This window comes from Mustela lutreola, chromosome 16, assembly GCF_030435805.1.
Source record: "Mustela lutreola isolate mMusLut2 chromosome 16, mMusLut2.pri, whole genome shotgun sequence".
Lineage (NCBI taxonomy): Eukaryota > Metazoa > Chordata > Mammalia > Carnivora > Mustelidae > Mustela > Mustela lutreola.
Window position 1 is genome coordinate 3,855,226 of NC_081305.1, and position 102,980 is coordinate 3,958,205.

The 102,980-nt window shown below is 49.5% G+C and overlaps 1 protein-coding gene and 1 non-coding gene across 2 annotated transcripts; one reads left to right on the top strand and one right to left on the bottom strand.

Annotated features, from left to right (window-relative positions):
- The first annotated feature begins 3,739 nt into the window (after positions 1 to 3,739).
- LOC131819036 (U2 spliceosomal RNA) lies at positions 3,740 to 3,930 on the top strand. The gene has a single exon (XR_009349038.1). It is a non-coding gene; the product is annotated as a U2 spliceosomal RNA (small nuclear RNA).
- A 20,368-nt stretch (positions 3,931 to 24,298) lies between these two features.
- USP10 (ubiquitin specific peptidase 10) lies at positions 24,299 to 95,659 on the bottom strand. The gene is made up of 14 exons (XM_059153347.1): positions 95,468 to 95,659; positions 64,082 to 64,150; positions 56,913 to 56,973; positions 51,311 to 52,354; positions 40,929 to 41,020; positions 40,296 to 40,405; positions 39,823 to 39,878; positions 39,484 to 39,587; positions 37,157 to 37,256; positions 36,236 to 36,413; positions 33,340 to 33,505; positions 30,349 to 30,493; positions 28,536 to 28,601; positions 24,299 to 25,318 (listed from the first exon to the last, which is right to left on the bottom strand). Exons 1-14 carry the CDS (start codon positions 95,657 to 95,659, stop codon positions 25,131 to 25,133), a joined length of 2,571 nt encoding a protein of 856 aa, XP_059009330.1. The 3' UTR covers positions 24,299 to 25,130.
- Between the last annotated feature and the right edge of the window lie 7,321 nt (positions 95,660 to 102,980).

Consider the following 102,980-nt stretch of genomic DNA (forward strand, 5'->3'; position numbering starts at 1 on the left):
GCATGACCACCATCTCTACATGTCCGCGGAGGAGTTCCGACCCCGACGCCACCATGCACCAGCTGTGTGTGTCTGTGCTCAAGTCACCTGACCTCTCTGAGTGATAACTGCCTCCCAGGCTCTGAAGGGGCAGGCTGAGTCTGTAACTTGCTGGCTGATGCCCGGGACCTATGCCAGCTCCTCCATTTCCAAGCGGCTGGCCTGTGCTCTGCTCCCCATGTGTAAAATGAGGGAAGGGCAGCGGCTCCGTTCTCCCCACGGGCTGCCTGTAAGACATTAGAAGGTTTAAAGGCATACATTAATTAGTGGAAATTTGGAACAGGGTCTGGCACTTAGTAAGAATTAGTTAATATAATTGTCAGTAGAGCCAACAAACTGAAACAAGAGACAGAGAATTTCGATCTTGATCAAACCATTTTCCATCAGTGTGCAATTTTAGAATCCAATTTCCAGAAAGTGATATCTGGATTCAAGTACGTTGATGTGTCATGGGGAATGTGGGTTCCTGAGAAGCTCTGAACATGGGAAAGGGCCAAGATGCACCCAGGAGCCCTCCCCAGAAGGGAACGGCTGCTTAGATCCTTGCAAAGCCTAGTAAAGGATCCTGTTTGCTGGTCTCGCAGGATCAATTCACAGAGCGTTGGAGACCAAGGAAAAGGTCTTTCTGGTTCGAAGGTGGCCCAGCCTGGAAATGGGAGCACACAGGCCTGGTCTCCAGCAAGAGCTTCCAGCACTCTGCCGACCCGCGGTCTCAGCACCGGGAGGGCGTGGGTCACACCAGACGGTCCCAAAGGGTTTCACAACTCAGAGCACAGACCACAGACCGGGTCTTCCTTTCCTATCTCAGTGCGGCTGCCCCAGGGCTGGTGGGTCTTGGAATCACACCAACATCTTCACCAGCTGACCAGCTGTTTTCCTCAGAAGCTCTTGGGCTGGACATCAAGTTCCAGCTTCCCTGTTCCCGCCGCACCCACTCGGCAGCTAGAGAGTGTCACTGAGCCCTCATTTGCATGGAAGACCGCTAACAGTTCAAGACAAGGAGATGTGGGGGTGTACCATTTTGCGATGGGCGTGGCTTAGAAAAAGGAACCAAAAGGTCAGGAAAGACGATGACACTCCTGGGTAACAGGTGCCAGTCATGGCATCCTCTGGGGTTCCGAATGCGATGGCTCTGCTTGACTTGCGGCCAAGGAAGGGCATGGGGTGAGCTCCACGTCTTCTGCTGATGGGCAACCCTCTGGGGGCAGTGTGGGCCCCGCCGGTGGGGAGATCTGCGGCAAGAGATCTTGACCGACTGAAGTTGTAGAAGAAATACACTCATGTTATTGTATGCAGTGGAGGAAGCTTCTGGAAGGACGGTAGCCTGCTGTGGAAGCCAAGGACAGTCAGGACCCTCAGAGAACTCGAATTAGCGCTGGAGGAAGTCAGGCATCCTAGTAGTCCTTTGTGAGCATCTCACTGCACAATTTGGGGTCCCTTCCTCTTCCCTCTGTGGCCAGGTCTCGTCCACTCCCTGTGGACATGACCATCTCCCTAGCATGACTTCACATCCCCCGTAGAACCATGGACCAGTTCAGGCTGTGTCCAGGCACCTCCCAGTTCCGATTCCTGGACAGAGAATCTAATTGGCCCTGTCGGGAGCTGATGTCCCCCTGGTCCATTACGTGCAGCCCAGGGGACAGTACCAGGCACCATGAGGTGGGAGGGGGACCAGGAATGCACCGGAAGGCCAGGCTGATGGAGATGGCCCCCTGCTGAGTCTCCACATCCTCATGAAGAGGGAGACCCCACTGCACAGTTTCATGGAACTCCTTGCTCACGCTGCTTTGAAACCGTGAGCGTGGGTCAGCCCAGATGGATGTCCAAACCACGCCCGCGCTCCCGCCCTCCCTGGGGTTTCTACGCCCTCTGGTCTCCCTGATCTCCAAGCACAGGAGCCAGAGACCACCGGGGACCATGACTGGAAATTCCTCAGGAAATTCAGCTCTTTGGGCAAACGCTGCCACGGTGATGGCTTTCTCCCTGGGTGACCAACAGGCTTTTCCAGAGGAGGCTTGGCCCTGAGTTGCATGCCCAGGGTGTGGTATTTCTGGAAGATTCTAGACCTTTCTGTCAGCCTGGGAGGAAGCCAAGTCCTGGAAGCTGCTCACTCTCCCGTGGCCCCCAGGGTGTGTGCTGGGTCCTTCTGGGAGCTGGAGCCCTCCTCACTGGGGCCAGGAATGGAAACACAGCACGACTCCCCTCCTGCTGGGGAGGGGCCCTCATACCCCTCCTCCCGGCACCGAGCTTCCAGATCTCCTGTGGGGCCTCGAAGCCAAGCTCTGTCCTACCTGCCTTGACTTCTCTGTCCCCCAGTGTCCTCCCCTATAAAAGACAATAGTAACGGGCCACGTTACAGAGGCGTAGCCAGAAACAAGCTAACTGCCGAGAATCTTACTATCATCCCCTCAACTTCGTCCACACGCCTGTTCCCATGAACACTGTCCCCGCCAAGCATGACCTCCTCCAGGGCGCCCTCCCTAGTCACCTCCCCACCCCAGGAAGCAAGCAAATGAGGAGTCTGTGGTCCAAGATTGAAAAGCCGGGTCCATGAACGCACTGGTTTCCTGGGGTTGGTAAAAAATGACCACCAAGAGGGGACCGAAAGCAACGGGAATGTGTCGTCTCCCAGAGCCCAGAGTCGGAAACCACAGTGTCGGCGGGGCCGTGCCCTGTCTGGAGCGGGAAGGAGAGGACTCCTGCCTCTCCCGGCGTCGGATCTGTCCGTGTTTCCTCTTCCCAGAAGGAGCCACATGGTCATGAGTGCTCCTGTTAAACAGACTACACCGGCCCCTGTTGGAGGACAGACCTGCCACGGCCAGCAGCCGGCCTTGACTGGGGAACTTAATTCATGAGGCCTGCAGACGTGCAAGCCCTCGCAGGGTGTTCGACCTGGGGACACGTGGAAGGAAGACCCCTGTCCCGTGTGTGGGCCCGCAGGTCCCTGCTATCCGCTCAGTGACCGGGGAACGCTGGAGTCGATTTCGCTCGTACGTGGGCTGGCCGTGTGACTGCGACTGTGACTGACTTTGGGGCCTGCGGCCTCTACTCTCCCACTCTCAGACCTGGGAACGGCAGTGCCCTAGAGAAGCTCTAACCTCCTGGAGGACGAGGGACCACACGGAGACAAAACCTGGCACCTGAGTGGACGGCCAGCACCAACCGCCTGGCGTTCAAATGAGTGACCTTGGACCCTCACCTATCTCAAGCTGTCAGCCACCTGTCGCTGCAGGAGTGAGCCCAGCGAGACCACACAGAAGGACCCTCAACCAGACTGTCCCCCACGGAGCACGAGACTAACACAGCGTCCCCGTTGGAACCCCCTGCAGTTTGGGAACCCTGGTTAGGCAGCGGACACTAACAGATCACGTCCTGGGAAGACAAACGTGGTCAAGGAGAGATGATTCTGAGGCCAAACATTTCCCTCCAAACAGCCACCCATACAGTAAAAATTCCCTGGGGGATATTCTGCACTTCTGGTATAGCCTGAGTTGTGCCCCTGGTGGCCCCCAAATTCACATGTGGAAGTCCCAGCCCCCGGTGCCTGAGAGAGGCACTGTATTTGGACACAGGTCTTTAAAAAGGTAATTAAGGAAAGCGCCTGGCTGGGTCAGTTGGTGGCGTGTGGGACTGAATCTCAGGGCTGTAAGTTCAAGCCCCACATGGGGTATAGAAATTACTTAAAAATAATAAAATAATAATCGCTTCTCGGCCTTTTGGCTAAGATCAAGTGTAGTATCTGTTCTTATCAGTTTAATATCTGATACGTCCTCTATCCGAGGACAATATATTAAATGGATTTTTGGAGCAGGGAGTTGGAATAGGAGCTTGCTCCGTCCACTCCACGCATCGACCTGGTATTGCAGTACTTCCAGGACCGGTACACCAGAAAAAAAATAAATAAATAAATAAATAATAATAAAATAATTAAAATAACAAAATAATAAAATCTTTTTTTTAAGAGGGTAATTAAAGTTAAATGAGGTCATTCTCATGGATGGTGTCCAACTTCTGCTGTTTAAGTCCCAGTCTGCGCTACTCTGTTATGGCTGAGTAAGCCAACACAAGTCGCCCCACAGCTCAGGCCAAGGTCCACCGTCTCTGCTCCTCCACACCTTTGAGCTGGAATTTTGCACGGACCTTGGCTCAACTCCTGCTTTGTCATCACAGGACAGAGAGCCGTTCCCTTCTCCGAGGCCCCAGATGGCCTCCAGCTCTGAAACCCCACCACCACCTGATGCTCGTGTGCCCACTCAGTACTCGTGGAGTAAGAACTTCTAATATGATCTGTGTACCCTGTTGTGCAGTCCTCACACCTACTGCAGGGCATGTGCTGTTTTTTCCCCTCTCCCTTGAAGGAACCAAGGTCCAGAGGGGCTGCCCACCCTGCCTGTGTGCACACAACTGAGGCTCTGAAGGGTGAAACCTCCAGGCCACTGTCTCCAGCACAGTGATGGCCCCCCAGAGATGTCCCCTTCTCTTCCCGGGCCCCTGTGAATGTTTTATGTCACATGATGCATCTGTTTCCTGGGGCTTCTATGACCAAGAGCCACAAAGGTGGGGTGCACAAAGGCGGTAAAGCACCAGAAATGTGTGCTACCCGGTTCCAGAGGCCGAAAATCCAAAATCAAGGTGTCACCAAGCTCCAGGTGGTCGCGGGCGATCGCTGGCATTCCGTGTCTCCTCTGCCCCCCAGCTTCTGCCTCTGTCTTCACATGACCATGTTCCCTGTGCGTCCTGATCCTGATGTCCCTTCCTTTACAGAAAGATGCCGGTGCCTGGATCAGAGCACATCCTAATGCAGCATGACCGCACAGGTGTGCAGACCCTACTTTCCAAGAGGGTCACATTCTGAGGGTCCGAGTGAACAGGAATTCTACTACACTGTTGTAGTACTACTATGCTATCTGTTCCACTGCACATTGCAAAAGGGACATTGCTGATGGGATTAAGGATCTTGAAGTGAGGAGATTCGCCTGAATTACCCCATGGGTCCCGTGTGATCCCGGGGGTCCTTGTGAGAGGGCAGCAGAGAGAAGGTGAAGCGGTGACAGAGGCAGAGGTGGGAGTGACATGCACTGAAGGCGGGCGTGGGGGGGGGGCACCATGAGCCAAGGGACGCCTGGGCCTTTGGAAGCTGGCGGCGGCCAGGAAGCAGATTCTCCCCTGGAGGTCCCAGCGGGAATACAGCCTTACAGAAACCTTAACTTGAGCTCCGTGAGACCCACTCTGGATTTCTGACCTGCAGAACTTGAGATAGTAAATCTGTGTTGTTTGGAGACCTTAAGGTGGTGGTCACTTGTCACAGCAGCTGTAGGACACAAACACAGACCCAGGATCAGAGGCGTCTGCGAAAGGGCTTTGGGTGGCTGCGGCGCCGGGCTGGGGGCCTGGCGCCGCCCCTCAAGGGGGAAACCACCATGAATCAGCAGAACGCTGCGGAAGGCCAGGGCAGCAGGCCGGCTCGCAGACCACACAGCGCTTTGCACAGCCCTGAGTCATTCGGCTCCGAGAGGCACCTCCGAACAGCCCCTTTACCAGAAATGCCCTGGATTTGCCCTGATTATTTTGCTAGTGATCGAGTAACACTTTCCAGATGCAAAGCAGACAGTGGCCAGTCTCAGATTTTGCGTGATCTGGGAGTTCTCTTCGAGTCCTCATGGCTGTCATGGCACCCCCCAGTGCCCCTGAGCGCCTGCCTGCAGCGTCCTGGTGGGCAGCAGCCGGCCTGCCCCGACCCGGGAGCCCGGGCACGGCCGCAGCAGCCCTCAGCAGGCTGGACCGGCGAGGGGCCGAGGCCATGGGCAGGGAGCCCCGTGCGTCCTCCGTGTCTCCCTGAGCTGCCGTCCTCCAGGCGCTTCTCACCTCCGTGGGACAGGGCAACTATTCAAAGAGGAGTGTTTATTTTCTGGAAAGGGCGACTGGCTTGGTGCGGGGATCGGTACTGAACCTGGACAATGAGCAGTACCCGGGCTTCTCGTCCGACCTCAGCTCCGTGCACGTGGAAGTCTCTGGTCCCAGGTCCACAGATGTGCCACCCAGAGCCTCTCACCACACCCCTGTGTCTCCCTCGGCCCTCCCCTTCCCAAGATGCCAGTGGGGGTGGGGGGTGGGGTCCTTGTGGGTTTGACGACAGACAGCACACCCCCAGCCCTCCAGGTCCGTCTACAAGAGACAGGAGGCAAGATCAGTGTCCTGGGGACCCCGGAACAAACGACCACAAACTGGGGGTGCTTGAGACAACAGGGGGTTTACTCTCTCCCACTTCTGGAGGTTTGAAGTCCAAAATCAGTGTCGGCAGGGCCATGCACCCCCCAAAGGATCTAGGGGGAAATCCTTCCTGCCTTTTCCAACTTCTGCTGGCTCCGGGTATCCCCTGTGGCCACATCTCCCAGCCTCTGGCCCCCATCCGCATGTGGCCTCCTCTTCCTACAATGACTCTCGTCCTCACACTCAGGGCCCAGCCAGGTGGTCCCGGACGATCTCAGCTTGGAAGCTGCTGCTTGCCCGCATCTGCAGACTCCTCCCAAACATGGTCACATTCACAGATGCTGGGAACTAGCCCTCGCACAGATCTTTTTAGTGGCGCCACTCAACCCACGATAGCAAGCGTGGGCTCGCCTCTGGCTGGTCTTGACCCTAACCCAGCCACACCAGCAGCTGGGGCTTGGGACCCGGGGCCCCACCCCCCCCCCCCACTGGAGCTGGAGCCCAGTGCAGGGAGCTCTCCCCTCCACGTCACATCGTGGGGGGCTCTCACCAGCCCCCTCTCTCGTCATCTCCCTGGTGGGAACTGGGAGGGAAGAATTTCCCACCTCCTTGTGCTGCAAGGATGCCTCTTCCATGGAGCGCTGGATTTCTTCTCCTCTCCGGCTGGTGATCAGCCTGACGGGCGAGTCCAAGGGGCCTGAGTCCTGATGCGCAAGTGGAGGGAGCTAAAGGGACTTAGGAATCTCTTCTTTTACCCACTTCAGCGTTCAGGACTTGAGAAGGACGGAAAAGCGAAACCCACACTCATCTCTTGCTGAACTCCTGCTAAGCAAGGCCAGCCCACCTGCTCCGGGGCAGAAGGAGCCTCGGCTGAGAGCAGAAAGGGTCATGTGCCCCACAGCACAGAAGACAAGGGCACATCACAGGTTCTGAAAGCCTGATCCCCTTCCGCTGACCCCCTTTCTGCCCGACAGGAGGCCTCAGAGGCGGTTTTAAGTCAACCCTACTAGAGGTCCCTCCATATACAACACACGGCCCGCCCCGCGGAGTCCTGACACACGTCTCCACCCGCGTAACAGCAACCAGCACTGGGTTGCTGTCACACCATGTGGCCCTCCCCAGTCGGCCCCCGCCCCACCTTCCCCCCACCCCCCAGCTCTGCCGGGTCTCAAATGTCAGATAAACGGAATCACACAGCGAGTTCAGAGCCACTCTCGACCTTTCCCTTCCGCTACAAGAGACCATATTCAAGCCTCCAGCTCATTAAGCTCCGCCCATGAGGTAAGACTTTAAAATAAATAAAAATTCATTGACTTGTATTTTTTTTCAAAGATTTTATTTATTTATTTGACAGAGGGTGAGAACACAAGCAAGGGGACGGGGGAGAGGGAGACTCAGACTCCCCACTGAGCAGAGAGCCTGATGCCCAGCTCCATCCCAGGATCCTGGAATTAAGACCTGAGCCAAAGGCAGAGGCTTCACCATCTGAGCCCCCAGGCGCCTCTACTGACTTGTATGGTAAAGAAAAAAAAAAAAAAACCCAAAACCTGTTTCACGAAGTTGTTGAGAGCTTCGAATGCAACAGTCACCCGACACTTACTGAAAACGACAGGCATTACTGTTGGGCGGCTCTTTGCTCACTTTGCAGCCAGAAGTATCATCGGAAGACCCAAGACCCTGAGCCCCTCCACGCTTACAGACCTCAGTTAGCTTCATTGCTGGCAGCTTTCTGGGGTCACGTCCCTCTCCCGCACCCAACCCTTCGCCCAGCCTGCAGACGCTTACACCCAACTTCCTTCTACCCTCTGAACACATAGGGGGCTCCTACCCCTGGGCCTTTGCACATGCTCTACCTCCTCCCTCACCTGGGGAACACCACCCCACCTCCTAAGACCCAGCACAAGCACGACCTGCTGTGTGAAGATATGCGGCTGGTGGGCTGCACTGTCTGACACCCCTGTCTTCTTCACTGCCCAGCACTTCCTCTCTTTGTGCATTCATCATGCAGATTACTTTACTTGGCTGTGTAAGGTAAACTGAGTCATCCGTCCCTTTCTTCACCCTCTAGACCACTGCTCCACAGTCCTATCGCCTTGGGGCTTGCCATGGCCTTGTGGTGGGCAGAGAGTACTCCTCACCTCTTGACATTGAATTTGGCTGTGTGACTTGCTTTGACCAATGGGCCTCTGCCACTGGGAAGGCAGAAGGAGACCACGCCACCCCTTCCCCAGATGACCCTTGGAGAACTGGGCAGAGAACCAAGATGTGTGGAGGAGAACTGGATCCAACCTGCAGCTCGGAGGCAAGCCCAGCTGAACCCGGCCTAGACCGGGTGACCCGTTGCCCTCACTCAGCGGACACGCACACCCGGGAACAAGGCAGAGGCACAGAGTTACAGGTGCCTCATGACTACTCCACATCCCTACACGACAGCTGCCTGTCCCCTCACCTCTTCTTATGACAAGCACGTGTAAGACAGAGACCGTGTCTCACTGTCTTGGCCCCCCCAGCACCAGCACGGGGATCACAGTTGAAGGGGAAGATGTTTTAGAAGGCCTTGTGAAGTTAGCCAACGCTCATTTCAGCCACTGGGAAGGAAACACAGAATGAGGAGATCTAAGCAAGATGGGCCATCCCTGGGATAGCCGAGGGGTTAAGGCCATTTAAGGCCACAGGTTCTGATCAGTGGACACCCCAAGCCTAAATCCCAGCAGCTTCCTTAAGAACTTGGGCCTCATAAAGTGGGGCTAATAACAGCATGGACCCCAGAGTGCTGTTGGGAGAAGTAGATGAATTAGTGGGGGTAAAGCTCTGGGTAGGGCACCTGGCACAAAACTGATATGACAGAGAGACACGGAAGCTCACCCAAGAACTGCACCTGACAATGGTACGAGCTAGAAAATTCTAGTTGAGCGTAATGTCCTTTGGCCAGGACAGGTTTGGAGCATGGAATCTGCCGTTCCCTGCCTTAGTGTGAGGGAAGGAAGGAGAACCACAGGGAAGGGAGCAGAGGTGAGAACGTTATTCCCAACGGCTGGGCTTCTGCATGTTCTAGTCACCCCCAAATTTCCAGAACTCTCCACCTTGCTCCTGTGATGATTCCAACCACAGATACCACAACTATGCGCATAAGGAATAAAATGCTTCTGGTGTTAAGTGTATTCTGTTTCCTCGCAGTAACCAGAGGCAAATTTAAATATGCATCGTTGCTGTTGACCTTTTCCTTAACCAATCGTCTTGTAATTGGTCCCATTATTTTAGGGGAAACCTCTACTATCTATACGTCCCTGATGAACTTGCAACTTTTTAAATATCTGCGAGCAAATAATAGAGATGAATTGGAATCAGAGAAGCCAGGCAATTAATTTAAAAGAAGACAGAAAAAATGAGACCAAAGTAGCAAAGGAGAGATGAGACAAATTGAAAACAAGGCATAAGACGGCAGGTTTCACCTCAACTATGCTAAAGTTTATATTAAATGTAAATGGTCTAAACAATGCAACTGAAATGCAGAGGTTACCATATTGTATAAAAAAGGCAGGGTGCAGGGACGCCTGGGTGGCTCAGTTGGTTGGGCAGCTGCCTTCGGCTCAGGTCATGATCCCAGCGTCCTGGGATCGAGTCCCACATTGGGCTCCTTGCTCCGCGGGGAGCCTGCTTCTCCCTCTGACTCTGCCTTCCACTCTGTCTGCCTGTGCTCGCTCTCACTCGCTCTCTCTCTGACAAATAAATAAATAAAATCTTAAAAAAAAAAAAAAAAAAAGGCAGGGTGCAAAACATGTGGCCTATAAGAAGCCAACTTTAGATATCAAGCTACAGACTTAAGGCAAAGGGATGGAAAAAATGTAAGCCCGCAGACATAGATTCACTGAAAGACAGTGGGGAGGTGGTATTAGCATCAAAGATGACCTTGGAACAAGGAATATTTCCAGGGATGAAGAGGAACTTATTATCATAATAGTAAGACCAACTCATTAAGAATATATCAAATCCCTATTTTATAATAAAGCTCTAAAATATATAAAGGAAAAACTTACAGAACTGAAAGAACTAAAATCCAAATCACAGTTAGAAACTGAAATTTCCAAATTACCAATGATTGCTATCCGTGAAATATGAAATACTTAGGGTCTAGAGCTCACAAAAGATGACCAAGACTTACCCACCAAAAACCAAGCTGCTGAGAGAAATTAGTGACCTAAATATGTGGAGACATACACTGTGTTCACAGACCAGAATTTGAGGAACTCAAATTGATCTACATGTTAAATGCAATTCCAACCAAAATCCCGGGAAGTTTTTATGGTTTTTTTGGTAGAAATTAATGAGCACATCCTAAAACATGTATGGAAGTACAATGAACATAAAGTAGTCAAAACCACTTTGAGAAAAGCCCAAAGTTAGAACATTTACACTGCTGCTCAAGACTGATGACAGGACAGAAAGCAAGGCTGTGTGCGACTGGTGTCAAAACAGACAAACAGGCCAGCAGACCAGAACAGCGAGTCTAGAAACAGACCCACATGTAAATGGGCAGGTTTTTTGCAAAGGTGAAAGACATATTTGATGGGGGAGAGGAGAGTCTTTTTGACAAAAGGTGCTGGGAGAACTGCTGTATGCAGAAAATTAACCTTGATCTACACCTTGCACCACACACAGACGTTAACTCCACCCAGTCTTAGACCTACAGGTCAAACCTGAAACAATAAAACCCCCAGAAGAAGAAAACACAGCAGAAAGTCTTTGTGACCCTGTGGTTAGGCCAAGATTTCTTAGATACAGTATCAAAAGCACAATCAGTAAAAGAACCAACTGATAAACTAGATTGTTGAAAGCAAATACTGCAACACTGCCTTGTGGGGCTTATGATGTGTGGACTATAAGAGCACAAAGTCAGAGGGGGGGACAAACGGAACATACTGCTGCAAGGGTCCTGCGTTTTTCTGGAGTAATTCAGCAGTAACCCTAACTAGGTTGCAGTGAGTTCCAGACGCACAGTGAGATCCCTAGACCGCCACAAAAAAGGATGGTTCTTTCCATGGCCCCAGGAGAAACCTACTGAAATATACTAGGCAAAAATACAGGATAGCAGCATCATATCAAGGTACAATCCTAAACATATAAAGAAATCCTAGGGGTGCCTGAGTGCCTCAGTTGGTTGGGTGGCTGCCTTCGGCTTGGGTCATGATCCTGGAGTCCCAGGATCGAGTCCCGCATCGGGCTCCCGGCTCTGTGGGGAATCTGCTTCTCCCTCTGACCTTCTCCTCACTCATGCTCGCTCTCACTCTCTCTCTCTCTGTCTCTCAAATAAATACAACTTAAAAAAAAAAAAATCCTAAATATAGGGGCACCTGGGTGGCGTCAGTTAGGCAGCGGACTCTTGATTTCGGTTCGGGTCATGATCTTGGGCTCCGCGCTCAGCAGGGAGTCTGCCTGAGGCTTCGCTCCCCCCCCTGCCCCTCCCTCCCACTCATTCGCTCTCTCTCTCTCTCTAAAAAATAAATCTTAAAAAAAAAGAAAAGAAAGAAAGAAGTGTGCACTCATGTGGATGATGAGATTAGGGGGGCAGTTCCTGTCTTCTGTTCCTGCCTGACAACAATGTTTACAGTGAGCGTGTGTGACTTCAGAGGCAACTGTGCAAAAAAGGAAAATGAAAAAAAAATGAGTGGGAGGGCTGAGGAGGAAAAAAACATGAAGGAAGACAGGAAGGGACAGTGGGAGTGACGGAAAACACGCGGAGGGAACCGTGCAGACCAGAGACAGGAGGAGAGGCCGGAGGGGCACATGCACGCAAGCCAGAAGCTTCCCCCCAACCCTCCGCCAAGGCCCAGTTAAATGTAGGACGATGGCCGCCAGCTGACTAGCCAGAACAGGGCATCCGGGAACTTGGAGCAGAAGGAAACCCACCTGCTCAACAGCCCACACGGACAGCGGCACAGTCCGGCGCACCGTGAACCGAGGGCAGACAGACGTCTGCTAACTGGTTGCCAACAGCAACCAAACCGGCTTCTTGCAGCCGGGCAAGTGTGTGAGCAGCGGACGAAGTGCACGCCTGCGGCCTCGGTAAGGGCTTGGGGCGCCCCCCCAACCCCCGCCATGACCTGTTCCCGAGGCTCATCAAAATGACGGCATCGGGGAAATTTCGGGTTCCAACTCTTTCGAATCCGACCTCTCTGAGTCAGCGCCGCTGACCGAGACCGGGACGGGTCAGCGGAAGGGAAGGTTAGAAAGTCCGCGTGAGTGATGCAAACTTGCTCCACCTGGAGAAAGAGCCAACTCTGGTGGGGGAACGGCAGCCCGCTACACGGACACGTCTCCGGCTTCCCAGAGTTCATCATCAAAACGGAATGCCGTACCTGTCTGACCTTTCCAAGGTTACCTGTTCTTTACTAACATTTCCCACCTATAAATTAAAGTCATCTGAGAGAGAAGATCCTGGAAGTACCTCAGCAGAGGGGAGGTAACTGCTGCGTTTACCTGGAAGAATTCGGAATTTTCTTTTTTTTTTTTTAAATTTATCCTGACTAAGAGGCACCATAGAAAAGGGACTGTGTTTGAGTCTCTGCCATAGCATTTCCTCGCTGTGTGCCCCGGGGAACGTCACTGCCCCTCTCTGGGCCTCTCTCCTCTTGCCTGCAGGAGAGGACAGGAAGCCTGACCCACCAGTTGTGTAACTGGGGAGTGCACAAGGGTCGGGGTGCAAATACGTGTTTAAGGAGTGACGGCGTTTACTATTCATATTAGAACCAGAGATTCCCGGCTGTGCGTGCTTGACCCAAGTGCATTCGCTCCCTGGGTGAGTCACACTCTGTTAGCAAGCCGAAGGAAGGAAATAATAAAGATGAAAGGCAAGAATCGATGACATGGAAAACAAAAAAAGGGAGGAAAGCAATGAAACCAGAAACTGCTACGTCAGAAAGACCAATAAAATTTGACAGACCTCTAGCATGACTGACCCAAAGAGAGAGAGAGAAGAGAGAGGGGAAGACACACAAAATCAACATCCAGAATAAAAAGAAGCTATCACCAGACCCACAGACACTAAAAGGCCAATGAGATAATAGTTTTAAGCACCCTTACATGTATAAACTCAACAACACAGACAAATGAGAAAGTTTCCTGAAAAACCACAGATGACCAGAATGACAGACCATCCAAGAGTCCTCTATGTATGGAAGAAATTTAACTTGTCATGAAAAACCTTCCAGGGGCACTGGGGTGGTTCAGTCGGTCAGGCTTGCCGACCCTTGATCTCAGCTCCCGTCTGGATCTCGGGGTCATGAGCTCACGTCCCATGTTGAAAAATAAAAAATAAAAATTTAAAAAACCACCTTCCAGACAAGAAGTCTTCAGGCCCAGATGGTTTTACTGGTGAACTCTACCAAATGTTCCAAGAAGAAACAACGGCGACCCTACAGAGAATCTTGCAGAAAATAACAGAGGAAGGGTCCTTGTTGATACATCTTAGGAGACTGGCATTATCCTGATACCCAAACCATATGAAGACAGTACAAGAACTGTGCACAGACCAGGAACGTAGACACAAAAATCGCCAACAGATATTAGTAAATTGAATCCAGCAACATATAAAAAATATGACCATGACCAAATGGTGTTTATCCCAGGAATGCATGGCTGGTGAAGAATTTAAATTTCATTTTTTAAAAAGCATTTAATCAATCAGCATACTCCATCATATGAACAGACTAAGGAAAAAAAAAACACATGATCATATCAACATTGGTGCAAAAAAACAAAATGACAAAATTAATAACCATTCATGATAAAAACACTCAGAATACTGCGAGAGAAAGGAACTTCCTTAATCTGACAATGGGCATCTACAAAAACTCTTCAGCTAGCGTTAGAACTGATGGAGAAAGGCCAAATGACCTCCCTTAAGATTGGAAACAAACCAAGTATATATATTCTTACCATATTCCTTTGACATTTAACTGGAACGAGTGACATATTGCAAGAAATCACTAGGGTACAGACTAGAAAAGAGGAAACAGAACTACCCCCTTTTGCATACATCATTGTCTATGTAGGTAACTTTAACCTATGAAAAAAATGATAGAAATAATGAGCTTATTAGCAAGGTCACAAGATACAAGGTCAACATACAAAATTCTACCATATTTCTATACACTAGCAATAGACCATTAATAGCAGAAATCCTAAAAATAATACCCTTTACAATTGCTCCCCCAAAATACTTAGGTAGTATAAATCTTAGGTAGCATAAATCTTAGGTAGTATAAATCTTAGGTAGCATAAATCTAACTAAACTTGTCCATGACTTGTAGTTTTCATCAAAGCACCAACGAAAGAAATCAGAAGACCCAAATAAATGAGAGCTACTGTGTGTACAGACTACGGCAGGAAGACTCAATGTAATTAAGTTGCAAATTCTCCCCAAATTGATCTCCAGGTCTTGACACATTTCCCAACAGAATTCCAGCACACCTTTTCCAGACAGAGGCAAGCTCAAACAGGCGGAAAGCAGAGGACTCGGATGACAGAAAATAATCTGGAGAAAGAGTAAGACTGAGCTCACCCTGCCCAGTCCGCCTTCCCCTGGGTTCTCCCACCCCCAGCTCTTGTCCTGTGACCTGAGCACTCACGCCGCGCCCCTCCCACTCCCCCTGGGGCCCAGCGTCCTGCCGCCTACTGTGAACTCATCAAAATGATCAAAACTCAAAGTTGCCTCCAGTTCTCTCCTCCTTTCTCATCTGACCTCCCCGCAACTACAGACCAAACTGGGCGTGGAGTTGGTGCTCAATAATGGTTTGAAGAATGAATAAATACACATGAAACTGACCCGAGATCTGATTCTGGTTAATAGTGGACTCGGGGCAAGTATCTGGCAGGGGATGAACACAGGTTCGTGAAGGTGGAGAGACTGGCCAGGGCAGCGTGACCCCCAGACCTCACCTGCACCAGAGCAAATCCGTGGCACAGATGCCTCCTACGGTACTAAGAACAGACTGGCAAAGTCTCCACGGGCATAGTTACTAAGTATCAGTTGGGATTCAGGCTGGAACCATCCAGGGTTTGGAAAATTTTTCAGATTATTTTCCAAGAGTTTGATGAAACCCCAAAGATATGTTTCCCAGGCACACTCCCCCCAGAGGCTAGAAACGAGTAAGGAATTGAAGGAGGATTTAATCCCAAACTTTGGCCTTTGCTTGTGCTGAGCTCGTCCCCATGGAAGGGCACACGATGCCCGGGAGGCTCACACCGCCTGTGTTCGGAACGTGCAATTAGATACTTGCAATTCGGACACACACAGTGAATCCCACGGTCCTTCTCAAACCAGGGCTTGAATTCCAAGACGGTGGAGACTTGGCAGATGTGCTCCCCAATTACTGGAATCAAAATAAGCCGCTTGGGTTGCAACGAAACCAAACTGTAGGTCTTGGGGAACCAGGACCCTTGGTCTTCAGGCAGAGGAGGACAGGAGTGGCTCCAGCCGTTCTGGGCTGGAAACTCAACCAAGAATTTTAAACTTAGAAAGAAGGAGCGCCTGGGTGGCTCAGTGGGTTAAGCCTCTGCCTTCAGCTCAGGTCATGGTCTCAGGGTCCTGGGATGGAGCCGCGCATCGGGCTCTCTGCTCAGCGGGGAGCCTGCTTCCCCCAGCCCCCGCTCTCTCTGCCTGTTTCTCTGCTTACTTGTGATCTCTCTGTTAAATAAATAAACAAAATCTTAAAAAAAAAAAAAAAAAAAACTTAGTAAGAAGGAGCACCTGGGTGGCTCAGTCGGTTAAGCATCAGACTTCCGCTCAGGTCATGATCCCAGGGTTCTGGGATCGAGTCCCATGTCAGGCTCCTTGCTCAGCGGGAAGCCAGCTTCTTCCTCTCCCTCTACCTTCCCCTGCTCATGTCCATGCTCTCTCTCTCTCTCTCAAATAAATAAATAAAATCTTAAAAAATAAATAAATAAACTTAGAAAGTGAAAAAATATCCATTGTAGAAAACTGAGGATACACATACAGGTAGATTTTTCAAAGCAACCTACAAAGACAACGGCTGGCGATCCTTTCAGATGAGCGGATCTGCTTCCAGGGTTTAGCCCTGGGCTCTGGGGACTGGCCTTGAGGGTGCGAGCGTGGCTCGGAAAAGCAGGGTGCAGCTGAGCACCTGCGTGGGCCCCTCCGGGAAAGCTGCAGGCACAGGAGACAGGTGGGGCTGCTCCCCCGGTGGGCAGCGGGACGGCGAGGCAGGCGGCCTCGTCACTCTTGCGAGCTTCATGCACAGCAAGTGCCCACCTCTCAGCCCACCCCACAGAGGCTGGGACAGCGGGGCGGGAGCAAAGCCGAGGAGAGACAAGCTACGCCACGCCACGAGGGACCCAACGGGGGGCCCCGCAGAGTACCGCCAGCTAAGCTCCGCTTTCCAGGTTTTCAGACAGAATGAGCCCTGCCCCCCGCCTCCCAAGAGTCAGAAAGATGTGTATGAAGACTCAGCGTCCCCCGGTTACCTGGCACCGGACTACTCAGCGCGCCTTCAGTTAACGGTCAACAGGAAGAAAAGGGGTTTCTGCTGCTCTGAACTCTGAGACTTGACCCCTTCCAGAATAACTCGGGAGTGGATACGGTGTGATTAAACCGGTCCCCTCCGGATACATTCCGGGGAGCGTCAATCCTCCTACTGTGAATTTCAACACATGGTGTCTTTTTCTTGAGCCCATCCAAAGGGTGGCGTGGAGCCCGTGGTGCATTTACAATTGTGACCAGAGTCACAATTGCCAGTCATGACTGGCATCCTCTCCCATGGCCGGGAGGAGCAGAAACTGGCGCAACTATTTCGGAAAACAAACAGCGCGGCGGTGTGCACGAGGGCTCAGCCTGGGCCTACCGCAGGGGCCCGCGCTCCCCTCCTGAGTGTGCACCCCGGAGACACAAGCACACACGCATGCCAAAGACAAGCAGCAGCCTCCGCAGAGTCTTGGGCAGCAACACGCGCACCGATGCACGCGGTCCATCCACCGGGGGATGCTCCTTGGCCGTGAAGAGGGGGGAGCGACCAGAGCCCACCACCTCGGGGCTCATTTCAGAGAAGTCACACCCTGTGAAAGGCGGGGCGGGGGGAAGCGTGCGCTCTCTGGGACGGCACTCACAGGGAGTCCCAAACGGTCAGAACGGTCTCCAGCAGCCGTCCTCGACCGGGGGTCACTGGGGCCGTGTAGGGAGATGTGTGGGGTGTCACAGAGGGAGGGGGTGGAGGCCAGATGCCGCCTACGATACACAGGACGGCCCGGCCCCAGAGAAGGAGTGGCCCACGGGCCCGTAGTGCAGAGCATGAGAGACCCAGGGCCCGGGGGGAGCGGGGGGTGGGGGCACGAGCAGCTCCAGAGGCTCCCATCGATGTGTGACCAGGCAAGAGGCCACGGAGCGGCACGTCTGCAGGCAGTGTGCTCTGCTGCATGGGAGCCCCCCCCAGCCCCAGCACAGCCTGGCAGTCGCCCCCACTTAAGTAGGACAAGACATTTCAGTCAATGTATCACTTTGACTCAAGTGAAATTGAAGGGCTGGGTTTTCGGGTATTCCAAGGCAAACACGAACCATATGAACACGCAGACTCACGGCAGCCGCTTGGTTCTGCTTCTCGGTATTTTCCAAACCACCGCCGTCGCAACAAAGCACAGAGGCGTCTGGGGTTGACGCTCCCCCCCCCCCCGACCCCACGATTTTATTGCTCTCTGGCACCATCACTTAGAAGAGCTCATCATTTCCGTGAAAGGGGGGCCTGGCCCCCCCAATTCCTGCTCCACCAGCCACAAACCTGCTCGGGGGTGTCTGCACCGGGCAGCGGGGTGTTGAAAGACCCAGTGTGGGTCATCTGCTCCGTGGGCTGGGAGGTCCCCTCAGAGAGAGCCGGCCTGCAGCTCCAGCTCTGAGCCGGGCCTTAATCCCATCCAGTCCAGGCAAGAGTGGGCCGGCGACGGGCCTGCCAGACCCCACAGGCAGGTCCTGCTGGGGTCACCGCTCCAGGGAGAGAGCACTGAGGCTCTGACTGGAGGCGCCGTCCACCCCGTGGATCTAATTTTTTTTTTTTTTCAGTGAATTTTATTTTCCCTTTGATTCCTGTTATATGCAGTCACCGTGAGGACGGACACCAACACACTGAGAAAGGTTTCGTTGTGGGCGGAGAACACTCAGGAGTCAGAGGAAACGTGGTTCTTTCGGGCACTGGGAACAGAGACGAATCCACGCTCCACGAGAAATCAGGCAACCACTTGCTTGTGAACAAGGAGCATGCCTGCGGGCCAAGGAGGACACCTCCAGATTTTTAAAATCAACTTCTAAAACGCAAGCCGTTCTTCAGACACTGAGACTTTGAGAATTCGAGTGAGGTCTGTTTCCAGGAGAAATCACGATGAGGCTCGTCCGTGCAGAGATTAGGGGCTGAGGGTTAAGGAAGCCGCTGGAGCGGCGGACGGCGAGCACCACAGCCCGGCACTGCGGCCTGCAGCCACGGTCCACGCCGTCCCTCGGTCCCTTCCCACAGCCTGACCACCCCTTCTGTGCCCTTAATTGGTCCCAAAACAGAAATAAAAGCACGTTGTAAAGTGCTGTGTTTCTAGAAAGAAATGCGTGCTTTCTTCTTGTTGTAAGCCCCGAGTTGAAGATCTTTATTTATTTGAAAACAAATCTTCAGTCGCTTTAAGTCTTCAGTTGGACTAGTCTTTGGTTTATTTTTCCGGTGCTCTAGTGACTTTGAGTTGTTGCCTTTTTAAGTCCCATTAAAGCTATAAAGAAGAGTAGGCATTTAAAGAAAATACACACACAAAAACACAAACACAAGGCATGTGTAGAGCCGGCCCTTGACTCGGACTCGGACCCGAAGACAGGCAGTGGGAATGGTACCGCCCCTGCAGAGCCGCTGAGGGTGACCTCCCCGAGGCCGGCCGTGATGGGGAGCGCCCACCACCCACCCACACTGGCGTTCTTCTACTGGAAATGTGGCCAGCCACAAACCTCTCTCCACCCTGGTGGGCCGTGACTGGGCAGGAGACTCCGCCCAGCTGTCCAGGTTGAACAGAAGCACCCAGAACGGACGAGATGGCAGAATTCAAATGAAGGGACCGAGGAAGCAGAGTCAAAGCCGGACACAGGTTCAGACATGAGCTGTGAGCAGCGAGGCCCCAGCCGCAAGCCCTGCGGTGACAGGAGGAGGGCCGCCAGTGTCTGTGGCCTTGCTGGGAGAGCACGTCTATTAACCTGATGCAACAGTGCTACCCGTGGCCGTTTCAGACCAGATCCTGGGCCAGCTCCCCAAAGTCACACTACGGGTTAGTGCCGGGGGAGGAGTGTGGAAAGCAGGCTGTGCGGCCTCAGCAACGGTCTCTATCATCGTTACTCTGCGGCTTTTGTTTTAATGCCACAAGCACGGGGAGCTCGTGCACGTGTTCCCTTCCATTCCGCGGCCACATCCATAGGCCTCTGCCGCTCCAGTCCGCTCCGGAGGGCTGAGCTCAGGAAAGCAGTACAGGCCGCAGGGCCGTCCCCGGGAGCCGCTGGGCCCAGGGCAAGGTTCGAAGCCAGCCCCGCTGGGGCCAACTCCCCAGGAGGAGATACGGCCTCAAGAGGGCACCAGAGGGCCAAACGCCTGCAAAGAGCTCAGGAGCAGGCCTGGTCCCCAGCAAGCCTAAACTGCCACATCTTAAAAACAGAGAATCCAAGCCCTAAGCGTGTGCCTGAGACGGGAGGGCAGGCGGGGAAGCCGGAGAGAGGTGCTGAGGGCGCAGCCAGCAGGAGCACCCAAGGGCGACCCCAGAGGACACTGTGGCAGCCCTCTAGTCCGGGCACCCAGGGGTCCCCGTCCGCAGCCCAGGTCGTGGTTCCATCTGAGCCTGTACTTCTCGTAATGGGAGGGGTGACCCGGTTGGCAGGGTGCATCTGAAGCCACCGGGAAGGGGACAGCGTCCTAGAAAGCACATGTCGCTCACTGCCAAGTGACAACGTGACACTGACTCCTTCCCAAAAGTGGAACACATTTCCTGTCGCCTCATCACCTGCTCCGAGGCCTCACATGCGGGCCTCAGGTGTGAGGGTGGGATCTGCTGGGAAGCGGGGGCTCCCGCTTATCTCCGGGGCGCACGGGACGGGGAGGTGCTGCTGGAAGGAAGCCCGTCCAGTCGGGCAGGGTCAGGGCTACCTAGACAGTCATCAACAGAGGGCTCCCTGCGCAGACAGACACGCAGATCAGATCGACGCTGCGGAGGCCCAGCGACTGAGTGAGGACAGAGTAAGTGAACCCACATCTCGCACAAGAGGCTTTCAATCGTTTTTTTTTTTTTTCTTAAACCACATAAAGTCGCCAAATTCTCAGAAAATACGGGAAGAGCTTTGCTTTCTTTGAAGGACAGTCAGAAACCCAAGGTCAGTCCACCAGACCCAATCCCAGAATCCCTGGGCGATCCCCCACACTGGAAAAACCATGCAGATGGTGGGACAGCAGGACACCTTCGGGGGGCGTGAACACCCTAAAGAACGACAAACAAAAACCCTTGTATTTAAAAAAAAAAAAAAAAAAAAAGGCCAAGACTAAAACACCACAGTGTTGAGGTTTCTCTGGTTCCCGAATGTGCCGGGAGCAACATGGGGCGTTCCTAAGCCCGTCCGGGAACTCTTCAAACGCACACTTTCATATCGTTGGTTTCATAAAGAAACAAAGCTACCCTAATATTTCACTTGTTAGAAAACAAACAGGAAACCTTTCCAGCAAGTGATAAACTAGACAACGGGCAGGCCCTTACCCAGGAATCTCAGAGAAAGTAGAGTTTATAAACAAAGGAGAACACCTTCGGCACTATCCCTCGGCACTAGTCCTGCAGACCAAAGAGAGCACCACACAAACGCCAGCAGGACAGAGCATACTCCTTTGATGCACACACAGGGGCTGTGAATAGTGCTTGACATTTATTTCCAAGGCAAGATCACTTGACAAAATGCTCTCGTGTGCGGCAAATCGGGGCTTAGCAAATGACCTCAATCACGGTCGGTGAATGGCAAGAGACACGACCAAGTGTGAGAGACAGAATGCGTGTGCAACTCGGGGAGAACCGTGCGGAACAAGTCCTCTGGAGGAAGGTCCCCCCAAGCTCCGGCTCAACAGTGACCCCAGGGCGTGTCCCTCCCGTGGGGGCAGGGCACAAACAAGAGGGAGAAGGACCGCACCAGGGTGCGGAGCCCTGGCGCGCTGGTTCATCGTTTATCCCTCAAAATGCAGAACAAACATGCCCACAGAGTGAAGCCAGGCTCTGCGGTCAGTGTCATTTTTCAAGCAAATACATTTTTCTCCAAAAGATATTTAAAGATGGGACAGGTTAGTCCAGAAGATGAATACCAACCTTTAAAAAACAAAATACGCTAGGAAGCGAGAGAAAAGGCTTGCTGAAGGAAAGCCATGCCCGCCTAGCAAGGTACTCGACCGGGCTTAAATGGAAAACATGACGTCTGGGGCCGAGTGTCTGTGAACGGGTGGTCTTGCCGGTCACTAGCTTCTTTTAAAAGCCACATCGTTAAATGACCTTCAGGGAACTGGTGAAATGGGCACGATCTTCACTGGGGACAGTCAACGAGCCAGAGGAGTAACAGGAAAGCCTGGGCCCTCCCGTCCGTCCTGAGGGACTAAACACACCGTACGATCGATGCGTCCGACAATGCACATTTGTTTGCTGTGCTTACTAAAGCCACAGGGTTATCTGCTGAATCCAAAGCACCCCACTCTGACTGCAAGCTTAGCTTCCTAACCAGTTGGCCTGGTCAAGGGCAAGCCGTCTCTGAGAGGAATAAACCAAGGGAAAGACAGAAGATGGTGAAAGACAGACGCTGATCATGGAGTTCCGGCTCACGGCGCCCACGAATCAGCCCACGAGGATGGGACTGACGGCTGACGGCGTGGAGAAATGAAGGCAGAGCGCTTCCATGAGCCACTCGGCCAAGTGCACTGTTACCAACGGGGCAACGAGATGACCGCCGTTCTTCGTTCTGAATGGGGCCCACGGGACTGTGGGTACTGTCTCGGCTACTGGGCAAACATACCAGCCAGATAAATTTCGTTATGTTCCTCCCTGTGAGACAACGTCCAAGTCCTGTTAGTAATCATTCACACATCAAAGAAAAGCCTCCCCATAACACACTTCCAGCAGTCCCCCGGCATTCACACGGGTTTAAGAAATGCCGATGAAGACAAATCCTATGCCAATGAGAGGAAATCCCTAAACCTGTATCCCCAACACCAAGGTTAATGGTCCCAGTTCTAAGTGTAAATGACCTAACACCAGAGGGAAAGAGTCTATGAAACTCACAAGAACGGTAAATACAGCATAAAATGCTGAACCCCAAGTTCAAAACCTCAAGAGCAGGTTAACACGTGGGCAGCAATTCACTCGGGACCCTAGAAAATGTCACTTTTGCTAGAATGATCTTGTTCCCTATCCAGGGGCCAATTATTCACTCCAGGGGCAAAATGAGAACTCTTGCTTCTGGGCTGACGTCCCCTCTCCTGTCTGCAGCTCGGTGTGCCGATCCGAGGGGAGAGAACAGGGAAGCACCACCTCGGTCTCAAACCCATCCGATCGGAGAAGGTAGGTGGAGCGGGGTTACACTCGCCACCTCTTCCAAAGCCAGCCAGAGCTTCTCTTCCGAACAAAGTGACAGGCGCACACGGAGGGGAACAGAGGAGCCCTTTGCTGGCTACCAGACGGCTGCGCCAAGAAGTCCGGATTCCCACCCAGCGCAGCAGCCCTGAGCGAAGGGAGAGCTGCCGGACACTGCACACGGACCGAGATGCCCAGGGCCCCGCTGGACGGACGCATCTCTACCACTCTTGAGAGACACTTGGGATCGCTCCACGTTTTCAATACCTCAGTCATTTCCCATAGATTTTGGCCTCCGCGACTATTTCCAATACTCATTTCCAACAGCAACCTCAGGATTCCGGAGAAACCCATCCATGATACCTAAGGGAGTGTCTTCCCCCCTGAACACACGGGCTGTGCTCAGGGACATGGAAGCGAGCACCAAGGATGCTCTTCTGCCTGCTGTTCTGTTCCGGATTCCCGGGAAGAGGCATTCTCAGATCAGAGGGCCTTATTCTCGAGAAGGCACTCAGTCTGACTTTCAGAGCCGCTGACCCCGCCAGGGGTGAAGGACCAGCACGAGTTACAGAGGCCAGGGGTCTACCGGACAGGTCGGCCTTGACCTGGATCACAGTATCACAACCCAGAGCTCAACAAATTGTTCCACGATAGGGCCTTATTCTGTCTTTGGCTAGGCTCTTGCTTGTGGGGCGCTGCTGCCCCCAAAGTGAATTTGGACTCCACACACCATGTGGTCCTAAGGGCTGTACGTCACTTTAATGAGAATCTAACTGTAACTTGTAAGTCAGCCAAGCAAATCAGCTTGGAGCGACAATAGCTAAGCGGGCTAAGTGGACAGTGCTAGGACTGGGATTTGAGGAGGAGGCTCTGAACGCGGGCGGCACAAGTCTAGGATTAAGAACACCAGCTGCTGGAGGAGGAGCCTGGGGAAAAGGCTCCAACCACGTCAACTTGCTTCTTGGGGATCCCAGGACGTTACCATGAACTGTGCGCCTGGCCTGGAAGTGGGGGCACGACAGGCACGAGAGCCACCAGGGGTGGCCTGACAAGACGTGGCCTCTCGCCTCCCCATCTCTTCTACCTGGGAAGGCCTCCTTTCCACAACCCAAGACGGGCGCCTGAGCTGCTGCTGGGACACCCCAGCAGCACGATGTCCGGCCACAATCTGAGGCCGCCACTCTGGTGACGCTGACCACGCCGGGGCCAGGAACAGCACAGGGCCGCTTCCCCTCCCTCCCCTCTTCTGCTACCGGAAGATCCAAAACTCCATTTCCCCAGATCACTAGTCACTAACACTGGAGATACTCAACGAGCACAACCCGAGTCTTGGTTCACCTGGTCGTAGGGCTCACTGCAATTCTGGGGGTGTCTTCGCACCCCCTCCCCCGAACTCCAGAAACGAAGAGGCAACTGCAGTCAAAGAAACACCATGCACAGCTTCAAACCAACTTGGTAATTTTTATTGATGGGCGACAACTTCTGTACTCCTGGAGATCACTAAACTGTGTACAATTAGAGACGCAGCAATAAGAGGAGCAGACAGCAGAATTAAACTGAGCGACTTAGGGAAATATCAATCTTCATTATTTTACCCATTGTTCATTACGTGTAACAGAAGCATGAATGCAATTTGAAATCTTTAATGGCAATAGAGTTTACAATCACCCATCTACGCGGACTAACATCTGAACTCCAGACATCTGCTCTGCGATGTGCTCGGAACAGCCTCTCACCGCACGATTATTACAACGTGTTTGTCCTATTAGGAACCAGCAACTTATTTTTTGTATTTACGTTTCTTTTGAAGTAAGAACTATTTCTTCTCTGATAACTGGCTCATTTTTATCGTTTATCAAAAACTAAAGGGTGGGAAGGAAAGTGTGATGAATTAAAAAATTTATTTTTTTAAGGAAAGATAAAATTCATTTTCACAAATTTACAAGTGTTGCTGGTGCAGGATTTATTCTACTAAGCAATTAGACTGGGAATCAATGCAAGTCCCCCTTCTTACTCAGGAATCGGCATTATTTCAGAAACATGGGTTGTGTGTATTTTCTTAAATCAAGCGACTGTCTGTCTGAACGAAATGATTTGGATCCGGAAGGTGGACGCCAACGTGAACTGTTGCGCACAAGCCCCACGGTGTCTGCTTTCCATTCCAGCCCATTTCTGCGAAGGAGAAGAGTCTCTCTAGAGAGCCGCTGAAGAGAGGGAGGGCGTCAGAGGGAGTCGGCGTCTGCAAGCGGGCAGCGGGCACACGGCGCGGGCGGCTACAGCAGGTCCACGCGGCGGTAATACAGGAGGTAGGCTGTGCGCTCCGCAGTGGGCTTCACCACCTGGTACTGGCTGATCACCTTGACCGCCTGGTCGTCGATGCGCAGCCAGCCGTTGAGGCCGATCTGGAAGACGTCCGTGGTGTAGTGGCCGCCCGTCGCGCTGCTGCCGTGGTGGTAGACCACTGCAAGAGAGGCCCGCGGGCGACCCGGTGAGACAGCTGCACCCCTGCAGCCAAGGGCACCCACCAGCCCCCCCACAGAGCCACTGCATGCGATGCCCCTCTCCGAGGCAGGCAGGACACAGAGATGTCACTACACAAAGCTAGGTCACATCATCAAAACTCTGAAAAATTCTCAGAAAAAGTCACACGTGTGTATCTTAATGACATTTTAAGGATGTTTAATGCCTCACAAACAGGAGACGCCAGCTCTGTGGGGCCATCCCGCACGCCAGCTCCTCGGGTGAAGACTGCCCATCACTCCATGTCTATTGCTGAGGAGAGCACACGGGGACAGAGCGCGAAAGACCCCCCAGCCCCACCACCCACCCACCTCCAGAAACGCCACCCAGAGACCCACAACGCTCATGCCCTTCACCCAGCCACCCCACTTCCGGATGCTCTACGGAGAGCGTCCAACCTCGGACCCACGGCAACACCCACGCTAGAAGGAATGGTTAGCGGACTGCATCACGGCAGATGGATAGACGGGGCACTGGACACATAGGAACATGCTTGTGAAAAAACAGGAAACGCTGAGAACCCGGGCTTTCTGGGGCTGTCATCACGGTGAGTGACCGCACGTCTTAGGAGGGACAGCAGGGCTGTGACACGGGCTGAGCGCAGCAGCCCCACCAACATGGCACTAGTCCATGACCCTGTTCCCTTTTAAAAAAATGTTCTCATTTTTTAACAAATAATGCCAAAATAACTATAATAAATACCACTTGTTATTTACTTTAAAAAAAATATATCTGTCGGGGCGCCTGGGTGGCTCAGTGGGTTAAGCCGCTGCCTTCGGCTCAGGTCATGATCTCAGGGTCCTGGGATCGAGTCCCACATCGGGCTCTCTGCTCAGCAGGGAGCCTGCTTCCCTCTCTCTCTCTCTGCCTGCCTCTCCATCTACTTGTGATTTCTCTCTATCAAATAAATAAATAAAATCTTTAAAAAAAAAAAAAATATATATCTGTCATCTAAAGACACCAAAGGCTGCACCTTCCCTCCATGAGGAGGAGGGCGGAGGGGCCCAGGCAGCTGACAGGAGGCTAGGGGAAGGAAACCCCCAGCGCGGCCTGCAACGTAGCCAGGCAGGCTGTGTGCCACCACCGGGGCAAAAAGGACAGTCACTTGGAGAGGCACCCTACTTAGCTGGTGGGCGTGTCGCTGGGCTCTGGCGGCAGCGGCCACACCTCGGGAGGACCCAGCCCGCTCCGGGCCCATGGCTACTGCTGGCGGGAGGACAGTCCCTCTGGCAAAGCAGTCTCTGGGGCTCCGAGGACTCCCCGGCTCTGGCCCCAGCCATCCCTGTGACGAACATGGCTGGACACCCGAGGGCGGAAGACTGCAGGGCGACCAGGCAGGAAGCCGGCGGTGGTGCCGGTCACCGTGATCACACGGGCTTCAAGGGCGTAGAACAGGCTCAACACAGCTGGTCCCTTGGACCCCAAATCTGCTTTCGGGCTTTTGTCCTGGATTTTCACCTCCAAGACCTATGACTCGGACAAGACTTTATAGGAAGTGACCCTTCAGCGGGATGTAAAGGACCTGTGGTTCGGCGGATCCGCAGCTCCTTCTGGACACCTGCAGCCGCAATCCTCCAGAGCAGGCACTGCACGCGGCCGGGGTTGGGCGGTGCTGCACTCACGTGCTCTCCCAGGCCCACAGTCAGAACCGTCTTCACCAAGGGCTTCCTTCCTCACATTTTACAGAAAATGCCACCCATCGAGTCCAGTGCCCTCATGTGGGATTAGAAGCCGTGAGAGGAGGAATCAGCAACGCAAGTGACAGCCCAGCTCAGATGCTGGACCACGGCTGGCAGGCAGAGGAGGACCCAGGGCTCCTTGAGCTTGATCGCAGCCTGGCCCGGCGATGGCCTTGAGGGGAGGAGCGGCAAAGCAGCACTTCACTCCCACTGGGACCTTAGGGCCAAGCGCCCTGAGCGGGCCGGATCCCTGAGGCAGATCCCTCTCCGAGGCAGGCGGCAGGCCTCCATGACAAGGCGGAGCAAGGAGAGGGCTGGGGACACCACAGGAGCGTGTGGCCACCCTGTCAGCGGAGAAGCCATATCACGGCTTTGGGAGGGCAGACAAAGGGCAGAGCCACAAGCAGGAAGACCGGACTGGGCCAAACCCCACCCGTGTGCGACAGGGACCTGACCCGCTGATCAGGGCCCGACCCACCCTCCTAAATGCGCACGAGGGACTGGCAGCGACGGTGTGAAGCCCAGCCCGGCCACCGCCGGTCAGAGTGGAGAGTCTCTCTCAGAACTCGGGTTGCTTGTTTTATAAGACAGGGGGGCCCCCCCCACCCGTACCTCAGGACAGCTGCGAGAACAAAAGAGATACTACAAAAGGTCCCTAGGAGAAAGGTCCCATGAACGTGTGACGGTCAAGAAACGCTCCTGTCATTTTAAATTACAAACATGCTCACCAAAGCCAACACAAAAGGAGGTGTACAGAACAAAGCAGGTAGGAAATTCCAATAAAAAAGGCCAGAGAGCACCCGCGGTTGTTGCAAACGGTGACTACCAAGAGAGACATAAAGCCTCAAAGGCCCAGGAGACTCAGGCTATAAAAGAGGAAGGAAGGCAGACAAAGGACGCCAGGTGCCTCAGGAAGCAGAGGGCCCGGAGATAAGAAGGGTCAGGGCCCCCAGTTCTGGGGTTGAGTATGCCATTGCCCTCCAAGAGGGCTCTGAGCTGGAGTGTGGCAGCCCAGGCGCCCGGCTGAGCCAGTGCAATGAAGACCATGCAGCAGACCGTCCGTGTGGGCCCCTCTCTCCTAACCTGACCAGGCCACTCCGAGGTGCTGACCCACGCAGAGGTAGCGCCTCCACGGGTAGCACCCCGCCACACAGGTACCGCGACCACAGCAGCCAAGGTTGCAGCCTTAAACTGCCAGGCCAGCGGCCTCACGCCTGCCCCTCTGACTCAAAGACAGAAAAGATGCTAAATAAGGACCGGATTCAGCTTAGAGCCAAAAGGATATTCGGTCAAATTTCAAGCACCGGATGTCAGGACAAACACACAATTTCATCAAAAGACGTCCTGACTTAGCAAGTCTACGGGGAAACCAGCGGAGGAGTTTAGTGTCTGCGTGAGGCTGTCTTGGAGCAAACTGTGCCTGGGCACAGACCCTTCTATCACTGCTTCAGTAAGGAAATAATAGACAAATTTACTTACCTGCAAATAGCCTATAGGTTCTGTGGCATTTAAAATTCTTATTTTTAACCCCTGGAGAAAGCAGTTCTGAAAAACAAAATATCAACAGCTCCAGTCTATAAAAGCACTTCAGGAAAGGCTCGGAGTAATGGAAGCCAAGAGGTGACAATGGTCCCCACTCGCATGCACCCACCCCACACAGCAGGGAAACAAAACCCACAGCCTCCCTCGGCGCGCAGGCCCTGCCCGCAGGGGGCTGCCAGGCGGCACAGCAACGCCCCCCGCCAGCAAGCAGCTGAGCGGCACGAGAATATCCTGAGCCCACCGAGCTCATGCCAGAAGCCCGACAAGCAGATACCCTGAACACTGGAAAAGAAGCCAGCTGCCCGCTCAGAAACAAAACAAAACAGCTCCAGGAAACCTAAGAACTGGGATGTTTCACACATGAGACCACAGAACTTCCACTGTGTGAGTCAGACGGTCTCTCCAAAGAGGCACTGGTCCCCAGCTGGGCAGGCGTCACAGCCCTGCGTCCGGGCCCCAGGGCCCCCTACTGGGGCAGCACGCCTGCAGATGGGCCCCGCACGGTCCTTACCAGCCGGCCCCTCCCATCCCCCACCCACGACCCACACCAGAGCCTCTGGGTCCTGCCTTAGCTGACTCCTTTCTAGAAGGCATTTAAGGTGGCAGCTGCAGTAAGAGCACAGGCAGCCAGCAAAGGTCTGTAAACAAAGCCTGTGGCAGTGCAGGCGGTTTATCTGGGCAGGAGGGAAGAGGCAAGAGTATGGGGCACAGGATACCCGGCAGGGCTCAGTGTGTGCGCCTCACGCGACAGCACCGGCGACCTGGTATGTGACCCGGTATGTGATTCTCGGCTGGTATTTCTTCCCCTTTCTGGTTCTCAAACGGAATCAGGAAAACGTGCCGCCTTTGAACAAAGCAGTTCCGAGGTGAAGGTGGGAGGGGGGACCCCGAGCCGGCTCAGGAGTCAGCCCGTCAGCTGCAGACCGGCTGCAGAAACGCAGCGTCCCTGCCTGGGGCTCTAGGCTAGGCCAGCTACCCCCAGTCTGGGAGGCCCCAGGCCCAGGAAGGAGTGGAGTGTGGCCATGCTACGTGGTGGGGAAGGCGACAGTTGCATTCCTCTGCAGAACCCAGCGATGACATCCCACGACCGCTTTTCTGTCTTGCACACTCCCTGATGATCTGACACTGCCTCCAGCTTGTTCTCAGTCAAGGCAGGACGGCACAGTACCTTCTTCACAAACCCCGAAGCTCAAGGACAGCTCCCCTTCAAGCTGCGCTTTCACCAGAACACCCTGAACTTGGTGCTTTGGTCAAAATGCATCAAGGCTGCTGAGCCCCGGTTACCTGACAGAGACTCGTGGCCAAAAGAAGCCACAAACCTGACCCAGTGTCATTGCAACCAGAGGTCGGAGGAATCCCCAGGGGCCTATGGACAACCCTGTCTCACTTCACTGAAAAAGCCCCTTTCACCAGGCTGGGCTGGGCAGTTGTTAACACTTAGTGTAAAGAAAACGATTTTGTACCACTAACCCATAAAACTTTCTAGAAAAACAATGCTCATTTTGACGGACAGAATCTCTATTCTTCTGATCTAGTAAGAGTATATGGTTTCTTCATCTTTGCCTTTATTTTTCAAGAGCTTCTTTGGTGCCAGTTATAAGACAAAAATCTGTGGTAAGCCGAGAAACTGAAAACCAGAAAGTCACGAGAACTTCCTTGTTCTCAGAAGTAGACCGAAATGCCAAGCATCGAGCTCACGGACTCCCCGACAGGTGTCACCACGAACCCTCCTGCCTTCCGTGTTTGTTACCTTTACTGATCTCCAAGTCCACAGGGTAGTCAATGTTCTTGACGAGCTTCTGGCATCCCCCCGTCTTCTCGTAAACAAACCGCTTGAGATGCAGCACCAGAACAGGAGGGAGCTTCTCCAGAGTCACTCTCCGACTTATCTCCACCTGAGGCACAAAGCAGAGCAGGACCCCGCGCCTTACTTCATGCAGCAGCAGACGCACGTCCATCACACAAGGATCCCCCCCCCCACCAAGAGCCCGTGGCCTGGGGGTCCAGGACAGCACCGCTCGGCCGTTGCTGGGTGGAGGGAGCTTCTCAACATCTAACACTCGGCTAAGAGGCCTTCTGAGAGCTGATATTCCTCGTACAGAAAGGCCACCATCCTGTGAACACAACCGCAGAAGACCCCATGGCTTCGAGAGTCCACGTGTGAACTCCCCCCTCAGAAGCCCTGCTCTGTGACGGTCACGACGCACAGGCACAGAAACTGAAAAGCAAACGTTGCAGCAGAACTCTGCATTATGTATGCACTAACACGCTTTCTAGCAAGTCCCACACCAGTCATCAAAGTGAGGCCAGGGTGTTTCCCAATACCCCAAAAGCCATCTATTCTAACCATTAATTTTACAAGTGCCAGTTTTATCAATTTATATGCTCCTTACATGCTTTTGCAGGTCTAGCAAATGCTGCTTTTCATTAAAATGCGTCCTCACGAGCCATTCTTATTCCTCTTATTTATTGTTTTTTGTACCTATAAACCCTTTGATGCTTCCTGTGTTTACATGAAGAACACTTCTGGCAGAAATTTGTTTGCATCACGATCCAAAAGATAAAAACATAGATGAGAAACCAAGGAAGTGCTCAGAAAACCACATTCGTATCCGGGTGGCCGTGTCTGAATGGGCACCTGGCTTCCCACCCAGACTCCGATCCCTGCTGTGGGACCACCCAATGTGCCTCCAGAGTGCCAACGTGTGTCTGCATCCTGGTGTCTCCACACCCAACAAAACATGTGAATGATGGACAAGTGTGGCTACAGCTCAACAGTCAGAAACCGGGGTTCTGCCGAGTGGACTCCAGCTTCCTTATCTGTGAACCGAAGAGTTGGGACAAAAGTGTCTCCGGGATGCTTGTAAGTGCTGGTGACCCAGGATTAGAACCTCTAGCTTTCAGGCAATTCATTAAGTAACTAATCTGAAATTTTTGCCTATGTTTTGGGTTTTCAGACAAACTGAGACAAACTTTTCTTCACCCAAGAAAACCAGATATTTTCTATACAGCAAGTAGTTTATATAACCATAGTTTCCCATCGACCTTCATCATGTGCTCCCACAGCAAAAAACCTTGTGACCTTAAAATATAAAATACTAAAGTTTAAAGAAATCACATTCCAGAACATGTGATACTTGCTCTCTCCAAATATCCCCACCCCATAGGAACTGTCTGAAATCTTCCTTTCTCAACCATTTGCTGTCTGGGTGTTCTTGCTCTGGTCTGGTAACACACCACCACCGAAGAGCTGCGACTGAGCGGTTCCATTTCCTTCCTCACGGCTCTCCGGAATGCCTCTTCTGCCTGCATCTGCCATCTAGAACAAGCCCCGTTCCCTCCCGCCCCCCCCCCCCCATCTCGTCTGCACCCTCCGCAAGCCCACAGCTAACTGGAGCAGGAGCAAGAGAGGAAAAGCACCGGCGAGGGGGCTTTCCTGGCAGCCCGGGGAAAGGCAGGAAACCGCCAGCGGGATGAGCGCCCACCAACCTCCACGGGTAGCCAGAGGACAGCCAGCAAGAAGAGAGCCACGGGGACAGTGACGCCACCTCCGCAGCCGCAGCTGCCACAGAATGAGCCAAGCGCGCAACTCAGCCACACCAACCAACCTCCCCGAAAACAAATACCCACTTTCTCATTAAGTTCCACCGCCAGACTCCGCTTATTCACTTAAGACAAGTGCCAAGATTCTGTCTCTCGCTCCTACCACTTGTATTTTTTAAATAAAATCACCCGTGGGAAGAAGCAAGTCAGAAAACGTGGTGGAGGGTTAGGCCTAACTCTGTGTGGATCCCCAAGAGCATGGGTTCGTCAGTCTAAGCAGGAGGCCCCAGATGACCGCAGGTCTCCAGCCCGCCTCCGCTCGGCTCCCCAGCGCGGGCTGCCCGGCCCGGGAGGCCCAGCAAGCTCGGCGAGGTGCTGGCAGCGTCTACTCTTCCTGCCCCTTCGGCCGCCAGAGTCTGCTCACAGCAGGCTCCCCAGGGACGCGAGGGACTGTGCAGGTGAGCGCTGCCCCCAGCTAGCCTGTGGTCCCCTCCCCCGTATGTTTTTCCACATTCACAGGCATCGCCTCAGCAAAGGAGAAGACCCCCTCGACCGCCACGTGGACAACAGGCGGCAGCTGTACATTTGGACCCCAGGAACCAGTAAGCTCTCTGAGACCAGAATATTCTCGCCCTCTCCTGCCTTGGCCAACAAGTACACCCCACGAAGCTATCTGCTTCCCTTGACGCCTGAAAACTAAAGGACTCGGGCTTCTGTCCTTTTCAGATCAAATGAAAGACTAACAGACAAGAAAAGAGCTACTTTCTATTTGTCGATGTCCCTGAAGACCTACAAGCAAATGAAAAATAGACAGGTTTGGAGTCTCCTTCCTCCCCTAACTGATCTTGTGGACTGCTCTCCGGCGTCAGGGATGTAAAGAAGCTGTGCGGCCTCTGTGAGAGGTGGTACTGATTTTTACCCCATCGTAATTCGACGATCAGAAAATTAAAAGTAGCTCAAGACAAACAATCCAAGCGGCCACTACCTTGGGATACATGGTTTCGAGGTAAAGGAGGCTGCCGGGAGCATCTGCCTTGACCATTTCATTCCAAAAATGTGGAAACTTCCAATCCAAACCAGTTAAGCACCAGGGTTAAGAGGCGGAATGCAAAGGCACTTCTCTGCCCTCCCACTTCTGGACTCTTTCCACCGCACCAGGGAGCCTCAGCACAACATTCGAGATCAACTAGGAGTATACCTCTTGTTTGGTTTTTGTGGTATAACCCTGGACAGACTCTCTTGCCACCAAGCTCTCCAACGCATCCTGGACCGTCCGGATCCTGTCAGACTGGATGTCCAGCTGCAGGGTGAAGAAAGGCTGCAAAGTGGCCGACTCCTTTGAGCTCTGCTGGTAAACCACAGACCTGAGAGGCAGAGACAGAAACAGAAGACTGTAAGTGTCACCGCTCTGCCCTGCTCTCCGGTAAGGCAAGCCAGCAGGAGAAGACACGTTAACTGAAAACGAAATCGCTCAGTGTCATCTTTAGAAGACCAGAGAGAACAGAAAAGCCAAAAATTTACTGAATTTGGAAATAATCCTGCTGAACACCACCTCCTGATTGTTTCCAGCTGCCACCCGCAGGGTGACCATTGTCCCCGCACAAGCAGGCGGGAAGAAAACACGCTCATCTTCCGAATTCCTGCCCGTCCACTCCACACTTTACTGAACGCACCAGCCAGAAAATGCGCCTCTCCTGCCGGGGCCTCAAAATGCTCACACTCTCTGTTTTCTCATCGTATCATCGCCCGTTCCAATAAAATAGAGGAAACCCCAATGCAAACAGAATATTTTTAATGGCGTTTCCCCCCTACAAGGAGAGGAGTGAACACTCCAGGAAACAAGGCTACCCCCCAACCTCAAGAAGAAGGCTGCCAATTCAACTTTGTTTTCTTAGCTGGTTTTTTTCATTTTTCTTTTTCTAAGTTTTCTGAGTACAACTTATGCTCGGCCCATCTCTCAGCCCTGGCAAGTTACATTCCAGGAGCGCAACAAGGAATTCCATTTCTGCAGTCTGAGTGACCTAGTTCACGGACGGGATCAAACGGGCGTGTGTGGGTACTGAGGCTTTAGGGGGCAGATTCCGTGAAGAGCCGGCTAAAGGGCCCCCGTGCCCGTGCCACACTGCTGAAGAGCGGCGCAAGAGCGGCGCTGGGACACACCTCAACGCCCCCTCCCTTCCAGGGTGCCACTGGGGAGCAGCGGCCCCCTCCCGGCTCCGAGAGTGGCGGGAGGTAAAAACTGGTGGAGGGGGGGGCGCCTGGGTGGCTCAGTCGTTAAGCGTCTGCCTTCGGCTCGGGTCATGATCCCAGGGTCCTGGAACTGAGCCCTGTACTGGGCTCTCTGCTCTGCGGGGGGCCTGCTTCTCCCTCTCCCACTCCCCCTGCTTGTGTTCCCTCTCTCACTGTCGCTGTCAAATAAATAAATAAAATTTTTTTTAAAAACCCAAACTGGTGGAGTAATCAAGAGGCGGCCCTCCTAACTCCAATGGCTTAGACTTTTACTGATGTGGCCTGAGGGGAAAGGTGAGGAAAGGAGCTGGTTTTTCAGAGGGCCGTGAACACACACCCAAAGACGGTGAAATTAAAACAAAACAAAACAAAACAGACCTCCACCGTCCAGCTGTCTGAACAAGGAAGCACACTTCATGGGACTAACTACTACTTCACACAGGAAAGAAGTATCCTAACTTATAAAAAATAATTCCTATCTTCATTGTTTCTCAAAAATGTCAACAACCAATTTCAACATAAAAAGACCACCCCGAGGCCAGAGGCCTGGCAGAGCCATGCAGGCCAAGCTAGAAATTTCTACAAAGTGGACTCTGGTTTTTCCCACCAGTTATTCTCAAACAAGTGTGGGCTCTTTGGGAATGCTGGCCTCAGTGGCCTCAGAGTTTTGATGCTCTCCCTCTGCGCAGACCTGGTGCCGCCGTCCTCCCCACCGGGCTGTTCCCTCACCCTCTCTCCCATCCCTAAGGGACCGGCCCAAGAACGCCAGCGTGAGAGAGCTCCCCGCGAGCTAAGGACACAGCCAGCCTGCCCTCACTGCTGTCGCCTGACTTGTATCCCTGCTTCCCCTCCCCAAATGGTCCAGGCCAAGGAATCACATCCTGCAAAAACAAGTTACAGCGGCAGCAGTGAGAGGCTGGGCGTTTCCCCAGAGCACCCCTGACCGCAAGAGGCTCATGTGGGGAGACTCCAGAACACAAAGGGGTCGGCAGGCAGTAGCCACAGAGAAGCGCTCAGAAATGACTCGTTCGGGGGGACCGGCTTCGGAATCCCGCCCGACACTGCAGCGCTGACAGGCTTGAGAAGAAGCTCACGGACATGCTGAGGTTTTACCAGCCTGCTGGAAGTTTCCATGCCTTGGGAAGGGCGTTACTTCTTTTGGATACAGAGCATTTGGGATAAGCCAAGGCTGAGTCTCACTAAAAAACCGCCCTTGTGGGATATAACATGAGGCCTTTCGAGAGGAAATCCCACTCTGACGAGGCCCTTTGGGACTCTGGATGACTAACCTCCTTGGAGACGGCCCCCATGCTCGTGAGTCCCACATCACAGTGGTCCTGAACGGCTCTAACGCGATCAAATGGAAGCCGTCTAGAAGGACGTCATGAAAGAGCAGCGAGCGGCTGGCTGACGGGAACTGGGGCAGGAGGGGGGCCCAGGCACTTCCAGGAGGCCCCAGGTGCCCAGAGTGTCTCCTTCACCTTTCTAGCTCACTTGGTTCAGGCGCCTGATACTCTCCAGCAGACACAAGAATGTCTTCTCTTAACGAAACATGTGTTTCCATTAGCAAGTCCTGCTCGTTCTACCTAGCGGAGTGCAGCTCGCTCAGGGCGAGCGGTGCTCGGGGAGCGGGGGGGGGTTGTCAGGAGTCAGGGCGGCCGCCGGGCCCAGGGACCGGCGCCCTGTGCCGAACCGCCGTGTGGGACGAGAGCAGGGAAGCACAGGGAAGTCTGGGAACAGAGCGGGCACAGGGGCATAAAGGCAAGCCATCGAGTCCAGACTTTCTTGGACACGTCTTATCGCAGCAAAACCCTGGAAAAGGCAAGCAGGCAAGCACTAAAGTATTCCATAAAAGCATAATAAACCTGATGTGTCCCCCAAAAATGCCAGTGATTGGGGTCTGCACAAACTCCGCCTGGCGAGTGACTGAAGTCTTATTTCTGGGGCCCACTTGCTCCCACTCGTCCTCACTCCCTTCGCCGGGCTCTTCCTGCTCGTCTTCATTCACTGAGTGGCTTTTGGGTCCGTTGGAAACAGGGAGTTCTGAAAAGGAGACAGTCTGCTTAAGCTACCACTAGCAACAGTAACAGCAAAAACGTTTTTAAAGAAAGGTCCTACAGAAGCTGCCCGCACAGAGTTAGCTTTAAAAGTGAAGTCAGGGTGTGTTCGACATTAAGAATAAATACAACGTGTCCGCCCGCCGGACCCCTGTGTGCAGGAACCGCCAAGGACAGCGCACCTGAGAAATCCGAGGGCGGACTGGAAAGTGGGCATTCCTGGGTCACTGCGGCCAGTCCTCCTAGCTCGGGAAGGGGCTCTGGTCACACGGAGAGCACCCTCCTCCCGCAAGAACCGTGCTCTGGCATTTAGGGGCGAACTACGCTGGTATCCGCAACCCAATGTGTGTCACTCAGGGCGCCACGTGCAGTGCGTGGGGCAGACAGGAAGGACGCATGACAGCACGTCAGCAGGGCCAGGGCCAGCGCCTCGACAGTGTTCACCAACTCCTCTCCCAGCTCTTCTGAAGGTGTCATAACTTTCCTCAGTAAAGAGTTGAAGGGAAAAAAGCAGAGCTTCTGGATATATTTTAATTTATCCAAATAGAACAATCTCAATGGTCTTATAAGCAACGTAAAGACCATCAGACTCGCCCTAGTGATAAAGGGACACCCAAGGGTCACAGACATGGGGAGGAACAAAGTACCACTTGGGCAGGTGACAAGCGTTCAAGGGGAATTCTTAAGGAAAGGTCCTCACAGGTTTGTGGCAAACAGACCATGACCTACTTTCGTTATTTGGTGACAGGAGTTTCTTGAGGTTCAGCATTTCCTCATGAAGTCCATTTAGAATGAAGCCTAAGTACTCCTCAGCATCTTCTTGTCGACCCTGAAAAGGCCAGATGTGAGCACATTAATTTTAACCGGTCCCCACACAAGGACTGCAGGGATCGTTATACATGCACAGGTCTCCTCGGAACTTTCCAACAAGACTGAATGCGAAGCGGAGCTCCGCTTCGGACCACTGAACAGGCAGGCGGAGACGAACGGGGGGTGGGGGTGGGGGATCAAACCCATCCTTCTGAGTACAGAATGAGCAGGAATTTTATCTTTTCGTATTTCTGAAATTTTCTACAATAAATATGTGCTGCCTTTATGACAAAAAACAGTCACTTAACAGTTGCTCTTTTGCTGACATGAAACAGAAGACCAGGAACAGAGGTCCAGGGCCTAACAGTCACACCGGGGGTTGTGGAGAACAGCCCTGTGTGTCTCCTTCTATTTTTGATGATGGGCAACTATAGGGGAAAGGACCCAAATTATAGGTGAAAAGCGCTACTGAGACAAAGATTTAGCTAACGGCTGTACACACACACCCCAGCAGAATCTTTCAGAGATGAGTCACACAGCAGTCACGGACTCGTCTTACGATCTCAGGATTAGTTCCCATTTCACTCTTTGGAGAATAACCACATGTTCCAAGATTTTCAAAGTCCTCCTGCCGCCTCCAGGCGCATCTGTCTGCTCCACACAGAGCTGTAGCTCTCGACGAGAGCAGCTCTTAGGAGTGGAGGGCGCTCTGCGTGTGGGAAAGGGCAGACACTGGCTCGCTCAAGATGCAGAAAGAGCAGACACAGCAGGCTCGAGGCAGCTGTTCGTGGAGAGGTCCGCTTGCTAGGATGGTCTTTGGTTGGCATCTGGGTACCTGGATCTGGGGGGGGAGGGGTCCCCCCTCATTTCAAGAAATGAAAAAGAGACTGTGCCGAAATCGCACAGTGTGGTTTAGGGGCGCACACCTGCTTCCCCTCTGCGAATCTGGAATTCCAGACCAGTCCTTGGTAAAGCCTCGGAGCACTGAGTCTCCGATGCGCTTCCATAGCAGACATTTTCTACGTGCTGTCACACGCTGATGCTGAGAAATTAAGTGCGTTCTCCTGACACACCACGAGAGGAGTCTCAAGGTCTCTCGCGGACGTCTGATGTCACTTTTGTGTCCCTGCACTGGACTAAACCCTGTGAGTTACAGCTTCTGAGTCCTATGAGTGCTTCCATCCCATCACCGACCTGGGGGTGGTGTGGCGGAGCCGACAGAACAGAGCCAGTATTCATGTAACACTGAAAGACACCTCTGTCCGCCAGCAGAACTTCCGAGCAGGGTGCCCCCTGAGATGCGCTGCTTCCCCTCTACCTCCGCCCGAGTGGACGGCCGCCCTCTGGCTTCCAGAGCACCGGTGTGCACATTCATCTTAGTACTTCTCTTGCTAGCTTATTTTCTTGGATCTAATTCCCCTATTGGACGGTCAGCTGTTTGAAGGGCACAGTCTAATCCATTTCTGCATTCCCACCATTCTGTACATTTCTACCTGAAAGTGTAAATTCCGAGCTGACAGCTACGAGAGGAGCAGTAAAGTGTCCCCGGTGGGATCCAGCTACCCTGTCCTGGCCAGTCACCCTTCTCCAGAATAAGAAGCTTCATATTGCTTTACTCAGCTTTAGTGGAATTATTCAGATGATTTTTCTTTCTAAATAATTTCCCTAAGCATCACTTCAAATGCTTATAATGACCCACATCAAACTCTACTCAAGACCTCCTCGGCCCCTGGTCCCATTGCTTCAGGAGCAAAGCGCATGATTAAACATCTCGACAGGAGACAAGGAACTGCTAAAAACACGTGAGGATGTTTTCAGCTCTGCTGAAGGCCGCCGTCATTCCAGGCCCCATCACCAAGCTCCGTGTAAGAGGCAGAGCAGCGTTCAAGGAGCGGACTGTGATACCAGGCCCTGCACGCAGGAGCTGTGTGACCTCGGACAAGGATCTCCCTTTTCTCCACTGCAACAAGGAGGCAAGCGCCACTCACCGGCCTGAGTAAGCTCACGTGCAGAAGGAACGTACAGGAGTACTTGGTGCACCGAAAACGATGCATGAGCCGGCTCTGATCATGGTGATCGTATTTTTTAATATTCAATCAAGCAAGCAACTCCCTAACAATCTGAGATCTATGGAAGCCCCCGACCCCCAGCACTGACAATGTGCCAAGGGCACTGAACAGCAGCAGTGCAGCCGCGACCAGAGCACGGGGCGAACTTTCTACTGGCTACGAGAGAGCAGTGCCAACCTTTTCAGACAGGCTCGACTTGATGACCGTCAGAAGTCTGTAAATATACGTAGGTTCAAAAGCAGCTCCCGGGCGGATATCTCTCACGATTTTATCCCCAAGAGCTGCAATGGAAACAGGACACAGATTTTCGTAACGAAAATGGAGTCTTCAAATGCTCAAAAGCAGCAGCGTCAGAACTCCCCCTCCGCCCTCACACAGCACCAAGAAGAGCACAGGTGTAGCATCTGCATTTTAAATATATTTTCTTTCCAACAAGACTGAATTTATGACATTCAGTCATCAGACCTCCTAACTGTCCGTATGTAATGGGCATCAGAAGACCTCATTTTTACTCACCTTGTCTGGGTTTTGGAGGTACTGGCATATTAGTAAACTCATTCATTAGCCGAACACTATAAACACGGGGGAAACAAAAGTTTAGTACATTTAAAAAAAAAAAAAACATACTTTTACTAAAGAGCCTCAATGGCTAAGCAGAACATTTTAGTATGAAGATGGCAAATACTAAGTAACCAATGCTATAATCGCTGGTGAGTTCTTCAGTCTTTTCTCTGTAAGGTCTTGATCTAGTTCACGTTACACTGGTAAACACTACACTTGGGTAACATCTGAGGAACGCAGGAAAACAAGGCTCCAGTTCCCCTGATGGTTAACTTCCACATAAAAACATGAACAGTACATTTAAAAATAATAATAATAAAATCATAGGACTCGTTTGCAAAAAATTAAGAACCTGCTAAACTATTTGAATTCGAATTACCAGAGGCAAAAACCCCAGCCCTTGACACACTTGTCAGCACCTTACTTACAAGCTATCTATCATGGGTGTCGACGTACAAGGCCTTTGCACTTTTGAATAGAGAGGAATGAACTTCATCAGGTGATACATCGGAGGGCAAGCAACCAGCGCCTGCAGTGTCTGGTACCGGCAGTAAGGAAGTGTAAAGGAAATGCAACAGACACTCCACATTGCTAAAAAGTGCATCTCACCCAAAGCAGGTAGCACTGAGTCAGCCAAGGGCGCTGCAAACTTACACACGTGAACATAAAAAGGGACACGCCAAATGGCCATGAGGATGACCGTCTTGGGATTTCCACGGAAGGGATTACTCTGCAATCAGCATTTACATACAAAAACTGGATTCGACCAAGATAAATCAATTAAAACAACATTTCTGATTTTAAGTGGACACGCTGACCCATCAGTCAGGGCCATGCTAGTGAAAATCAGAGTCGCCTGATTCTGTCACTCACCAGTCAACAAATCATCTTTCGGGGGGTCAGGAATAACTTTATAAGCAAGGTAGGTGGACTGAGCAAGGAACGAAGTCTTTGGACTCAAACTTTCAGGGAGAGGCCCCGAGGCAGCCGCACGGAGCAAAGGCGCAGGGGAGAGCCGGGCGCGGCCGGCCGGCCCCAGGGACGGCACTTGAGAAGGATACAGCATTAATGTAGCACCAGTTTCCTTTATTGATCAGCCCACGGGGTTGCAATGACACTGGCTTATGTATCAGGGTTACATTCTCCAGTAACTCTGAAAGATGAAGAAGCACATTGAAGAGGTTAGTGGCGTCGAGTGGACACATGGAATAAACGCTCGATGGCTGGCGAGTGTTAGAGCCGCGTGGGAGCTGCGTGCTGTCCCACACCACGTACGCCAGGTAAGGGTCAAACAGTTCTTTGAGTATCTCCCCCCAGGGAACACCAACACTCGTTCGTCTTTCTGTGGGAACGGAACCGGGGAACACAACTCATTTAACAAATAGCAGAAGAGGCTGAGATACACGGTGACAGAGGTGACAGAGACCCGAGAGACCGGCTTCTCCCCCGCACCCCGGGCTGAGGCAGGCCTTGCTAACACCGCTAGACCGAACCCGAGCCTCAGCCGGCAGGGGGGCCCCCAACACACCACAGTGGGTGATCCACCACTCAGTGATGGACAATACTCCTTTCCAGGATGACTGTCTCATAATAACTAAACTGTATTTTTCATTAGAATTCCAATTTCTGGAATGTTTGGGGTGCCGGAACGCCCTTACTCCACTCAGAAACACATTATGCTCAGTTTCCTCCTCTCACATACCTCTTTTCCACCTTCGGACAGATGTGAATACCACCTTCATATAACGCTTTAACACTTCATTAAATGCTTTCAATTTTCTTCCCCAGAAATGCTTTAAAACAAGACAAAGTCTCCCTATGTCCCATTAAGAATCTTGTACCAGGAGCGCCTAGGTGGCTCAGTGGGTTAAGCCTCTGCCTTCGGCTCAGGTCATGATCTCAGGGTCCTGGGATCGAGTCCCACATCGGGCTCTCTGCTCAGCGGGGAGCCTGCTTCCCGCCCCCCTCTCTCTCTGCCTGCCTCTCCGTCTACTTTGATCTCTCTCTCTCTTTCTCTGTGTCAAATAAATAAATAAATAAATAAAATCTTTAAAAAAAAGAAAAGAATCTTGTACCTGTGACAGCTGTAAGTTATGGAAACCTTCTACACTCAGTGCTTTACAACTTAAACTTGTTAACAGCGCACTTGAACCTCAGCCATCCAGAACACCCCGACCCCCTCTCGCCAGCAAGAAAGCATCACCCAGCTGGCCTGTGGGCACTCAGGAGCTAGGCAGTGCAGCCGGGGCCTGAAGTCCGTGATCTGTGGCCACCGCACGCTGCCTCCCTTCACTTTTAAATTGTGTACCAGAAAAGAAAGAAATAAGTACGTGTACATCTGCTGCCGACATCCATCCAAGGCATCACTCAAACAAAAGCAGCTTTTCAATTCTAAAATGCAGTTGGACCAGGAGGTCTGACTTAAGCATTAACTGAAGAATTTAATTTGCAAAATTCTAATGTCCACACCAGCACAGACACACACACACACACACACACACACTCTCTCCCTCTCTCCATTGAGAGTAAGTGCCAGCCTTCCTCTGAGGAAGCACACAGAGTAACTTTCCCCTTTATAAAAAGTAAAGCATTACAGGCTCAAGAAACCCGGTGGGATCTATTCAATTAGTCTGGGCTTACAAAGCTCTTGTCTCCCTCCTACTACAGGCACAGCACCGGGCTTCAGTGTGGACCACGTCAGTTAGACCTGAACTACGAGCACCACAGGAGGGCCCCCAGCAAAGGCAGTGCCGGGCGCAATGGACACTGTGCTGGGGGCCTCAGCTGCACTGTTCATAACCGTCCCACAACCCTTACAAAGAAACATGGTTATCCTCCTACCCACTCTACACGTGAGAACAGAGGTCCAGAGGGTTAGGGACGTGGTACAGGCTGTGTCCCTGAGCAGACATGACCCAGGGGCTCCGCTCTACAAACCTTTCATTAAAAGGTTCCCGTGCTAACTTACCCCACGGGCTTGAGACCGCCCATGGACAATGGAGCTGTCCATTTGTCTTTGATGCATGTTTTCACAACAGTCCATACTCTCTAGCGTGTGCCACAGACTGGCAATTATTTTGATATAATTACTCCACAAAAATAAAATCTGTGCATTTTCAAATAAGCATCAATCCCAAATGGATACTCTGGCGCGGCCCTGCGGCTCTCTGCCATAGCACGTTCTACCCACCAACAGTCACACTATGTCTTTACGGAACCGTAAGATTCCAAATCAACTGCTCTCCTGCCACAAGGGCCTCTGTTCAATGACCTGCTGTGGTTCGAAGAACCCTGCCTGGGCGCCGGGTACAGGAAGCCCAGGGGTGACTAGGAGGCAGCCCTGTGGCAGGAAAGCTTGTGGACACTGAACAAGGGAAAAGCCAGTGCAGGCTAAGCTGAAGGGGGCCAGTGGAGGGGATGGTCAGCCCAACCCCCAGACTGGAGAAACCATGAGACACCGTGAGGGGGCCAGGGGCCAATGACAGCAAACAGCAGCTGACACAAGGGCCCTGGCTGGGGGATGGCGCCTTCCACCCGGAGGGGTAGGTTTCTTTTTGCTTCGTACAGTGATGTGATCACAAGTTTAGTTCAGAGGTGCTGGTAAGAGGTACCCAGACTACACCAGTCAACAGTGTACTTACATCCACAGAGCAGCAAGCAACAGATCTACGTGCGCACACACATGCCCACGCGCACAGACACACACACACGGGCCCGAAGCTCGGGGCTGGCGCTGTGCCCTCAAGAGGAGTGATGTGTCGGGAGCGGCGTCCTAAGCACCAGGCACGTGGCAGCAGCAGCCAGGAAGAGCACGCAGCGCCCTCCACAAGGCAGGGCAGTTTGAGTTCGCTGTGGAGGTGAAAGCAGGTTCCAGGGCTCCAAAGAGGGAGTGCACAATGGAGCTGCTGCCTGAAGCCTGTGAGACCCAATGGGGTCCCTGAGAGGCTCCCAGGGCTGTTGGGGGAAAGCAGCTAGAAAGGGCAGACTCGCCAGTTTATGGTGGGGAAAGACAAGGTACAGGAACCTCAGTTTCCTCTGATAATAAGGACACAGGCAACATCATCTAGGGTGAGGGCAGGGGCAGAGACCAGGGGGAGAGGACAGCAGGGAGTAGCTTAGTGACAGTAATCCCTGTTAGTACAGACACTGAAGGAGAATGGAAAGAAAATGACCAGGGACTGAAATAGAAGACCTGAAACTGCCCTCCCATGTTAACTCTCTCAACAGATTCAAAAGCATGTTTATAGCTGGTCAAATTGCTTTTAATTCATATCTTACGAAATTTTTAAAAAAGGAACTTATGACAAGGCCGCCACTCTCGAGAGGGAAACAGGTGCAAAACATCAAGAACTAAGTAGTCGACGCCCCTCAGAAGGCGCCTCTCTTCCCCTGGCTGCCGAGCCACGTGCCCAGAGCAAGCGCCCGCTGCAGGGTGAAGCGCTCAAGGCTAGGGACACGGAGAGCGAGTCCGACTGCAAACTGGCCGGCAGTGGACTTCCGCCCACCACTCATCTGGAAAGCAGGTATACCGGTTGGACAGAAACCTTCAGTTTCTGCATCAACCCTTCCCTTGAAGCAATGCCAGCTTCTGGCCATCGCTTCTGGTTCACTTATTTTAGGGGACAGACAGGAAAACGCCAGTTTTGCCGTTCGGCTTCTACAATGTTCAACTCATGGCTCTCAGCATCACCTAGCGGTGTGCTCCGTAACTGCACGTAACAATTGCAAGTTCCGAACAGCCATCCGTGCACAGAAGGAACACGGCAAACCTCAGACACACTATGTGCAACAAAATGACACCAGGATGTTTATCAGAGAATTACTGAACCAGCCTCAAGCTTTTAACACTCTTCGGAAGAGCCTCCAGTCAGGGGGCACCCGGGGCTCCACCGGAGCAGAGGCCAAGCCTTGACTTCACCTCTGCTCGCCATCTCGGGGTCCCGGGGACCAAGCCCCACTTCCGGCTCCTTGCTCGGTGGGGAGTCTGCTTGAGATTTTCTCTTCCCCTCTGCTCCTCCCTCTGTCCACTCTTTCCCTCTCTGAAATACCTAAATCTATGGGGGGGGAAAAAAAGTCTCTGGTATAAATTTGAAAGTTAGTATCTTTATAGACTCCTCTATACTGAGAAAAAAGAGTGAACAATCTAGATTTTCCTTAATAGTTATGCTGCTGTTCTAGAAAACCTTTCTCTCCACTGGCAAGTCTTACGTAAGCTAAAATAGAGTATCACTCTGTCACTCGTGCCTTCCATGAGCCCAACACCACTCTCAAAGACAGCCAGCCTGGAATGGAAGCAGCCTTCCCTGAAGGCACCCAGAGCAAGCCCCAGCCCTTCTCTGTGGCAGCAGGCACCGCGGACGCCACCTTGTATCAGAGGTGTGCAGCTCCTTCCAGATGACTCCCTCACAATGCTCACTACTCTGCTGAGTCCTCCCTCGCCAGGTAACATAACTTCCAGGCCTTCGCTGCCCCAACCTCATCCTGCCGTCCCCAGGTTCCAGCACATCTCCTACTGGCCCCCAACCCCCTCTGCAAATGATGACTGCTCTTTCTGCTACTAGGAGTAGACATCTGTAACTGCCCTATCTTATTCTTTAGACAACACTTATGACAAAGCTGATCACAACTCACTGACCGAGATAGTGGGTGGCCCACACAAAGTACTTACTAAGAGTACAGGGGGTGCCTTAAACATCTGGAGACTAAAGGTCTTGGTTATGGTAAATGACTCCATTCGTGCTTATCAGAAATGGCCCAGCAGACTCTGAAGGTCATGCTATCACCTGTTCACAAAGCCTGCAGGTGTCCCTGTGAAGGAGACAGGAGCCCAGAAGACAAACCAGACAACCAGGTGTAAAAGCCTGGCTCTGCCACTTCATTTTGCAACTGAAACAGAAGACCTCACCCCTCCCCGTAACAGAGCCGACGAGCCGCACCAGGCCCGGCTGCAGTGAAGACACCAAATCCTGTAACAGGAGTGTAGAGAACACCCAGCAGGACAGCCAGCTCATCACAGGCTCCGATTATCCTTACCAGAAAATAAAAAACTGGGGTGCTTGGGTGGCTCAGTAGGTTAAGCATCGTGCTCTTGATTTCAGCTCAGGTCGTGATCACAAGGTCCTGGGATCGAGCGCCACATGAAATCCCACCTTGGGCTCCACGCTCAGGGTGGAGTCTGCTTGAGGACATCCCCCTCCCCAGCCCGCTCCCTCTACACCCACTCCCTCCCTCTAAAATAAATAAATCAAGGGGGAAAAAACTGATGTAGATGGGAAAAGGAAGAGAAAGGAAATTTATGGAAAACTTTAAGTGAACCAACAATTTTCAGTACTCTAAGAAGTTAAATTACTTAAAATTAAGTACTGAACATTTTGTGAATATACAGAATATACTTCAAAAGATATGAAAGCATGTAAAAAGTTAAATTTATCTATGATGTTCTCTTAAGAAACAAATATCCAGGGGTGCCTGCGTGGCTCATCGGTTAAAGCCTCTGCCTTCGGCTCAGGTCGCTGATCTCAGGATCCTGGGATCAAGCCCCGCATCACATCACATCGGGCTCTCTGCTCAGCAGGGAGCCTGCTTCCCTTCCTCTCTCTGCCTGCTTCTCTGCTTACTTGGGATCTCTGTCAAATAAATAAATAAAATCTTTAAAAAAAAAAAAAAAAAGGCAAAAAGAAAAGAAACAAATATCCAAACAATGTCAAGTTTTGGTTTTGTAACATAGTATATATTGGGCCTTTCCCCCCCTCAAGAATTTCAGTAACCATAAACTGAGCCAGACACCAACATGGACAGAGCTCAGCTGCCGCCCAGTGAAACACACACACACACACAACACAATCCTAATTCTTGTCCACTGTCACCTGTCACTATTACTGAATCCTGCTGCTACAACTCAGTTATTCTGGACTTGCGACAAGCCAGTGTGATAAACTGCTTTCAGTGTTTTGGTACCACTCCTGGCTCTAGTTCCATATACTACCGTATTCCTACCTTAAAGTCTAACAAGCATTGTACTTACCGAGGTCAAAAGAATTAAGGCCAGGCAGAGTGGTGCCAAAGGACAGAAGGCACAGTACTTCTGAGCTTGAAGCTCAAAGACTGACCGGTGCTGCAAAGACATCACTGCTGGTTCTCTAGCTCACCTTCTTTTAGAGCAAATGATCAGAAGCTGACAGTAGTAACAAACTTCTCGTCCAAACGCCTTCCTTCCAATTCATTATCATCATGTAATTCACTATTCAGATTCACTGACACAGCAGCCTTGCAGAGGACAGCCTCCTCAACCCACCCTTCTCACAGGGCTGGTGTGGCTGCCCAGAACAATGTAACTAGAACAGCCCAGAAGGCCAGAATGACTCCATTTCACATAAACAGCGTAAAACTGAAGCTGGTGTCTTCACTTTTTTACAGTTTAAACATTAGGTGGCTAAACTAAAATTCAACTTTCTCATGAAATCTGCTGATGTACAGAAAAACTGAGTGGTTAACAGCCTTTCTCGTATTTCAAGACATACACAGTAGCTCACATATGTTGCCACAAATCATTCCAAAGAAACGATTTACAAACTCAGTGGCGACACTTGCATTGTAAACTTTTAAGTCAATATAAGATAGGATTATTTTTACATGTACTTTGTGCATCAAATTTTGTTTAGCTAAAACTAGGATGTAGAGGTCATGTCACCACTTAAGTTCTATGAAAATACAAAGTAGGAACTCTCCTCGATTCTTAAGGCCCAGTAAGTGACCTGTAATCAACATTCTGATGCCACTGACCGAGTATCTGGTCCTCTTCCTCAACTACCCAGCATGTCCTGCAAGTGTTTTCGTTTTCTTTGTTACATCACTTTGGAAGAACACATCCTAGCTAGCTTGGTTACTTAATCAGCTGGAGGACAGCAAAGTGACCAAAATGTACCGCTGTCCATTGGCTGCAGATAAACATAAGCTTTACAGGTAGAGGGCTCTCGATTCAGTTCTAGAAGAAAGACACATCATAAATACCAGCAAGAACATATGCACACGTATACGGAAACTCTCCATCCACAGGCAGGGAGGGATTCTACAAACAGGTGCCACACCTCTCCAGCGGAAGGCATGCTACATCATCACAACCTTTGCTATTTTGGACAATTTGAAAAGGAAATGCAAAATATTTAAGAAATCATTTCCCAAGGAAGAGGTAAGTATAAATATAATTTATAAGCCACCAAAAAATGATCAATTACAAGGTATGTATTTGTTTATAAATACGGACACAGGAACTCATTTTTCTGAGCAGACCTGACTTGTCATGATTCTGCTGCTCTCCTGGAACAAATCTTAGGTATATAACTACTGTGCAGAATCACATATTCAGTAGGTTTTGACTAAAACTCGTAATAAATGGTATGACTAGGTGGTTCGATCTCCTCACGAAGATTTTTTAGAGCCGTCGAAGACCTCAGTCTACTTCCTCCTCTTTGCACTGGAATTCTGATTCGTTTCATGTAGGTCTTCAGCCCGTGCCCACCATGACTTCCACTCTTTTAAAACAAAAGACACTGATATAAGATTTTAAAACCAAAAGGTAAGATACAAAATAGCTCTATTTGTGATCTGAAAGCATTTGACACATTCAGGTTTGGGATATGACAAATGTTTCTTAGTGAAAACCCAAGAAAAAGTAAAGGTTCATCACAAGGATCTATGCGTCACCACAAAAGACCACAGGCGCTCCCCCAGCTGCGGGCGTCGCCAATCCCTGCGCTACTCGTGTTTGTCAAACTTACTCCCGAACATGGACAAATCTGGTATTTTGCAACCACTTTCAAATACAAGCTACTGAGATTTCAAGTTTCTTGTTCACGCCTCCTAGTTCAGCTGTTCCTACTGAAAAGTGCCAAATATTCCCTCTCAGACTGACAATAACCACGCGCTGAAAGCCAGACCCCTCTGCGAGCCCACGTGGGTTTCTGTGTTGGTGCCCACCGTCCTGTGGGGCTGGGCAAGGCACTGAGCATGCCCAGACAAGTGCTCTTCCCTTCCAACTCCTCAGATCAAACTTACACTTCTGAAGAACAGCTAATGGAACAAAACGCTGACGTCTACACCAAGAAGGTGAAAGCAGAACCCACTCAACGGACAGTTACAACTCCTCACGAGCTGCTGTATTTCCATTCAAAATGCCTTATACGGGGTTCTTACTCTCTGTTTACAGTAGGTGTTTCCTCGTTTGTATTTCACTGGTAGTTGTATAAAAATCAGGTGGCATTTATGAAGCACAGACTTAATGACAGGGCAGAGAATCCAGAAATGTGGGCATCCAAAATAAATGAGCCTGGGCTTTTTAAAAAAAAAAAAAATCGATTGTGGCTATTGGTATTACTCGAAGGACTCAGAACGGAAGAAGCTGATGTCTAAACTGCTCCCTTCTCCCTCTTTCTCTCAAGCTAATAAATATCATAATAAACGCAAAAAGTACTCTCTTGTTAGAACCAGTTAGATGCTTATGCTAATTTGAGGATAACCAACCTCAATCAAGAGCTCTTTTATTGGAAGGAGAATGTCACACCGTTCAACATGGCTTACAACAAGTGAGCCTACGCTGAAAAGCATGCCCATTCAAGGGAAGTCTGCGGTAGTAGGTCTTACAACAAACGGAATACAGCTCATCATTTTTATACAGTAAACCTCTACAGAGCAGTGTGACCAAGAGGACACTTCCAAGCAGCACCACTTGACCCAAGTGTGTGTGATCCCAAGAGGCATTTCGTGCCGGTGCCGCTGCGCGTGGTTTCACAGGAAGCACCGCTCACAAGTGTCGGCAGCTGCGTTCCAGATGTCTAAGGCCCCATAAAAAGGCTCAAAGAATCAAGTGTTTTACAAAGAGCTACACTTTCCCTCAGAATATGAAAAAATCTTCTCAACCGGACTAATCTAATCAAACTACGATTAAGGAAGTAACCCTGCTGGGGCGGCCCTGCCTCAACTCCAACAGACTTGACCGCGCCCGGCATGGCGCTCCCTGCTAATACAAGGGGCCCAGAGCCGTGTTCGGGTTAACAGCAGACTTGAGCAGGTGAGATTTTAACAAATGTACAACACAGCAAACACATTTCAAGTCACAGGATCAAAATGTTCCAAAACCTTTAAAATGAAGTTTTTCTTATTTTAAATAAAGATTGGGAAAATTTCCTAGAAATGGGAGGTTTTTAGGAACAAAAGTATTATTATAACGCCATCATTACTTTGAACTTAGAATGCACATTTTTAAAAGCATCCCACTGATGCATTTCTCATGTAGAGTTTTAAAAATAAAACTTTTAACATACTGATCTATACAAAGGTTTCTATCGTCTTATCATGTGACAGCTTTCTCTTACAATGAATACATTCCAGAAGTTGTAATAAAGAAATCATCTAACTTGAAAACGTATGTACATATGAAGCCCAGAATCCACGGCCTGCCAATTATCTTCTCATCTTGAGAGAACTCGAGACACCACGACTGTTCAGAAGAATGTGCAGATGGAACCGCGACCATCCGTAGAGGGCCGCGCATTCGGCAGCTCGCTCCTGCAACTGATCCTTGTCCCGGGGACAGACACTGCCCCGACGTTCCAAATGTTACACCCATAGGCTTCACAAAAAGCCTAACTGGGACAGCTGGTTCTACTTCCGCCAGGGGAGGCAAGACACTGCAGAGCTGTCTGCTGATCTCCCGGCAGCGTGAAACCGGATAGACCCCAGCTCCAGAGACACGAACACACGCACGCAGTCCCTGCGCGTCGGACTTCCTAGTTTAACTTAAAAACATCATGCAGCTGTTTTTACTGAAATCCGTCCTACTTCTGAGCCTGAGCACTCAGAACAAAGCATCAACTCTGACCTAAATTGTTGCAGTTTTTCTTTTTCTGTCAAGAACTGACCTTGGTGTACTACAGCTGAGTAAAATCCATTGACTCAATCCAAAACAGGCAGTAATAAGGGAAAAAACCCAAATGCTTTCTTACACCCTAAGAAATACAGAAAAGAAACAGCGCCAAGGGAGTCCAAGTCACGGATTACGTAGCAAAGGTGCAGGGCAGCTGTTGGCGCGCGTGGGACGGGTGCGCTCCGCCCCCGGCTGCAGCAGATTACTGGATCAAAAGGCAAGGACGCGGAAACGCACTCTGTCAACAGAGAAGGACTGGGGACAGACACGGAGCACTCATTTCACGTGAAGGTAGGACCCCCAACCTGCCCGCACTGTGCTTAAGCACCATTTCCTTCCAGACAGAGAGCATTTAAGGCACAGACATTCCCGAGAAATTCCCCTTAACACACTGGTCACCGACTACTGCTCTGAGGAACAATCTAGCACACAGTTTCTCAGCCCAGACAGCCTCAAGCTTATTCAACAGGGGCAGAGCTCTGCTCCCACCTTCACTTCCAACCTCAATCTTTTGAACTATACCTGCGATCTTTATGGCTACGGGATCCTCTGAAACTGGAACGAGCCCTTCTTTGACTTCAATCTGTTTTTCAGAGACCAGGGGAGATGTGGCAGGAGGGGAATACTTAGTTTCCACAGAAGCCACGGGTGAGGAGGAAGAGGGCTTAGAATCATGAAAAAGACTGGCCCATGACTTAGGCTGGCTCGCGGGAGCGGTGCCCGCCGCAGAGGCCAGGGCGTCGGCAGCAGGGGAAGCGCTCTCGGCTTTAGTGGGGTCCGAGTCCGTGCTTTCCACAGTGTGCAACTCAACTCCATTGGCAGCTGAGGCCTCACCGGAGGATTCAAGTATTTGTCCATTAGCAACTCCAAGGTTTTCAGTAGTATGAGTTCCCATGTAAGGCTGAGCCACCGCTGTCCTCAACAGGCTGTCCCTGCCAGCCTCCACGGAGAGGCAGGACTGTTCCAAGTCAGCCCCATGGCAGCCCTCGGGCTGCTGCCCTGCAGTCCTGGCATCGCCATCGAGGGCTCCGGGGAAAGGCCCACCAGGCACAGCGTCGCTGACGAAGTCCGTGGAATCCTGAAGGCTGTCACAAGTCCTGGGTGTCCCTGATAGGGGCACATCGCCCACGAACTCCGCATCCTCTGAGCCTACGCTGTGCGGGACCGCCGGATTGGTGTGGCCATTGACAAGGGCTTCCGTGGGAAGACCACCCTCACCACCATCTTTCAAGTAACTGTAATATCCTGGGGGACGTTTTTTCTTCTTTTTACGCTCCCTTTGTCCAAGACCACCCGCAACACCATCGCTTTCTAAAGCCTCCACCTCCGCGCCCGAACTGCCATCCAGGGCAAGAGCAGAGCCTGGGTACTGGCAGTCCACGGCACCATAGGTCGCTTCTTTATCGAGGTCATCAGGGGTCTTTTTGGAAGTTGTGCAGCTGAGAATAAACTCAGGGGCCTGAGGATTCAGTGTGCTGGAAATACTGTAGCTGGGGGCTCTCGGCAAAGCGCCACTGGGCTCAATCACTTCATTAACACCAAACTCAATTCTCTGATATTCTTGTCCTGTTTAGAAAGAAAACGATCAGTAAATACAGCATCAGTTAAGAGCACAGTTACGCAAACTATAAAAGTCTCTATAATTAATCATTTCCTTTTTGAAACTAAACCCTTAAAGCTGTCTTCTAATTAACACAGCTATGACATTTCATTTCTGTGACAAATAATTAGCCAAAAATAAGTAGTGACTATAAAACCTTATTTAATTTTAGAGCTACAAAAACCAGAAGCCCATATTCATTTTCCACTCTCAGGGTAGCTAAGGGAGTAAAAGAAAAAAAAGAAAGTGGAAAGTAGAAAGTAGAAAGTGGAAATTCAAATGAAATTATAATAAAAAGCAAATCATATTCTGCCTGTTTACAAACACCCGTCAATGAAATCTAACTTTATTGGCTTACTTTCTGAGACTAGGTAGGGTACAGGTATTTTGGACAACTTAAAAAGAAAACCATGACAACTAACTCAGGGATTTAAAGTCATTACTATATTTATGGCTTCCCTAATTAGTGTAATTTAGTGATTCAGAAAGTCTGCACCACACCAGGACCCACGCTCTCTGCAGAGGTGCTCCTCGGAGGCAGCACTCTCGAATCCGCCATCCCATGACCTCTACCTGCAACCTTTGCTGCAGCGTGCAGATGGCCTCCCGTGAACACACAAACTGTGCCCAAAATCAGCTCCTAGTAGACCAACTCCAAGGATGGTGGCCACACTTCCAGAAACACCAAAGGACAATTAGGACTGCAAACTTTTTAAAAAATTTCTTTGGAACCCTTTGATACTTCCCGCCAACTGGCTAGCAAGAATACAGACCATCTATACAGTCCATCCACTCCAAAATGTACATTTTTTCATAGTTCACATCTCTGAATTAGGTTAAGCTGTAGAATCAGCTGCATCTTTCAAGAGACGTCAAGCACCAGTGTCATCGTGTATCTGATGAAACAGTTATAAATCCCGACATTAAGGGAAGGACACGTGCCTTCTCATTTATCCGGAATGCATAACTGCACATGTCTCCGAGTCTAGCACAAGAGGCCAACTTCTCAAGGCAAGTATTCCAAAATAAACAAATAAACCAATCAATAAAATCATACTACCGGGGCGCCTGGGTGGCTCAGTGGGTTAAGCCGCTGCCTTCGGCTCAGGTCATGATCTCGGGGTGCTGGGATCGAGTCCCGCATCGGGCTCTCTGCTCAGCAGGGAGCCTGCTTCCCTTCCTCTCTCTCTGCCTGCCTCTCTGCCTACTTGTGATCTCTCTCTGTCAAATAAATAAATAAAATCTTTAAAAAAAAAAAAAAAATCATACTACCAAGAGAACTGTGCTCTACTACAAATAACTGAATACTTTTGATCTTGGCAGTCTTTCAACAAACAGCCCGAGGGGCCCGTCGTGTGCAAGACAGCTGGGGACAGGGATGCCACCGGTCCCCTAATTCTTCCTCGGCTTTTTGACCACACCTCAGGGGGTGGGGCTGCACCTTCCAGACAACAAGAAGTTCCTGGAAAAGGGGGACTAATGACCCCCGCACCTGACAGTACACTGTCACACAGACACCAATATGAACATCTGAATCCATTCGCCTCTGAGCACTGCTTTTTTTCCCTTGTTTTGAGAAGAATCACTAAGGAGAAATGATGTTCTCTTTTATGACACCTAAAAGTAAAGTGTTCGTTTGATTTCAGGCACCACCTCTCCCACGATGCTTCGAGGGTGCAATGCCACTCCACGGACGGACGTGGATGCAAGGAAGAACACTCCCTGTGGGGAGGCACCCTTTGCAGACAGTGGTGCACGCTGTGAAATCAGAACAGACATTAGTATGCTTTGTGGCATGCAGCTTGTGCAAGATCTTGATTATTTCCAACAGACACAGTGCCTTTCACATTTCAATCCTTTATCTTATCATATCACAGAATATTCTAGAACAGGAAAGGACATTAATGGAAACATTATGCTATGGTTATTTCCAAAACATCTACCCCGTAGAGGGTCTGACTGTACCACCGAAAGGCGGAGAGTCCTGCCCAGAACAGTCCCTCTTCTCATCCACAGCACGTTTCATGGACATATGTGCACCGCACAGCAGAGGAGTCAGCACGAAGCCCAATCTGTGGGCTGAAGGCGTGGTGAAAGCCTGCAAACCCAGGCTTGAAACACACAGTCGACGCATCAGGTGAATGGGGCCTCAGTGCTCAGGCCACGCAGACAGTGGGGTTGCTGGAGGAAGGAAAACCAGGTCAAATAAAACAAAGCCGTCCTAATATAGCATTCTGATAGGCGTGCTCCCTGCGGCGCCCAGGGTGCTGGATGGGCCACATGGCCTGCAATGCTTGGGGGCCCCCAGAGACTATGTGCCCATCGCTGTCTGGGAAGTGCTGCTTAAGTGGCTTCCTTGGCTGATTTCTCCAGTTAACAGAGCACCTAGCTATGTGCCGAGTGCTTATTATCACAGAGGGTACGAGATTAGTCCGGTGAAGTCCCTGCCTCCGGGAGTGACAGCGAGGAGCAGAAACACACCTCGGACCAAAGCTGACAGTGCAGAGGCAGGGCAAGAGAAGGCCTCAACAGCTTCCCAGAAAGGATGCTTCCAGATATAGGAAAGAGCAACAATTTCAGTCAGAAGCCACAGGGAAGTCCGTGGAACTGGCAGGAGACCTGGCTAGAGAGGTGGGGGGAGTCCATTCCAGCTCTAGGATCGGACTAAAAAAAGCAGAGCTATAAAAGGCACGCCGTGATGAGGAGCCCCTGAAAGGGCTCTCGCTGTAGCTCCCCCCGGTGGGTGGGAGAACAAATCATCCTAATCATTCACCCAAAAACACACTGACGGTTTACAACATTCCAGAAGTACAGCGTGTAGCTGCTGAGCACAGAGAAATGGGTAATCCTGATCCCCGCCACCCAGAGCCCAACTGTCTGAAGAGGGAGGCAGACTCATTACCGGCCAGCGGGACAGGCACTGTGAAAGGAATAAACGTCACAGAAACACGAGAGAACAGGAAAGGCCCCAGAGAAATGAGCCTTTAAGCTGCCCTGCCGCTGGCAGCGTGAGCCGGTGGCCGGATCCCAGCTGTGGTTTCGGCAGATGAAAAGACGGACTTGGGAGAAGAGACCAGGGAGAAGAGGAGCCGTGAGGCAGGAGCTAAGCCGAGAAGACAGCCTAAAAGGAGGGGTGTGGCGTAAGGAAGGGAGGGAGAAGCCACGGAGAGGAGCTGATGGAGCCTCCAACCTGCAGCCTGGGCCCTGGGAAGTCGGTGAGACCGTGACCCGAACGAGAGAGAAAGGAGCCACACAAACGGGAAAGTGCCGAGTGAGCCACCGCAGCGCGCTTCCTACGCGCCAAGCACTCGGGGACCGACGGCAGCAGACGCGGCGAGCACGGGCTCCCAAGCTGGCCGGCCAGGCGGCACGTCCGCACCCCTCCAGCTCACTCCCTTGCACTCTTATCCTCAGCCACCACTAGAACTGCTCCTTCTTTTTCTTCTTTTTTTAAACATTATTTATTTATCTATTTGACAGAGAGAAAGGGCGAGAGCACACAAGCAGGGGGAGCAGCAGAGAGAGGGAGAAGCAGGCCCCCACTGAGCAGGCAGCCCAAAGTGGGGCTCGATCCCAGGACCCCGGGATCATGATCCGAGCTGCACGCAGACACGGAACTGACTGAACCACCCAGTCGCCCCCAGCACTGCTCTCTTCTTCAGCCTCCCAGATCACGGTTTCCTCCAAACCGCTAAGGACATTAGATGCTGTCGAGTCTCCGGCTGTACTGTGCATAAAAAGTCTGGACAGGTTCTTCAGGTTTATGTTTAAACTATAATGAAAACCCCGTTCACAGGTCTGACCATGCTAATGAAACCAGGCCCCTGGCTCTCAAAGCAAAGGGTCCCCAGCTGCTTCTCCAAGCCCAGCAAGGGCCTTTAATGATCCACACAGAGCACGAGGCCCCACAGCTCTGACGGACCCACGCCCCGGCCTTCTGCAGCACGAAAGCAAGCCGCCAGTCCTCAACCGCACAAAATCACTGCATCTCAGTGAGCACTGTCCCCAGTAATGAGCTCTGTATCTGGGACAGACACCAGAAAAGTAACAGACCAGGAAGTAAAAAGGTCCTCTGACTTCCCGAGAACATTAAGGAACATACTGGGACAGAAATGAAAACTGCAGAGCAGATCGGAGCTGTTGGCTGAGCCCTGCGAAGAGCACGCTCTCAGACGATCACCAGCTCTGCCCGCGGCAGCCTCCACAACCAGAAGAAAGGCCACTGGCACTGGCTATAAAGGACACACATGTGCCACTGACAATGGTCAAGAAAAAACAGTATCAAACAACTATGTCCATACTTAAACCTGGAACATCTAACAGTCTGAAGCACAGAATATACTTCCTTAATCAAAATGATTCAGAGATCAAACATGCTAGTTTACAGCGAAAACCTCAAGCAGTCAGGGAACGTTTACTGGGAAAGTATGAAGCAGGAGGAAGCCGTGACTTCCGAAGAGCCGGCCCACGCAGCACACGGGGCCAGAAAGCACATCGGGGAGACAAAGGAGAGAACCAGCTTACCGTCGGGGAGCTCGTCGGGATCTTGGGGGCCACACAGAACTGTTCCACTGTATGGAGGAAGCTGCGCAGGGAAGTGGAAAACAAATTTTAACTCAACAAAATGTTCAAACCCAACACATTCTTTTTCATTAAACTCTTTATCCATTCAACTATTCTCAAGACATTTTTTTTTAAACCAAAATAACATAGGCAGTAAAATTAAATCACCTTCATTTAAGATAAAAAGTAACACAGGAATGATTTTTAAAATTGTCCTTAAGATCCAAAAATGAGGCAAAAAATGAAAATAAAGATTCCAATGGACATGTAAGTCAACTACAATAAAATGTCACAGTAAGCCTTTCCTTTCATAGGATGTTAGAAAATGCCCACAGATACCACAGCCACTTGCCCTGGGCCACTAAGAGAGGTGAGTCCTAGTGACCGCATGTCTGTCACCCCTGCGGCACTGCACGTCCGCCCGGAAGGACAGGCCAGACTTCTCGTGCCCACCTGAGAACTGTGCACGGGTGTCCTCAGCTGATTTCCCCAATAAACTCTTAGCAGGTCGATTCAATGGTCACAGTAAAGAAGTTCTGTACCCCAGGGAATGAATGACAAGAACCTGAGGAAACACAGGGCAGTTCAAAACCAAAGGCTTGCAGGGATGGGAGCTGCACGTTGTCCACTGGGGGGCGCTGGGGATCTCCCTGCAGGCACCAAAGCCTAGGGCTACACAGGGGCCTTGCACCCGCAGCACAAAAGCCACTCCAACACTCACACAGTGCTCCAGCATTCACTGCGGGCACAGACACTTGGAGCAAAAAAGGTGCGTCTGACACCAGTCAGGTTCCTCTCCCCCTGCAGTCACTCAGGAAGTTTAGCAAACTCCCGGATGCAGAATGCCTTCTCTCCTGCTCTCAGTGACACTACGCTGCCCCTGGTGATGGAAATCTATGCAACTGTGAGGCAGTAAAAGTACTTGGGTTTTTTTTGTTTGTTTTTTGTTTTTTGTTTTAAATCAAGCTGCATTTACACAAATTGTCTTAAGTGGCAGAGGCAGGACCTGAAAACAGACTCTGGACCCCAGGAGACCCCAGGCAACACTGCCATTTTCTTTCTGTGTTTACAAAACTTACTCAGAGTTACTAAGCTAGTAGGCAACTGTAGGAATTAGTGTGGGAGGGAGTTCAGGTACAAAAGAGGGGAGTGCATGTGTCTTCCTTACTCTGCAGGCACTTGGCACCTTTAATTCAACAAACCTCCACCATTTAGAAGATGCCCCCCAGACTGTGGTAAATGTGTATTTATGACAGAAAATTGCTCAAAGTTCCCTCTTTAACTATATAGCTGCTTCTAAGAATAAAAAATTATAAAATCAAACTCACACAATGAACTCAAGGTGAGCAATGTAAAAAACTGAAATCCAGTTATATTAGATGCACAGTAAAATCAACTTAATCTGAAAACAGCGCTACCGTCTTGTGAAGTCAGTACTCGGGCCCTTTGTTTCGGAAGGTAATATTTTAAACAAATATGTATGATAGCCCTTATTTTTGCAATCTAACAAAAAAACAAAACACAGAAACTCAAATTTAAAAAAAAAAAAAAAAATGGCAACTGGCCTGACACCCACAAAGGCTGAGGCAGGGGAGCGGGGAGCCACGGGGTCAGGACTTCCACCACTCACCACCAGCAGATACGCACGTCCTGGATGTCTAACACACAGTATGCAGATTACAGACAGCAAACCTTATTAAAAACTTTAAGCCTGCAAAGAAGCCAGGTTTTAACGGTTCCCACTATAAGAAAGAGTAATTATGTGAGACTATAGCTAACGTCACAGCAGTAAACCTGCAACCAAAATGTGTTCGAATGATCAAACCAGTACACTGGAAACGTAAACACAATCTTATATGCTAATAATATTTCATAAACTAAACGGTGTGTTTTAAAGTCTTTTTGGCACTGCCACTATTTGTTCTTACCCTCATGAACCTTAAATCTCTCCTATGAAATCCCATGAAGACACAAACCGCCGAGAACAGCAGTGCACCCACAGCAGAACCACACGATCCTGGGCTTGCGTGTTCAGTGACACGTTAAAGGATGTGTTGCCTCAAATGTTGCATTCTGGAAGGCTCAAGAACAATGAGCTTTCTCTCCTTATTTCTGAACACTAATGACATGATTATGACTAGGGTTCAAAATATGCTTGTCCAATAAATTAAAACAGCTTTTTTTCCAGTTGGAAGAATTCACCTTTAAATCGCAATGGCTTATAAACTAGAATACAGCTTTAGAAAACGTATGTCACCTTTAAATTTTTATTAGGATCACATAAAGAAATCAGCTGATGGGGCGCCTGGGTGGCTCAGTGGGTTAAAGCCTCTGCCTTCGGCTCAGGTCATAATCCCAGGGTCCTGGGATCAAGCCCCGCATCCGGCTCTCTGCTCCGTAGGGAGCCTGCTTCCTCCCTTCTCTCTCTCTCTGCCTGCCTCTCTGCCTACTTGTGATTTCTCTCTCTCTGTCAAATAAATAAAATCTTAAAAAATAATAATAATAATAATCAGCTGAGGTTATTTCTTCGATTCTTTTTTTTTTAAGATTTTTTTATGTATTTATTTGACAGAGAGAGAAATCACAAGTAGGCAGAGAGGCAGGCAGAGTGAGAAAGGGAAGCAGGCTCCCCATTGGGCCTGATCCCAGGACCCTGAGATCATGACCTGAGTAGAAGGCAGAGGCCCAACGCACTGAGCCACCCAGGCGCCCCTCTTCTAATTCTGTTAAACTTCTGACCACCCTATCTGGCCAGAGGCAAGCTTTCAAACAAGCAAACTAAAGAGTTCAAAACTCAACTGAGAGGACCAGGACTTCAGCTAAAAGGTAGAATGTTCCTACATTTTAACACCTGCTGATTCTCAAATTTTGTTTTATCAGTTCTTGACCCCAAGTAGAGACAAAATGTTTTCTCAAGTCCCTCAAAGCCAAAGAAATATATGAAGTCCAGGGAGGGGTTCTCGTTTGTGCCAGAAGCACAGGGCGGGAGCAGTGCCGGTCAGGGCTGAAGTCATGTTCAGTGCAAGATAAAAGGCCCAGCCAGTGACATCACAGTGTGGGGAAGAGAACATCACTCCCACACCCACCGATGCAGCCACACGTTACCCTGTGAAACAGTCTGTGTCCCCTGTGATTATATTATTAGCACACTCCAGACTCCTGAACTATAATAATTACAATACTGAGAAAGATAGCTTGGCCCAGTCACTTAGTTAGCCTGAGTTTCCTTTTTCCGGGTTATAGGACCGACCATATGTGATTTTGATAGAAACATCTGTCAATGCATACTCAAAAGCAAAAACACAGAATACCCCAAAATGAGCAAGACTTAGATTTCTGGCTATAATTAATTCTGATAAGACAGAGTCACTGTTTCTGCAATAAAAAGTTCGATGTAACTTTACCACCAACAGCTTTATCCTCTTGGTTTGCTATCCACTATATACTCCTCCATACACTAGTGATTCCCAACATTTCTGTGAGATGACTAGACAACCTCCATTTTCTCATTTAAGAAAGCACAATGCGGGGTACCTGGGTGGTTCAGTGGGTTAAGCCTCTGCCTTCGGCTCAGGTCATGATCCCAGGGTCCTAGAATCGAGCCCCACATCGGGCTCTCTGCTCAGCAGAGAGCCTGCTTCCCCCCTTTTCTCTCTGCCTGCCTCTCTGCCTGCTTGTGATCTGTCTGTCAAATACATAAATAAAATCTTAAAAAAAGCAAGCAAGCAAGCAAGCAAGCACACACTACGCAATGGAGGAAACTGCCCAAAATTGCCTGGCCTGCTTACGAAGCAGTGATGAAGGAGCCCAGCTTGTTCAGACTTCAATATGGTACCTTTTCCACTTTCACATCACAGGAAAACCCAAGGTTTTATTCTGACACTTACTTGCAAACAGGCACTCACAAACCCACACACTTGAAATGCAAATGCACACACTTGAAAAAAGCTTTTGTAAAACATAAGTTGGGCTTTATAATTTTTTAAAACCGTAACTATAAAAAGCACAAACTGTCCTATTCCTGGCAGGTGCCCCTGTATATTACCACAATTAGGCAACAGAAATGATTTAAAATTCAAACCATTAGAAGAGTATATAAGAGTAGAATCTCAGGTAACACTAATGGTTGGGAAATATGGGATCTGGTTATATTTTGCCTAATTAACTTTTGTGTTTTTTTCTGTTTTTTGTTTTTGGTCAGGAAACACTAAACTTCAAGCCTTATTCTACAGAATCTAAAATGTGCAGATACATTTTATTGCCTTAGGAAATACAATGTATAATTTAGCTTCCCGGTTCCCTGGCTCATATCCTTATATTCCTTAAAATCTTAACTGTTACCATCAATGAACACAAAACAGACGGAGATCGCAAGGAACTGGATTTACTCTTTACTCGTTTTCTAAAATAAAATCTGATATAAGCTTTGTCTTTTTTGATTTCTTCCCTTTTCCTAAAATGAAACAGGAGAAACGAATAAATCCTTCACTCATCTGTGCAGCTGAACTAACACTTTCAACACGCTGTCATCTAATCCTTCCTCCACAGCTCCAGAAAGAGCTTAAGAGTTCCAGAAGCCGAGGTAAAGCAGAAGGACTGGCCAAGGCCACACGCAGTGCTGGCCTTGTGGCTCCTAATCTAAGGAGTCAGCCTCTCCTGCTCCAGTTTCGAAAAATAAAAGAACTCCGTGCAAAAGCACTTCACACACGTGCAAACCTACCATGGACATTTATTAGGGGATCTAAGTGGCCAGTTAAGGCCTCATTAAAGTCAAGTACAGTTGTACTTGATTCGCTCGCACCTACTCCTCGTCATCCCCCAACCCCCGGCCCCCTTCTCTTCGATGCAATCTGAACAGTTTTCACATTTACAACGCGAATGTGAACACACGGTCCAGGTAAGCTGTTATTAATTTAAGATGGATACCATTACTCACGTAAAGAGTGGACATAAAAGGAGACTAGTATTTAGTATGTATTTAGTATTTAGTATGGTATTTTGAATGCCAAAATACACCAAAATCATGCTTAGGAAAACTATCATAAAGATTTTAATTCTCCTATCAATTAACCCATAATTTTAACATAATTCCCACTGAAATTTCAATAGGATTGTTCATGAAACCTGACCTGCTGTTCATAAATTCTCAAGGAAGAGTTAAGGATGAGGGAGGATGGGGCGCCTGGGGGGGCTCAGTCGTCAGGTGTCTGCATTCAGCTCAGGTCATGATCCTGGGGTCCTGGGATCGAGCCCCATCTCCCTCTCCCACTCCCCCTCCTTCTGTGTGTCTTTCTCTGTCAAATAAATAAATAAAATCTTTAAAAAAAAAAAAAAAAAGGAGAATCAAAACACTTCTGAATAAGTATAAGAGGGTATGTGCTCTCCCAGAAGATGGATTATAGAGCTGCAACCATTAAAACGAGTGGTAAGGACACAGAGACAAAGCAGGAGGGCCACGGGCACTGCAACTAATGGCCCAGCGCTCAGCAAGTGACGCTGGGACCACTCACGGCCGCCGCGGGAGAAGCCGTATCAGGGCCGCACCTCACAGACATAGCAAAATCCACCCCAACTGCACCATACACTACAGTGGAAACAAAACCTTAAAACTTTTGGAAGAAAACCAGTGTCTTTATTACCTCAGACAAAGAAAGTATTTCTTAAAGACATTTACAAACCATGAGGAAAAAAAGCCAATGCATTTGACATTTAAGTTAAAAACGTACTTCCCTTATGCAGCAAAAGAGATAAAAGTACATCATATGTGAAGTTCAAAAGCCCTCATGCTAGAACGAGATGCCTGTAACATGCAAAACCAAAGACCACTAATCATATAAGTAACAAGAAAAAGACAAGCCACTTAATAAAAAATGTGGACAGGGGAGACAAGCTTAATTCAAGAAGTGGAAATCTGTATCGTCAATGGGCACAGGCAAGTAATGAACTAGTTCTCAACTATGTCACCTGAGAACTGTTCACAATGAGAATCCATTCATATCCATCAGACTAACAACATTTTTAAATATGCCTATACTAAGCAGCAAGAATGTTTTCTTCAAATGAGACAGTGAGAACGCTTGTGCACTGCTGATGGGGATGCAGCCTGCTACGCGCTTTGACAGCAGAGCAGCGGTCTCCAGCAGAACTACAGATGCTTACTCCTTCCCCGCTGACCAGTTCCATTCCTAGGGCCAAAGCCTGGAGAAATCCCCAGAGGCACGTAAAATATGTTTACTGCAACATTTCTGTAACTGTGTACCAACTAAAGACCGCAATGGTCCTTGTGAGGAGACAAGGCAAATGAGCTGTGGCAGCTCTTGAGAGCGGTTCTACCAGCGGTACTTAGCAATTAAAATCAAAGAACAAAAAACAAAACGTATCAGCACAGATAGAGCAAACAATACGTTAGTATGAAATAAACCTCAAAACAATGAACGCACACTTGACCCTGGACACCATGGGTTTCAAATGTGCAATCCACTTCACAGGCAGATTTTTTTCTATAAATACAGTATAACACTATAAACGTATTTCCTCTTATTATTTTCCTAACATTTTCTTTTCTCCAGCTTATATTCTAAGAATAACCACATAACATTTGTAACACATAAAATGTGCTAATCAACTGTTCTTATGATCAGTAAGGCTTCTGATCACCAATAGGCTATTAGTAGTTAAGCTCTGGGGGCATCAAAAGTTACACACAGATTTTCAAATGAAGCGGGTTTGGCACTCCTAACCCCTGCATATGAAACCATTTATCCTTTAAACCACATAAAAAATTACGATGTTACTATCTGCTGACATCCCTATGTGCAGTAGAAGGTGAAAACCATAGTCAGTAAACAATACCAACTCAGCAGAGCTGTTCCTTCTGCGGAGGGAGCGGAACGAGAGGGGAGAGGGACACAAAGGCTTCAACTGTGTCTGTGACGTCTCTGCTGTACAAACACAGCAAAAGTTCACTATCAGTCAAATCTGGTGGTGGGTTTGGGCATTTCTATTAGTTTCTTTTCTATACATTTCTGTACAGTGGGTTTATCACAAAAGCATAAATTTTTAAAAAAATCAAAACTAAAACATAACCAGTAATTTTATCTACACACATACTCAATAAAACGTTGTCTTACCTCAACCGAAGAGCGAGGAGTCACGAAGAACTGATTGAATTCATCAGGGCTGAAATCTCCGAAGATATACTGGAAAAGGAAAAAAAAAGTCACTGATCACATAAAATATCCAATTTATATACTTTCAGGGAAAATGCTACATATTATACCAATCCTATGAAATGTGTAGGCCAGAAGCCCAATACCCTTTTTTAAGTAAATAAATCAAAGGTCTGCATAATGGAGATTTACAATTACATAAAAGAAAATACTACTGAACCTTTTCATAAATTGTCAGAGAACCCTGTGAAATCGATAAGCTGACTTTGAAACACTGTACACCACACCTGTCAGCAGAGTCCTGCCTGAAGGACAACTTTCTGGCTCACAGACACCTCCAGGTGCCCCGTTCGCCTTTCTGCTGACTCATTCACTACCCCCACGCCAGCGTTCTCTGCCACACGCACCACCGGAAAGCAGAAAACGTGGTTCACAGTGTTCACATGGGAAGACAGAGTTATCCAAAAAAAAAAAAGAAAGAAAGAAAGAAAAATGCTGATGATCCTGATGAACGAGCTATACATGTACATATACATGTACATATACATGTACTTTTATCCTGAAAGTTCATTTAAACCTGATATATAAGCACATTATTGAACAGACACAGGTCTAGTTGTAAACCCTTCACAGAACTCTGAACGCTGACTTCGTGGGAAAACAACCAGTTCAATGGCAGAAGCAAGTGTGGCAGGTGCCCAGTGGCTCATTTTCTCCCGGAGCTTTAAAAACTAAGTCACTGACAAGAATCAGGATGACTAGATTTCTACAACAGAGAACCGCTCACTGAATTATTCATTCATCTAACCAATAATTATTTAGAGCCTACTAACACCATGCACAAAGATCAGTACTGGGGATAAAAATGGTTAAGCAGGGGCACCTGGGAGGCTCAGTGGATTAAGCCTCTGCCTTCGGCTCAGGTCATGATCCCAGGGTCCTGCGATTGAGTACTGCATTGGGCTCTCTGCTCAGCGGGGAGCCTGCTCCCCCCCCCCCTCTGCCTATTTGTGATCTCTGTCAAATAAATAAATTTAAAAAAAAAAAATGCTAAGCAGATAGGGTGCCTGGGTGGCTCAGTTGTTTAAAGTGAGTAACCCTTGATTTCAGCTCAGGTCCTGATGGCAGGGTCCTGGGATGGAGCCTGACCTCCCTCTCCCACTGCCCCTCACCTGCTCACTCACTCTCTCTCAAATAAATAAACCTTTAAAAAAAAGGAAAAATGGTAAGCAGAGTTGTGGTTCCTTGGCTCTAATGGAGCTGAGTGACTTGCTGCGAAATGTACAAGCATGCGATTCAAAAATAACCAGTAACCACATATTATATAAATGGAAATGCCTATTATTATCATAAATGTGAATAAATAACAACAAACTCTCACAGCATATTAGCAAGATTGTACCGAGGGCTGCCTGGTTAGTCGTACAGTCAGTTAAGTGGCTGACTCCTGATTTCAGCTCAGGTCATGATCTCAGGGTCCTAGGATCAAGCCCCATGTTGGGCTCCGAGCTCAGTGGGAGGAATCTCCTTGGGAGTCTCCCTCTCCCCTTCCTGTGTGCATGTGCTCTCTAATAAATACATCTTAAAAAAAAAGAATGCACTGATCCTTCTTTTAAGTTTTTTTTTTATTTACTTACTTATTTTAGAGTATGCAAGTATGCAGAGGGAGGAGCAGAGGGGGAGGGTAGGGGAAGGGAGAGGATCTCGAGCAGGCTCCCCGAGGAGGGCAGAGCCCTATGGGGGCTCAATCTCATGACCCTGAGATCGTGACCTGAGCCTAACCAAGAGTCAGACACTCAATGACTCAGACACCCACGTGCCCCAATGCACCAATATTTCATGGGAAAATACTGCCGGAGGGCTCTTTGGTAATAGCTAGCCAGACCACAAATATATATTAAAAATAAGAACATCGTCACATAATATTCACATATACTTGCAAAAATCCACAAAGTAACTGTGCATTGACAGTAATGGTAAAAATAAGCAGAGTCCCAAAACAATTTAGAAATCATCGCCTGCAAAAGGAACTCAGACCCTCTCATCATTTCCAACACCAGGGGAAAGCCTGTATTAACCGCTGTCAGGTGTAACTGCGAGCTCTGGAAGGGAAAGGTTTATTCCAGTGCAAAGGAAGCGGAAGAAGGTGGGGGTGAAGAAACGACACTGCTGACTGACATTCCTTTACAGCCCCACTACAGAGAGACATCTTAAGTCTAGATATAAAACCTCAAAATTCACTCAGCAGGAAATGAAAACACAAGTCATAAATTAGGAGAAAATATTCCCGACGATACCAAATGCTGAGGATTAGGGAATGACTGCAGCTTTCCACATGGCTCACACAGATGCAGAACGGTACAGCCGCTTTGGGGGAGAGTCTGGCAGTTTCCTACCAAGTTACCCCACACCCGCTCACCCAGGAGAAATAAAGACCTATGTCCCGGAAAACACCTGCATGCTGAGGTTTACAGCAGCTCTACTCATAACACTACAACAACCCAAATGTCCATCCAGAGGTCAATGTGGTACGTCTGTAAATGAAATGCTGCTCAGTGGCTCTCACTCTCAAAAGCATCATGCTAAGGGAAAGAAGTCTGACTTCAAAAGCTACATGTGGCATGATTACATTTATGTAACATTCTATGACGAAACGGTAAGGACAGAAAACAGATCAGCCTGACCTGCCCAGTGCAGGCTCCTTGCTCAGAGGGGAAGCTGCTTCTCCCTCTGCCTGCTGCTCCCGTGCTTGTGAGCGCTCTCGCTCTGACAAATGGAGAAATGAAATCTTTTTTTAAAAAAGGAAAACTTTCCTATAGATTGTAAATGCTTTTTTTAAAAAAAAAGATGTGCTTATTTTAGATAGAGTGCAGGAGCAGAGGAAGAGAGAATCTTAAGCAGACTCCCCACTGAGGGAGTCTGGGACCCTGAGATCATGACCTGGGCCTACACCAAGAGTCAGACGCTCAACCGACGGGAGTCACCCGGGCGCCCCTAAGTGTGTTTCTGTTACAACTTCATGCCACCCATTTCTCTACCAGATACGTATCTTCCATCTGTTCACAAATCTAACTGGCGAAAACCACGGAAGAGCTTGCAGTACAGGAGGGGAGAAAATCACCAGGAAACTGTTAAACAAAGAGCACACTCTGGGTACAAAAGGGAAGAAAAGCCAGAGCCAAGGGAAAGCAAAGTGGAGGCAGGGCAGTCACACCAGATTCCTAGTGTGTCTCTGGTCAGAATTCTTAGTTCCAGACCATGTAAATACCTTATGCAGTCAAAAAATTACTCATAAAAAGTCTCTGCAAACAAACCTGAAATGACTGTACAACTTTTCAAAGATGCCCACTTTGCAGAGACATTACAAGTGTGCTCCCTGCATTTGTGCCCGTGTTCATTTCAAGATCTCCCTGACAACAGATTAGGACTTGATGAAAACATTTAATCCCAAAGAGCCGTCATAAGCAACTGCAAACTATCAACTGTGTGACGCTAAACTATCACCTGGCACTCAACAAATGGCAGCGGAAGCGACTGTCACTGCAACGGGAGCTGCCGGATGGCGGCTCAATGCGTCAGTGAGCTGGGCCGCCAAGGTACCCGTGAATCACATCCTCTGGCCACAGTCAGACGAATTTCCAACCCCTCAAATGCATGAGTCTTTGAAAGTGAGCGGCTACACCTCCACTGTATAAACAACAGTCACTTCAGTTGTGTGACCGAGAGGATGGAGGGGACCGCTAGGAAGCTGGTACCAAGGACAGCAGCATTTGTGCAAGGTGCTTGCCTCCCTGAGGAGCTAGGCTAGGATCTGTTTCCTACAGAATGGCTATTCTCCTTATGGTCATGGCAGAGAAACGACCCAGACCTTCTTCCTCTGAATCTGTACACACATACTGCTGCTCAGCCAGAAACACCAATGTCATAAGGAACCGTAAGGAGGGAGTGGAGTCTCACAATCGGCAGAGCGCAAGGCACCGGGGACTCGGGCAAGGGAAAGCTTCCCGAAAGCGGATCTCCACCCTCCGCAGTGCATGCGACAAAACAATTATTTCTTTCTAGGCACAGTAACGAATGCCTCTTTGGTAACCATTCAAATGTTCACTTGGAACAATTCAACAGAATATCCCACAAAAATTCTGAGGCTATGACATCATTTCAGTGTTTAACAAAATCATCTACATCATTCAAAACTGACTACAGGAAGCATTACCACAAATAACCATTTATTACCCACACTGTTCCAGAAAGGCAATTAGGAGAGTTAGTTTACATGAATTCAATGGGAGGGGAAAAAAGGTAACTTTTTAACATTCTGATAAAAACTACAAAGATAAAGGCCAAATATTTATGCAAGAGCAAATCCCAGTGCTGGGACACAGAGCAGGCTGGCCCGCATTTTACAGGAAAGTACACAACTGAACACGCCTGACAGAGGGCTGGAGCCGCACTGCACTGGGACACCACAGTGCCTGCCGCAGAGCTTCAGGACCACCGCCTGCCGCCGCTACGTGCTCAGGTTCTACCACCTCCTGCTCCAAAAGCCGTCCTAATTTTCAATCGCAGATTTTTCTAGGTGTTTGGCAAAATGAAGAGCATGACCAAAGAGAGAGGGGCAGGACCATGTTCTTCAAAAACATTAGTGTCGTGAAAGACTGTGGAAATATCCCAGATGGCAAAAGGTAAAGAGACACAACAAGTAAACACAGTGCGACCCCAGAATGGACCCCGTCCTGGAGGGAAACGCTATGAAAGAGATTATGAGCTCAACTGACAAGATCAGAATACGGACAGCAGACTGTAAAAAGTACTGCGCCAGTGCACACTTATGAAAGCAGTAACTGTCCTCCTGCGGTCATGTAAGAAGACATCTGTCATCTTGGGAAACGTGTCAAAGCATAAAGGGGTAAAAGATCATGGTACGCAATCTCTCCAGTGTCACAGGGTGGAGGAAGGAGTGTGTGTCCGTGTGTGTGTTCAAGTTTGGGAATACGCGTGCACGCGACAAGAAAAGTCAAGCCACGGCAATGGCTAAGCCAAGGGGGTTCGTCTGAACTGGTCAACCCGGGGGAAGGAGGAAAAGGGAGCTCTTCGTGCTGCTTTTATTTCTGCAACTTCTGTAAATTTGAAATTATTTCCAAATGAAGAGATTTTTTTACAGCCAAAACAGAAAACACTCAATTGTGAGAAAAATCCTTACCCTCTCTTTCTGTGGGTGTGAAACATTCTCCTTCCTCTAGAGGATTATTAATAAGTGTACTTTAATGTCTTTCTAAGGAAAAAAATATTATAGGAGTCTTGGTTTTAAAAAGATAAAAATGATTCTGCTCATTTCACAGGATTTATAATTTAGTGGAGAAGAAAACTCCACTGACCGCATGAATTTGTTTTGTCTTTTAACAGCACAGAAAGATAAAACAGGACAATTGATTCTGCGTGGCAGGAGCATCAGTAGCGTCTTCTTTCTTGCATTTCCAAAGCCGGGTGCAGGGCCCAGCCCAGACCCACACTCAGTCCACAGGTTCCGAGCGGATGAAACAAAAGGTGCCTGGAGGCCCTCTGTCCGCCCAACTGCATTACAAAATGTTTATGTTGTCGTTTACAATGTTACTCTTCTAACAGCCGTAGCAGATACCGCCTAAGGCAAAGCCCAAAACACCCTCTAGGTTTTCCGCAACCCCCACCAGAGCCAGAGTGGGCTGAATGGTGGAGTCACAAGGAGAAAAAAGAAAGCAAAATGGCTTGCTCCCTTCCCAGCCGTGATGCCCACGCGGAAGGCCCGAGGTCAGTGCTCCAAGGGCTTTCGGCCTCTGCATTTCTCTCTTCAGGAGGCAGGCGAGCCAGCGAGGTGCAGACGCTCTTGCCCACTACCAGGGATACATTTCCAACTAACTCAGCTCAGGCTTTAGAACTCCCACTGTCTGCACGTTTGATTATTTCCCGATCCTTTCTAGAGAGGGTATGTTGAAAAGATACAAAAAGCGCTGCAGGAAAAGGCGGCAAGGCCACAACACAGGATGGAGACAAGACACTCCTGACACGCAGCCCACAGTCGCGGCTGCGCTGGGTGTCGCCTTCCGGAGACCCGAGGCCTCAGCCCTTAGGGGGGTCCGGCTCTGTAAGCCCCAGGAAGGGGCTGGGCAAACGTGGACACACCGTGCTCACGCTACAGGAAAAGCGAAGGGGCCACTCGTCCAAGGCAGGTTCCCGCGGCAGGCGGGGGCTCGGCACAGATCCACGGCCGGCCGCCGGGAGGAACGGCACCGGCGCGCCCGCGGCGCTAGAGGGCGCACGAGCACAGCGCACCTCCGCGACCGCCAAAGCGCCCGCTCGGAGGACAGAGCGCATCCGCGAGGCGCCACCAAGGCCGGCCGTCTGCTTCCAACTGGGCTCCCGGAGAGCGACCGGCCGTGGACGGCAAGAAGAGACACAAGGCAGTGATGCGTGAACGCGGGGCTGCGCGCGTCCTGTCCCTCCGCCTCCGAGGCGGGCAGGCGTCCGAGCGAGCCCAGCTTCCAGAGCCACTGCGGGAGTCCAGGCCCAAGTCCGGCCTCGGGACAGAAGCAAGGACAGAAGCCGGATTCACCAGCGAGAGCCCGAGAGGCACAGTTTCCGCCTCCTCCATTCCCCAACCCAAAAAGGGGGAGTTTGGGAGAGACGGGGAAACACGCAGGACCAACACTGCTCCGAGGGCAAGTCTCACTTTCGCCTCTGACCCGAGGGTGCTGGCCTCGGCCACCTCCAGCCCCCCGGCTCCACAAGTGTCTCTTGGATCTAACCGGAACAAAGAAACAGGGTCTGGAAATGTCCCCAGGTGAGTCCCTTCTACCACATGGATAAAGCCGGAAAACATCACACTAAGTAAAGAAGTCAGACGTGACAGGGACCCAAGTTGTCGCATTCCATTCATGCGGAATGTCTAGAGGAAGCCAGTCTCTAGAGACAGAAGGTAAACTGTGGTCGTCACAGGTTCCGGGACGGGGAAATGGGGAGTCACTGCTAACGGACAGGAGGTTTCTTTCTGAAGTGATGAAATGCTCTACAACTGTGATGGTTGCACAACTCTGTGAACGCACTAAAAACCACTAAAATGTACTCTTATTAAAAATGGGTGAATTCAGGACGCCTGGGTGGCTCAGTTGGTTGAGCAGCTGCCTTCGGCTCAGGTCATGATCCCAGCATCCTGGGATCAAATCCCATATCGGGCTCCTTGCTGGGCAGGGAGCCTGCTTCTCCCTCTGCCTCTGCCTGCCATTCTGTCTGCCTGTGCTTGCTCTCTCCCCCTCTCTCTCTGATAAATAAAGTCTTTAAAAAACAAACAAAAAAAAGAATGCATCTCTGTATTTTAAAAAAAAAAGGGTGAATTCTATGGTATGTGAGTTATATCTCAATAAAGTAAAAAAAAAAGTGCTTGCAAAAAAAAACTCATTTCTTTACTAAACTTTTAAAAAACAATTATTTGAGACAGAGAGCGCGCGCACGTGCACACACACAAATACACACACACAAAGTGGGGAGAGAGGGAGAGGGAGAAGCAGGTACCCCGCTGAGCAGGGAGCCTGGCAGGGGCCTGGATCGCAGGACCCCAGGACCACAACCTGAAATGAAGGCAGACGCTTAACCAGCTGAGCCCTCCAGGGGCCCCTTTACTCAACCTGACTGATCACGCGTCCTTGATGCGCGCTGACATCTACTGAACCATCGGTGGGTCACGGCACACTTTCACCTCTGCAAAGTGGGGTGGGTGGTGTGGGGACACGTGGACGTGACACTGTTCGGACAGTCGATGCACAACAGGAATTTCACTGATTTAACCATTTGTACTGGGTGGGCACCAACTAGCCACACTGAGTCAGGCTAGATTATAAGAAACTGAATAAAACAGACACAGCATTCAGGACACTACAACATTTACAGTTTTGTCGCAGAATGAGTGGAATGTGAGTTGCAGTGAGCATTACAAGCAGCAAAAGCCAACAAAGAGGGAGGTAGAGGAAGGCCTGATCCTTAATGGACTAAGCTGGAGTAGAGGGGTCCCGAGAAGGGGACAGAATGGACAAACAGTGTGACAAAGCCACGCCCACAGGCAGTACACTCTCCTCACAATTCAAGTGAAAGCACAATGTAGTGTCTAGTTTCATGTAGTCTATTTTATGTGACTACTGAAGTCCTATCAGAAGATCGCCTCTCCAGGGGCCCGGGTGACTCAGTGGGTTAAGGCCTCTGCCTTCGGCTCAGGTCAAGGTCGCAGGGTCCTGGGATCCAGCCCCTCATAGGGCCCTCGCTCAGAGAAGCCTGCTTCCTCCTCTCTCTCTGCCTGCCTCTCTGCCTACTTGTGATCTCCATCTGTCAAATAAATAAATAAAATCTTAAAAAAAAAAAAAAAAAAGATCGCCTCTCACCTTCTGAAGCAGGATCTAATGCGTTGGCTGTATACTCTGAGCTAAAACTTGTTCCCACAAATGCATCTCCAACTAGAAAACATGATTCTTCTAAAAGAAATCCATTTTTTGCCAACTTTCCAGCCCTATGTCTACATTAGTTACTTTGCACAAAAGCAGTTAGATTTTAACTTGTTCTGCTCTGAACTAACACTAAACAGCAAGACAAAAGAATCCCCATTTTATGATAACTTGCTCTCTAGAATTTTTATCACATGAAAAGGACCTGATAAATTATTAGGGAGTGAACTGAGTGCCTGTTGTCTAGGATCGCTGGGTAGAAGTTCCAGAGTCCGCGTACTTCAGTTTTCATTACAATCACCTCGGTGCTGATCTGGGAAATAAAGGGGGTGGGGGAAGAAGAGAAGAAAAAGGAGAACAAGCAGAACACCAATAAAGAAACTTTAGCAGTGGTTCCACCTTTGCTGGGGCCCAGGGTGAATAAGAAGACAGGCTGCAGGGGGCACACCAGGAAGTTGGGAGCCAAAGAAGGGCTGAAAGATACCCGACCGTGGAGGGATTAAACAAGTATGCGCATCTGTTAAAGATTCTCATATATACTTTAAAAGGGTGAAATTCACTGCAGATACATTATGTCCCCATAAAGGTTTTTGTTTGTTTTAAAAAGAACGGGAACCAAGTTAAATTCATCTTTGTACTGCCAGCAGTTAATGGACTTGACACAGGGTAGGTGCTGAAATAAAAGCCTTGCTGAACAAGTGAACTGAGGAAGAGGAAGATGAAGAGAAAACCCCACGGAAAATAAAAGTTCTAGGGATAAGAAATGATAGCCTCTCCATCCTCCACATGAAGAAACTTCCCATGGGGCGCCGGGGTGGCTCAGGTGGTTAAGCAGCTGCCTTTGGCTCAGGTCATGATCCCAGCGTCCTGGGATGGAGTCCCACATCAGGCTCCTGGCTCCAAGGAGCCTGCTTCTCCCTCTGTCTCTGCCTGCCTCTCTGTCTGCCTGTGCTCGCTCGCTCTCTCTCCATCTGTCTCTGACAAATAAAAAAATAAAATCTTAAAAAAATAATAATAAAATAAAGTAAGAAACTTCCCATATGTCCTATTTTTAATATCAGAGATGTTCCAGCAAGAAGCACAATTTTTATTTATTTATTTATTTGACAGAAAGAGAGAGATATCACAAGTAGGCAGAGAGGCAGGAGTCGGGGAGAGGCTCCCCACTGAGCAGAAAGCCCGATGTGGGGCTTGATCCCAGGACCCGGAGATCATGACCTAGGCCAAAGGCAGAGGCTTGTTAACCCACTGAGCCACCCAGTCACCCCATCACTTTTAAATACAATCTTTAAATATAACCAAGATATAACCCTTAATTTTTAAATATAACAATTAAACAGAATCAAGACAATTTGAATTAAGCCTTACAGAAAACTTACTAAGAGCATGTATTTTGACCCAGAGGAAAATCATTCACAAATACCATGTGGTCTCCCAAACTAAAGAAAAATCCACTTTCATGTTTTAAATGCAGAAGGGAAAAAAAGGATAAAACGAACTACAGATGTAATCAAAAAGTTGGAGGGCAGGTCAACCTTTGACAAACTCGGTTTCAATCCCTGCTCCAACTATCCCTGTTACCAAACGAATCAGCTGTGTCCAGTGCAAAGCCAGCGCTCTCCCAGTCTCTACCGTCCCCCTCTCTTTTGGGCTCCAACTTTCTTTAAAAAACAAATTTCACTGAGAACCACCTATCTGTGCTCCGATTCACTCTTCTGTCATCAACGCGGACTCCTGCTCTTGCAGACATATAAATTCTTCCCTTTTCAATTGGTGCACCATAAAATCAACAGGACTGACAACAGCCAGCGCCGGCGTGGACACAGCAGAAGGGGAATGCCAGGACTGCTGGTGCAGGTGTCAACACAGACACTTGGGAGAAACTTGGCAGCTTCCTCTAAAAGAAAACACACATCATGTGACCCAACAGTTTCACTTCCAGGTAGTTTACCCACAGGAAGTGAACGCCTCTACCCACCCATGACTCGCACATGAACCTAGAGCACAGCTTCCATCCTAACTAACGCCAGGACAACCAGTGCTCATGACGAGGTGCAGAAAGCATCTGTGGTACAGCCATATGATGAAATTCTAATCCTCCCCGAAGGGAGAGAACTCCTACAGGATGGAGGAACCTTAGAATATTACGCAGAGTAAGAGAAGCCAGAGAGAAGAGCACATGCCGTGTAATTCCGCCTCAACAGAATTCTAGGAAATGAGAAAGCCTCGAGTGACAGCAAATCAGAAACCACCGTGGTACGGGGTAGAGATTCACGGCAAAGGGGCATGAGGGAACTTCCAGGGCAACAGACTGATTGTGGAAGTAGCTAGCCTGGCATGTCCTTATCAAACCCCAGATGAAGACTTAAAATCTAGGGTACACTTACTGTATTAAATTAAGCCTCATAATGCGTTTTTAAAATTGATGCACAATCAGTCAATGCACGCCCACAAATAAGGTGGACGAGGCAGCTGTATTACGAAAGCAGCTCTTGATGGCAAGGACTGCAGCGTTAACCTTCCATTTACATCAGGAGTATTCTCAAACACTGTCTGAAAACACCCACACACTGGGAATTTTTTTTTTTTTAAGGTTCCGCATCTCCTCGGCCCAAAGACTCTTGCTGGTAGCACTGAACAGCACCCACAACACTGGGCGTGACACCTGTGTTCTGTGGCCTGTGTCACTGTGAGGGTGCCCAATCTGGTAGTTCCCCATCACTACGCCACAGACTGCTCTGGCCCAGCTCAACCTCCGTAAGCTGCCTAGACCCCCTGACCACCTACTCAGACCCCACGCCACGCACGGTTACTGCCAGTAACACTGAGTCAAACCACAAGTGTTTCATTAAACAGAGTGCTACATGGGCACAAACCTGTAAGTGCATCCGCCCTATAAGATTTTTCACTTAATGAAATACACTGGAACCAAACCAACAGAAGCTGGGCTACCAAAGGCCACCTGCCAGAAAGGACAGTGCATCACTAAACCAGAGCTTCAAGTTTAAACATGTCTGAAAACAAGCAGGGTAACTACATAAATGACCTTCTTCAATTTGCTGGCCATCGCCAGTGGTTTCTTAAATACCCTGCAAGATCTAGAGCTGCCTAACTTACGCCATACATCCAGAGGAAGATACCCTCAACCCTTCTATGGCTCCCCAATGTCCCCAGATTCCCCTGAATGAGTCACCTTGGTTGTTAATGAAAACCAAAGTTACTCAGAAGAGTTGCTCCGAGCAGAAAAAGCTGCTAAATGACGATCTGCTGAAAATGAAAGAACACAAATGCAGTGCTGACACCACAGGCCGGCCCGGCCCACTGAGGAAGCGCTCTGCCGCTTGCTTTTCCAGCTTGACTTCCACCTAATGACCTGCTGCAAACGAAGACTGCAACTGCGCAGAACGAGTCTACGTTACCAGCCGAAACAACTGCATTCCTGAACTGTGCGTTTAAGTTCACTGTTAGGATTAAAAATCTTTTCAGATTTGTTTTAGAGAGAGAACAAGCAGGCAAGTGCACGTAAGTGGGAGAGGGAGAGGGTAGAGAACCCCAAGCGGACTCTGCACTAAGCACGGAGCCCAACATGGGGGGGATCAAAACCAAGAGTCCGACGCTTGACCAACTGTGCCACCCAGGAGCCCCTAAAAATCTTTCATTAAAGAAAAACAAGACCTGATACTTCAGAAAGTCCCACTTATGATAACTTGAGCATCCTGGAAAAGAGGTATTTCTCCCAATTAGCTGGTGGGGCTCACCTAGCAGCGAAGCAGGGTCAGCTATGCAGGTCAAAGGACTACGGCAGTGAGTCTCAGCCCAGGCCACCCCTTAGAATCACCTGACGATCCTCAGGTCATAGCTGCGAAAATTCGGGGTTCGGGGCGCCTGAATGGCTCAGTGGGTTAAAGCCTCTGCCTTCAGCTCAGGTCATGATCCCAGGGTCCTGGGATCAAGCCCCGCATCAGGCTTTCTGCTCGGCAAGGAGCCTGCTTCCCCCCGCCCACCCCGCCCCACCTGCCTCTCTGCCTACTTGCGATTGTGTGTGCGCTCTCTCTCTCTCTCTTTCTCTGTCAATAAATAAATAAATCTTTTTTTAAAAAATTCAGGGTTCACTGGAGTAAGGGGGCACCCAGGCTTCACTCAACATTTTAAACACTTTCTATGTAGATCTGATGTGCAGTTAGGGTTCAGAATCATTGTGTAGGGGTATTTCTGAAACCTAGAAAAAAGCTCTAGCACTACAGGCAGTTGAAGGGTGGGAGAAACTACGTAGACAACAGGAAGGAAGGTGCCCAGAACTACTCTGCCACTCAGTTATGCCCCCAAACCAGACAGACGCAACTACGAAACAATGTGAAATGATTATTCACTTTATAAGAGGACCTACTGCTTGATGAACAACATCCAGGGCAGATGTTTTTAAAATGGGAACTCTTGGGGCACCTGGGCGGCTCAGTGGGTTAGGCCTCTGCATTCGGCTCAGGTCATGATCTCAGAATCCTGGGACTGAGTCCCGTATCAGGCTCTCTGCTTGGCCCGGAGCCTGCTTCCCACCCCACCCCTGCCTGCCTCTCTGCCTACTTGTGATTTCTGTCAAATAAATAAATAAAATCTTTAAAAAATAAAAATGGGAACTCTTGGGGCACCTGGGTGGCTCCGCTGATGAAGCGTCCACCTTTGGCTCGGGTTGTAGTCCCAAGGTCCTGGGGTGGAACCCTGTGTCAGTCTTCCTGCCCGGCAGAGTCTGTTTCTCCCTCTCTCTGCCCCTCTTCTCGAGCTCACACCCACACGCATGCCCTCTCATAAATAAATAAACAAAATCTTAAAATAATAACAAAATAAAATGGGAACGCTTTTAGTGCTTTTAAGGTTTTACTGATCACTAACAACTTAAAGGCAACAAAGCTAAATGTCTATCAGAAGAAAAATTACCATGCAACTGGAAATAATTCAGTAAAAAAAATTCCACTCCATGCAACTTTTTAAAATTTCTATTTACTTGAGAGAGAGAGATAGCATGAGCAAAGGGAAAGCAAGAAAGGGGGAGGAATCCCAAGCAAACACCTCACCGACTACAGAGACCTACGTGGGGGCTCCACTCATGAACCCCAGATCAAGACCTGGGCTGAAACCAAGAATCAGAAGCTCAATCAACTGAGCCAGCCAGGTGTCTCCCCCGCCCCCCTCTGCCAAAAAAACGTTTTAGACACGTCTTTCCCACAAAGATAATTCTTTGACAGCTGAGCTCATTTTCTCATTTGCTCTTAACTGAAACCTAACACTCAGCTCCAACACCCGGCCTGTATAGAAATAACCTCCCATCCAAGCCAGCGAGCGTCCTTCTACAGCCTTCAGCTCACTGCCAAGCATTCATCTGCCAGCATGCAGAGCTCTCTCACACACATCCTCCATCTGCCAGCACCCTGCAAGACCGGACTCTGCTCCCAGCCCTTCCTCCTCTCCCTTCAGCTCGTCCCTCGGCAGCCCCCACAAGGACCCCTCCTTCTTTCCCACTCCAACCGTGCTGGTGAAGTCCAAACTGGCGTCCGCCGCGCGGACTGCTCGATCACATCGCCGTTCCACTCTCCAGGCTGCCAGCCTCACAGCACTCCCACTGTCATGTTCTTGTCTAACCTTAAATTCAAAAGACCCATTATCTTCTCAAAACCGGCTTCTACCCTTACACCAATGGCATCCTTCATTGTTCTGCCAACCTACTGGATGAGAAATTTTGAAGATTGTCTTAAATTAGGTACCCTTTCCATCCCAAATTTCTGGGACAATCAACAAAGTGTCAAAATGTTCAGGAAGCTCTACTTGGCAAGCGCAAGGCAACGATACGAAGTGAGAGCAGGCATCCAGACTGGCGCTACGACACCCACGGGATGGAGACCCAGAGAACGGTATCTCCGCGCACTGAAGGCAGGAGTAGCACCTTTCTGAACATACATCACACTCAGCAGTACGACTCTGCAAACATGATTCGCCTCCTCCTCAACCCTGCTCTTTCTGTTACCGTCCAGCCCAAGCCCTGATGGCTGTCCCTCTGCGCCTGGCTACCTGCAGGACGCGGCCACAGACCCTCAGCACCTGGTGCGACACCGGACACACAAGGGACCTCAGACGCAGTCAAGGCGCCCGGCAGCCCTAAAAGAGTTTGTCACCAAACTAAACAGATTTCTGTTGAGCACTCACAGTACAAAAGGTATTAAAAAGTTATTTTAAATGTTTAAGCAACGTTTCCCGCCTCAAAGAACCTGGCCAGCGGAGGAGGAGTGGGAAGGAGGGAAGACAGACACTACCACATTCTGGATTGCTCTCAGGAGGTAGACATGCCTCAAAGGCATGGAGTGTACAGATGTCACTGCATCCTGACGTGATTTCGAACGGCTCTGGGGTGGCAGCAGAGCCCCTGAGAATCTGACGTAAGCAAGTGAGGCCCACTCCCCGAAGAACGCGCCCACCCCCACTTCCGCGTGTGATTCCAGGGACTTCAGGGACCCCCTGACATTCATGTCCTGTCCTACACTGCTACTCAAAGGGTGGCCCCAGGCCAGCAACAAGGGCATCGCTCAAGAGCTCATGCAGCTCTCAAGGCCCCCCGCACACCTAGTGCGGCCAGATGTGTCACCCAAAAGACCCCCGGCTGACTGCTTCTGCAGCTTGGGTTTGCGCAGCGCTGCTGCACCTCATGCCATCCCAGGGTCCTGCTCCCAGGTACGCACTGCACACCGCCAGCGCTCGGCTCTGAACTCCGACTCTAAGTCAGGTGACCCTTTACCATCCAAACTGAAGGCACAGCTCAGCACGAAAGAACCACATGAACTGCCCCGGAACAACATAAGCCAGCACAGACACTCGATGCTACCCATCCAGTGTACAGAGATGGGACCGAAACCCTTGAGCTTGGGATAAGGGCGTCCCTGCCACAACAATCCAGCCTCACCTCACTGTGCAGCCAAGACCCCGTTATTCTCCTGCCCTGAAGGGCCCTCCTCCCTCCCTGCTGTGAGCACTGCTGGCCTGTCAAGGGTCAAACACAGGCATCATCCCCTCAGCGAAGTCTTCCTGCCCCCTTACTTCTGTCAAAGCAACGTCACATTTCTCACTGACCGTACGTCTCTCAGATGAATCGTGATCGCCTTCTGTCTTATGGGTCTGGACCCCAACCACTGAAGTCTTAAGTATAATATTCAGAATCTAGTATCAGCTGACTGTGTGTTAAGATGAAAAAACTTGGGCGCCTGGGTGGCTCAGTGGGTTAAGCCGCTGCCTTCGGCTCAGGTCATGATCTCAGAGTCCTGGGATCGAGTCCCGCATCGGGCTCTCTGCTCAGCAGGGAGCCTGCTTCCCTCTCTCTCTCTGCCTGCCTCTCCATCTACTTGTGATTTCTGTCAAATAAATAAATAAAATCTTTAAAAAAAAAAAGATGAAAAAACTTCAAGTTCAGAGAACTAACTGCCCAAGATCCCATGAACAGAAGATAAAGCCAGGATTAGAACCTGCGGCTTGAGGCTACCCCAAAAATAACACATGAAGAGTTAAGGTACAATAAAATTTAAGGAAAAATGGGGCGTGTCGGGCGCCCTGCTCAGCAGGAAGCCTGCTTCTCCGCCTCCTACTCCCCATGTTTGTGCTCCCTCTCTCATTTGTCTCTCTTTCACTCTCTCTGTGTCAAATAAATAAAATCTTAAAAAAAAAAACTAAAGGCAGACAAATACAATGGGACGCAGGGTAACTTGCCAGAAGAAAGGACACAGTCTTCAAAGGAGTCCAGGAGGAGGAGGAAGTGACAAACCTGGAAAAAGAGAGTGGGAACGAATGGTCCTCCCAGATGGGATGGTAATGAACTCTGGACCATCCTCTGAAAGTTCATTTTCCTCCTTCCCTTCACCAGCTCAGAAGGCGGACACACACCCACACCCAGCTCTAGCGGGGAGCCTGACCTGGCACGCCACCCTCCTGCCCACAGTGCTTGGTTCAAGGGAGACCCAGAGGACACAAACCGCAGGATACAGTCAGGAACTCTGGAACACACAAGCACTCTCTCGTTCTGGCTGGTGTGGTGTCGGCTGGACACGACGCTGAAGTCTGCATCTGCTGTGACCATGGTGTCATTTGGAGGAGAACTAGCTTTAGGAAAATGCTGCCACAACAGAAGTGAGAAGAAACCAGGTTCTCAAAGACACCCCTGGACTGACTCAGCAGACCAGCCCTGAAGCCCAGCCTCCCTCTGGGATTTCGAGCTCCATGAGCCCCGATATCTCCAGTATACAGCGCAAGCCAGTTCGAGCCGGCCTTTCTTTTACTCGTTATCAAAAACACCCGAAGCCAAGAAGGAATGAAGTGGGTAAAGCAGGAGATAAAAGGCTTCGTTCAGGAGCAGCACCCGGGGTTCCACAGCAAGTGGGAGCAGTCCAAAAGCCAAAACAAGGTTAATATGAAACTAAGCCCTAGTCATTGCTTCCCTACACAGAATGGCCTCCACCTTCCTCTCCATTTGCCAAAATCCTCTTACACCGTCAAGGCTACTCATCACTCATCTCCTTCACTCTCTGAATTACTGGTGCAGAACTTAACACGCGCGCTGCACAACTGCTCAGCACTTAGCTGCACATCTCAGGACGTGCCCTGGCTGTTCCCTAGGCCTCAAGCACGTGCTTAGTCACCCGCTGCCCACACAGGTTAAGAGCACTTCGGTTACCTTCCCGGATAGCTCGAGCAGCAACTAAAACAGGTGGCCTTCACCAAACATTAACCAGCTTACTGACAAGTATTTTATGAAAGAGCTTTCTCAATCTTTCTCAAGTATTTCATGTGTATAACTTGCCTCTGAACAAATCGGTATGCAGTTTTAAAATCCAAACACTCAGGGGCACCGGGGTAACCCAGCCTGTTAAATGTCTGCTCAGGTGATGATCCCCGGTGATTCCGGAGTCCTGGGATCGAGCCCTGCCTCAGGCTCTCTCTGCTCAGCGGCAAGCCGGCTTCTCCCTCTCCCTCTGTCTCTCCCCCTTGCTCATGCTATCTCTACTCCTTCTCTCTCTCAAATAAATAAAATCTTTTTTTTTAATTAAAAAACAAATCCAAAAAGTAAAAAAACTTCATGTTTCCAGGGCGCCTGACTGGATCCGCCGGTAGAGCACGAGACTCTTGATCTTGGAGCTGTGCATTTGAGCCCCGCACTGGGTGTAGAGACTACTTAAAAATAAAATCGGGGGGGGAGGGGGAACCTTCATTTTAAATTACCACTAATTACTTAGTATTAATTATTAGCAAAATATATCTCCCCCCACCCCCAAAATAATGATTTAAATTCACCTTTCAGTTTACTTCAATGCTTTAAGTAGTCACGGGAAATAAGATAATTCCCAATCAGAAACAACTAAAAAATGTATCCAAAAACTGCCCATCGCTGCTTTTGTTGTTGTTGTTTAAAAATTTTATTTATTTGTCAGAGAGAGAAAGCACAAGCAGGGGGAGCAGGAGGCAGACGGAGAAGCAGGTTCCCTGCTGAGCAATGATCCTGATGTGGGACTTGATCCCAGGACCCTGAGATCATGACCAGATCAGAAGGCCGACGCCTAACCCACCAAACGGCCCAGGCGCCGCCCAGGACTGTTGTTAGTATGTATAAAACAACTTGTGAATCCATGCAGTATTTAAATACTGAAGAAAAGTTTAATAATGGAGAACAGTCACAACATAAGTTGGAAAAAACACTTAACTGAAACACAGAGCGTTCCATGACAGAATAAAATACATTATTAAAATAAATTACAATGAAGCTGCCTGGCTCCCTCCACATCCCGTTTGGTCACCCAAAGCCTCGTCTCCCCTCAGTGCCTCTCTGCGTCTCAGCCTCCGCACTCTGAACCGCAGGCGGCCACCACAGCACTCTCTCTGAAATGGGAATGTCAGTTTGGTCCTGGGCACAGCCTGACATGACTCCTCAAGAGAAAGGGTCTCCTCAGAGCATACGAGAGCTCCGGCTCTGGCACTCACCTGCACCCAGCCTCCTCAGCAAGTCCTCCCAGGGCCTGGCGCCGCAGCTCTCTCAGCACCTCCACGCGGCTGTGCTCACTGGGGGGGTCCCGCACCCCAGTGCACCCGGGGCTTCTCTCCGGCCTGGAGGACTTCTCAGGACCTCCAGAGTCTCGGCTTTACCAACTGTCTCCCCAACAAACTGCAGTTACTCACTCTGGATGGGAACAGCTCACTAGTCTCTCCCACACTCAGCCGTGAACTCCCTCAGTGCGCGGTCGGTGCGGCACCCTTCACCTGTGTGTTCCTTAATACACGCTTACCGAGCGCTGGTCTGTTCTAGGCCCTGGAGATGATCACTGAACAAAACAAAGAAATCCCCACTCTCAACAAACTTCTGCTCGTCTCTGACATACAGTCAGGCGCTCTGCCTGGGAAGGCTGACAGCTCTGTGGCTCCTGAACCGGGGGAATGCACAGCATCTGCTCTGACCAGGTCAACAAAGGACGGCTGCCAGGGCCCACTAACTGGGCACAGCAGAGGGGCGCTGAAAGCACTGCACTGGCATCAGTAACTGTCCTCTGATCGCAGGATTCCATTCACTGAGAAACCACCCAGAAAATGAAACAAAATACCTTATCATCTGATAGAGAGGTCAGTCACCTGGGCTCAAGAAACTACACAACAGAGATAAAGAGAATAATGAAAAGCCTTGAAAGAAGCTTAGAAGGCACTCATGCTTTTTTTTTTTTTTTTTTTTTTTTTTAAGTAACCTCTACACCCAATATGGGGCTTGAACTCACAGCCCTAAAATCAAGAAGTACTGCTCCACGAACTGAGCCAAGTGACCTACCCATTCGTTCTTCTTTTTACAAGATTTTATTTATTTATTTGACAGAGAGAGAGCAAGCGTGCACACCACACACACAAGCAGGGGGATCAACAGAGGGAGAAGGAGATGTACCTCAGTCCCAGGACCCCGAGATCACGACCTGAGGCAAAAAGGCGGACACTCAACTGACTAAGCCTCCCAGGCACTGCCACCCCCCCCCTTTTTTTAAGATTTTATTTATTTATTTGACAGAGAGAGATCACAAGTAGGCAGAGACGCAGGCAGAGAGAGAAAGGGGAAGCAGGCTCCCCGCCGAGCAGAGAGCCCAATGCGGGGGGACTCAATCCCAGGACCCTGGGACCCTGGGAGCCCAAGGCAGAGGCTTTAACCCACTGAGCCACCCAGGTGTCCCCGCCCACTCATCCTTAATGCAGAAATTATAATCAATCTGAATACTTCAGCAGCAGCCTACCCTTCTTATTCAGGTCCCATTACTAGAACGTATTTCTATGGAGAACCAATCTGTCCCTCATGGTTCTGCACGCCGTGGTCCTGAACTTCATTTCCAGAATGAGAAACACCAAAACAACCCCATATGCAATCCTGAACAAAGTGAATGACAACCAGGTGTTCTGTTTATTTCCTCCAACTGGCCCCTCCAATAAGTCACTTATCCACTGCACACACAGCAGAGGCAAGACGCTGTGCTGACAGCAGAGGTGCTGGAAGAGAACCAGACCTCAAGAAAGCCTTCCTGGGCCACTGGGTCACTCCCAGGGTCCTTATTTTACTTCAGAGCACCTGCCAAGGCTCTAGTTAGACAATCACAAGTGTGGTGTTCCGTCCACCAGGCAGGGCCCTCTCTGGGCACATTGCCCATACAGGGCCTGGAAGCCTGCAGGCCTCCATGGACGGCTGACTGACTGGCAGAGGAAACACAGGGCATCTCCAAAATCAAAGTCCACCGCGGCCCTGTCGCTCACTGCGCACATCACAAACATGGCATTCCTCTCCTCTCACAGGACAGTGAAGGACTCACAAAGCTAATTCAAATCTATGTTTTCACCCAAAAAGAAATCAATGTCAAAGAAGGAAAATGACAACATACTTAGAAAAAAAAGCCTATTTGTTCAATGTGTGCCTTGGGATAAAGGTAAACTCTCTGCAAACTTAGCTGTGGTAATTCTGTGTCCAAGACTAGTCACTGCTAGGATACTGCTACAGTGTCATCGTGTGTGAAGTTCAAGTTATAGTCAGCTAAGCTTCCAGCCAAAACATAGAAAATACTTTTCCGATTAAAAAACAAAAACAAAAACCAAACCTCTCTCTTCCCCCTTTCTCACTGAACACTACTCAAGTTAAAATTTAAATTTGTGTTCCTGGCACTTAACTCATAATACAGTTGTGGCATGGAAAAGCCAAGAGTTCAGTAAGAAGATAGAACCAAGAGAAGAGAACCAAATTATTTATTTTTTAAGATTGTATTTATTTGTGTGTGTGACAGAGAAAGAGACAGCACACGCGCACAAGCAGTGTGGGCAGCAGGCAGAGGGAGAAGCAGGCTCCCCACCAAGCAAGGAGCCCAACTCAGGACTCGATCCCAGGACCCCAGGATCATGATCCAAGCCAAAGGCAGACACTTAACAGACTGAGCCACCCAAGTATCCCAGGAGTGATTATTTTAGGGACACCTGGGTGGCTCGGTCCGCTGAACACGACTCCTCCTTTCAGCTCAGGTCATGATCTTCGGGTCGCGGGACAGAGCCCTGAGTTGGGCTCCACGCTCCGCATGTAGCCTGCCTGAGACTGTCTCCCTCGCCCTCTGTCCTTCTCCCCACTCTCTCTTGATCTCTCTCCCTCTCTCAGCCTCTAAGTTAATAAATAAAATCTTAAAAAAAAAAAAAAAAGGTAATTATTTTAGCACGTTTGTGGAGAACTGGAGAAAAGAATTTCCTAAACTGACAAATCCATGACCAGCAACAAAAGAAGGTACCAAGAATTTCTGAAAACAGACTGGCTTAATACTGTACATACAACCTCAGAGAAATTTTGATGACGACCGGACTTCAGGATGAATTAGAAAGTTCAGCCCAGCTCTCTGGGACATCAGATGGACCCAGCTCCAATGAGCCGCACCATCCACACTGGGTTCTACCCACAGCAGGGCTACAGCTCTAGGGAATGTATCTGTACTTAGATACTTTGTAACATACAAACCTTACCAACCTCCCTAGCACAGGGCAAGAGCTGGATAACCATTGCTGGAAAGGACTTAATCAGAAATCTCCATCTGAAGACCCGATGTGACAGATCTTCAAAGGGGCAAAGTTTTCAGAGTTTTCATGCTGGTTCCATTCCCACAGTTCATTCCACTCAGTGCTAAAATCAGACAATGCGGCCCTCACGGCAGTACATGCACATATTCTTGCTGCTGTTCACACCTAACCTACACAAGATAAGTTTAAAAATTTTATCCAAAGTATGACTTAGTGAATCCTCTCCGTGGTAAAGTGCTCAACAGGTTAAGTGCAACACGCTGGCAACAAAGCCACATAGAGGCTTTGAACCCTGAGCGCGGTATCTGCGATATCCGCGCGGGAACTGCCTAAAAGCCACATGCGGGGGCCTGCCCAGAGGTCTGGCTGGCCCTCGGGGTGCCAGAGGATTTCCAAAGGAGAAGACAATGACCAAGAGTCACAACATAAGAAATACCACCACACAAAATGACTCTAAATTTCGAACATCTACTACGAAAGGACGGAAGGGAACCATTTCAACCTATTAACCGCACTAAGTCACCTCACAGTTGTGGGATACTACCAGTGACATGTGTTTCTTATATTTTCTTTATTTCCTAGGATTGAAAGGAAAGAACAAATGCTTGTTTTTAAAGGTGACCCCCCCCCAAAATAAAATGAAGAATGTCCCCAAATGGCCTTCCTTAACACAGCTATCCAATTATCACTGAGGACAGTCAAGAGCTATTTGCCTTGGATTAATCCGCCTCAGATGTCCCGAAAAGAATGCCCTACTTTTTCCCCCCTCAAAGGTTTGGGGTTTAACATGTTTGGGGTGAAGTTAGTGAAGAGAACATTCCCAGGTCTGGAGGACAGCCAAGAGGGAAACCTCTGACAGCCCATGAAGGACCTCAACGAGCCCCTGGAAACCATCTCCACCAGCAATGCCACACAAAGTGGTACCACCGCTTTTTTAAAACCTGTGGTTTTTGTTACAAAAAACTGTGGGTTCCCACAGACGCCCATCTGCTTACAAGATGAAAGGCAGTCTTTGGCTTGGACTCTCTCAAGGTCCTTCAGCTCTGCTCGGACCCCTGCCCCACCACTTCACCCTAAACATCATTTCAGCCACAACCCTCTCCCAGGTTCCTAAACATGCCTCGGTTTCGGCACTGTGTTCCTCTGCATGCTCTTTCCCATATGCCCTTTGTCCTCATGCTTCTCTGCCCAAATGTCACCTTTTTAGAAGAGACCTTTTCCCAGCTTCCCAACACTCACTCTTCCTGCTCAATCCATCTTACACCCAAGTATCTCTTGACCATGCCACCCCTCTCCGCTGCACGATCCCTCTTTTTTTAAAAAGATTTTATTTATTTCCAGAGAAAGCCCCAGCACACACACGCGCACAAGCAGGGGGAGCAGCAGGCAGAGGGAGAAGCGGGCTCCCAGCTGGGTAAGGAGCCCGAAACAGGACTCCATCTGGGCACACCGGGATCATGACCTGAGCTGAAAGCAGACACTTGACTGACCGAGCCACCCAGGCAGCCCCACATCACTCTCCCTAAACAGAATTCCAGAAACCCTCTTACCTGATCTTCCCATGGCCACTGTGACCCCATGATACCAAGTCTATTCTGCACGGGGCTCTCAGAGTGAGCCTGCTCTGCAACGTGCCCATGTGGTTCCATGCTGTATGAGCCCCTCCCTCCATGTTTTTCTCAGGATAAACACATTAACACCTAAGAAACCCTACAAGGTCGGATAGACACTGGTCTGCCTCTCCTCTCCGGCACTGAGCTCTGCGTACACAGGCTTTCTCCGAGTTCTCTTAGGCGCTCTGAACACCCTCCAGCCACAGGGTCAGTGCGCAGGCAGTCCGCAGTGTCTCACACTGTGCATCTCCCCTAAGGCGCCACTGCCAAGGAAACACATCCTTGACTTCCCCAAGCCAACAGACTGTGTCCCCTTCCTTTGGGACACGCTTCTCAGCTTGGAACTACACGTGCATTACTGTGATTATCTGATCAGCAACTGTGTCCCTCGCCAGACAGTAAGCTCCCTGGTAGGAGGCACAACGCTTGTTTTTACGTGTCGCCCCATCCTCAGTGCCTGATGCACAGCGCCTTTCAATAACTATTCGCTGAATGAACGAACGAATGAATGAATGAATGAATGAAAGAAAATTCGCGGCCATGTTCTTCACATTTCCATTAGAGGAGTTACCACCAGAAACCAGGATTCACTGATTAGCCCGTTTCGCTCCCCTCTGCTACTCTGTGAACTTTTTCTAAAGCACCGGAACTCTCTTCAGCTCTATATTCCTAATGCCCAGGCGCCACAGATTTTTGTTTGAACAATCACAAAAGATACAAAGTCCTTTACATGTGGTTCTGAATAAAAGTGTCTGATAGCCTGCAAAATAATCAAACAGAATGCTACCCCAGGAAGGCCTGATTTTGCATTTTATTAGAGTCAGAGGTGGTTTAATGCTGTTGTCTCTGGGGAGAGGGATCTGAGGTGGGCAATGGAAGAGTGTTTTATTTTTTGCCATTGTAGCGCTTGGATTAAAACAAAGGGGGAGGAGAAGAAAACCTGATTTTAACAGAAGACAGGAGAAAACCCAGGCTAATAACCAATGCCCCCACTATTCACTCAAGCTGGTGACCTACCCATCTCTCCAACTAAGAAATGGTTCATCCTCTCTATAATCTTCTCTAGTGAAGAGGGGGGCCAAGAAACAAGAATCTGAGTGTGATTAACATCTTTTCACTATAGAAACTAGATGGCACGGCTGCTTTAACTGAGGAGTTGAATTCTTCAAAAAACCATTTCTTTAAAAAAAAAAGGGGGGGGGGACATTTTATTACTCAGAAATTTCTAGAGTACCTCCACAATTCTCAGTATACTTTAACCTCCAGAACATCTGCTCCATTCCCTGGAAAAATCAGATAAAAAGAAAACTTACTGTGCTTGAAGAGATGCCTTCAAAATTTTTTGAAACAAGATTTGCCCCCAAACAGTTCAGTTCAGTGACCGTCTGTTTAGACACACCATACAATGGAACAACAATAAAAACGCCCAGCAAAAAAAAGCACAAAAACCCCTGGAGTTTGTCTTTAAAAAAATCAATAAGGACACACCCCCCACAAAATTTAGTAATGAGTAACATATTAGCAACTCTCAGTAAGATTCCCGTCTTTAACCTTTACAGCTGAGGTGCGGGCACCTGGGTGGCTCAGCCGGCGGAGCACCCAACTCTTGATTTTGGCTCAGGTCATGATCTCGGGGTCCTGGGATGGAGCCCCAAGTCAGACTCCACGCTCAGCAGAGTCTGTTTCTCTCCTCCCCCTGCTCATGCACGTACATGTGCACACACGCTCTCTCAAATTAGTAAAAACTTTAAACATTTCTATTTTTATTTCATGCATTCACTCATTCCGTAAACTTTCACTGAGGAAGTGCTATGGCAAAGTCACCATGTGAAGCACTATGTCTTTGCCAGTCTCTTTTAGAAAAGCAATTTGACAAAGCAGAAAAAACAAAGAATTTGGAAGTCCAAAGACCTGCTTGTGAGGCCCTCATCACACACTTAACAGCCATGGGACTTCAAGTCACAAGGTGCCAGAGTCTCACTTCATTCATCTGTAAAATGGTGGTGACACCACACTGCAGAGTGGCCCAAAGGATCAAACAAACTACGGCACTTTATGAACTATGAAGTTTACACACAGCACAACATTCCTCAAATGCTGATTACTGCAACAGTTAGTGTTTTATTATTAATATGTTCTTCTTCGTCCAATGACGGAATCCACTCAGAAGACCCACTTCAGGTCTCAAATAAATATACGCATCTTGGCAGCCATCGAACTGGGATTACTACTTAAAGTATCAAGAGACATACTTTACAACCCCGGGCGAGACTCTCAAAAACCTCAGAAGAGGGGTGCCTGGGTGGCTCAGCCAGTTAAGCTTCTGCCTTCAGCCCAGGTCATGATCCCACCATTCTGAATTTTCTTGGGATCAAACCCTCCATGGGCTTCCTGCTCAGAAGGGAGTGTGCTTCTCCCTCCCACCACTCTTGTGCTCTTCCTCTGGCACACTCTCTTTCTCAAATAAATAAAATCTTTAAAAAAAAAAAAAAATACCTCCAGAATTCAATTTTACCATTAAATTATCTTCTATTCCCCCTAAAGCTTCAATGCGTCCTATCAAAAGGAAAGAAAAATTAAGACTTTAAGAATGGGTAGAGTATTTTAATGCCATAAGATGAAAGTCTCAAGAGAGACACTGCTTCTCTAGAATTATGTCTAAAATAGAGGAAACCCAAAAAACACTAGAAATCCTCTTAACAGTTATTAAAATACCAAATAAATTCACAAGTTAATTAGTTCTAACTAAATTTAAATGACTATAATAAAATTTAAAGTGCACTCCTTATATCCAAGGCAAAGGATGTCATCCTGTTTCTGTGACGAGTGCAGTGAACGATGCGGACAGTAACTCGTTACACAAAAGGCAAATCAAAATTTTCTACACAGAATCATCTTACATGTTCTTGACCAACTCCATTTAACAAGGCCTGTGGCTGGCAAATGTAACTTATACAGACACAGAGCTTTATTCGATACATTTACAACAGGAGTATTTTTTGACATGTACTCATATCCCAAAACCACCCCTTTCTGTGGAGAGTGGGAGACCTAAGGGGAGAAAACAGTCTGGATTGACGTGTGATGTGTCCCCAACTCCAGCACAACCAGCAGGTCTCATCTCAGAACAACAGCTGGGGGGGGGGGGGGGGCAACACATCCACCACTCACGGCACCCCACCCTTCCCACCCCAGCCAGCAAGCGGTCTGCATACAGCACAGGGAGTCGAAAACATTTTCTTTTTTAAAGATTTATTTATTTGAGAACAAGAGAGAGAGAGCGCGCGAACAAGCAGGAGGGGGAGAGAGGGAATCTCAAGCAGGTTCCATGCTGAGCACAGAATCCCACACAGGGCTTGATCTCACGACCCTGAGACTGTGACCTAAGCTGAAACCAAGAGTTGGATGTGTAACCAACTGCACCACTCAGGAGCCCCAAAAGAATTTTCCTCATAAAACAAGAACAAACGGCGAAACAAAATGAGGGAAGAAGGGAAAAAGACAACTAGATGTAAAAATCAAGCACTGAAAGTACAAGAGTGGGGATTCCAGCCTTCCTACTGGGGGCTCCTTTCACTTGTAGTGCGCCAGCTGTGAGACTCTTGAATCAGACAGTGCAGGCTGAGGAGATGTCCCTCCAGCCAATACCAAAAACATAAATTAAGAATGAAGCTGAAAAGGCGCCTGTGTGGCTAGTGGGTTAAAGCCTCTGCTAGTGGGTTAAAGCCTCTGCTCAGGTCATGATCCCAGCGTACTATGATCGAGCCCCGCGTCGGGCTCTCTGCTCAGCGGAGAGCCTGCTTCCCTTCTGCTCTCTCTGCCTGCCTGTGATCTGTCAAATAAATAGATAAAATCTTTTAAAAAAAAGAAGAAGAACGAAACTGAAGAAGGATAACCCATAAAGCTGCAGCCAGAGCCCAGAAGGGAGAAGTCCGAGAACCCCCGAGTAGCCAGCAGGAGCATGGCAGGCACTCGGCGGCAGGCACTAGGGCAACACTCCCTGCACACACCATCTACCAGTTCTCCAGTAAGCCAGAAAAGGAAACACTGGGAGAATATGCTCTAACCCTCTCTGCACCACCTTATTCTCCCAGTCCTAAACCACACCTCTAGGGTCTCTACACCTTACCTACTCTATTGCCAGAAGAGGACAAATGGAGGAACATGTGTGTCAAGACAGGGCAGAATGGAGCTATTAGCCAACAGCTTCTGGTTTCTCAGGTCTTCTGCTGAAATGGGGTCATGCCTGAGGGGCTTTCAGAGAGTCAGAAAAGAACCAGCTCATGAACAGTCTACACTTTGAAGATCCACATCCAGGTTTATGACAGATTCTACAATGTCTAATCCTTAAAACAACGACCATAGGGGCACCTGGGTGGCTCAGTGGGTTAAGCCACTGCCTTCGGCTCAGGTCATGATCTTAGGGTCCTGGGATCGAGTTCCGCATTGGGCTCTCTGCTCGGTGGGGAGCCTGCTTCCCTCTCTCTCTCTGCCTGCCTCTCAGTGTACTTGTGATTTCTCTCTGTCAAATAAATAAATAAAATCTTTAAAAAAAAAAAACCGACCATGAAATACCCCACCAGCTACCTTTTATGTCGCCTACACTAGTTCTTAATTCGGTCTGTAATGACAAAAATGGTCACGAACAGACCTCTGGGGGGGATCACTTCAATAAATGGGCAAACTGCAATCCAAGCACATGTGAGTCTTTGGGAGTGAACATCTACACTGCTGAAGTAGCGCTGAAGAGACAAAGGACAGTGATTCAGTGGCCCAAGGCCAGTAAAGCCCACTGCCGACAGATCTATCTGTTTGTACCGCTGTGATTCTTGCATGGGAGGCGATCAACGGAAATGTGACTGCCTGATCACGAATCTGAAAGCGAGTTCTTCCTACAATTGCAGACTTAGTACACTATCCCTAAGAAATGTCCTCAGCAACCACCTTTAATGATCCGCCTGAAAAACCAGATCCATTAACAGCGAATACTCACACATCTGAAATCAGTAAAAACACAAACAAAAAAGAACTGTGATATAACAAATAATTCAAGTAGAGATGATACTTTTCTCAACTACGTTAATATTATTCTCTGAACGTGGCACAAAGTAAACGTGCCACTAGATTTGTCATTGAATAATCATTAACCCTTATGACCCTTTCCTCCTGTCCGTCTTCCTATGTGAACCACTACAGAAATCACGCGGACTGCCCATAAAAGTGCACTGGAATGTATGTCCTAACTTTTGCTCTAGAAACGAATTTCGAACAAGGCAGGTCCGCTTAGCATTCACTGTAATTTCAGTGAATAGTGGTCCCAAGGAGACAGCTCGAGAGCCAGAGGGCTCAGCCCTGGCTCCGCCTCATCTGAGGCTCCGTAAACCACAGCGGCAACTGTCAACTCACAAACTTTAAATGGCATGTCTAGTCTTAGGACACGTTTCAGTATTTTGCTGTCACTGTGAAAGGAAAATCAGGATCTCCAAACATCCTGCATTTCAGATCATTTTATTTAATTCAGCTGCTCACTATGTGAGACTCCAATAAAAATGTATCTTTTGAGAATTACTAATAGAGCTGTCAGTTATAAACAGATACTCAACGACAGAGTAACACTCTGCCATATGCTGTAAATTGGATCCAAGAAATTCCATAGTATAAAAAGTGGGGGCCCCACTACTGTTCAGAAATGAAAAGACTGGAGAGAGCCCGCTTCAGAGGACCAGGACAGAAGCCGGTGTGATATTCAAACACCGGGTAGGAGGCGCTGTTGAGGGAATTTCACTACAAGTTCAATGACCACAAAAATCTCTTCTGGTTTAAGGAAGAACTGCTCATTTCAAACTAATTATCCCAAATCATTTCATCAGACAACAAATATTCATAAATGAGAGATGTACTCACACTTCAACGGAAAAGTTCATCCTTTGTGTTTGTTAAAATGTTGAAAGCTACTGGCATTAGAAATGTTTCCAAGTTCTGCACTGGTTCACTTCAATCCAGGGAACAAGGTTCAATCAGTAATATGGAAACAGGATATGATCTATATAAATTTTCAAAACTGTACCTGTAACAATTCAATTTTAATATAAAACCCTTACTATTAACCTGTGATTGTCATTCCCAATCGTAAACAAGTACTACCCCAACACCGTGCTTATTAGCACATGGTTAAGTTATCACCGCTGAATGAATGACCACCACTGACTCTGCAGGATCCCCAGGACGGAAGGAAACTGAATGAAAACAAATTTCTTAAAATACTCAGCCTGACTCACGCAGGATACAATCATGAAAACCTGCCACGTGATTTCATTACTTGTTTTTATTACTATTCTTTTAAAAAGAAAATTAAGAGAAATCAAACAAAGGATTACTTTGCCGCCTTCTCTATGCTACAGCTTTAAATCGCTCTTAAAAATACACCCAACAAAAGAATAAACTCAGAAAGTTGCTAACATTTATGTTGAGCTAACTTCGTCCACTGCCATTTTCTAAAGATGTGTATAGGCAATAGTGTAGTATAAAACGTAAATACTAGGACAATGAATGCAAATGAAATTACAATTAAGTCTACATATTGTTGCTGCTAATTACCATTTCAACCAATCTGCATTGTAATGGACTGAACTAGGGGCACCTGGCTGGCTCAGTCGGTGGAGGGTGCAACTCTTGATCCTCAGGGTTGTGAGTTCAAGCCCCACAGTGGCTGTAGAGGCTACTTACAAAAATAAAACCTTGAAAAAAATAAATAATGGACTGAATTATCCCTAATCATGCTTTCTTCGTTTCCGAAAATCACTGTGTGTATTACATTACACATCAGTCCAAATCAATCTTGTACTGTGTTTTTACTAATTTTAATGAGCTATTCACATTAATATTTAAGTCCTGAATGCGGCAAATACCAAACCTCTTAAGAAAACATTTCAATTATACCTGTGTAAAAATTATTCAAATATTAAACCTCTTTTTTGTGTTCAAAGAACTATCCTAAACATTCACAAAAGCAGATGTACAAGTGAACAGAAAGTTAAAGGAGGAAACTTCTACCGCAAACTACAGTACCAAAAATATGACGGAATTCCAGATTCCTGTAAGATCTCATTTAAAAAAAAAAAAAAAAAAAGGCTTTAAATTTCTCGCGTTTTAAATTTCACGACACGCACTAATTACAATAGCTATGAAAATCGACTTCACTTCCCAGAGAGCGAGAAAAACCAACAGCCTAGAGAGGGTTCGTATTTACCGGCCACCAGTTTTCCCAGCAGCTACTTTGTTTCACCTTCCAGTATTTCACTCGAAAGCACCCTGCGATGGTATAAAGTGCCGTAATTTCTAGAAATTAGACGTCAAAAAGCAGAGGTCTAAAACAAACTTGAAAGGTACTAATACCCCCTGAGTGACTATAATGGGGGGGGGGGGCCCGACTCTACACGTACATCTCCCCGGAAGAGAAGGGTGCGTGCTCCCCTTCCTCGCGCAACGGCGTTATTGTGCGCGGCCCTAAACTTTAGAGACAGCTGAGCCCCGGCGCGCTGGCGTTAGCCCGGCGGAGACGATTCGTGCAGACGATGTCACTCTGATGCAAGTCCAAGTACGGTCCTGGCGACTCAATTTCCAGTTCTCTCTGCAACAGTAACCCAAGGCTGCTCCTCGGGGACTCGAGCCCACGAACCAGAAGAGCAGCAAGCCCCCCGCGGTCCATCACGCTGAGGAAGCGACCTGTGGGGGCATGGGGGCAGCGGGGCACCCCCACACCTTGGGGTCCCACTCCGCGCGGAGGGGCGAGCCAAGGGCCTGGAGGGGCCCTGACGCTGCGGGGCCTCCCGAAGCCCCCCGGCTGCCTCTCTGGGGCGCCCAGGGCCCCCTCCGCACCCCCGGCTCCCCCGCGGTCCACTCGGGGGTTAACCCCTTCGCGCCCCCCGCGCCCTCCGCAGGCGGCCCGGCGCCCCTCCAAGCTGCTCCCCCGCGGCAGGACCCTGAGGGCTCCGCGCGGGGCGGCGGCGGGCGGCCGGGGCGCGGCGGCGGCGGGAGGCCGGGGCCTAGTCCGGGGCAGCGTGTCCCGGCGCCCTCCCCCACTCCCACACGCTCGCTCCGGGCGGGGTGCGCCCGCCCGCCCCGGCGCCGCCCGCCGCGGCTCGGGGCGGCTCCCGCCCAGGACGCGGGCCGCCGGCTACCTGCGGGCTGCGGAGGGCCATGGCGACCCGTTTCAATGAGCCTCGGCGCTCGTCCGACTCCTCACGCTGCTTCCCCCGCCGCCGCCATCTTCTCGCCCGCACATACACACTCGCATCGGCCGCCGCGCCTGCGCACTGGCCGCGCGCCGCGGGGCGCGGGGAGGCCGGGCGCGCCGGGAGCGTGCTGCGCATGCGCGGCCGACAGGTGGGCGTGCGCGGCGGGAGCCGGCCCGGTGGCGTCTGGGTCCGCGCCCCTCGGCGCTGCGGGCGGCTGGGCCGCGCACTGGGGGGCCGCGGGGTGCGGGTGCGGCTGCAGTGCGGCCGGGGGAAAGCACAGGGTACGCAGGTGATGACGCCAAAGCGCCCAGCCGGCCCGGGCTCCTCACCTAGTGGGAAGCCGCCTGGGACCTGCGTGAGACTCGGGACCGTCCGGAGCCTGAGGCCGGCCCGGGCCCGGGAGCCGCAGGGTCTCCCTAGGCCGGGGTCTCGCGAGGGAGCGCCGGAGGTCCCGGAGCAGTTCCCCTGCCGACGGCGATGACACTGCCGCCCGTTCATTCATTTGTGCAGGCTCATTCCCTGCGCGTCGCGCGCCCACCCCGAGCCACGCCTATCGCCGGGCGGTGGAGGAGATCCCAACCGAACTCGGCTCTGGGGCCTGGCCGACCGGGAGCACCCGGGAAGCGCTGCCTGGCACACGCGCGCGTGCACGGTCGCAGTCGGATCGACCTCGGGGTCACCGACCCCAGAAGCAGGGGGCCCCCTGCGCGACCGCGCAGTTTCCCGTCGGGTGTGGCCCCTCTCTGAGCCTGGGACTGCAGGCAGGCCCCCTCCCTCCCTCAGCTTTGTCTCCCTCGCCTGCGAATGAGACGAATGCAGTTTCTTAAAGGGTTTCGGGGAGGATCATATTAGATGAGTGTGAACAAAGTGGCCAAAAGAGCCAGCTCCCCCTCCCCCCAAAAAAGTAGCTTCTGAGATTATGACTCACACCCCTTATCCTGGGTCTCACTTGCTCCACGCGTCCACGGCCAGCTAGGGCCAGACCCCGTGCTGAGCTGCAGAGATGAACAGTAAGAGCCATTGCTACCTTCTGTTAGGACAGAGGGCCCGGTGTTTTCAAAAATGGGACACCGTGAAAAATATCGGGGGGGGGGGGGGGCTGCTCTAAAGTATAACCAAAAATATAACCAAATACAATCTTGACGGGATCCTCGTGTGTTTTTTAAGCGAGGAGATACCTTTTGACAATCAGGAATTCGAGTATGGCTTGCTCTTGGTAATTGTAATGGTATACTAATCGTTGCGCACGTGTGAAAGAATGTTCTTATTGTTCAAATATGCCTCGGAAGAATTTAGGGATGAATGTCATAATGCCTGTGAGTTCTTTTTTAATGGTTCAACAAAAAACAGTGTATAAAGACAGACAACTCCACATAGAGAAAAAGCAAATGAGGTAGATGTGAACAATTGGGTCAAAGGGGTACTCTCGACTTTTCCTTTTCTGTAGGTTTGAGAAAGTATATAACGAAAAGCTGGGGGAGCCATATACTATTGTATCCATGCTATGGTTACAACAGAAAAATTTTATCTGCCTGTGGATAAAGTCAAAGGGATATAAAAACCCAGTGATGGCTTAGGATGGTGGATGTCTGATTTTTATTTTTTGAACAATACATAAAAATTAAGTAGGATCTAATTCTGATTTTCAAATCACTCACAGAGATATTAATGCATGGTTTCAACACAAGGAGGTAGATGGTAAAAAGAAAATATTAGCAGTTACTCTGGGCCCCATAATGCTGACTAGGCCCTAGTATTTGCAACCACTGTAGGGGCACTGGAGGAACCCAGAGTCCACACAGATCTGAATTAAAATCCTGACTCCTCACTCACTGGTTGTGTGAACGTCAGCAGGATACATAACCTTGCTGTGAATCTTTGTAAATAGAGATATGGTTGGCAAAATAATACCAGCCCCTCTTCCTATCCCAAAGATGTCTACATGACCTCACATGACAAAAAGGACTTTGCAGATGTGATTATATCAAAGACCTTGAGAGGAAGAGATCAATCGATTATCTGGGTGGTCCCAGGTAAGCACAGGGATCCTTACAAGGGAAAGAGGGAGGCCAGAGAGTCAAACAATCAGACAAGGAAATGTGGCAACAGAAGCAGAGTTGGGGGAGAGAAAGATTGATCTGAGAGTGAGATTGCTCTTATGCTGCTGGCTTTGAAGGTGGAGGAAGGGGCCAGGAACCGATGAATGCAGGCAGCCTCTAGAAGCTGGAAAACACAAGGAAACATTTCCTCCCAGTTGTTCCGGAAGGAACCTAGCCTTGCCCACACCTGGATTTTAGAACGTCTTCTGACCTACAAAATTATAAAATAATCATTTGTAAACCAGCAAATTTGTGATCATTTGTTACAGCAACAATAAGAAATTAACACAAAGGGGACGCCTGGGTGGCTCAGCTGGTTAAGCAGCTGCCTTCCGCTCAGGTCATGATCCCAGCGTCCTGGGATCGAGTCCCACATCGGGCTCCTTGCTCAGCAGGGAGCCTGCTTCTCCCTCTGCCTCTGCCTGCCATTCTGTCTGCCTGTGCTCGCTCTCTCTCCCTCTCTCTCTCTGTTAAAAAAAAAAAAAAAAAAAAAAAAAAAAAAAAAAAAAAAAAAAAACTTTAAATAAATAAATAAATAAATAAGAAATTAACACAAGGAATAATACCACCTACTCTGCAAACATGTTGGCAGGAGGAAATGAAGTAATGGCTCAGCAAGTGGAACATGGGGCCTGGCAGTTTCTAACTACTGTTCAACAAACAGAAGGGACTTTTTGTTCTATCTAGGGAGGGTGTAAGCGTTCTGCAAAGAGGTAACATTTGAGCTAAGTCTTGAGTAGTATGTGTGGAGATGGGACCCACATTTCCCCATCTCTGCCCAGCAGAGAGGGGCACCTGGGTGGCTCAGTGGATTAAGCATCTGCCTTCGGCTCAGGTCCTGATCTCGGGGTCCTGGGATTGAGTCCTGCATCAGGCTCCCTGCTCAGTGGGAAGTCTGCTTGTCACTCTCCCTCTGCCCCTAACCCCCATTCATGCTCTCTCTCTCCAATAAATAAATAAAATCTTTTAAAAATGAATAAATAATTACACCGATGGAGATACATGGTCTGACAAGCAGGAGTTAATTCCTGGATCCCAGAGGACAGACTATTTCTATTAGGCCTTTCCTACCTGGAAAGTTCTTTTCTGGAATTCTGATAGCATGGAGGACTACAACTAGCTGTATGGCCTTAGGCAAATACATAACCTCTCTGGGTCTGAAAACTGGAAGAAACAATACCTGGCAGAGATCTAGTGAAAATGAATATAGTAACAAGATAACATAGGTCATTTGGTTGATAAAACATCCAGCAAACAGCGAGAGCCCAGTAAACACCGGAAACTATCATTACCCCCAGACTCCTTGCAAAAGAAAGTGATGTTTGCACAGGAAGGATGTAGCGCATTTGATGGGATTTATTCAAGCTTTCAAACAAAAATTGGAATTTGGGGAAACATATCCACCATTATGAGCTGGGCAGGCAGCTTCCCAGTACTTAAAGATTTTTCTGGTGGGATTGGTGGCGATAGTAACAAGTGCGATTTTTTTTAATAATGAATAATGGAACATTTCAGCATTTGGAAGACCTGCATAACTCAGTGAATCAATATTTTCCAATGATCCATGTGGGGTATTATAAAATCATGCATGAGTAAAAGATCCATTCAAGACAAACCAATGGATTTTAATCTAACAGAGTACAAAAAAAGTTCACTGATATGATTTCACATTCCGCTTTGCAGTTTTTCTCTAAGAAATCTGTCCACTGGGGCACCTGGGTACCTCAGTGGGTTAAAGCCTCTGCCTTTGGCTCAGGCCATGATTCCAGGGTCCTGGGATCAAGCCCCGCATCAGGCTCTCTGCTCAGCGGGGAGCCTGTTTCCTCCTCTCTCTCTCTCTCTCTCTCTCTCTGTCTGCCTCTCTGCCTACTTGTGATCTCTGCCTGTCAAATAAATAAATACAATCTTAAAAAAAAAAAAAAAGAAATCTGTCCACTTTGGGCAGTGATAAAAAAAATACCACAATTATCTAAAAACATCACTCCTAAAATAAATAAATTAATTAATAATAAAACAATAAAATAAAATAGATTAAACAATAAAAACATCACTCCTTTTGAGGAATACACTTTTTTTATGATTTTATTTATTTATTTAACAGACAGATATCACAAGTAGGCAGAGAGAGACTGAGAAGCAGGCTCCCCGCTGAGCAGAGAGCCCCAGGTGGGACTCAATCCCAAAACCCTGGGATCATGACCAGAGCCAAAGACAGAGGCTTTAACCCACTGAGCCACCCAGGCCCCCAAGGAATCCACTTTTTAGGAAAATACCCCTCCATTCCTTTCCTAACCACATTCTGTGTGTGAGGCTGGATTTTCTTCACAGACCTCAATCAGAGCAACATATCACTACCGACTGAATTCAGCCGCAGATGTGGGAACTCAGTTGTTTTCCTTTAAGCCAGACATTAAAGAGCTTTGCAAAAGTCCACCATATGGGGTCCCTGGGTGGCTCAGTCAATTAAGCAATACTCTGGGTCTCAGCCCCGGGTCTGGATATCAGGGTCGTGAGTTCAAACCCTGCATTGGGCTCCATGTGGCGTGTGGAGTCTACTTAAAAAAAAGAATCTACCATAGTGCCATCTTCTCACCCAAAATTATTTACTTTGGAAAGTAGTTTTTTTTTTTTTTTTAATTAAAAAAAATGTTACGGGGTGGGCTTTGGTGGCTCTGTCAGTTAAGAATCTGACTTCAGCTCAGGTCATGTTCTCAAGGTCCTGGGATCAAGCCCACGTTGGGCTCCCTGCTCAAATGAGAGTCTGCCTCTCCTTCTGCCCCTCCCACTACTCATGCTGTCTCTCTCTCTCAAATAAATAAGTAAAATCTTTTAAAAATATATTATTTTTATGTTGACATACACTGCATTTATGATTAATACATTTCTTGACTTATTCTTTAAATGTCTCGGTTTTCATTCCTAAATGGAAAGGAGCAATAAGCATCATTTACAAAAATAAAGTCTTTCTGAGAGTCAGCAGTAATTCTGAAGAATGTAAAGAAGTTTGAAAATGACAGCTCCCAAACCCCAGGCAGGCTGCCTCTGTGCTTGGCTTATCTGCCTGGAATCTGCTTTCCCCTCACTCAGCTCTCTGATGGCTGCCATCTCTGAAAGGAGGTCTCTGGCCACTCTGCTCCTAACGGCCACCTCTCCACCTGTTATCCTGCTTTATTTGTCTCCAAAGCACTCACTGAGAGCTGTGAGTCTGTGGCATCTTTACTTTATGTGTGGATCCTCTGTCTCCTCCCCTAGGACCCTAAGCTCCAGGAAGCCCAGGTAGATCCTATTCCCTCATATTTTCCCAGCATCTACAACAGTTTTAAACATTTGGTAGGCACTCAATACATATTTTTTGAATGAGTGAATGAATGAATGGCCTCATTTAATTCTCACAAGACCCAGCGAGGTGGATGCTATTGTCTTCCCTGTTTTAGAGCTGGGGAAACCAGAAGAATCCAAGCGACCTGCCTAGACTTGCACCTCTAATAAGTGGGGCAGCTTGAGATGAAAAACATGGGTGTGTCATATGCAGAATTGGGATCTTATTCGGAAATTGAGTCAAGCCAAGTACCATACAAAGGCATTTTTGAGACAACGTAGGAGTATAAGTGAGGCGTGGAGGAGACCATGGAATTACTTATTAGAAAATGTGTGAGGTGTGCTGGTGGGATCGAGGTTCTGTTGGAAAATACCCCTTCCGGTTTGGGGAGGTGGACGCTCTAGTACACAGGGATGAACTCTGTGAGGGATGATACTTTAAAATATTTGAGGAAAGCACAGAAAGAAGAAAGAAGATGGGGCAAACATGGCTGTCGGCAGCTGTAGATGGTGAGATGTGGGGGTGTCCAGGTACACGGAGAAGCCGGCGGGAAGATGTGCCGGAGGGAAACCCCAGTAGGGGTAAGGGGAACGGGAGGGGGCTGGCCAAGGTGGGAGCCTGCAGACTGGGCTGTGGGGTGGTCCCCTCGGAGCAGAGGGGGACCAAGAAGGGCTGAGTAGGAGTTGTCTGCGGCTACAGCTCGGTCTTCAAAAGTTTCCGTTGCTGGCGGGTTGCGTCTGGGTGGCTCAGTTGTTAAGCGGCTGCCTTCGGCTCAGGCCATGATCCTAGGGTCCTGGGATCGAGCCCCACATTGGGCTCCCTGCTCAGTGGGGAGCCTGCTTCTCCCTCTCCCACTCTCCCTGCTTGTGTTCCCTCTCTCGCTGTGTATCTCTCTGTCAAATAAATAAATAAAATCTTTAAAAAAATAATAAAATGAGACTTCGTGTGGGACCATCGAGGAGCCCCTGAACCACGTATCTCATCAGGGAGTCCCACATCTCTCAGGAAAGAACTTGCCTAGTGTGAATGTTCCAGGGCTGCTGCAACAAGGTATCACAGACCAGGGGCTCAACCAACGGGAAATTTGTCCTCTCACAGCCTCAGAGGCCACAAGTCTGGAATCAAGGTGTGGGGAAGCAGGTGTAGGCTCCTTCTGGAAGCTCCAGGGAGAATCTGCCCCAGGCTTCCCTCCACTCTCTGGGGTTGGCATGCCTTGGCTTGCGGCCGCGTGGCGCCCATCGCTGGCCCCTGGGTCACGTGGTCTTCTGCTGTGGGACTCTGTCTCTGTGTCCCTTCATAAAACCGACACAGAGGACTTGTCATCCCGAGCCCAGAGGAACCTCAGGAGGTGCCCTTGACCCCTGACTGTGGCTCACTCCACAGGACCCCTCTCGTGAAACCCGTTCAGTACTAAACGCTAAGGCCACACTCTGCCAGGCCGCCCTGGGAGCACACAGGGACCCAGAGAGCCAGCTCCTAGCCTGTGCACTGGCCGTGGCATCCTGAGCGCGCCCGCTCCCCTTTTCATTTCTTCTCGTTCTCTTGCTCTCCCTCTTGTTTTTGGTGGCGGAACTCTTAGAGTTGAAGTGTTTCAAGGATCCATACGACACAGCTCCTCACTCACACATTGTCCTTATGCCCCTGTCCCCACCCTCCCCCAGGTGTGACACAGCCCCAGACGAGGATGCCACCACGGTCAGGGCTGAGACCCTGCTAAGGGAGGACAGTGAGGACAAGGCGGGGAAGAACCGCCGCTCTGCTTTGCATCTTCAACACTGAAGGCAAGCCCCCTGGAGACTGGCGCCGGACCCCTGATTTTCCAGAGCTCGGGTCCCAGGTAATGGGGACGGTCCTGCCCGCCGCACAGGATGGATCCCGGGATCGGCTGAGACACGAATGCGACACGACTCCAGTCTCGTAAAATGAGCCACTAACCACGGGGCACTCGCATTAGTAATGAATTCAAGTGGCAACGTTGCAATTTGATGCCTTTCATTTGTCTCGGTCCAGGCCCCCTTATGAGCCTGCCCTTTTCTTT

Bases quoted from the DNA above. Each gene is read 5' to 3' on its own strand.
- USP10 (XM_059153347.1), bottom strand. From the start codon at position 95,659: ATGCGCAGCACGCTCCCGGCGCGCCCGGCCTCCCCGCGCCCCGCGGCG. The intron at 56,974-64,081 runs GTAAGACAACGT...TTCCCTGCGCAG, and splicing joins CTCCTCGCTCTTCGGTTGAG to CTTCCTCCATACAGTGGAAC. The intron at 39,879-40,295 runs GTAAGTAAGGTG...CCGTGTTTATAG, and splicing joins ACACCCATGATAGATAGCTT to TGTTCGGCTAATGAATGAGT.